The 121,646-nt window shown below is 39.9% G+C and overlaps 11 protein-coding genes and 1 non-coding gene across 15 annotated transcripts; 6 read left to right on the top strand and 6 right to left on the bottom strand.

The window, feature by feature from the left end:
* Positions 1–3,482: 3,482 nt before the first annotated feature.
* Positions 3,483–10,764, bottom strand: sh3bp5la (SH3-binding domain protein 5-like, a). Its single transcript, XM_072691607.1, has 6 exons — positions 10,087–10,764; positions 8,887–8,949; positions 8,441–8,569; positions 8,112–8,270; positions 7,563–7,736; positions 3,483–6,673 (listed from the first exon to the last, which is right to left on the bottom strand). The coding sequence occupies exons 1-6, from the start codon at positions 10,375–10,377 to the stop codon at positions 6,071–6,073; spliced, it is 1,419 nt and encodes a 472-aa protein (XP_072547708.1). The 5' UTR covers positions 10,378–10,764; the 3' UTR covers positions 3,483–6,070.
* Positions 10,765–18,837: 8,073 nt separating this feature from the next.
* LOC140565975 (5S ribosomal RNA) lies at positions 18,838–18,956 on the bottom strand. The gene has a single exon (XR_011980619.1). It is a non-coding gene; the product is annotated as a 5S ribosomal RNA (ribosomal RNA).
* A 3,020-nt stretch (positions 18,957–21,976) lies between these two features.
* Positions 21,977–27,926, bottom strand: mgat1a (alpha-1,3-mannosyl-glycoprotein 2-beta-N-acetylglucosaminyltransferase a). Its single transcript, XM_072691606.1, has 3 exons — positions 27,737–27,926; positions 26,045–27,029; positions 21,977–24,994 (listed from the first exon to the last, which is right to left on the bottom strand). The coding sequence occupies exons 2-3, from the start codon at positions 26,705–26,707 to the stop codon at positions 24,296–24,298; spliced, it is 1,362 nt and encodes a 453-aa protein (XP_072547707.1). The 5' UTR covers positions 26,708–27,029; positions 27,737–27,926; the 3' UTR covers positions 21,977–24,295.
* A 4,304-nt stretch (positions 27,927–32,230) lies between these two features.
* LOC140565545 (uncharacterized) lies at positions 32,231–35,271 on the bottom strand. Its single transcript, XM_072691497.1, has 2 exons — positions 34,599–35,271; positions 32,231–32,692 (listed from the first exon to the last, which is right to left on the bottom strand). The coding sequence occupies exons 1-2, from the start codon at positions 35,247–35,249 to the stop codon at positions 32,606–32,608; spliced, it is 738 nt and encodes a 245-aa protein (XP_072547598.1). The 5' UTR covers positions 35,250–35,271; the 3' UTR covers positions 32,231–32,605.
* Positions 35,272–38,044: 2,773 nt separating this feature from the next.
* Positions 38,045–39,104, bottom strand: rnf183 (ring finger protein 183). Its single transcript, XM_072691524.1, has one exon. The coding sequence runs from the start codon at positions 39,102–39,104 to the stop codon at positions 38,166–38,168; it is 939 nt and encodes a 312-aa protein (XP_072547625.1). The 3' UTR covers positions 38,045–38,165.
* Positions 39,105–44,396: 5,292 nt separating this feature from the next.
* dhx16 (DEAH (Asp-Glu-Ala-His) box polypeptide 16) lies at positions 44,397–58,308 on the bottom strand. Of its 2 annotated transcripts, none has more exons than XM_072691605.1 (21): positions 58,000–58,308; positions 56,678–56,895; positions 56,355–56,593; positions 55,522–55,699; positions 55,357–55,413; positions 54,974–55,228; positions 54,177–54,416; positions 53,833–54,021; positions 53,027–53,137; positions 52,759–52,874; positions 52,344–52,554; positions 51,607–51,705; positions 51,235–51,387; positions 50,946–51,086; positions 50,602–50,764; positions 49,339–49,457; positions 48,704–48,771; positions 47,592–47,754; positions 46,789–46,950; positions 44,872–45,045; positions 44,397–44,725 (listed from the first exon to the last, which is right to left on the bottom strand). In XM_072691605.1, exons 2-21 carry the CDS (start codon positions 56,873–56,875, stop codon positions 44,597–44,599), a joined length of 3,165 nt encoding a protein of 1,054 aa, XP_072547706.1. In that variant the 5' UTR covers positions 56,876–56,895; positions 58,000–58,308; the 3' UTR covers positions 44,397–44,596. The 2 variants fall into 2 exon arrangements, with proteins under 2 accessions (XP_072547706.1, XP_072547705.1); XM_072691604.1 differs by lacking the exon at positions 58,000–58,308 and adding an exon at positions 57,215–57,298.
* Positions 58,309–59,292: 984 nt separating this feature from the next.
* ppt2a.2 (palmitoyl-protein thioesterase 2a, tandem duplicate 2) lies at positions 59,293–64,597 on the top strand. The gene is made up of 8 exons (XM_072690995.1): positions 59,293–59,585; positions 61,000–61,153; positions 61,288–61,383; positions 61,598–61,705; positions 62,303–62,386; positions 62,597–62,681; positions 63,587–63,641; positions 63,750–64,597. The coding sequence occupies exons 1-8, from the start codon at positions 59,448–59,450 to the stop codon at positions 63,891–63,893; spliced, it is 864 nt and encodes a 287-aa protein (XP_072547096.1). The 5' UTR covers positions 59,293–59,447; the 3' UTR covers positions 63,894–64,597.
* A 1,438-nt stretch (positions 64,598–66,035) lies between these two features.
* LOC140565202 (uncharacterized) lies at positions 66,036–75,639 on the top strand. 3 transcript variants are annotated; one of them, XM_072691026.1, is made up of 11 exons: positions 66,036–66,298; positions 68,455–68,655; positions 68,780–69,810; positions 69,974–70,126; positions 71,868–71,951; positions 72,033–72,140; positions 72,493–72,642; positions 72,847–73,014; positions 73,183–73,374; positions 73,726–73,917; positions 75,004–75,639. In XM_072691026.1, exons 2-11 carry the CDS (start codon positions 68,475–68,477, stop codon positions 75,106–75,108), a joined length of 2,364 nt encoding a protein of 787 aa, XP_072547127.1. In that variant the 5' UTR covers positions 66,036–66,298; positions 68,455–68,474; the 3' UTR covers positions 75,109–75,639. The 3 variants fall into 3 exon arrangements, with proteins under 3 accessions (XP_072547127.1, XP_072547128.1, XP_072547129.1); XM_072691027.1 differs by lacking the exon at positions 66,036–66,298 and adding an exon at positions 66,372–66,433; XM_072691028.1 differs by lacking the exon at positions 66,036–66,298 and having other exon boundaries at positions 68,565–68,655; positions 68,784–69,810.
* A 2,125-nt stretch (positions 75,640–77,764) lies between these two features.
* On the top strand, positions 77,765–83,337 carry tektl1 (tektin like 1). The gene is made up of 8 exons (XM_072691452.1): positions 77,765–77,992; positions 78,920–79,195; positions 79,300–79,404; positions 80,891–81,047; positions 81,250–81,416; positions 81,527–81,622; positions 82,232–82,345; positions 82,974–83,337. The coding sequence occupies exons 1-8, from the start codon at positions 77,765–77,767 to the stop codon at positions 83,157–83,159; spliced, it is 1,329 nt and encodes a 442-aa protein (XP_072547553.1). The 3' UTR covers positions 83,160–83,337.
* Positions 83,338–84,651: 1,314 nt separating this feature from the next.
* On the top strand, positions 84,652–87,182 carry lypc (ly6 domain containing, pigment cell). Its single transcript, XM_072691921.1, has 3 exons — positions 84,652–84,706; positions 85,192–85,311; positions 86,974–87,182. The coding sequence occupies exons 1-3, from the start codon at positions 84,652–84,654 to the stop codon at positions 87,180–87,182; spliced, it is 384 nt and encodes a 127-aa protein (XP_072548022.1).
* A 3,110-nt stretch (positions 87,183–90,292) lies between these two features.
* Positions 90,293–99,437, top strand: msh5 (mutS homolog 5). Its single transcript, XM_072691098.1, has 24 exons — positions 90,293–90,385; positions 90,536–90,659; positions 91,792–91,872; positions 91,964–92,017; positions 92,335–92,456; positions 92,707–92,816; positions 93,436–93,471; positions 93,568–93,650; positions 93,791–93,836; positions 93,913–94,051; positions 94,256–94,318; positions 94,417–94,545; positions 94,726–94,798; positions 94,942–95,051; positions 95,151–95,231; positions 95,974–96,061; positions 96,726–96,912; positions 97,033–97,159; positions 97,363–97,512; positions 97,709–97,783; positions 97,886–98,032; positions 98,340–98,477; positions 98,774–98,847; positions 99,329–99,437. The coding sequence occupies exons 1-24, from the start codon at positions 90,293–90,295 to the stop codon at positions 99,435–99,437; spliced, it is 2,439 nt and encodes an 812-aa protein (XP_072547199.1).
* Positions 99,438–104,634: 5,197 nt separating this feature from the next.
* On the top strand, positions 104,635–106,888 carry LOC140565593 (green-sensitive opsin-3). The gene is made up of 5 exons (XM_072691603.1): positions 104,635–105,004; positions 105,097–105,265; positions 105,838–106,003; positions 106,429–106,668; positions 106,747–106,888. The coding sequence occupies exons 1-5, from the start codon at positions 104,635–104,637 to the stop codon at positions 106,855–106,857; spliced, it is 1,056 nt and encodes a 351-aa protein (XP_072547704.1). The 3' UTR covers positions 106,858–106,888.
* The last annotated feature ends 14,758 nt before the right edge of the window (positions 106,889–121,646 follow it).

Below are 121,646 nucleotides of genomic sequence, written 5' to 3'. Positions count from 1 at the left end.
TGCAGAAATCCAGGGTTCACTCACTTTTCATCCTTTACTTTTTCTGAATACAGTCCTCTGCTGAAGATTTATAGTCACATTGACTGAAAAGTATATATATATATATTCAAAAATGTATTTATACAAAAATATTTGCAATATGTTCTGTGTATCTGTTAAATTTATATAGATATTTCAAAACTGTATTTAAAAATGAAATTGGCCAATGAATATATATATAGAGAGAGATACAAGAATATATACAAGTGCAAATACCCGCCTAAGCAACTACGCTACTACTATATATATTAAATCCAGCATAGTTACTTAGGCAGGTATATGCACTTGTATATTGCTGTGGCCCAAAACCAACAAATCAAACCCATCTGATAATGTATGTTACAAGCTCCTTCCTACTCTTCCATCTATTCTCTCATCATATATATATATATATATATATATATATATATATATATATATATATAATTAATTTCTTTTCTTGGTTTAAAAAACAAAATAAATGTCATATGTATTAAATGGCCCAACTGTGTCTTTGCTGTGTATCTGTACCACTGAAACATATCTTGGCCATGTTAATTGTATATTTGACTGTTTAATATTTCCCTGTATGTTTTACTACACTTGTATAGGCGATATATTCTGAAATGCATGTCAGTGTGTGAATTTTGGAATGAAATGCAATGTGTTTGAAATGTAAATATTTTTTTTTTCACATTGGTAATTTATAGAAGTACATTTTAGTTTAATTCCTATAAAAGCTCAAATATACGATTACATTCAAGCCACTGAATATGGTATATAGGTCTAAAGTTGATTATAAACCTCCTTCATTTTAGAACTATCATAAAACTGTCACAACACAACATCTCAGGCTCAGAAATGAATGATGGTGTATATTGAAATTTAGCTTCTATGAGTTGGGAAAAAGGGAAATTCTACACCTTGGATGTTTGGCCCCTGACAGCACCACTGTGAAAAGTTCTGACTGTAATTTCTCTAGAACCTAGAATTTAATGGTAAACCACTATAAATTACCTAAAATCATCAAACTAAATTAAATATTATTTGTCACATCTATAACTGTGTGATCACTGTGTAGGTGCATCAGTTTTCACAGGATGAAAAACATCTGTCTTCACCACAGCACATGTCCAAAAGTTTGTAGACACCTGGTCATCCAACAATTCTTTTACAATTAAGGGTTTTACACTACATTTGTACATTGTACATTTACGGCATTTAGCTGACGCTCTTATCCAGAGCGACTTACAAGGTTACTCGTATTACAGAGGAGGGCCAATGTAGTGGTAGGTGTCTTGCCCAGGGACTCTTATTGGTGTAGTGCAGCATACGGTCACCCAGACTGGGAATCGAACCCTAGTCTCCCACATGGTGTAATAGCTCACTGGCAGCTAGTGGTTTTATCTGTTGCGCCACACCAACCACACACTAGATGTTGAAACATTGCTGTGAGGCTTTACTGGCATTCAGTCACGAGAGCATTAAGGATGTCAGGCACATGTTGGATCATTAGTTCTGGATCACAAATGCCACCCCAGCTCCTACTAAAGGCTTTTAATGAAGCTCCAACACGCCAGAGAATGTAACTCCACTGTTCCAAAGCCCATTAATTGGAAAGCTTTCTATGCCTTTAGACGATCCAACTCAATTTCCATTGCTTTTCAGTGAACAATGAACATATCTGGACTGCAAACGAGGCTCCTTGTACCTCAGCGTGCTTTCTCATCCACAGTTTAATCTTTAATCTCATACATAGGAAGAGCTCTCTACTGGAGGGAGACACAGGCGGTGGTAAGTGAAAGAATGATGAGGCTTTGTCCTTGTACTCATCATTCAGGTACACAGCTAGTCCCAGGACTGAACGTCAGCGACGCGGCATGACTTCTGCAACAGTGTAGAACAAACGTCAGCCTCCTTTTCTCTCTGTGGGGCCGTGGAAAGATCCTGACTTAGTTTTCTGAGAAAAGGCCGGCCTGTTGAGAGATAGGGGTGATATAAATAACACCTTGAAACACAGCATCAGCCATAACATTAAAGCCACAAGCCAAATATTGCATAGATTCCTCTTGTGCCACTTAAACAGCTCTGACCTGTCGAGGCATGGAGAATCCGCACGACCTCTGAAGGTGTCATTAGCAGCAGATCCTGCAGAGTTCAGCGCAGATGCTCGACTGGATTGAGTTTTGCAGAACATTGTCCAGCACTAAGAAAATCAAGATATGAGATAATCAGTGCTATTAATTTCACCTGTATAAGGTGTCATGGTTATGGCTGACAGCTGGCATACAGTAATATTCAGGTTGTTTACTATGGCAGCACATGGATCTATCTATTTATCTATGCATACTTCATATATACTGTATAAGCAGATATACCAGCCATAACATTAAAACCACAAAGGTGGGGAAAGGGTGGGATTTAGATTATAGGCAGGAAGTGAAGAGTCAGTTCTTGAAGTTGATGTGTTATATATGTTGACCTTATACACTTTGAGCCTGTTTATACTTGGTCACTGCATCCCTCTTGAGTATCAGGGTTATATCTGGATAAAGCTAAGACACATAAAACCACAAGTGTAAATGCACCCAACTCTCCAAGATGCATTCAACAATCAAACCCCTCCCAGGACTAGAACCCCCTTCTAGTATAACCAAGACCTGTAATAATTGACAGTAATTTGACCAAACCAAGCGTAAATGCATGTGGCTAAAATCCTATCAGGATACAGTCAAGGTACTAGTCAGGTGTAAAAGTGGTCTTTAACAAGAGCCAAATTGCAGCGACTACATGACTGGATCAGAGCATCTCCAGAATGAGCCAGGTACCTACCAAAAGTGCTCCAAGGAAGGATAACCGGTAAACCAGGGACAGGATCATAGGCACCTAAGGCAATCCCACAGCAGAGCTACTGAAGAACACATTGCTGAAAAAAAAGTTCATGCTTGTGGAGTCTATGACTCAAGGGGTCAGAGCTGTTTTGGCAGCACGGAGGGGACCTACACGGTATTAGGATCAATGTATATAGTATGGATGGTACACTTTAAAACATACATGATCTTTTAAGAAGACAATGTTAATAGATCAGAGTCAGAGTAGTAGATACACCTCGAATGATGGCTGCTTGAGCGGACACATACTTTCAGATAGGCTTCACAAGAAGGGGAATATGCAAATATAGCCATGCATACAATTTGACAAACAAATAGGGAAGAATGCTACCATTAATGGAAAGGGTTGAGACTTGCTCTGTTAGAGATCCAGTTCTTAAAAATAAAAGAAAAGCCACTGATGGATCTCTAAGGAACTGTTCCTGTAAGAAATGAGTGATTTCTTGATGGAAAGGTTCTTCATACTCATACATCCCCATTACAGAAACTGTTCTATTTGGACATTGATCAAAACATACATTTATAAAGTTTAAATAATTATAATATTTAACACATAAAACACCTACAAACCAGTTTACACAGCCAAGTAGTTTATTCTTCCATCAGACAATGCATAAGCAACGTTCATGCACATCTTCATGAAGAACACTCTTCAACTCTGATACAGAAAGAGAATAGGCTTTTTAAATGAAATGCATAGAAAACATGTTTAAGGAAAACATTACATTACAAAACAAGGACGGACGTCTAGCGTATACAGACAGGAGAGTCAATTCCAAAATATACAACTATTACAAGCTTTTAAACAACAAAAGATTTTTTCCAGTCAGTTGATTCATGATTCATAATATCACTTAAAATGTAATAATATACAAATATAAATAGTTGAAAGCAAAATACATCAACATTGGTTTTGTCAGCTGTTCCGTTTGGAGAAAAACAAAAAACATTGACTAAATATTCAGATAAAATAATAAGATTCAAGTGAATGTAATGATATTGCAGTCAAAACAATGCTTACACCTAACGCAGAGCAGGCGCTATGGATGCACACAAGCTGTGGTGTTTTACTACATGCTGATTTCTAGTACTAATTCTGCTTGTAATCTAGGCAGGCCTATGACAATCCACTGACTTCCAACTAAACGCAAAAAGCTTCTCTAACAATTTACAGTTAGAATATAAATACAGCGAAATAAGAGAGCTATGGAGTAAGGCTGACGCTGTTTGTAAGGACAGTAACAGCAGTATGTGGAAAGTGTTCAAGCGGTAATCACCAATATGAATATGATCATAATGTGAGCATCAGTGTTTGTACTGAATCTGTATTTATGACTACATGATTACAAGTGTTTGTACACCAAAGCTGATTCATGCTTCTGCACTGCATGCCCTCATTCCTATCCTGAAAGAAGGGAGTGTGTATTGGGCTGTGGGTTTTGGATATATGGGTTCATTCAGAAAATCTACAGTAGTGCTTGTAAAGCCATTTACTATTGTCAGTAAAAGCAAGCCTGCTGGATTAGCCGCTTGCTTACGAGCTGGGTGTAAACAAAATAATGGAAAAGGAATATAAGGAGAATACAACAGATGCATTTGCCTTCAAACTATTCTTTATACACACACACACACACTCTCTCTGATTAGGTGTCCTGTTAAGGCGATTTCAAACAGCAAGCACGTCATAAATATCAGCTTCATGCAACTTATGACATAGAGCCTGTCGGGGTTAAGGAGGTGTAAATTGAATTCACTGGCAGCTAATTACTGGGTTTTAGCAGCTGTGACTAAAAGTGTTCACCTACACCAGTCAGTCAGTTTCCATTTGCAATCCTAAGCGTAGTATTTTGCAAGTTTTTCAATGCTGAAACATGCCAATTTGCACTGTTAGCACATTTCATTCTTATTGTAATATAAAATGACAGCGTATACTACATAGTGTGATGGCAATTTGGTCAGTTTTTAAACATCGATTATTATTTTTTTTAATCGTCTGTATGGTCCCTGTCAGTTTATATATGCAAGTTGTGAGTGTGTGTATATGTATGTGCTTGCACGCAGACACTTAAATATCTATCAAAATACGCAAGTAAAAAAGGCAACAAGGTAAGCACTGTTCATTGAACGATTCAAACGACTTCAGCTGGAAGAAACTGCTTCAAATAAAACGGTCAGGAGATTAAGGATAGGTTCGTTATCCTTTTTCAAGCAAATCACTTTTTAACCACATCTAATGGATGCTGTCGTTCACCCCAAACATTATCTTCTAATAATTAAGTCTGTATTCTTTATTGCTAAAATGACCAAAAATGTGTTACGGCCTTTCAAAATAAGAGATTCCACAGGACGTTTAGGCTATGTTCACATTATCAGTTTATGTTTTATAATAAATGACTGCAGTGAATCCTGTCAGCTTCTCAACACTATCCGTCAGACCATCGCCTGTGTATGCCAAATGCATCAGAGGGTTACAAAATATTGTTTTTGTTACAAAAAACAAAAGCACATATCAAATGAGAGTGTAATCACAGCCTCAGTAAAGTCCTTCACAGGTTCTTTTGTTACAATCAACAGCAAGAGTAAACTATGGCAACAAAAATCCCAGGGCTCTTCCGCCAATAACTTTCTGAGCAAGCTGCAAAAGAAATATGCTTTTAACAGCACTGTAATTACTTACTTAGGCTGCTTCATATTATTATAGTGTATTGTATTGTATTTCTTTAGACTTGGGATGGGTTTGAGTCCATCTCGATCACTTATTATCTTCATCACAATTATCTCCAAGAAGTCCATCTCCTCAACCTAATCACTTCCCTACAGCACAGTCTGAACTGTATCCAATTGTGAGATAAGCACAAACTATAGAGCAAGCTAATACTCCCACAGATGTGGGAAAGTGATAAAGAGATGGATAATACTGTTCAGGGTGGTTGGAATATACATGATAACGTCTTACTATTTCCGCCTCACGTTTGAGAAACTTGATGTAACTATTCGAAAGCATCATCTACTGTCGTCTCATGACTCCTGCTGTGGTATAATAAGCAACACAAACTCAAATATGAGATTTCATTTCTGGGGTGATTGACATCATGCTGCAAATGTGACAAAGCGATTTGCTTCAAACAAAACTGAAAAGATTCAGGACCGTCAATTCACACTCACAAACTCACACTTCTCTGGTGCTGCTTGAGGAACTGCTCTTGCTTCTCCTTTCCAGAAATGTCCAGCTTTCTGTCCATTCCATGCATCATTCTTCCCTTCTTTGCATCCCTCTCTTTCCCTTTCTCCTCCTCCTCTCCTGAGAGACTGACGGTGTCACTCAGCTGGCCCAGGTGCTCCACAGAGTCACACTTTTCCAAGTCAGAGGCGATGGTTTTAAAGCTAACAACTGAGGTGGAGTCTGAACCTGCCACCTCTCCACTTGTCGTTCTTTCTTTGTTTTTCTCCCACCAACAAGACTCACTATGCTTCTCCACCCATTCCATGGTCTTAGTCACACCTTCCTGGCCATCCACCCAATCATTTGACTTGGTATGGACGCCATAGAGTCCTTCTTCGGTCCTTGCGCTACTGACAGCTTCTGCTCCAACAGGAGGACTTCGTGCATCAAAGGCTTTTCTAGATCCTTCTTCTGAATGGTTCACTCCCCTCTGGGCATGGATCTCTTCACTGATTTTCTCCAGGCGGCGTAGAGTGATGGAGTAGCATTTCTTCACTTCAGTCACACGCTTTTCTAAGTCAGTTACCTTTAATTTGTGCTCCTGAAAAATGAAAGACACAGAAGTACAACATATTCACACAAATGTGAAAACAGATAGAACAGAGGATGTTACACAAGTGCAATTCCAAAGGACAACATCCTCGGATCAATTTTTGCGCAACTTCTGCAGGCGTCATAAACGTCTACAGTTTATGACCCCTACATCAGTTTTACCAGATTACTCATATCTCTGGGTGGTGGCATGGCAACAATCAAGATGACTGATTAGCAAAGTCCCAGCAACTAGAAATTCAAGACAATCGTCACAATTTGTGTTTTGTTTTTTATCACATGAGGAGCTGTAGCTCAAAAACCAACTCCAAGTGGTCTTGTGAAAGTGTCCTCCACAAAGTTATGCAACTCACCTTTTCCTCTTTTTGTAAGGGACAACAGATGTATGAAATACGTCTGCCTGCTTGCTCATTTCTTCATGGTGTGTGCAACACAGTGGTGTGTTGTGTTACTTATGGGACCACAGATTCAAACTGTCCGTGCAAAAATGCTACACTTATTACAATATGTTATATGTTAATATGAAAACCAGTAGTTTCATGTTGTTTATTTATGTTCTGGTTAGGGAGTCTCATTAGATTTTGACTTGGCCAGATTTGGTGGCAGCAAAGAAGGGAATGAATCCTCTTTATGTTTGACACATAAAACGATTTAAGTTGCCTGAACCATAAAAGAGATTTTGACAGTAAGAAGATTACTTAACTTTAAATCTTCAGACTACAAAGTTTTTTTTTAAGAAAGTGGAATCATATCATGCATACCCAGAAACGATAAAACTGCACAATAAAATTTTATGTGTTCTTATTATCTCACCATATCACACTGCACAATTGATGTCTGAACACATGCCACATAGGGTAGAGTGTAGTCAAACTGACCTCCAGTATATAGTTGAACTGAGCCTTGAGCTCAAAATAAGGCTTAGACTTGATAATGGCCCTCTTGAGAGACTTCTGCAGTGTCTGCACACGAGCTTCGGCTGCCTGACACAGCTGAGTGACACGCATGTGCTCTCGCTCACTCCGCAGCCGTTCCTCCTCTGCCTCATTCACCTGACAGTATCAAAAACAATCAAGGATCATCTTACTGTTTCAACATTCAACTTGTGTATCTGAAAACAATACAAACACAACCCACTTTCTAATGCAGTTCAGTTCACATTCAGGCCAGAAATTACCCACAAAAAGCAACATATGCATTCCTTTCCACAGTCTATCAAAGCATACTATTAAAAAGACTCTATTCAGAGATCACAATTTCCCAGCATTTATTTCCCCATCATATGTAATAATATTCATAATAGGGGAGCCAAGATGTCTGAGATCAAAGGCCCAAAAAAGAGCAAAAGCCAATTGCCAACAAAAAAAATTTCCTATTTAAAAGAGCCACTTTCAAGAGCTCCACAAAGCAGTTTATAGGGCAGGTACCTTTGCAGTGGCATGATTGAGCATCTCTTGCCAGGTCTGATCCAAAGTCTTGTCAGCTGCAAGGCCCTGCTCTGCCACGTACACCATCTCCCGGGCAGCCGTGTGCATGGAAACAGCCCTCTCATAGCTAAGAGCTGCCTTTTGGGTCTCCTGCTGGGCCTAAGAGGTGCATAGCAAAACCACCAAGCATTAGGGGACAGGACCAACCAGGAGTTGGTTACCTAATGACCCAAGACATTGTATTACAGACTATGTTATAGTTAAGCTGAATAAGTGTTATTTTAAAGCTCATCTTTGTTTCACAAGAACATACATAAGAGTTTAATTACCTCTTTCGCTAATCTTCGTGCCTCATAATAAGGTCTGGCTTTTTCGATGCAGGTGCCCAGTTGGGAGCTGTGTGCATTGAGCTTTCTAGCTGAATCTGTAAGAATCTTCCGGTAGCTTGATCGCGCTTCCTAAAGGAGTGAAATGACCGTAATGCCATGAGCAATCCATTGTGTAAAGGTTGAGTCACACCAGGTTTCAGAAGTGACACAAACAGAACATGAATAATCAATTACTTGCTATAACAACAAATCCTCTAAAACAGTAATAGAGCTGCAGGTGGATACAACAGATGCCAAAAGGGTTAATGGATGTCAGTATCAGAGTGCCACACTCATACATACACATACACAACCAAAGCCATCTGTTCAGCACTTTAATAAATCCGTTTGCTGTGTTCCTGGCACTTGATACTTCTCAAGCAGGAATACTATGATGTCAGACTTACATCGAGTTGCAACTCAAGCTGGTTTATCTCCTCGCTGGCTTCATTCAGGTTCTCTAGCTCCTCCTGAACGAAGCACAAGAGTGTCACATAAATTATTTATCTTCTTGATGGATCTTCATAATGTTCTGAAAGCTCAATAATGCTAGGTGGATACAACAGATGCCAACAGGGTTAATGGATGTCGGGTCAAGCTTAGTCATGGACCTATAGCCCTGTTCCAAAGTCTGTAGACGTTCAGTCAACTGATGTCTCCTTCAAAATCAATGGCATAAATTGTGACCACCTCTGCTCTTCTGGGAAGGCTTAACAATAAACACTGAAATATTTCTGGAAGGATTTGATTGTATTCAGTCGGATGTTTAGTTGTGGATCACAGATGGCCACCCAACCAGTCCCAAAGGCACTGGATGGAGATTCTTCACTCCAGGGAATGCAATGCTCTCTAGCTTGACTGTAGGTTTTTGACTGCTTTAGGTCAGTGGTTCCCAATATTGGTCGTATAAAAGCCCCTGCCCTGCCATGTACTGTGGTTGTCTGCTCTAAGACACTGCTTGTTAACAGCTGATTGGTTTGATCACCTGGGTATAAACTATGCAGTGCAGGTGGCCTTCCAGCACTAGGTTTGGGACCCACTGCTCTCTTAACAATGCTTGTCTGTGGAAGTCATACAAGTTTTGTGTGCACAGCCTGTTTGACCTGTGTCTGTGTAGTAGCTGAACTCATTCATTAAGAGTAGCCAGCAGGTTTAGTTTCATGGCTTTCTGCCATGTTAATTATTCAGTTAGACATCGATAGCAGCTAAAGTTACATTAAAATGGACAAAAGTATTGGGACACCTGCTCATTTATCCCGCCTTTGTTGGAGTAACTGTCTCTAGGCCTTCTACTAGAGTTGCTACCGGAACATTGCTGTGAGTATTTGATTGCATTCAGTGACTAGAGCGTTAGTCCAACTCCCCTGCATATCCCAAAAGTACTAGATGGAGCACCACCATCATTGCAGAGAACACAGTCCTTCCACAGCTCAATACTAGGGGGCTTTATACCCCTCTAGCCCACGTCTGGTGGTCTAGGTTCATGCTTATCTGCACCAGAGTCCTATTCTATTGGCAGTAAATCTCTACAGGGACTAGACAAGCTGCCATTTACACTTCTGTATCAGCAATGGGTGATTATAAGGGACGTCCACAAACAGGGGTACCTGTATTCGAGGATCCAGCTCTTCATCAGCTGTTTTCTTTTGGACCTCTTTCTCTCCTCCTCCTCCTCCTCCTCCTCCTCCTTCTTGGTCTAGTGCTAGTTCTTCATCACACGTTTCGTTATCCCCAGTTTTCTCAGATTCACCGTCGACGTCCCTGTCTTTGCATTGCAACACGCCATTTTCAGCAACTTCCCTGAGGGTGCCTTCCCGATCTCCCACCTTCTCCAGACCTACAGACCCGGCTGGACTCTCCCGCATACCCGTCCGCTCCGAGTCCCTACAGGCTGCCATGGAAAGATAGCCGGGGACAGCTAGCTAGCTAACGAGCTAAAATACAACGTTTATGTGAAAGATCTGCCCGCAGTTATCGTAAACATGTAAAAAGGCTCATGTATCCGGAGTAAATATTACTGTGGACCGGTCCTTCCCCTCATGTAGCCTTCAGTAACTAACTGTTAGTGCTAGCGTTAGCCTAAGTTAGCGACTCGCCACCTCGACTAGCCAAACTTATCTTTTCTCTCGACCATAACTTACCGACATAACGTGTTTAATTAGTAGCTCACTGTAATAATTAAGCACAATATTAACTCGAAAAACGCGTGGTTTACTTAAAATGTCTCGACAGCCAGCTCAGCTAGCGAGGGCAACTGTGATGGTAAATACAAGAGCAGCTCGGCTTCTGTAGCTGGTCAGTGCGTAGCTACGTCCTGCGTCACGAAAACGTCTGAAAGACACGCCCCCTTTAAACATATCCGCCAATCAGAGGACGGATTCACATATGTGACTTAATATATACATAAATCAATTAATAATTCATTTAAGTAATAAATTAATATATACATAAATGTATTAATAATTCATTTGATTAATAAATTAATATATACATAAATGTATTCTTAATTTTATGATTCAGTAAAAAGTTAATATGAACTAATATTATACTAATATTATATTATACTAATATTGTCTAAAAATCTTTTAAAGAATTTTCTGAATTTTCTTCATTCACTTTTTTCATTTTAGATAAAAAAAAAGTTTGCCCATTGAGTCATTTTACCATTTTAAATTATTCTAACCTTTAAAATGTTTTGAAATCTTTTTAATAGCAGCTAGAATTTGTGTTGCTCAGACCTGGAAACCTGACACCAATATTCCTTTCCAAATGTGGATTTCGGAAATTAAACCAGTGTCCACCCCTAGAAAAGATTACATACTTTCTATATACATACTTTTATAAGGTGTGCTTTTTATTAACTAAATAAAATATGCTAAAAAAAAAAAAAAAAAGTCAACCAAGATTTATTTTTTGTTAGGGTAGCATTCTCAAAAATGTTCTTAACCTTATGATAGCCTCACACCTGTCCTACAGTACGCCTCTAAAATCAGTTTAAATAGTTGAATTATGAGAATTAAAGTCTAATTTAACTGGATATAAAGTGGAGATTATTCTTAAATTCACCTCTAGCTCTTGTTTACTGAAAATGTTTGAACTTTTAGTTTTGTTTTTTCCTCTGTTAATGGACATTTTTATTACTTATTTTGCATTGTTTATGATGGGCTGTGAAATGCAACATAAAAGACTATGTAACAATTGGCCTAAATAAGAAAACATGTGCCTTAAGAACATCTTTATAATATAATTTAGACTTTTGATTTTTTGTAGAATGCATTTAAGAACCTTCTAATGAACTTTTGTGTTTATCTTTTTTCATAGGAAAGCTTTTAGCTTTAATCTAGTTTCTGAATATGAGAAATGTAATTAAAATTGAATTAAGGAAATGTCAATATTAATAAATAAATCATTAGCTAAGCACAAGTTAGCTAGGGGTGTCCACAAACATTTGGACATATAGTGTAAGTTGCTATAGATAGGATTATCAGCCAAATGCTGCAAATGATTAATCAGTTCAAATAATTTTATGTTTACATTAGTTTTACATGTAAATTGTGAGAAAATGACACTTTCTATTCAGTGTTTATATTTGTAACTGTTATCCCTTAATGATAGCATGATGATTTCTGTATCTTTAGTTCCTCATGATTTAAGCTAGACTGTTTCCTCCACCAGTTCTCGAAATCTGATCACTGGTGCTGTAGCTCAGACCGTCAACATCAACACTTGTAAGAGATGTTCGTGTCAGCAAAGTAGATTAAGAAAGAACATCCTGTCCTGATACGTTTTTGACATTTCGCTGATAGAAAGGTACTGCACACACTGTCTGACACACAGCAAGGCCAACACTGCAGAGCCGAGGAACTACAGCTCAAACTGTGTGATCCACTCTCCACTATCTGCTGCAGTCTAGAGGAGAACCTTGTTCCTCTGTTTCTTCCTAATGCCCTTAAAGAGCTCTTTGTGCCACCACTGTCCTCAGTGACACTCATTAGGGGTCTGGATCTACATTTCTGGAAAGCTGATTTATGACCATGATGAATTAAACTGAATTAAATTAATGATTTTGATCTGAACTGATGGATTATTTGCCAATTTTCTCTTCAAAAAAGATAAAAACAGAACAATATAAGGATACAGGAGTCCTGAAGACTCCTGTAGCAGGTCTACTAGGTAGCAACTACTATCATAGGGGTTAGATTCAGAGACGAGTGAGAGCACCTCACCTGCTTTACACTTAGATTCACTGCAGGTCCATTAGAATTCAAAACCTGAGGGTTTTTTTGACCTGATACTTTTTTTTACTACTTTTTCTGCCCAAGCTAACTTTTGGAAGCAACTATAACTGCTAATTGAGTCATTACTTAACTTTAGTAACAATACCTTTACTGGTTGATGGTTTAAGATGCACTCTAATCACCTCTATCTAGCTGTAGTTTACCAAAGGATAGCTTAACCAGCTTCTCTACTCATCTTAGATCAGTCTGGCTAACTCCTAAAATCCTCATAATTAACTGGAAACTATTGTTTCTTTACTGTTACATGTTTATAACACTATCTACCTTCTTAACATCAATTGTCCAATCTCCAGTCACAAACAGCAAGCAGTAGTGTGTGTTGCGCTGGTACGAGTTACGAATTTTTAAACCTTTCAGTGTCACTGCTGGACTGAGAGTAGTCCACCAACCAGAAATATCCAGCCAACAGCGTCCTTTGGGCAGCGTCCTGTCAGCACTGATGAAGGACTAGAGGATGACCAACAAAAACTCTGCAGCAGCAGATACAGAGATTCTGTCTCTGACTGTACATCTGTAAGGTGGATCAACTAGGTAGGAGTGTCTAATAGAGTGGACAGTGAGTGGACAGACACAGTGTTTAAACACTCCAGCAGCACTGCTGTGTCTGATTCACTCGTACCAACGCAACACACAATCACTAACACATCACCACCATGTCAGTGTCACTGCAGTGCTGTCTGCTCTTTGGTGGTCCTGTGGAGGGGTCCTGACCACTGAAGAACTGAAGGTGAAAGGAGGCTAATACAGTATGCAGAGTGTAATCCCTCTCTCTGCTGGACTCAGTGGGGAGCTCATGCATAGGATCATGTATGCATTCTAGTGTGAATGGGCTAAGCCCCGCCCTTCACCTGAGGCTCATCTCCAGCACACAGGTGCTGTTCATTGATTGGACTCTTAAGCGCCTCAGTTTCGGGTGCTCTTTGTGAAGTTATAATGTGTTCCTGGTGCTTTGCTGGTTATTTTGGTTTTGACCCTTTGTTTTGTGCTTTGACCCGGATTAATGACATGCCTGATATGAGTTGTACGTGCCTGCCTGTTTCCTGACCTCTGTCTGCCCTGATAAAGTCTCTCTGCACACACAGCCTGCTCCAACCCATATGTTACACAGAGAAACAGATGGACTACAGTCTGTAATAATACAACTACACACACAGCGCTCCTGAGTGTGAAAACAATGAGGTGGTGTTAATGAAGTAGCTGGGCGGTGTAGGTTCTTTTTTAAGATCTTTGTCTGTAACAAATGTCATGAGAAAAAAAAACATCAATACAGACTAGAGCACAAGAATCGGGGTGCCTCTCAATTATTAATCATGGACTGCAGCCAATTAAATTACAGATTTGTGTTGTCAAGTTTTTAAAAACCTAAAATGACATGCTGCACTTATATTTTTAAAGTTGGTCCACTTACATACAGCTTGTTTTAAGCTATGGTGGCAATGGATTTAGAGCATACTGTACAATACATTACAGAATAGATAGAACAGAAAAAGCTTTATTACAGGACAGGGTAAGTGCTACACAAAGTCCACCATGTAACTATTAAAACACACCAAGTGCATTCAAACTTTATGTTTACAGAGAGAATAACATAAGAAAAAGCACATAAAAGAACTGAAGTATGTAGGAAAAACGGTCAACAGGACTGCAAGGAGGGCTTGATAGTGTAGTTCTTTCTCTGTTGTTAACAAGACATGACAAATGACTTTCATTAATAGCGAAATATGAATTTTGCTACATGTTGAGCCAACAATGCTACTGACTGAACTGACATAAGACTGACCTCACCAAAATACACTATATGTCAAAATGTTTGTGGACACCCCTCCTTATGAATGTATTCAGCTACTTTAAGTTGCACCCTTTGCTGACACAGATGTGCCAATGCGCACACACAACTTGGCTAGTCCTTGTAGAGAAGTATTCCCAATAGAATAGGACTCTTTAGGGAACCTATTGGCACCATGCCTAATAACAGGTGTGTGTTCTCAGGAATGAAGGTTGGTGCTCCATCCAATACTTTCGGGATGAGTGAGGGATAAGGTGGGGTGGGGAGGTGTTTCCTTCGACATCCTGACCATACTCCTGACCATACATGTATACCTTTGGGAAGACTTCGTAGTGTTTGTGATCCAGAACTAATCATCCAACATCAGTCCCTGACTTCAGTTATGCTCTTATTGGCTGAATGCAATCAAATAGCCCACTGCAATGTTCCAACATTCAGTGTAATGCCTTCCCAGAAGAGTAAAGGCTGTTACTGCAACAAAAAAGGAGGGACAGCCCCCCTATTAAGACCCTTGATTTCAGAAGAAACCCTGAAGAAGCAGGTGTCTACAAACATTTGGCCACCACTCAAGATCAACCTTCTGCTTCCTTCTTGGTGCAAGGATGTGTCTTTAAGGAGTTAGAAAGCCGGAAGCTCTTCCCGCACTCCGAGCAGTAGTACGGCTTCTCTCCCGTGTGGACACGCTTGTGTTTATGCAAATTGCTGAACTGATTAAAGCTCTTCCCGCACTCCAAGCACGTGTACGGCTTCTCTCCAGTGTGAATGCGCTGGTGTACCTGGAGCTGACCGTGCCGACTGAAGCTCTTGCCACACTCCTGGCAGCAGTACGGCTTCTCTCCCGTGTGAACACGCTGGTGTATCCGGAGGGATCCTCCCTGTCTGAACCCCTGTCCGCAGTACGAGCAGCGATACGGCTTCTCTCCTGTGTGAATGTGCTTGTGTAGGGTCAGGTCACTCTGTCGGGTGAAGCCTTTGCCGCAGTCCGAGCAGCGGTACGGCCTTTCTCCTGTGTGGACGCTCTGGTGTTTGTTGAGGGTGCTTCCGTTGGTGAAACTCATCCCACACTCCAGGCAGACGTATGGCCTCTCTCCAGTGTGATTGCGCTGGTGTATGTAAAAGTGACTCTGTTGGCCGAAAGTCTTCCCACACTCCAAGCAGACGTAGGGCCTCTCTCCAGTGTGAGTGCGCTGGTGGTGATGGAGATTCCCTTGCTGATAGAAAGTCTTCCCGCACTCCAAGCACTTGTACGGCTTCTCTCCGGTGTGGATGCGCTGGTGGTGCTGGAGATTGCCCTGCTGATTAAAAGTCTTCCCGCACTCTGAGCACTGATACGGCTTCTCTCCGGTGTGAATGCGCTGGTGTGTTTTGAGGGTGCTCAAGTTCTTAAAGCTCTTGCTGCACTCCGAGCAGACGTACGGCCTCTCACCGGTGTGAGTGCGCTGGTGCAGCTGGAGGCAACGTGGCTGGCTAAAGCACTTCCCGCACTCCGAGCACTTGTGCGGCTTCTCTCCGGTATGAACGTGCTGGTGTGCCACAAGGTTACCTCGGTCTCGGAAACTCTTCCCGCAGTGCAGACAGCGATGCGGCTTCTCTCCTGTGTGAATTCCCTGGTGCAGCTGCAGACTGCTCTGCCGAATGAAACTCTTCCCGCACTTCAAGCAGGAATACGGCTTCTCTCCCGTGTGAATCCGCTGGTGTATCAGGAGGTTGCTTCTTTGAGCGAAGCTCTTCCCGCACTCAGAGCACAGGTGACCTCTCTCCTTGTTGATGCTTTTCTGCCTGTGTTTGCGAGGTGCCTTAGTCTGAAGAGCATCTGAGGACATCTGCGGAGTGACGGAGCTATCTTGGGACGTCATGTCCTTACATATGATGTCTCCTGATGTCTGCCATGCAATGTACTGCTCTTGCAGGGAGCTCCTGAGGAGGCGCCAGGACAGTAGCACATCAAGAGAAGGCATGTAACAGAACAACGCTCATTTCTGGAGGACAGAAACAGAAAGAAAAATATTGAAAAGAAGGTACAGTGCTGTGATAAAGTATTTGCCCCCTTTCTGGTTTTCTCCACCATTGCATGTTTGTCACAGTGAACACTTTTAGATCTTTAAATATAAAATATAAAGAAATATGACCAAAAAAAACATATACATATATATAACACATATAAATAATTATTGTAAGGACTTAACACATGTCTCCCTCCGATCTCCCTCCGACACTAGGAGGGGACGGTCTCCTCCAATACATGCGAAGCCAGCCAATGGCTCTTTTTGACTGTCACCAATGCGGCATTGCCGGGAAGCCGACATGCTCTGAGGAAGGCACGGGGTCCCCAGCTCTACCGCATCAGCCAACACACGTCTGTGATGAGTGATGTGGGCATGGCGGGGGGGGGGGGGGGGGGGGGGGCGCCATCTACCCACCCGGAGAGAGCTTGGCCAATTGCTTGGCCTCTCTGATGGCAAAGTGGCATGGCTCGTGATTCGGACTTGTGACCCCTGACCATAGCAGTAGTGCATTAGACCGTTGAGCCACTCGGGTGCACAGAAACAGAAAGGGTGCAGCGCAGGTCCTGCAGATGGTCTCTTCCAGCCAAATCCTAAGAGTAACTCCGCCTTCCTACAATGTAGCAGAATAAGCTTTTAAAAACTGCTTTTGGAGTGAATATAAAAAATGGGCCAATTTTAGACACTGGAGATAGAAAGACAGTTTAGAGGAGATAAATGAGGAGGAAAATAGGCTGCTCTGTCATTGAAACATTTAGGGATGGGCGGAGCTACACATTATACTGCAACAGGCCAGGAGATCTGCTAGACCTGTGGTGGCTTCAGGTTTGAGATTTGTTGCCTTGTCTATGTTTTCTACGGTCATTGGTAAGATACTTTTTTACTGCTTTTAATAATAGTAAAAACTCTTATATAATAGTGCATGATTATAGACCCTCTTTAGGCCTGCTTATGTCCCCTATGTGCTTAAAGTGTCACTCTACAAAGAGACTGCAGGAAAATGTCTTGAAATGTGAAAATGTGATTCTTGGATTTACAGCAAACTCTAAAAGTGGTCAGATATTACAGCCACAAATCAAATTGTAATGAGATTAATAAGATTGGGCAGTGGTGGCTCAGCGGTTAGAGCACTGGGTTATCAATATGGGATATCAATATGGGCAGCCCATTTTTAAAGGTTGTGGGTTTGATTCCCGGGCTTGGCAAGCTGCCACTGTTGGGCCCTTGAGCAAGGCCCTTTACCCTCTCTGCTCCCCGGGCGCTGGAGTTGGCTGCCCACCACTCTGGGTGTGTGTGCACTTACTGCAGATGGGTTAAATGCGGAGAACACATTTTGCTGTACAGTGACTAATACGTGCACCTTTACCTTTAGTGTTTATAACATAAACAGATATGAGCCAGTGTTGAACAGCTCTTACCTTCGGTACAGCAGCTCCTGTTTCTCCACTTAGGACCAGGACCAGCCACCTGGATCGAGGGGGCCTTCACTGTCTGGAATCTGGATCCAGCCATTGGTTTCCCTCTAGTGCTATAGAAATAGACAGACGATGCACATATACAAGCAATAAGCAGATTATACAAGGACAATAATATACAGTGTACATATTACATTACATATTACATTATATGGAGGACAATCTGTATACATAAGTGTTTGTATGGTGGCGCAAACAACAGTAGAAGTGACGCCGCATGGGCGATTCTAAGGGCCTGTGACTGATTTATTAGTTGAGTATTTCGGCAGAACTGTTGTGGAGCCCAGTGCAATATCTTTTTATGGGGCCCAAAATCCCTGGTTGTGCCCCTGACAGTAGTGTACATATTGTGTGGGAATATAATTGTGGTAAACAATGTGACTGATGTGAAGCAGGGTGTAATACTTATCTGGAGAAAATCAGGAGAAGCTATGGCCTAGCAGATGGTCGTACTGGTCAGCTTTTATTCCTCTGCAGAAACTTGACGGAAACTATGGGTCTTATTTTATTCTCCAGCTGTTCTTCTTAGATGGTGAAAGAGGCCCACTATAACTTACCTGGAAACACCTGGAATTGACATATAGCTCAGATCAAATCCCACTTATTCGCAGATGAAAATGTGCTGGGGAAATAAATCAATAACAGTAGGTGTCTAATGCTGGTAGCTAATTGATCACTGGATCCAGGATATTATAAAAACGTGTCAAAATAAAAACGTCTACTATAAAGACACCAGTGTATGTAACACTATGGAGTGTAAACATGTGTGAAAAGGAGAGAAAGGGGGTAAAAGAAAAGCTTACAGCACCTGGTATTCCCAGGCGGTCTCCCATCCAAGTACTAACCAGGCCCGACCCTGCTTAGCTTCCGAGATCAGACGAGATCGGGCGTTCTCAGGGTGGTGTGGCCGTAAGCAGGGGCCGCTCTCACACCTACCCCATTTATAAGCACAGCGGAAGGCAGCTCGGGTCTGTCCCACTGCTGAGACATCTGTAACCCCCCAATAATAGTAGTGACAGATAACGCTGGTTGGGCGGACTCGGTTTCCGTCAAAATAAAGGTCCTCACTTTCCAGACTTCATTATAAGCTGTTTAATTGTAGAAAATAGAAACAAAACATTAAAAAACAAAAACAACAACAAAAAAATACACACATAGGACCATTTAGATGTGTGTCAAAATAAAGGTCTTCACAGATTACACTCTTCAGACCACAGACAATGAAATATTTGGGCTAAAAATAAAAACTACATCGCCACAATTACTCGTTTCAATTATTACTAGTTAAAGCTGAAACGTTATATTTTAAGTTAATTTCTTAAAATATAGAATAATATAAAAATAAGTACAATCTTAACATTTCTTAAAATTAAATAAAAATGCCCTTTACTTATAAATGTAATGTTTGTTACTTTTAAAATGTCAGTAGTAAATAGTCGAATATATAATTACAATTTCAACATAATAAAGTTTTATTTATAGTGGCACAGTTTTTTGTACACGAATAGCAGGAGCGAAACGGTAGACTTGAGTTGTGCCAAAATAAAAGTCCTCACTCTTCAGAAGGTGAGTATTAAACAGAAAAACAAAACAAAAAATGCATGTAAAGGTTATGGGTCCCAGATGTTCTTTAAAGTGTAATGTTAAGTGCATTGCTTCCTGTATTGGTTAGGAATAAATTCTGTGATGCTTTTAAAATATATTCTTACATATAATTTAAAATGTTAAAATATATATTATATATATATATATATATATATATATATATATATATATATATATATATATATATATATATATATACATATATATATATATATATATTATATAAAAAATATTATACCTCATATTGCAAAGCCAGGTACTTTGCTTTAAATCTTTAAACATTTGAAAGACTTTGATCATTTGCAGGAATGTAATAGATGTTCCAGTGATAAGTCACTGGACATTAAGTACAGGTAACCTGATGTTCTACTGTGGGTACAGGGAGCAGGATGGGAGGACGTAATTGGGTATCGTCACACCTCTTCCTGACCAGAGCAAAAAAAAAAAAAAAAAAAAATGCAGAATAGATACCTTCATACAAGTCCCAGTTAAAAGTTTGTACACACCTCAACCCTTTGTATTATTTTGACATATTAATACTAGACAGCAAAACTATGAAAGAACACATGGAGTTATGTAGTATGTCAATAATGTGGGATTAAAAAATAAATAAAACCAATGGAACCATGAAAAAGGAGGGAGAAACAGTTTATTAACAAGACATTAAAACTTTACTTTACACCAGTTGGGAATAGAGAGAAAAGGAATGTTAATTTAAAAAATAAATAAAAAGATAATATAATAAATAATATATAATATATAAGATAATAATTCCAGTGTTGAGAAAAAAAATATATAGAAATGTTTTGAATGACTTTGGCTGTACATTTTCAGGATGTACCCAAATTTGAATAGATGGAGATTAACAAATGTGTTTTTCATGATAACGCTGATGTTCTCAGGGGCATCATACAATCTTACTGTTACTTATTTGCTTCCTGTTATTTTTGCGTGTATTTTGAGTGTCACAAAAGTATAAATTGTGATTCAAATGTAAAAATACAAAAAAAAAAATCTTCCCACCTCATATATCTTATATTTACACTGATATGGTGATTTACGTTATTCAAATATATTCCCTGTACTTCTGCTGGGAGCATTTCTGCTATACTGCTATAAGCTTATCGATAAATCCTACATTGTGGTTTGTTTAGGCAGGCACTTGACCTGTGCATGGGCTCCCCACTGAGACCAGCAGAGGGAGACATTACATCCTCTTTGTCTTTTTCACAGATGACATTGAGCAAGCTCACCTCATCCATCAGACAGTCCCCCTCCTCCTTCCCGTCTCCTTCTCCTCCATCCTTTTCTTTTCCTATATTTTATGTGAGTAAAAACAAGCCCATTCAGCTGACATTATTATTACTCTTACAATGTTTTGAACAGTGACACAAATGGAAACTCCATTCAAATGGAAACAGAATTCATGATTTAACAGTAATATATTCATTTGGTTCACAATTTCAGACAATATTAGAGTTGTACTCAAATGGTTCATGTTATCAATAAAGTTCTTTGAAACTGTCAAACTATATAACCTCTTGGTCCTGCTGCCGCTGCCACGTTACCTAAGACCAGAGGATCGCTAGGTCGAATCCTGGTCATGCTGCTAGCCATCGTCAGCCAGGGCCCCAGAAGAGCACAATTGGCTTTGCTCTCAGCAGGGTGGGTAGATGGCCCTTTCTCCCCACATCACTTTAGTGCAATGCTGGTCGATGCATCAGTGGGTACATGGTGCTTTCCTCCGAGGGCGTTGGATGCCTGGTGGCGTTGCATTGGCGACTGTTTGGGAAAATTTGCCGGAGGAGGCATTTGTCAGTTTTCACCCTCCCAGTGTCGGGGGTATGGCATGTGATAGGGGGAGAAAATGTATGGGTTGGGTAATCTGATCCAAATTGGGTAAAAATCTGAAATTAAACTTAACTATTTAGTAAAATATATATCTTTAATCCTGTTTAAACTGAAGTCTTTGAAGTAGTTAATACAGACAGATCTTTTATTTTATATTTATCAGTTTTATCAGCTGAAAAAGAAAGGACTGTTTAGTGTCATTTTTTTTATTGTTCATTTCTTGTATGGGGGAGCAAAGGGTGGTGATTTAGGATTGAAAGAGTCCACTGATCACTACATTGTTCTGTTTTTATTTTTATTTGATCTAAAACGGGCAAATAATCCATCAGTTCAGATCAAAATCATTCATTTAATTCAGTTTAATTCATCATGGTCATAAATCAGCTTTCCAGAAATGTAGATCCAGACCCCTAATGAGTGTCACTGACGACAGTGGTGGCACAAAGAGCTCTTTAAGGGCATTAGGAAGAAACACTCAGAGAGGAACAAGGTTCTCTTCTAGACTGCAGCAGATAGTGGAGAGTGGATCACACAGTTTGAGCTGTAGTTCCTCGGCTCTGCAGTGTTGGCCTTGCTGTGTGTCAGACAGTGTGTGCAGTACCTTTCTATCAGCGAAATGTCAAAAACGTATCAGGACAGGATGTTCTTTCTTAATCTACTTTGCTGACACAAACGTCTCCCAGATTGTGCAGATTTTGAGAATTGGTGGAGGAAACATTCTAAAGATACGGGATTTAACACGCTGTCATTAACCTTTTAATGCAGAAAGGCTTATTACACACTAAGGTGTATTATTCAGTAACTACAGGGACTTCTGTACAAGCTGGTGGGACTGTTCTTTGGTAATATAAGTTTCAGCCCACTGGCGGTCCATAGGCTGTTTAAGGGGTTAAGGGACACCAATCACAAATCAGCATATAGAAATATATACAATACAGAACAGAAAGTGTCATTTTCTAATTTTTTACAACCCTGTGATTCTTAATATAATATTTAATGTTAGAATTGATTTATTACAACTGGAAAAATGTACAAAATCAATTCATAATTCATTAACAAAAGCAGAGATTTTTCCATGTAAGCCACAAGTCATCTTGTTCAACAGATTGCTAATCAATGCTGGCCGGGCCAATCGTCACCCAGAGTTAATCATCTTATCATTTTTACTCCAGTTTTCACTTTCCACCCTACTCCTGCACCACCACCTGGATCACAGGGGCTTCACACTGGAACCACGGACCTCTACATAAACCTGATCACTGTTCCTTACCTGGAATTAATACAGAAACAATATGTCCAAATGTTTGTGGACATCCCTTCTAATGAATAATGCATGCGCACACACACACACACACACACACACACACACACACACACACACACACACACACACACACACACACACACACCCCAACCAAAAGTTACAAACCATTCTGAACACATTTATCTGCAACACTTTGAGGAAGAGATCCACCCAGTACCTCCCAAACCTATCTGGCCAAAGAACCATGTGACCATCTGACTATACCAAGCACGTATCTTGCACTTTAGCAGGTGGGGCCCCCATGGATCACATCAGTGAGCCATAGGTGCCCATGATCCTGTTGCTGGTTCACAGGATGTCCTTTCTTAGAACACTCTTGGTAGGTACTGACCACTGCATACTGGAAATACCCCTTAAGACCTGCCTAATACCCTCATACCATTTGGTCCTTGTCAAAGGGTCTCAGATTCTTTTGCTTGTCCTCAAGAACTGACTGTTCTCTTGTTGCCTAATTTATCCCACCCCTTGACAGATACGACTGCAGAGAAACAGATTTAGTGTTTTCCCCACTTCATCTGGCAGGTCGGTGAAGTCTTACAAAGTAGTTAGAGAGTTTCACTTCGGAGTTTCAGTTCAAAGTTTCGTTTCTGTTTTGTCGATGTGTTCCTACAACAACCGTGTTCAGATTGCTTTACAAGGCCTCGGAGTGAAACATCAAAGTGGCTTTGAGATAACACCGGCCTTAAAAGGTCAGTATATGTAACGCTGCCTGGACTACTGGATTTTATACGGATCTGTATGAGAAAACAGGGGTTTATTGCAGAGAACACAAGTTAAAGATTCACAAAATGCTTCTGTTTTATTTTTTTCCGCCACAAATTTAATCCATAATCATGTCGAGGTGTGTGATCATTTGATCTTTTTCAACCAATATATTTTTAAAAGCTACACAAGTTGCCTGAAACAACATATATCAACCACCACCACTTAACATTAAGTTCAGAACTTCACATACAATAATTTAAAAAAAGCTTAGAGAGGTTGAAGGCACTTAAAACAGTATTGAGATGTAAAAGTGACAGGTGAATACAGTTTTCAATATGTCGTATACACAACATTTGCATTAAGAGTCTGATAATATTTATCATGGGAATAAGCAAAATTGATCAGTATAAATTATTATGATGGCAGCTTAGTGTAATAATTCCGACTGATCTATATGTCCAACACTGAAGGTATCCATATATTTATCTCTTTTTACTTAAAAATGTTAACACTGACCTGAGGCTTAGAAGTCTAATAATCTACACTACTTTCTTTGGTCTCATGTCATTGTCAACCCTGGCTTAATCAACTGCATCTTGTTTTTTTTATTTTTGTTCTTGTAAATCTCACTACTAGGCCATCTTCTTTCTTCTGGTGCTCATCTGGCATGTTCTGTGTGATGTAAAGCACAGTATACGACAGCATAACTGATCTATTGCAGACTGCAAATAGAGCATTTTGCATGATAGAAGCTGAGACACAGTCTTCCTCAACTCCAGCTTGGATTATACTTTTCCCAACCAACAGGTGGTGCTATGTAGACCCTCCTTCCTCTGGAAAAGAAACTGACAACACCTCTGTACCCTGCTCGTGGCACTCCAGACTTTAAGTCATCCATGACTCCTAGGTTGCGTGCCAGGGTTTTAAAACTTTCAGGGCTGGAGTACTGCACCCGAAATGGACCTGGCCCAGATAACTTTCCACTCTGCAGATCTTCCACCGTCACAATGGGAGCCCTGTAAACCTCCTTCTCAAAGGCTTCATCGTACTTATTTTTCTCCAAATAAGACAGATCTGTTTTTGTAAAAGGCACCAATTCAGTATTGAGCTTAATAAAGCGGAGGTACTTGTCATAGAACTGCCCCAAACTCACGCCCTTACGGCCGAAGGTTAAAGTTCTAGATATTTCAGGACGAACGCAAGACCTGTCTCTGCGCTGATCAGGATGGCGCATCCAGTCATCCCAAAACGAAGCTGGCCACTTTGGCTCAAGCTCAAGCCACAGTTCCTTCAGCAGCATCCATCCAAGCCCTGGGAAGAAGTCTGTCCTGTACAAGAGGCCTGGTTTACCTGGGTCCACGTATCCTTCCCTGCCATTGTCGTTCCAAGCAGACACACACCACAGACTGGGGTCAGATTTCAGTATAGGGTAGAGAGCTGTAAAGTACTCAAAGAAATCAGGAGCCACCTGAAAGATGAAAAATCAAGAGAAATTAGAGACACACAATGCAACATAATTACCCAACCTACTCATTAGCAATTATTATTTTTCACTCTTTTCTTATCGTTTTACACAATATTCCTCCCCAATTTTGGACAGCCAACACCCAACCCAATTGTTAGTGCATGTAGTGCCGCTGACACTGGGAGGTTGAGGGCGCCTCCTTCAACACATGAGCAACCGGCCACCGCCAGCCAGCATCACACTGAAGTGATGTGGGCAGGGAGAGGCATCCAATTATTGAGAAAGCAAGGCCAATTATGCTCTCTCTGGTTCTCCAGGATTCAAACCAGCGATCCTTGAGTCATAGTGGAAGGACCACTTGAAGCCTAGCTATTTAACACATAACCTTTTTTTATATGTAATAACATGACATATGGTGTAGTTCTAAAACAGCAGAGTCCAGTCCAATAGTTATGTAATGCATGGTCAAGCTCGTGTCTGGGGTCATACACCATATTAACAAGTACTGGCCTATATCATAGCTACTATCCAGGGTAAGATTTCTACTAGATTTTGGAGCCTTGCTGTGAGGACTTGACTGCATTCTGCAACAGAAGCATTAGTAAGGTTAGGATGTTGGATTATCATCATCCCACTTCATCCCAAACTGCCCTACTCACCCCGGAAGTAGTGGAAACCAGTTCCACTGCACCACAGCCCAATGCTGGTGGGATTTATACCACTCTAGCTCACAACTGGCATAAGGCATAGTGCCAATAGCTCCATGTTTATGTGCTCCATAGAGTCATTGGCAATACTATTGGCAATACTTCTCTACAGGGACTAGACAAGCTGCATTTCACTTAGTGGTATAACAATGGAATTGCAGTTTTGCAGTGAAGATGTAATTTATGGGACAATCTGTCAAAGATAGGCAGCATATTTTTAAATGAGCAATAACAAGGTTAGCAAAAACGATCATGTCCATATATTGTCTGATAGGTCGATAATGTAATTATTGAGAGGCCTATGTACTTCATTAACACCTGATAAACAAGTTTTATCAAAAATTACCTCCAAATCATCTTCCACAACGACGACGGAAGAATGTGAGAAGGAGTTGAAGACCTGGTTCAGAGCCCAGCGGTAATGTCTTGAGATTTTGTAGTATCCCTGGAACTTCTTATGCGCTACAGGCACGGCAATATCTGACAGATCAGGTTGCTTAATATGGGTCAGCTGACTGCCATATGACGCAATCACATTAGCTGTCTCTGCATGTCCACAATCCTGGCTTACAATGATTGGGTAGAGTTCAGCTGATGGGCGATATTCCAGGAGTTTGTCCAAGCAGCGCTTCACTGTCACTCTGTTACATGCTATGACCAAGATGGGAATGACCACATGACCTGGCCCTTCAACATCTGTTTTGCTCTTCACAGCAGTGTCACCACCTTTGCGTTTGCCCCAGAGTGACTTATGCTGCTGGATCTGGAGAAGGATTTTGTTTTGTGACTCAAGCTCTGCTTCGAATGCATTAATCACCCCCATTAAATCCTTGATAATATTGCCACTTTCTTTGCCTCCTTGTTCCTTTTTGTATCCAGGCTCATCCAGCCCACCATTGCCCACCTGGCCGATGGTAGACCGTCCCAAGAGGACAAATATGAGAACGGCATTCCAAGCAACAAACAAGAAAGCAGCACAAACAATCAGGGAGCGTTTTCTGCAGAGCATGGCCAAAAAAGCCTGAGTAGCCACAAGACTGGGGCTTCAGGGGCGCATATGATACAATGAACAGGATGTGGGGGATAAAGAGGATTTGGGACACGACTTCACTAACCAAAGCCTGGGCATAAGTAGGGAGATGAAAATCATCACATGCTTGCCTGCTGGAATGGTTAAAAAGTATCAAGGGCTTCAGCTGAGGCAGTGCAGTGATGAAGGTGGTAGGCGAAGCAGGACATATCCCTCATTCCAGAATAAGGTCATAGATGCTTCTGCAAGTCATTAGATTTCAAGCCTGCGCCTACACTCATAGGAGGAATTTCAGCAGCAACTGGGAAAGGGAGAATATAGCAAAATATGTTAGCACATAACCAAGCATATTATCTTTAAAAACCATATACAACTCATGCATTTACTATCTGATTTGCTCTAAACCTAAGACAACGGTTGGGATGTGTGTCATTTGGGTTGTCGCCTCATTAAATGAATGCAAAGAGCTCAGGAAGAAAGTATACTTTACATTTTTAAGAAATAAGTGCTGTATTTAGAGATATGAAGCCATTACAATGGGCCAAGAGTTTAATAGAAGATATAAAGAGATTAAATTAATAAATTAGATGATCTTTAGGAATAAATTGGGCCTTCTAATAAAACTGGGTTAATTAGATCTGAGTTTGAACATGCACTTTTAACTTTTGAAGTCATTTTAACGTATTTCAGTCACATATATGCCATATATTCATAAAAAAAAAAATAAAAAGAACAATAACTGCATCAAGGATAATTGGTATGGGAATGGGTAGACTGTGTTTGGCCCCAGTGGAGTGTGAAGGTTAGAGGTATCAGAGTCTCACAGTAGCAGCAGGTCGTCTGTCTGTCAATCGATAATCTAACCTGTAGATCACCCAAACACTACAACAAAGTACAGCACTGTTTTCGTACCAGCTGTGATAATCTGATAAGTCCCAGACTGGACTAAAAACACCTGCCTGCCTTTACAAACAAAAGAAACCAGGTAAGTGAAGCACATTTACTCACACGAGGAGCGATCAGGTCGACCTACAGGATTCCCATTTCCGTCCATTTCCCTCTCGCTACAACTCGCCGAGTAAAATACGAGGATTCAAGTCAATTGCAAGACAACCATTTTTAGTTAAGCTCTTAATTTATGACTTTTTTCCTTTACATTTGCTCACATATCGTCCTCCTCCAGGCTTCAGTCAAGAATGCGAAAGTGTAGTTTACTTCCGGATGACGTTTCATTTAGGAAGTCCCGCCTCCCCCAGACAGCTGGAGCTGCGCTATGAGTCCCAGTCTGATTAACACAGCTACAGCTCTATAACCCACTAACACCCAGTCTGATTAACACAGCTACAGCTCTACAACCCACTAACACCCAGTCTGATTAACACAGCTACAGCTCTACAACCCACTAACACCCAGTCTGATTAACACAGCTACAGCTCTACAACCCACTAACACCCAGTCTGATTAACACAGCTACAGCTCTATAACCCACTAACACCCAGTCTGATTAACACAGCTACAGCTCTATAACCCACTAACACCCAGTCTGATTAACACAGCTACAGCTCTATAACCCACTAACACCCAGTCTGATTAACACAGCTACAGCTCTATAACCCACTAACACCCAGTCTGATTAACACAGCTACAGCTCTATAACCCACTAACACCCAGTCTGATTAACACAGCTACAGCTCTACAACCCACTAACACCCAGTCTGATTAACACAGCTACAGCTCTATAACCCACTAACACCCAGTCTGATTAACACAGCTACAGCTCTACAACCCACTAACACCCAGTCTGATTAACACAGCTACAGCTCTATAACCCACTAACACCCAGTCTGATTAACACAGCTACAGCTCTATAACCCACTAACACCCAGTCTGATTAACACAGCTACAGCTCTATAACCCACTAACACCCAGTCTGATTAACACAGCTACAGCTCTACAACCCACTAACACCCAGTCTGATTAACACAGCTACAGCTCTATAACCCACTAACACCCAGTCTGATTAACACAGCTACAGCTCTACAACCCACTAACACCCAGTCTGATTAACACAGCTACAGCTCTACAACCCACTAACACCCAGTCTGATTAACACAGCTACAGCTCTATAACCCACTAACACCCAGTCTGATTAACACAGCTACAGCTCTATAACCCACTAACACCCAGTCTGATTAACACAGCTACAGCTCTATAACCCACTAACACCCAGTCTGATTAACACAGCTACAGCTCTACAACCCACTAACACCCAGTCTGATTAACACAGCTACAGCTCTATAACCCACTAACACCCAGTCTGATTAACACAGCTACAGCTCTATAACCCACTAACACCCAGTCTGATTAACACAGCTACAGCTCTATAACCCACTAACACCCAGTCTGATTAACACAGCTACAGCTCTATAACCCACTAACACCCAGTCTGATTAACACAGCTACAGCTCTACAACCCACTAACACCCAGTCTGATTAACACAGCTACAGCTCTACAACCCACTAACACCCAGTCTGATTAACACAGCTACAGCTCTATAACCCACTAACACCCAGTCTGATTAACACAGCTACAGCTCTATAACCCACTAACACCCAGTCTGATTAACACAGCTACAGCTCTACAACCCACTAACACCCAGTCTGATTAACACAGCTACAGCTCTATAACCCACTAACACCCAGTCTGATTAACACAGCTACAGCTCTATAACCCACTAACACCCAGTCTGATTAACACAGCTACAGCTCTATAACCCACTAACACCCAGTCTGATTAACACAGCTGCAGCTCTATAACCCACTAACACCCAGTCTGATTAACACAGCTACAGCTCTACAACCCACTAACACCCAGTCTGATTAACACAGCTACAGCTCTATAACCCACTAACACCCAGTCTGATTAACACAGCTACAGCTCTATAACCCACTAACACCCAGTCTGATTAACACAGCTACAGCTCTATAACCCACTAACACCCAGTCTGATTAACACAGCTACAGCTCTACAACCCACTAACACCCAGTCTGATTAACACAGCTACAGCTCTATAACCCACTAACACCCAGTCTGATTAACACAGCTACAGCTCTATAACCCACTAACACCCAGTCTGATTAACACAGCTACAGCTCTACAACCCACTAACACCCAGTCTGATTAACACAGCTACAGCTCTATAACCCACTAACACCCAGTCTGATTAACACAGCTACAGCTCTACAACCCACTAACACCCAGTCTGATTAACACAGCTACAGCTCTACAACCCACTAACACCCAGTCTGATTAACACAGCTACAGCTCTATAACCCACTAACACCCAGTCTGATTAACACAGCTACAGCTCTATAACCCACTAACACCCAGTCTGATTAACACAGCTACAGCTCTACAACCCACTAACACCCAGTCTGATTAACACAGCTACAGCTCTACAACCCACTAACACCCAGTCTGATTAACACAGCTACAGCTCTACAACCCACTAACACCCAGTCTGATTAACACAGCTACAGCTCTACAACCCACTAACACCCAGTCTGATTAACACAGCTACAGCTCTATAACCCACTAACACCCAGTCTGATTAACACAGCTACAGCTCTACAACCCACTAACACCCAGTCTGATTAACACAGCTACAGCTCTACAACCCACTAACACCCAGTCTGATTAACACAGCTACAGCTCTATAACCCACTAACACCCAGTCTGATTAACACAGCTACAGCTCTATAACCCACTAACACCCAGTCTGATTAACACAGCTGCAGCTCTATAACCCACTAACACCCAGTCTGATTAACACAGCTACAGCTCTACAACCCACTAACACCCAGTCTGATTAACACAGCTACAGCTCTATAACCCACTAACACCCAGTCTGATTAACACAGCTACAGCTCTATAACCCACTAACACCCAGTCTGATTAACACAGCTACAGCTCTATAACCCACTAACACCCAGTCTGATTAACACAGCTACAGCTCTACAACCCACTAACACCCAGTCTGATTAACACAGCTACAGCTCTACAACCCACTAACACCCAGTCTGATTAACACAGCTACAGCTCTATAACCCACTAACACCCAGTCTGATTAACACAGCTACAGCTCTATAACCCACTAACACCCAGTCTGATTAACACAGCTGCAGCTCTACAACCCACTAACACCCAGTCTGATTAACACAGCTACAGCTCTACAACCCACTAACACCCAGTCTGATTAACACAGCTACAGCTCTACAACCCACTAACACCCAGTCTGATTAACACAGCTACAGCTCTATAACCCACTAACACCCAGTCTGATTAACACAGCTACAGCTCTATAACCCACTAACACCCAGTCTGATTAAACACTACTCATATCTAAACACTACTAGTAAATAGTGTACGGTAGAATGTGGTTTTGGACACAGCCATACTTGGACTAAACAGTCTGACAGATAGCTCTGTAACCCAATACCACTCAATCATACACAGACTGTTGAGCAGTCTGATTAAACACAACTTTGTACTCTAAGGCTTTACACAGTTCAACATGATCTGATTAAACACTAGTGCAACCTCATACAACAACAACACACAGTCTGACTAAACAAACAGCAGCTTCTGTAAACACGGTAGCATTTCAGCTGCATCCAAGACTCCAAGCTACCACACTAAATAGTTTGCCCAAATAGTACTTCACCTTTACAGTGCCTTCAGTGGGGCACTGTGGTATTAGTAAAGCAGTATGTGGTAAAGGACACAGCCATAGTCTGATTAAGCACAAAAATGGTTACACACTAGGATTTTATCTCATTAAATAACCCAATTACACCTACTTGCTAAAATACATAGTCTGGTGGTTCTCAAGGCTTTGACTTGAACTAAGTAGTGCAGTGACTGAAAAATTACATTTATGTCTGAATGAAAATGATTTTAGTAAATGTTAGTTATTTTCTGAAAGACAAAAGGTTATTAATTAAAAAATATCAATATATAATTTTGTCATTTTTGTCGATGTCTCTGCTTAGACAAGATTTGATAACCACTTATGAAATACATGGCCCTCTATAATATACTCCCTATTCGTATTTCTTTATTATAACTTAACAGTTTGATCTTTACAGTCAGAGTAATTACAATCAGTGTGTACAAGTGAGCAACATTAAGGTCATTTGGCATTGATTAAAAAAAAAAGATAACCTGCCCTTTGCTGTTCCCAGGCCAGTGTCTCACTTGTATAACACTGCACAGTCTTCCTGAAAGGCTGCCACTGACAGCAACTGGAATATTATTACAAGGCCACACAACCCAGTTCAGTTCAGTTTTTACACTTTATTTATCACTCCAGCTTCATCTTACAGTTCACTTCTGTTCTTAACATGGTTAGTAAAAAGTTTTCCAATATAGCAATAATAATTTAATAAATAAGCAGCATTTCAAGGTGGAGACATACTGCAGACTAATAGCACAACCTCTAAGGTAGGAGGTCAGTAATCATGCAAGTGCATCATCATTTGCATACGGAAAGACAGACCAATAGAAAAGGAAATGTTTTTATTTAATTAATTGAACATGAATAAGTTACATCCTGTTTTAATATCTTGAAAAACTGTCAGTAGTCTATCAAAATAAAACCACTACTTCATGTTTCTTTAAATGAATTATGTTATTCACACGCACGACAGCAAGTTTAGCTGTAGTAATGTGAGCGGTTTACATGTTAAGTAATATTTCTCAGTAATATACATGTTTCACATATCTGATATATTTATACCCAGGACAACACTGGGCTTTTCTTGTTGTTTTCTTTGTTGTCCAGCTCTAAAAGCACCAAGTCCAGCACAGTGACAATTTCAGGTTCCAGGTTCCAGGCCTTTCTTGAGTTTATCCTTCTTCACATGTTTAGAGGAACACCTATCACATCCTGTCAGCTGATTATTCTGCAAAACATCAATCACACACGTCCAAATACAGGAGTACTATGTACATTCTGTAGAGTTATCTCTTAATGCTAGTGTATATCATCTGCAAGCCAATACCAGTTGAAACTTAAAGCTTTATCATCTGTGTTGTAAATAACACTTGTAAATGACTTCATGGAGAATTCCCATCAATATGCAGTCATGTGAAAAGTTAGGACATCACATGAAATGTCTATTTGTCTATTTTAATATATTTAAACATATGAACATATGATCTTCACTTGAACAATATTGGTAGATGGAGGTAATATAAATAATGCACATACAGCTGAAGAAATGTCATTCGTAAAATGTAATTAATAAAAATACTAATTTTCTGTGAGGAACAAGTTAAGACACCTCCACATTTATTACTAATTAAAATGCCTAAACTTAGAATCAGGTACAGAACATCAGCTGCAGATGATTAGAACAGGGTTAGAGAGGATTTTGAAGGAGACTGTCTTTTTTAAACCTTAGACATTTCGTTTGGTTTGCTCTTGATTGGGAAGGTAAGTGTTAATACCATTGTGAGATTCAAAGAGCTCTCTGAGGCCTTCAGAAAGAAGGTTGAAGGGATTTAAAAAGATCTCAGCCATTCCACTGCCCGCAAAATAACTTACAAGTGAAACAACTGACCGACATGGCCAGATCAGGCCAGTTCCTAGCAAGTCCAAAAGGACCACAAAATGCATCTCATCATGGGATCTATAGGTAGCTCTTGCCACAGCTTGATATAGCATCTACCATCAGAAAGAGACCACACATGCTTGATTTTTTTCTACGGGAGATGTGCAAGGAGGAAACTATTGCTGTCAAAAAATATATATTTATTCTTATGTTTCTTAATTATTTGGACAAATGAATACAAAGTTAAGTTATTTGGATGCAGTAACAGAGGACATGTTTGGCATAAACCAGACACAGCATTTGAGCACAAGAACCCATATCAACAGTAAAGCATGGAGGTGGAAATGTCATGGTTTGGGGCTGCTTTTCTGCAGTAGGGCCTGGAGAGCTCTCCAACATACAATCCACTAGATTTACTGTTACAGAGGTCACTTGAGGAAAATGTGAGACCATCTGTCTGACCAAACGTCTCACAGCTGAAAGAATTCTGCATGGAGGAGTGGAAAAAACTTTCTCCCAGTGGATGTCAAAGACTGGTAGATCATTATAGGATACGTCTCACTGAAGTTCATAGGGTGTCTTGTTCCTCACAAGAAAATAACATTGCTATTAAATACATTTTACAAATGATTTTAAAAAGACATTTATTCAGTTTTGTGTGTTTAGTTATTTTATTTAAGATCAAATGTCAATATATTAAAAAAGGGGGTGTCCTAATTGTATTTCATGGGGGTCCTAACTTTTTTTACATGACTGTCCAAATGAATGTGAATGAATGAATATATGATATATATATATATATTATTAAATTCATATATTTTTTAAAAAGGTAATATTTTTGTTAAGTCACATAAAACAACGTTTACCAAATCGTTGGTGCCACACAACAAAAATCCATCATGATTGTTTACTCAATGTCAAGAACTGTCTGTATCACATATGAATACATTTATTCAGCAGCAAGCGATCAGTTTAGCCAAGGTTATTCAAGCTGAAGCTATAAGGAGTGATTCTGCTTGTTAGGAGGCCAGTTAACCAATCAGAACCGGGGGTATTTACATATATTTACATCAGTCTTAAATGCACATTCTTCAAAAAAAGCGAGAAAGGCTGATGGGAAGTAGTATTTTGGTATAGAAAACCAAACAGATGCTATGGACCTCAGGACTACAATCTAAGGAGAAACTACAGGATAGTGACCCTTTAAAAGACCCCGGTGCAGCCTAAACAGAGAGTTCACCTGTGGAGGACTTACACTCTCAGGGTCCTTCTTCCAGACAGCTCCGAGCTTGCTTCGCACAACATCAGACAGAAAGGTGGTGAACTGCAGCAGCCTGCTCCTCAACTTGGAGAAGCTATGGTAGGAGATGGTTCTGCACATTACGCTCACACTAGGGTCCCTCTTACAGCCCGCATACACACTGAAGACCACCCCGTGTTCAGAGAACGAGGCTGTATTCACTGAGAGAGGGTCACCAAGAGGACGACTGCTGACCTTTTTACGCAAACGCCCGTCTGCCTTTAAAGGGTCCTCATCCACTCCAGGCATCCTTCGGCTTGGCTGGGTTTGCGCTTGAGCCATTTCCCCGCGTGTTTTGGGGGTAAAACAGCTTCCTGAGTACTTCACTGTGGGGTAGTTAGATACATACTGTATCCTACTCCTCTGCCCCCCTCCTTTAGCAGACTCCAACCGGACAGGGACAGACTTGGCTGCGGGAGTATCCAGCTGCGCGTCCGGCGAAATAAAGCCCCACAGAGGGCTCCTTCTCTCGGGCTTGTCCGGCTTTTCGGCTCTGGAGATGGGCTGAGCCGCTCCATAGGTTAGTCCGAGGCGGTAGGCAGACCCTGGAGGTCTCTTACACCGGAGAACCGCTGACAGTGCTGAGGCAGAGGGGGTTGAAGCCATCGCTGGCCGCCTTCAGGCTGCTCTCTTTTCCCAGACCGTGGAGGTATTTCAGTGAAACCCAATCTTCTCAGACTGCATTGAGGAATGTAATGGTTCAGGCTTGTTTCATTTGGTTACGAAATAAACCCCCCAACTTACATGTGACTGGGAAGACTTTCAGCGTAGAGGCCCAGACTTGCGTCAGAACAGAGGGTCTTGGTAAGCAGACTAATTTAAGCTGGACCCAGGCCGAGAGGGTGGTCTTTACTGGGGTTTGGAGGAGGATTATATAGCCTAGGTCAGTCCAGAGGTGGAGAGAGTAACCTAAGACCACACTCACACATTAGTGAAGTGAATTGATGAGTAGACATAGCTGCTCAAGGGTAAAGAAAAGTTCTCAAGAACTGAGGAGACAACATATTTATTATATAAACATATAATTATTTTAACATATTATTCTTCATTCTGCATACAGCTCTGTTAGGCTCTGCTCCTCCTTTTTTGGATTCCTAAATGCTAAAGGTATAATCAGCGGGGAAAAGATCAGCAAAGTAATCTAGTAATTTGTAAATCTAGGACTTAAAAAGTTATTAAATGTGGAGAACTTAAATAGAAGATTTATTTCCCATTTTTCAATAAATTGATGTATTGTATGAATCATAACAGTGAAGATCCCCTCTGTACTTTATAGATGACACTGGTGTCATTAAAATACATAAATACTGACATTAAGAAAAATATTGACATTGCTATTTTAGTTTAACATCCATACGTAGTATCTTTTATTAGTTATATGCTCAGGGACACACAGGCTGTACTCATTTGTAGGGAAAGCCTTGACCTCTTGACTCCTGATCATTGAGGAGCCACCAGCTGTAATCAGTCTACGTACTTGCTTTCAGGACAAAGGGTATTTACATGTATTTACATCAGTCTCAAAGGCACGTTCTTCAAAAACAGACAAATATTGGTGGAAAATGGTTGTGAACGCTACTATTTTGGTATATGAAACCACACAGATGTTATGGACTTATGGAGAAAAAATATATATATATGTAATATATGATATTATCCATTTTAAAGGATGCAGTCTAGGCCTAAACAGTGAACGGTTGACTTTTCAGCTCTGAGCTTGACTAGCACATCAGAACCAAATTGCAAAGTGCAGCAGCCTACAAACTGGGAGTTAATTACTCCCAGGACAAATTGAATTATTTTTTTAATCATGTTGAGGTAATCAGGAAGTCTGTCATTGATTTATTAAATTATTGATTGATTTATTGTTTAAGAGATATGCTGTATTGGTTAATCACCAAAACTAAGAACTAAGAAAGTAAATACAGTAAGTAAAGTTTATTTAGCATTTAGTATTACATTCTGTATTTGTCAATGTGTGAACTAGTGTAGAGTTGGTCACAACTACCTCTTCTGAAGTCCACTAGAGGGCAACTGAGGACATCTAATAGACAGCCAGAGGCCAAATGTTTAAATGCAGTCTCTTGTCATTTAAAGATTTGAGCACTGCGACTCCCTTCTGGATGGTCTCCCTTTGCGCACCATCAGCCCCTGCAGCTGATCCAGAATGCAGAGGCACGGGTTGTCTAAGTTGTAAGTTCTAAGTTCAGCCACCCAACTCCTCTGCTTCCTGTTGCTGCTGCCTGCATCAGCTTCAAAACCCTGGCACCTAAGTGGTAGAATTAACTTCCCCTGGGTGTCCGAACGGCAGAGTCGGTAGTTGTCCTCTAACGCAGACTAAAGACCCACCTCTTTTAAGAGTACTTGGGCAAAGTAGTGCCGCGTATTGTGGTCTCCATACTGACTTTTGTGTTTAGTGGAATCTAAGCTAAGGCATCTTTGGATCCCAGTCTATACAAGCCAGCTAAGTAACTGAGTAAACAGTGAAGCACTGGATAAGCTCTGGATAAGAACGTCTGCTAAATGCCTTAAATGTAAATGTAAATCTTCTCCGATACATGTTAAGGTGGGCACTGCCACCAATGCTGCATTGCCAGGCAGCCAACACGCTTAAAGGAAAACGCTGGGTCCCCAGCACCAGTCAACACTGTGCCTGTGCAGGCCAGCATCGCTTATAAGTGATGGGGTAGAGAGCGCCATCTACCCACCTATTTAGGTCTGTTTTAGCCGTTATGCTAATCCTTGATGAATTTGACATCAAACTTTGTAAAGTGTTATATCGCCCCCTGCTAGACTGGCATGCTCAGAAACACCAAGAAGGATAGAAAAGAATCCGGATACGTATGGACAGGGGCTAAGTGTCCCACTTTATTCTTTGTCCAGTTTGATCAATATTTACCATATAAAAGGTCTCAGTGTAACTGCTTTACAAATGAACACAAAACAAGATGTTTATTGAATATGTTTTACATTTGAGCAGTAAAGGTTAATTAACAATGGCATTTTTATGAAAAGTACTTAGAAAGCTAAAAATACAGCATGTATTTATACAGCATGTAAGGTGCATTGTTTCTTCTCTGGTGAAACTGTTACAGTGTGTATTAATTGTGTGAAATATGAATTTGTTTGGAAACTCTTGTTTCTTATGTTCCTTTAGGTTCATTAGTGGGCTTTTCTAAATGCCCACGGTTCTGAAAACACTCTTTCACATTCTTACGGAAGGTCTTGCATAACAAGAGGTCCACAGTCTGCAGTGCATCTTGCCAAAGCTTTTCAGTAGTCTTATCACAGAAGGATAAGGTTCCTCCATCACTGTATGGTTCGGCTTGGTTCACCCCTGAACTTGCCTCGGCTCAGTTAAAAATTCATCTGCTTCCAAATAGTTAAACAAAACGCCCTTTCCTGTGTGCTTTCCTTGATTTGATCTAATCTGTGGAATTCGCATGGCTACAAGATTAGGCAAATTCATGGAAAGCATTAAACCTTTATTCTACTGTTCAAACTCAGCCTTTGTGTGTCCCACTATCCGTCAGTGTGGTTAGGGTGGAAATCGCTTCCTGGTTGTGGTGGACGTTCAGCGATTGTCATGTTAGGCATCACGACAAAGCTCAAAATGCCCACTATCATCAGTGCCACAGTTACTACTATGATGGAGCCCACTAGAGCATAGTAGCAGTGGTTGGACTGGAAGACCCGTCCCATGCGTCCTCTCACCCTGTTTGGAGGTCTCCCCACATTGATTATGGTGACCGCAGCAAGGCCTTCCTCCATTACCCCAGAGGGCAAATCTTGACTTGGCTGCACTTCCCTCTGCTGCTTTTTAAAACCTTGCAAATGTAGGCTCTTCTTGCTGGGTCTACTTCCTGGAGGAGGCTTCTTGAGGACAAGTTTGCCCTTGCTGCGCTCAAAGCGCACTGATTGCGCCTTCTGCATCTGAGGGGGCAGCTTGCGGAAAATGTCCTCGTTGTTACCGAGCTGTGGGAGATCTCGTCCATGCCGTATTTCAGTCAGCTCCCGGCACACGGGGCAGGAGAGCGTCTTGATTTCTGCTGAGGTGACGTTGATGCGTGCCAGGCATTCCAAGCAAAAGGTGTGGCCGCAGGCCAGCAACTTAGGGGCCTTAAAGACATTGTCATAAGAGCAGAAGCACACAGGACACTCTGTGTCGTCCAAGTTGTCTTCTGGATATTTCTCTTGACCTTTGCCATCCCTGTTACGGTCCCGGCCACGGCGCCGTCCCTCTTCACTTCGACCCCGCTCCCTCCTTTCTCCTCGCTCCCTTCGTCTGCCGCGGCGCTCCGAATCACTGCTTCGGCTTCTCCGAGGGGGCTTGTCACTTTTTCTGGGCTTCTCCTGTGCCTCTTGTTGGTTTTTGGCCTTCTGGTCATACTGTGGTTTGACGTTGGGTTTCAGGTTCCCTGGTCCTCCTTCTCCACTTCTTCTCTCTCTGTTGTCAGTCATGGCAGATAGCTTAAGAGTTCAGGAGGACAGAAGAATGAGTGAAGTGTTCAGGAAAGCTGGAGCAGCCAGCAGCCTGTTAAAGAAGATCAAGTGATAGGCTGTCAGTGGCACAGTTTGGACACAGTTTGTCATTTTCGTAACACATTATTTAAAGAATCTGAGATTTATCTTAGGCTCTTCATGATGGTATCATCTGTTATCCTCACTTTTTTGTTTTTGTTTACAATCAGTAGTTTTTTAAACTTCCTGTTTTACACAGTAATCCAAAGCTGATTACTAGAGGTCACTCTAAATGTAAGAAGTGTGGCTATTAGGCCGCCTTTGAAGCCTGATTGAAAGTACTACTACACAACAGCCATTTAAATGCTAAAGGCTTATAGACTAGTCTTTCAGGAAGCGACGCTAGCCTCTTGGTAACAGCAGCTGTTATGGTTACATGATATTTTGGTAAGTTACATTACACGAAATCCATCATTATTTTAATTTTTCCTTATTTTTAAAAGACCTTTGCAAGTATTTTTGTGAGGAAATTAATACCTTTTGGTATTAATTTCCAGACCTGCACTGCTTTTCTGGATTTGATATATTACAGACAATTTTCTAATAAATGTGCCTCATTCACCAATTTCTGTAGCAGAACATTGGAAATAAGGAAATATTGAGAAATGTCAGAATTTTCAAGAAAACTGGGTGGGTTTTAAGAGGAACGGTTGGTGAATAGGACCCAATGGTTTCACTGTGAACAGTGTATGCTTTTACACTGAATTTTTTTAAAGCCTAAAAGCAGATATTTTGAAGAAAACCTGATGTATGATCCTTGCATAATTATTAATAATTGTAAGCTCCACCCTTACACAAAGCATATGACAGTCCTAACAGAGCCACAATTGCCTCTTAAGTGGAAAGCATGTCAAAATAATGCATTGTTTTTTGCACAGCTTGCCTAATTCCTCTAGAGAAGTTCTGCCATTAAAATAGGACTCTCTGGAGCAGATAAACATGCACCTATTGGTACCATGTCAGGTGTGGTCTAGAGGGATGAGCAGCCCCCCACACTGAGCTGTGGAGCAGTGGACCTGTGTTCTCTGGGATGATGGTGCTCCATCCAATACTTTTTGTGGTGATCATCCAACATCCTGACCTCACTAACTTTCTTGTCACTGAATGCAATCAGATCTCACAGCAATGCTTCAATGCTTTATCCCTTCTTCCCTGGACAGTAGAAACAGGTACTCCAACAAAAGCAGGAAAAACAACCCTTGACTAAAGAAGAAAACAATGAATAAGCAGGTGTCCCAATACTTTTGCCCAAATAGTGTAGTTGTTGGCAGTTTAATGCCAGTCTGCTGTGAACGTAATGTGAAAATATGTGATGACAAAGTTAGTTTTCTCTTGAAAGTATGAGTAAAAGTGCAAAAATTATATATATATATATATATATATATATATATATATATACTCCCAAATCCAGCCTAATCAACTGGCAAACAAGCAAACTAGTGGTTTGAAGGCGAGTCAGGCCAGAAAACACTTCTAATGAGCTAATCAGTGCTCAACAGCATCAGGAGCTCTGCCTAAAACTGGTATGTATGGGACAGTGACACAAGCCATGACTCATGAAGAAAAAAGCAAGATGAAGGGCCATAAACGTACAGGACCCAACTAGGTGTGGGTCCAGGTATGGGTTTTGTTTTCTGATGGAATCAAGAATCCTGATCAAAATTCAGATATGGTGGCCTAACTCTGCTCACACCTCAAGAAATACTATTCCTGTGTGAAGTGTGGTGGTGGCAGAATCATACGGGCCAGGCTTTTTACTATCAAGAATAACGAATTGTGTTCCTTTGGAGGAGAAATAGATAGAGCAAATGCTCAAGAGAACCTGTGTTCATCTGCTAAGACACTGACTTAAAAGTTCAACTTTCTGAAGTGATCTAAAAAATAAAAACCAGAGTAACACCCGAGTGACTGCAGGTGTATATATCCTGCAGTGGGCCAGTCAAATTCAGGACCGGAATCTTACCACGACAAGGTCATCTAACCAACCTGAGCAACCAGCTGCAAATTTGCCAAACTTGTTAGCATTCAAGGTCACAGTATAAATAGTGATAGGCACAAAACGTGTATCAGATGATGTTGATAGCTTTTAAGGGTGTTGAATATTTTTTCAAGGCACTGTTGATACTGGATGTAGGCGGGCTATATAATTCTATATGGGACTTAATACCTGAGGGTTTTAGGCCAGGTACCCTTTTTTGTTGTTTTTGGAAGTTACTTTTATTTCTGCTTTAGCCATTAAGGTATGAGTATTTCAAAGAATATTTTAACTGTGTGTGTGGTGAGTGTGGCTTAATGCTGTTTTGGTATAGTATAAGCATTTTTAAGCCTTGGTGCAGTCAGTAATCCTTTCTAACAGTAATAGCCTGCTGGTATTTGCCTCATTGACAGATTAGAACTGGTTTAAGACCGGTTAAGACTGAGTCTGTTTTGAGGAAGGGAACAATACTAGGTCTCTGCATTGTTAAAAGTATGAGATCATTGAGGAACGTCTGGAGATTCTTCAGTCTAAAACTGTATAGGAACCGTTTAAGGAACCATTTTCTTCTACAAATCTTTACTTGAAAGTTCCTCAAAGCACCCAAAGATGTTCCTCCACATGTTCAAACTGACGAATCTCCAAAAGTTCCTCAAGGACCTCATATGTTAAAGATCTCATAAGGTTATACTGTACGTTAGCCATCAGCAATGTCATCAGTTCACAGATGTCACCATGGACTCAGTTTGATTCTTGTATTTTTGTGATGGATACTTGCTTTGACAAGATAAGCACCTAATTATTCTAAATATTGTAGCCATCATAGTAAATATCACCATTTTATTTAAGTCCTGAGCCACAACATAAATGATAGAACGGTCAGTAATGGCAAAAGGCTGTCCAAAGGTGTCTGCATGATGTTAAGAAGCAGTCTGTGATTCAGTTTGCATGTGCAGGTCTTTCTCTGTGTATTCAGTGAAGAGTCTATGTTTGTATGACCCTTTATATTAAACATCCCTATTCAGGGCAAAGTTAACACACATTCACAACCATGCCACTCTTAGTAGGCGAAGGTTCTGCACACCTCTAACTATCACATTTCAGTTCATTGTCCAGTTTCCTGAAACCGTGTCCAGTTTAAGAAACCAGCCTTTTCAGAGAAAAGAGGTAAGCTTAGAGGATGTTAGCACTGTTCTTACCTGTGGAGGTTTAAATCCTCATGTACAGTCCAAGCTCGCTTAGCTCTGCCAGTGCACAACACGAACTCCGGTCTAGCTGTACATCTCCTCGTCACTGGCCAAGCCAGTAAAGTGGCAGAACCAGACCCTTGTGTATTTCAGCTCTCCTCACCTCATTCTAAACTCATTCTCTGCGTATCAGACCTTGATGTTATGTCCTCCTCCCTCCCTCTCTCCTGTGCTAATCATCACCTTTCTTACCTCCCCCCACCTACATGTTAGACCTGTTGGACTGGTCCAGGTAGTCTCTGAACCTTCACGCATACATTATAGTAGGCTACATACCTACTTATCTGTAATCGCACAGAGTTTGCATGAACCGGATAAAACCTGTGGGTCCACGCACCATAGGTTCTGTTTCTTAATTTGTATGTGGTGTGGTATCCTTCTCGTTTTCCGTTGTAGACTCTTCCGTTCACACTGACCACAGACTCCAGAGCCAAGAGTGTGATATGATGGCACAAGAAGCATGTTTGTTTGATAGTCAAACACTGTAAAATAATGACTCAGGGGTTTGTGAAACATGGTTCAGCAATGTTCTGAAATTCTGCACATCAACTGCTTTGAATGAACCCAGCCTCTGAAACAGTATACCAATATACCCCATTAATGCTTTTCAGAAGAAGCCACCTTTGTGTGAAATGTTGAACAATAAACAATGAAGCTTCTCAAGGAAGACAGTATGGTCATCTCTGACCCCTAAACTAAGTAACAGTTGGCCTTAGCAGTCTAAATGTAGCAGGTTCCTCCATCTGGTCACGTAGGATCACTCTGGTTTGTTTGGTTTTGTATTACAGAAACAGGCATTTCAGATGTTTTAATAGGCTTCTGTAACCGCATCCTTTTAAGCACCAAGGGCAACCATGGCCTAAAGATCTGAGAAACAGGATTGGGCCCGGAAGGTTGCTGGTTCAAGCCCCTAAACCAACAGCAAGTGGGGGCAAAGTGTGTTTGTGTGTGGGAGGGGGGCAAAATACACTATATGGACAAAAGTACTGGGACACTTGTTCATTCATTGTTTCTTTCAAACAGTTTATCTTGCTTTTGTTGGAGTAACTGTCTGTACATCAAAGGCTTTCTACTAGATTTTGGAGCTTTAATGTGAGGATTTGATAGCATCCAGCAACAAAAGCTAGAAGCTGATGGCTTAATAATACTTACTTACTAATCCAACATTCAGTCTGAGGTAAAAGTTACTATTTCCTCTTCAAATTAGTGTCTGTTGGGTTCCATTTCTTATTTTGTACGCAGTGCTGTACCTGCTGTATTTTATTGTAATAGACTTTTCTATCCACACTGTCTTCAGACTCAGGAGCCAAGAGTGTGATATGGTGGCACAGCAGTCCTGTTTGTTTGACAGTCAAACACTGCAAAAATAATACATCCTCTTATTATTATTATCAGGAGCAACTGTGGCCTTAAGGTTTGTGAAACAGGACTGGGTCTGGAAGGTGGATGGTTTAAGCCCCTGAACTGGGTCTGGAAGGTGGATGGTTTAAGCCCTTGAACTGGCAGGATCCGGAGGCAAAAGGAGTGCAGGGACAGTCCTTTCTCTTCCCTCAAAGTCAAATTCAGTTGCTCCCCAGGCACTGAGGTAACTGCCCACCACTCTGGGTGTGTGTGCGCTCACTGGCCCTATTCCCTAATACAAGTGTGTAACCCACCAATGGGTTAAATGCAGAGGCTAAATCCTGTGCAATGGGTATAACATTAGGCCTTAGGTAAGATTTACTATTTCCTCTCCCAGTGTAGTGTCTGCTGGGTTCTATTGTACTGTATTTTGTCCGTTAGACTCAATTGGTGAAAGGTGAAACTACAAGGGTAATAATCAACAAAGTAGTGAATGATTAAACACCTTTCCTATTTTTTTTATATTTAACTTGGCATACTGTTTAACGTGAAATTTCCCTGCTACTGAAACTTCTATTTTAAATTCTGGTGCACTTTAAATAATTTTAAAGAGGTACAAAATTATTTAAAAACAAAATAAAAATAAAACACACACACACAAGACATAGGAACATGTATTCAAAAATATATTCTTTTCCTCCAAACACATGGGCATACAAATTCAAGTAACATAAACCGAATTTAAGGAAAGGTTCTTCACTCAACGTTATTTAGTAAGTAATTACAAGGTTGAGCCAGATTTATGAGCATCGCCGTATTGTACAGGAATACATAACAGCTCACTTCTTACACACACAATACTTTTCAGTTCAGCCTAGTTCTTCCCGAGCTTTGCCCTGTTTGCGAGGCATTTTCTTAGTGGTGCTGTCGTCCAGCTCTTTGCTCTTGTAGTAGTGGGGGGCCACCTCCAAAAGCCAGGCACTGTCTATCTCAATCACCTGAAAAAGATCATCAAGGCATGAAACAAAAACATCTAATGTCTTTCGTATTTCACAGCAAAACATCAGGAAATGAAGAAAAATCAATACAAACAGATCAGATCAGACAGATGTGAGTAAAAGGAAAAGTATTAAAAGATCTCAACTTGTCTCATGAACTCCTTGGTGGTGAAGACCAGCTCATGGTAGATAAGCCAGCGAGGCTGCTCCTCAAACAGAGAGCTGTTGGGGTGCACGTATACCGTCTGCTGGTGTTTCACTGTCTTGTAGCCTCCCTTACTCAGACGGGCTGTGTGGTAGAAATAACCTGCAGTGACGGACTAGGAGAAAGGAAACGGGACCTTAACTTTTGTTACATAAAGCAAAGAGAGCAGAAAAAACGCCTGAGCACTGTCAGGCTTTTCAACGATAACCAGCTGTTATGTAATGGAAAACAAAACACAGTTGTTTATTTATAGTAGGGTCTGAAAATAGTAGCATCTGAATTTGCTTATAGCAGCACCGGTCTGGTTAGCTTTTTATTTGGAAACCTATCACTGTCTGTTACCTATCCAGCAGTCCAGTATGATAATGGGTTATCTTTAAGAACCAAGGTCATCAGAAAGGCCAACTTGCTCAGGAAGCAAAATATTGCTCAATTCTGTATTTCCAGAAACAGCAGACATTCCAACTAAGTGTATGCACAGCCACTCATGTGGGGTGTGTGTGTGTGTGTGTGTGTGTGTGTGTGTGTGTGTGTGTGTGTGTGTGTGTGTATAAATAAAGACTCATGGGAAATTAGGACACCCTACAAAAAACCTTAATTAACATTAATAGAAAAGCAGAACACAGCAGAGGAAAAAGCTAGGACACCTCCATATTTATTACTACTTACAATGCCTATAATTAGAGCTGGGCAATGCGGCGATATTGTATTGTGATAAATTCTATTATCGTAATACACAATATGCTTTTCTACATGTAGCCTGTAATTACATGAGATAAATATTGTATATTGTGAAAATATTGTGATATGGCAAAATACTATATCACCCAGCCCTACATAAAATTCTTTCAATCTCGCAATATTGTTCATATGAAGATCAAATGTCCATGTGTTTACATTTATTAATTAATGAATGAATGAATTCATATTAAATTAATATATTTTAAAAAGTTTTCCACAGGACATTAATTTTTTTCTTTTTTCACAGGACTGTTTGTGTGTGTGTGTGTGTGTGTGTGTGTGTGTGTGTGTGTGTGTGTGTGTGTGTACGTTTTTAGAAACATTAGAAATTAGAAATGTATTTTTGGAATATGTGAAAGTGAGACAATAATTCAAATAGCACAAGAGTCCTAGGCTAGGAGGTAAAGTGGCCAAAATCAAATCTTATTTGTCTTGTTTGTTTTTTTTTAGACTGTTCACACAGCTTTTTAAATGTGACCTATATCCAACCCTACCCTAAACAGTTCACGCTCCTAAACAGACGTGCAAAAGAGCAGCGCTTCACGAGGTTTCACCTTTGCCTGCATCACAGAAGCCATTAATGGTAAGAAAATTGCAAAAAAGCTTTTCCGCTTTGGTTTGCATCCTTGGTTTCTTTAAAAATAGTTTTTTACGTTTTTATAGTTTTTTTTTTTAAGCTTTTTACGTTCCTTTGACACTGCAGCAGCACCCTCCGGTGGCTACATTTCTTTAAAAAGCTTACATACAACGAAAAGTTTCACAAAGCGGTGGCAATGAGTGCCTTCTAATGGTGTTTAAACAGAGACATCAACCCAAATATTTACGAAGGCTCTTTCCTCCCTCACTGCAGTCTGTTGTTCATTTTCCCTTTCCTCAGTTAATGGACTGACGTAAAGGTTGCATGAATTCTGAGATGGTCGTTCAGACAGAGTTGTGTTGCTGATTCCAATACCACATATGAAAGCGGCCCAAATCGGAACGGAAAATGCAGTTTACACTTCCACACAGCTCACACATCTGTGTCACATATGACGATAAAGATTGTATTTGGGCAACTTTTACCTGTTGTATGAACATAATTCATACAGAAATTAATAAAGGCCCAGGGAGCAGCTACCTTGCGGATGGGTATGCTGTCATCATTGGCGCTGCAGACCTCCACCTCAATTCTTTCCATCAGACCCTCCAGTTGCTCCCTCACGTCTCGTGCACGCTTCATGGAGCGGAACTGAATGAAGTTCTCAAAACACCACTGAGTGGAATAACCACTCTCCACCCACTGTCACAAAGAAAAAGAGAGTGAAATGAAAATACATGTTTTATTAACTCAAACTGGCTTAACTCAATGCTGGCCTTTTTATGGGTTTTATTATATCATCAGGAAGCATTATTATAGTATAATATATTATAATATATTATAGTACAAGACATGTCATCCAATAAAGACAACTTCCGTTTTTTCACAGCTTGAGTGAATCATTTAAACGGTCTGATGAAATGTTAAAAATGTTAAAAATTGTAAAATGTTTTTTTTTTTTAATGTTAAGACATGTGGAAGCTCACACAGACCTAAAATGGTAAAACCAGTTTATCTGTCATAATATTCTGGCAGCATTTTCTAGCTGCAGAACAACTGCTCCAAGGTCTCATCTCTAATTAAAATGTCTCCATGTTTGTATTGGACACATGACACACATGATTTACCAGCTCAAACTCCTCACTGTTCTTCAGTGATTTTACTGAATGAACCACTGCACACCATTTCGATGATACAGTGTGACACTGCAGTCTCAGCACAACAGGTAGAACCAGTTACAACAGTCAGCAGCACGCATCCAGTGACACGTATGCCATAAGGAAGAGGTTTGCCTCAAAGCAAAGACAAACTTTACAGGCATGCAGAGAACGTTTTAATTTTACCTGTGTGTATACATTGAGGAGCACCAGATGGTCTCCTCCTGGCACAATGAAGTTCATCCGGGCATTGTCTGCATGCACCACTTTGTCTTTTGGCCGGTAAAAGATGGAGTTGTTGACTGACAGCATGGCAGCGATGGTCAGAACCTCCTCTGAGCACTTATATCTGAGGAGCAACAGAGAAATAAATAACTAAATAACATACATAATCTGCATATAATGTGATACATTGTGGTTCTTTCAACTTTAGCATTTGTTTACATTCTCACATCTTACTTAACCAGTCATCCACTGAAAGGTACACGAGGGCAGTAGTGCCCAAGTCAGTTCTGAGGAACCCCAGCTTACTCTAGCACAGCTAGATATGGAGCCCATATGGAACTTGAATCAGGTAAGAAACATGAGGAAAAGCACAGAAATTGGCATATTTAAGGGTCCCTGGGATTGGAACTGAAATTATTCTCTACTTTTGCCATAGTGTGCACTGAAACCAAACCAGTAAAATAAGATGCTTAACATGGGTGAGTAAGAGACTTCCGGTTTTGGCCTTGTCTGAGTAAGACAAGAGTAAGAAGGGCTCCCAACCGGTTCTTGTTATATTTAGCAAAATGTCTAACTTACAATATGTAAGACCTTTGCAACAGCAGGGTACAAGTTTACAACTGCTGAGCTTGTATAATAAGCAAACAAAACTAAACTAAACAATTTAAAACAAGATTTCTCTTCTAATCCAGGAATCTCTTGGTCCATTACAGAAAACTGCCAATGCCTTAAGAGAAACAGTCGACAGCTACCCGGCTACACCAGAATCTCTGGCTGAAAACTTGCAGTGGAGGCAGCCACTGAGTCACTGCAAAAGCACAAGGACAACCCTCATGGACTGTGTTGAAAAGTAGGGCGAACCTGAAAATTGTGAATGGCCAAGACACCATTGCATTTGTCTCAGAAATGAAAGGAGGTTACTGGGAGGGAGTTGTTTAATAAAAGCTGTGTACAGACATAATTGGGCTCAAACAGGCTAAAATCAGCGTATGCATGGATTTAGGGAGCCAAAAAAGGGGCTTTTTATGACACCTTTATTTTTAACAGAGTGTAGTGCTGAAATAGAGACTCACTGTTCAGAGGCCAAGATCATTTTACTAAGCATGGGGTCCACAGGCAACTCTGCCATCCTCCTTCCCAACTGTCACACAAGAGGGGGGGGGGGACAAACAAATTCAAACACAACATACCTTACATCACCCATGTACTTACAATACTTAATACAGTTGCTTAATACTTAATAAGTCCTTTTTCCAAGACAATGTCAGACCAGGGCCAGATATAGAAAGTCATTACTTTTATACTGACTGACTAGTTGGTTCAAAACTAAAGGACATTTGACATTATTCCTAATTCCTAGTACCAAATGCCTTTGCCAGAGTATTCCTATCAGCATTAGTAAGCTACTAAGCACTCTTGAATAAGAATCAGAACAGGTGATCTGCTATTTAACTTTCCGTGTAGGAAATCTGTCTGTTTTAACTGCTTAATGCTAGGGCTTCACATACACTATATGCCCAAATGTGTGTGAACACCTCTTTTAATAAATGCCTTCAGCTAATTTAAGTTGCTCCCATTGCTGACAGATGTGACAAAGAGAAAGAGAGAGAGAGAGAAAGAGAGAGAGAGAGATTGATTGTGTTAGATCGCCCAATGCTCTGACTTCACAAGTGAAAAGGGGTGAGGAGAAGCATGGACTTGGAAATACCTTTGTAAGTTCTCCAAGGTGGTTAAGAGCACCCAGGGCATACAGCTGTTCCAGGGCCAACACCAGTGTTTCGTGTGGAGGCGGGTCCATGAAATCAAAATGGATCAGATCATTTATGCCTGGAAATCAATGAGAAATAAATACATCAATCTACATTTAAATGTGTGACAAAGACAAAGCAAGTTTTTTTTTATTATTTCCTTGTTTTCCGAAAAAACAATGAGCAGGTGTCTGGTAACTTTTGTCCAACACTGTCTTATTTTGGACGAATTTTAGGCACATCCTTCCATTTGCTTCGTCACAAACCATGCTGTGTCACAAATTACCTATGGGACCAACATCATTTCGCAACAGAGTAAAGTAAATCTGTGTCGGCCTGCTCGCATGACTGGACATACAGTGTGGAATGTGACACCGCCATCACAAAGGGAGTGGTTAGCCCATTTTCAGTTTTGTAAGCAGGCATCAGGGTTTAACTCAAATGCAGGCAGCTCCGGGAAGCCAGTTGGGGGGAACGCAGAAGTGGAGCGATGTCGGTAAACTTGGGATGTTATGATGTTTCTGCAGACTGGTTCTATGCTCTACTATGCTGTTGACATATTGTTAATAATTTTCTTGGGTTAGTCGTTTACACACAAATGACCTTTTTAGCCAGCCTCTTTAAATGAGAACACATACGCCCTGTACAGCCTTAGCAATAAAAGAAGCACTAAGACCTAACTGAGCCTTAGGCCAGTTTGGCTATGTCCATTTGCCTTCCAACAAATTCTTTGAAATGTTTGGAAGAACATCATTCTCAGAAGGGAGTCTGCATAATCCACAGCGAGTCTTCTCATCCGACAAAGATGAAACACATGATGTTGTGTTTCCAGATAAGGACTTATTTAAAGGACTTGCTCTACCTGCTACATTACTTGTACATCAAAACAATGAGTAAGTTCAGAGTGGAATGCTGTGAGAGCTGCAATGTCATGGTAAAAAAAAAAAATTAAATAAAAGACTCAGTGTTTGAACAACCATTGTGGAAAAACTGGAACTGGGACACACTAACGTCTGCTAAATGATAAAGTAGAGGCTTACCAGAAGCAAAATGACCTAAATGGACAGCTGTAAAAGTGATGTATGACTTACTTGTGATGTATGCATTCAAATATAGTTATGATATTTTAAGAATTGTGTAGCTCATTGTAAAAATATAATATATATAAATAAAATTATTTATTATTAATTAATTAATCACAACAAGTGCATTTCTTTACTTACCCAGACTTTTCAGGAGCAGGACCACATTTCCCAGATTGGTTCTTTGGATCTCAGGCACTGTAGTTTCCTCCATCTCATGTTTGAAGGCCCAGGCCGTGTAGAGCCTAAAACACTTCCCCGCTGCCACTCTGCCGGCTCTGCCCGCCCGCTGGTTGGCAGAGGCCTGGAAGAGTTGAAAAATGTTGTTTTTTGTTAGAACGTATGGGTTGTCTATTCTTGTACTTACTTTATTTATGCAAGTAGAGTGTTTTTTTATTAACTACTGATTATGAATAAATATCATTATTACAGATAACAGAATTACATATGGGTGCTTTTTTAATAGTTATTTATTTATTGTTTACCCGTGAGCATGGTGTGACAATCAGAGATTCCATTCCTGTTCGGGCATTATAGCTTTTCTGTTTGCAGAAGCCTGGGTCAATCACATAGATGATGCCATCAATAGTGAGGGAGGTTTCTGCTATGTTTGTGGCCACCACAACCTGAAACACACAAAGCATTCCTGTATTTCGGTTTGCATTCATGATAAAATGCTTTTCTATTATTTGAATGATGGCCTCAGGGCTGAATGGCCCCCTTGTGGCAAACATTTCAAACTACAGGGGGAAAAAAAGTGTTAAGTAAAGGTACCTTGCGCGCTCCAGGTGGGGTGGGGTTAAATATCTTGGCTTGCATGTCTGAGGGCAAGTTGGCGTAGATGGGGAGGACGATAAGCTCTGAGATCTTAGAGCCAAGTCTTCTACATCTTTCCTGTAACTGCTCACAGCAAGACTCGATCTCTTCCTACAACACAACATAAAAAGGTGTAAAAGCAGAAAAACAAATAAATACTCCTCAACATTTAATAGAAGTTAATGTAAAAAATGTCATTCCAAGTTATTTTGGAACATTTCTATTGCTCCGTTCATCATGAAAATCAACAATAAAAACGGAGATACATTCTTTGAGCGTGACAGCGATGATAAGGTAGTGTGCACATCAATTTTTGTCAGACGAACTGACCTGTCCAGTGAGGAACACAAGAACATCTCCCGGAGGCTGCGTGACATGGATCTGTAGTACTGATACCACACATGCATCAAGATAATCAGCCTCTGGAGCCTGTAGGACAACAACAAATACAAACGCATTGGTAAACATGCAGGTCCCCTTTTTTGGAAAGCAAATGCCGTGTATTCTATTGTGAAGAACTGAAAGTCATATGTAATAGGATTATTTTCATACCTAAAAAGTCCATGCAAGTTTCTGTGAGCTACAATACTGTAAAAACATTTAAGCACTTGTAAACTTAGTAAAACACTAATATTAGAATAAATACAGATAAACTGAATACAGAAAGTAGTACTTTTACATCTCTGTGATCATTAAAACATCTCCAAAGCTCTCCTCACGAGAGTCTAGTATAATATATAGTGGCCATCATTAAGCTCTGATCCAACCAGGTGTTGGGTGATCAGGTGAGCTGGTGATGGAATTAAACACATCCATGCTGTGCTGGCTGATGGGGGCGTTCAGGAGAAACCTGGAACAAGCTCTGTTCTCCGAACTAGTTCACAAGATCTCTACTACTCAAAATGAGAAATTCTTGTTTCTTTTTACTGCATTAATGTTTAGCTGCGTCTGTTCTAATGTGGCCTGGAGTTATTACAAGGTCTTATTTCTGAGACCTTAAATAATGTGCTTATATGTCTAAAACGTCTGCAGAGTACTGTATAGTATGGTCATTGTGGAAAACTTGCCTTAGTGTAGTAGATATCAACAGGAAACCTGCGACCTGGTATCCTGAAAACAGGTGCATCATCAAAGAAGCAGGAGAAACGTTCAGTGTCCAGAGTGGCACTGGCCACCAGCACCTTCAGGTCCGGTCGGAACCTTGCAATGTCTTTGATTAGCCCGAACAGGATGTCTGTATGTAGAGTCCTTTCATGAGCCTCATCAATAATGATCACACTAAGAAGGAAAAGAGGGCAAAATGCAACTCAATCTTGATCAAACTTGATCCTGTTTGTTACAGGTCAAAGCCTAATATGATCCAATAAATAAACATCAATCACTGACTATTGATTATAGAAATATTTATTGTGTTTTTTTGTAAAGCACTTAATTCATTCTATGATTGTACTAGATTTCATGTCTTTGGTAGGCTAATAATACCTGTAGCTAGCCAAGTCAGGTTCTGTGAGGAACTCTCTTAGCAGCATGCCATCAGTCATGTACTTCAGCACAGTGCGTTCAGACGTGCAGTCCTCAAATCGGATACTGTAGCCCACCTAAGAAGGACAAAACAAGTTTAGCCCAAAAAACCAAACAAACAAACAAACTCCACCATCAACAGTACAACTTTGCTGCTGCTATGTTCATCATATAAATCTTCACTAAAGCAATACAGTTAGGTATCTATAGCATAATAAAAGATTCGTACCTCATTTCCCAGCTTAACTCCCATTTCTTGCGCCACTCTGGCTGCTACGGACATTGCTGCTACTCTTCGAGGCTGGGTGCAGCCAATCTTCATCCCCCCTTTGGTATAACCCTGAGAAAAAGGAAGGCCAAGTATCTGTACTCATTCCAAAACAGATGCTGAACACAAAGACTGGCATTTTAAATTTTGGCATCAATGTTTTCAACACTAACAACAAGTCTGCAACAGAAACACTGCCATTGTGCACCAAATTTTAAATCATTTGTAGGATGCTGAATAAATGAAAGACATAAATAATAACAATGTATCCTATAATAATATGCTTTACATTGAAAGAAATGGTAAAATATCCAGAATGTTTTGTATTTCAAAGTGATTATGTAAGGCTTATAATTACACAAAACTAATGTAAATCACACATAATAGTATATTTTCTTACCACTTAACTTCTTGCTGTAATTGTCTTTGATGCAAAATTGAATAGATTGAACTATTATACCTCTAAATAATACTATTACAGATAATACCACTCATTAATTCTGAACAGTACTGTTAGACACAAGAGATTAACCTTTTCTTAAAAACATACATCCTCTGTTCAACAGTGGAGCGATGCTATTGACTTTGTCAGAGATTTGTGTAATCCAACATGAAGCTGTGTGTAGTTCAAAATTGTCTCTCATTTAATGTATTTTTATTTATTTACTTTTTATTTATTTTCTCTTCCCAACATTACTGTGGTGTGTCAGGTCTTATTTTTTGGAAAACAATAAAAATATATTTCACAAAAACAAAACACAACTTACATCCTCCAGAAGGTACTGAGGGATCTGGGTGGTCTTCCCAGAGCCAGTCTCACCCTCAATTACAAGTATCTGGTGGTCTCGGATGGCAGAGAGGAGGTCTTCTCTGTAGGGAAACACGGGCAGACTGCGTCTGACTTCCTGTATGGACTGTTGCTGTTTCTCTGCTTGGGAAAGCTGAGGTTCACTGTCCTGTCAACAATCAGCAGGAGAGAAGGTCTGTGTTACACTAATAATGCCTCATCTTTTAGGCAATAAATAATTACTGAAGAAGGATAAAGGTGAACAGTACCAACACTAATAAAACAGATTCTAAACAACTGAACGTATGAATTTACTATACCAACCTTCTCGGACTGTGTTCCCTTCATGGTGATGGCGGTGCTTACGAAATTAATCATCTCCTCCTCCTCAAGAACTAGTTGGTATTTCTCTTTTTCCTCTTTTATCCGCCGTTCCCTCTCCGCTTTTGCTCCGAACTGTAGGGTGGCAGTAGCGACCCGCGCCTCCTCCCATCGGCCCTGCTCTCCACCCCCTTCTCTGGGAGTCTCTTCGAACTCCAGGTCCAGGTCTCTCTGAGGAATGGACTAAAGAATAGTGCAGAGTGGGTGAACGTGGAGTGGCAAATCTCACCTCAATCTGCAATCCACTGGACAAATGCTCTCCCTTAATCTCTTATTTTTATGTATATCTTAATTATTATTATTATTATTTTTTTACCCCTAGCTTTCTAATTGGCTTAGCATGAGTGACGTATTCAATTACATCTTTAACCATCTCAACCTAGGGAAGAGTTGCAAAACCAAACATGCTGGAAAATACTAAAGAGCATCTAATCACTCTGGAGCTCAATAGAAGAGTCCAAGGATTGACCTCCCGTGCTGTTTCTAACTTCCAATGGAGCTCCCAATCAGGAAAGTCACTTAAGAGTGTTATAATTTATGAAAAGGGAAATACCAGGGCTATCGAACTATAAATCATGTAATGCAGGTCCAACATTAGTTATTTTATGGGGCTGACAATGAAAGGTACAAGTGCAAGTGTCATGTACAGTTTCAAGGGGGACAAAACATTAGCACACCTACTAACTTACGATGGATAAAATGTAGACATAGGTTTATCTATCTAAAATGCTCCGTCTTACCTTATTTCTGGTCTCCTCTGGCATGTAGTAGCGGTTCTTCCTCTCATCTTTCTCCTTTGCTCCGGCTGACTTGTAGTCTCGTGCCAAGTCTCTGATCTTTTTCTTGTACTCCAGGTCTTTCTTCTCCCCGTCAGTGAGGGTATCACTGGAGAAGAGGTACTCTTCATCCACAATCTCTGCTTCCAGGTCTTCCAGCTTCTCCTGCTCACGTTTGGCAAGGTACTCCCATCTTGACTGTTTACGAAGCTCAGGAAGCTGTGGAGAAGAAGTGAGAAATTGGAAGGATGTTGCACTACTAATACACTAATAACTTTCCGTCGCTCTAGTCGACATTAACAGGCCAACACTGTTTAGAAAATGCAACAAGTGTGTTAGAATCTTACCATTTTCTTCTGATCTTCTTCAGCCAGCTTCAGTCTCTTCTGAGCTTCCTCATACGCCTTAGAGAGAGGCAGTTTCAGAAAAGTTCAGTTCAGAGTTTTGTATATTCTGTCTATTTTTTCAACCTGACTTTGCAGATATAATCCAATTTGGCTGTGTTTTAGTACCTTTTTGTCATTTCTTTCAAGTATATGTCTCGTTTTCTCTTTGTCCCTCAGCTTGACTCTTTCTGCAAAGGCATCTCTCTCTTCCAGATCCTGTATCCGCTCTCTCTCCTCTTTTTCCCACTCTTCTTCTTCATCCTCTTTCACTGATTTCTTTGAATCTTGTGATGTTACCTTTGTACTAAACATGGCAAAGAAACATTAGTTAAGTTAAACATAACATCTAGTTTCAACTCCATTTTCAGTTCAGGAATACAGTAAACATGTTTTCAGACCACTGGGTCTCACCAAATTCTGTACTACTAAGTTCACATGGTTGGAATAGATACACAAAAACTACTAAACTTAAGAGTAGCATTACGTAGCATTTTTTACCTTAAAATGGGCAAAATAAATGGGCTGGGCGATATGGTTAAAGTACTGCATCACGATATTCAAAGACATATTTATGATACCCAATATTTATCATGATACATGTAACCACAGGCTAAACACATCAGTAGCAACAGATTCTCAAAAACTACTATTCAGATACTCTCAGGTACTGAATGCAGAGATTTATTCAAAATCTGCTGCTCTTCATCTGATTAAACCAGTCTAATTACACTGTTTATAATGACATGTGCAGTTGATCAGTGTTTATTAAGCACCGACAATACCCTCGATCTTAGTGGGCAATTAGGGTGGGTATATTAGGGTTAGTTAATACTGCTTATCTGCAGCATATTAACTTCATGCCTTCAAGTCAAATCTGTAACATTCCATAAACAAAGCGTCAGAAAAACCCAGCATGAGTCCATTTCTTCGTCACTAAACGTAAACATGCAACAACTCACCTCTTTTTTCTGTCCTCCTCACTTGACGATGAACTGTCATCTTGCTTCTGTCTGAGATGCTTCCTCTTCTTCCCTCTATCCTTATCCTTGCTTTTCTTCTCCTTCCCTTTTTCCTTGACAGTCTCTCTGTCACTGTCACTGTCCTCCAGCAGGGTGTATGTCCGGTTTTTCCTCTCCATCTCTATGGCCTGTCGCTCCATTGCTCTAGCTGGTTTCTCAACAACCTGTTTTTTCGGGACCTGTACAATATAAACCAAATAAAGGTGACCAATCATCACAAATAAAGCATTAAATGTTTAAAAATTAAATGTTAAAACTGGTACCTTGTTGTATAGCTCTTGGGCAAACGAAGTGACTCTCTGGTCAATGTCAATGGTGCCTGTGTGCTGCAGACGAGCTAAAAAATCCTGTGGACTCGAGGACTTCTGCACAAGGCCGATCATAAACTGGGCCACATACCGATCACTCAGGCCCAAGATGTCGTGGAGCCGGTCGCTCACCCACTGCTCCAGATTTGCCATGCTGAAGGCAGGGCGCACAGCTGCAACACATTGGCTTGAATGTTAACCTTGCCAACCATATAAAGTGTCCTTTCATTAATATTTATACATTTCAGACACAGGAAAAAATTTTAAAATCAAATTTGCACATTTTTCCCAAATTTGCACATTTTTTAACCGTTTTGTGCATCACTGATTTGTTGGCTATATTAGTCTCGTACCACCAGCATTTCAGGCAACTAATATGTCAGACACCAAACCAAAAACTACCCCAATATTCACTTATATTCACTTCCTAATATGCACTCCGTTGCTATTTATCTCCTCATTCATCCCCTATGCACACGGTTCACTTCAGACTTATCTGTTTAATTCTAAAGGTGCGCGTATTTGTCACTGCACAGCAGTGATGTGTCCTCCGCATTTAACCCATCTCTGGTAGTGAACACACACTCTCACACACACACACACACACACACACACACACACACACACACACACACACACACGTGTTAGAGGCAGTGAGTACACACACACACCCAGAGCGGTGGGCAGCCAACTCCAGCGCCCGGGGAGCAGAGAGGGTAAAGGGCCTTGCTCAAGGGCCCAACAGTGGCAGCTTGCCAAGCCCAGGAATCGAACCCACAACCCTGTTATCAATATCCCGGCGCTCTAACCGCTGAGCCACCACTGCCCACTGTTTACATATACTGCACTTATTTTCTCTATTTAATTACCTAACACTTAAACTTAACCTCATTATACTAAAATCAACTGCACCTTACTTTTGCACTTTTTTAATTTGCACACTACTTTGCATTTCTGGTTAGAAGCTGGTTTGTAACTACTTATCCTTTCTCTAATTAAATGTAACCCAAGATAACAATCTAATGTCCTGGGTAAACCATACTAAATTATTCCTTTTAAACGTTTTAATGACTAAAAGGAAAGTTAAATTTAATCCTAGAAGTACAACAGTGTAAATGAATCATGCAGAGCTCCTAATAAACATAGCTAGTGCTGGCTAACTAGCTGACTCTACCACCATGGCTGGCTGACTACAACCAGCCCCAACAAACAGCACAGCTACCACTGTGACTGTAGTCTAGTCTAACAAGTAGCTAGTTAAACAGGACTAACTTTACCTGGTTAAAGCCTGGGTTTACCTGGTTTTCCCCCAGTGTGAGAAAACAGGGAGCATCAACAGCTCAGGTTGGATAACGCTAGCAGTTAGCCAGGCTAGCTAGCTGCTGTCCAGCTGAGGTTGGGCACTGCAAATGTCTCTGCCTCTGCTACCCTCACATTAACAGCCAGCTCTATCTCGTGGTCGCGGTCATATTTGAGCTGTTAATAAAAATAAAAAGCGTTGCATGAGCTGTGATTTAAAGCAAAAGCCTTAACAGGTACATTAACTCTTCAGCACTGGCCGCTCACGCTTTCTCCACTGTGCCTTATTGACTTCCGAGTTCGTCCTGCCGCCACCCGACAAAATAAAAGCACAGAAATATCGCTTTCACATAATAAGTGTCCCGTAAATACAAATAATAATAAATGAATTAATAAATTAATAAATATAGTAATAATTTTAAAAAATCACAAGTTTAATTCTACTAAAGTCTACTGTAAAATTAATTATAAACCAATAAATCAATCTTCCACACTTTCTCGTGGGCCAACCATCGTCTCATCTAGGGGCCCTTTGCTACAGAATGTGCAGAGGTCCTGAAAACAATCACGGTAGAAAAATAATAAATATTCCCTCAATTTAATTAATCATTCACACAGCTAAATAAATCGTTAATTCTATCTTGCAAACAGTTCCCTCATCTAATAAATTGTTCCCTCAATTAAATAAATAATAAATAAAAATAATAAATCTCTCACTCAATTTATGAAATTATTCCAACAATTGAGAAACAAAAAACGTTTCTATTTATCAATAAGTCCCTTCAATCTTAACAAATAATTCACTCAATTAAAAAATACATAAATAATTTACTATAATTTATGATTTAAATATCAATTTAAATATTTAATATTTTTAATAATATTTTAAAGAAAGCACCTGCACCCAGAAATGCTTATACGAGTCTGCAGCCAAGTGCATATAAGACATAGCCCACATATCACATCATATATTTACTGTTCCTTTAAAATATCAACTTTACAGGATAAGGGAAAAAAAAACTTTATTATGTTTAATGGAAGAAAAAAAACTTTTGGTAACAACGATTTTATGCAAATATATGCAAATACGCGCAGGTCAATCTCGCTTAGTTAGCACACAACCCTCACAGACCTACAATTAGTGACGTAGACGCGAGAAGGAGGCCTGAGCTGTGATGGGACACATAAAGCGCGGTACCACGTCTTATTAGCTGTTAAAGGAAGTGGCCTCTGACTTCAGATCTGAAACGAGTTAAAAGAAGAAGAAGAGGAACCGTCTACCAGCTCAAACTGAGAATTAGCCTTTTACTCCTCCAGGTTTTATTTTCAGAGCATCAAGAGTGCTAGAGTTAAATCCGCTACAGACAGAGGAGAAGCTACTCAGATTTGAGTCTCCTGAGAGTGGGTATATGTTTTAATATCAGGAATGAGCAGGGTTTTCCTACACTGTGTGCTTTGCCTCTTTGTGCTGGCTGCTGCCACTGGCTATCGTCCAGTCATCATTGTCCATGGACTGTTTGATGGACCCAAGCAGTTTATGAAGCTGGGGCGTTTTATCAGTCAGGTGAGAAACACTAATTTGCTAGTCCTGCAATTTTTGGTTAATGAAGACTAAGTAATTGGGGGTGGTTTGGTGTGAAATGCTCTGTTCTAGATAAAGATAGATAATTGTTCAAAGGTGATGGGAACAAGACCTCTGCAGCATTTAACATCTCTATAAGCAATGATTTCACATGGAATGATTACTAAATAACCTTTACAAGTCAAATTGAGATCCTCAACAAGACCTGCTGTTTTAGGTTTACCACTATTTTCCCTAGTTAAATATTAAAATATATAAAATAAAACATCCCCTCATTTTTTTAATTATTAATGAAACATAAATACTTTTGCAAAGTTAGTTTTGCTTTAGTAACTTTTAAGACATTTATGGCATAGCATAACTAAAGAAAACTACAAAATTATAACCACCTGTACTTATAAATGCATACATAAGTCTGCAGCCCAGTGCTTATAAAACATCTTTTGCTGTTTCAACAAAATTGCAGCTTTACAGGAGAGGGGAAAAACCTACATTTATCTTTAATAGAAGTGAATGTGTGTTAAAAAAAGACATTAAAATAAATAATATATCTCTATCTATCTCTCTATGTATCTCTCTCTTATTTCTTACCTATATATATATATATATATATATATTTATTAGTATTATTATTATTATTATTATTATTAGTGGCTCAGCAGTTAGAGCGCTGGGCTATCGATAACAGGGTTGTGGGTTCGATTCCCGGGCAAGTTGGCAAGGCTCTCTGCTCCCCGGGCGCTGGAGTTGGCTGCCCACCGCTGTGTGTGTGTGTGTGTGTGTGTGTGTGTGTGTGTGTGTGTGTGTGTGTGTGTGTGTGTGTGTGTGTGTGTGTGTGTACTACCACAGATGGGTTAAATGCGGAGGACACATTTCGCTGTGCAGTGACAAATATGTGCACCTTTACCTTTTTATTATATATATATATATAAACAAACAAACCCTTTTTCCTGCATTTGCAACAAAACATGCTATTTTTATTATTAGAATATACAAGTGTTTTTTTGTTGTTGTTCACATCAGTCTACTCTGACAATTCGCTTGGTCTTGGCATCTCTTCATATCAGTGATTAAACTCTACAGAAATCTGCTAAATTCTTAGTTAATCTAACCCACTGTCTACCACAGCTTGTTGTTTGCAATTCATTTAATTACTGTTTGAATCTGGTAGTTGTTCTTTATGTTGTGTCAATTTGTACCATTAAATGGGCCAATAGAAATGCTTGAAAATGACTTAGAATAAAATCTTTTTACAGTGGCTTCAATTGATAATTAGGACCCCCCTTCCTCCACCTTTAAAGTTGCCATTTTTTTCCAACCTGCAGCCAGTTCTGTTTTACTGGCTTTCAGTTCAGAATGAAACTTCCTGACTTCTCTTTTTCACTTTGCTTTTCAGACTCACCCAGGCACCAATGTAACCACAATAGACCTGTATGATAACATGGCCAGCCTCAAACCCCTGTGGCAGCAGGTTGATGGCTTTAAAAAGGCCATAGTGCCGATCATGGAAAGGGCCACGAATGGAATCCACCTCATTTGCTTCTCACAAGGTCGGCCATCCTTCACATCGACCTCAGTCCAAGTTCCTACGATGTCCATTATTAATCAGTATTAAAATATTAGGTTTTCTGCTGATTGTCCTCTAACCTTCTTGCATGTCTTTTTATATGGGTTACTTGTGCAGGTGGTTTGATATGCCGAGGACTTCTTGCTACTTTTCCCAAACACAATGTCCATTCACTGATCTTTCTGTCGTCACCACTAGCTGGCCAGTATGGAGGTCAGTATAATGTGTATATTAACAGTTCGGTAGACTGTTGTAGTTTTAATACTGTTTAAAAACTGCAAATAACATAATAATTGTATATATTATCAACCATTAAATTTAAGAGTTCCCCTACCTTAAGAGTTAATAGGCAACATTTAAATTTTATGATGTTGGGTCATGTTCTGCTTGCGGAAATTCACTACCCTAAAATGACCTCACTTTACAGAAACCTCATACTTGAAGCAGGTCTTCCCGAAAGATATTAAATCAGGCATTTATCGCCTGTGCTATAACCAGTGGGGTCAAAGGATCTCTATCTGCAACTTCTGGAATGGTAAGAGGCTGGACTGTTTCACACCATGCAGCCACTATTTATTTATTTATTTATTTATTAATTATAGATCTATCGATCTATCTAATAAACATCAGCCTATTGGCACCATGCCTAATGTCAGTCCTAAGGGGCTAGAGGGGTATAAAGCCCCCAGCACAGAGCTGTGTACCAGTGGAACTGTGTTCTCTGGAATGATGGTTGATGCTCTATCCAATACTTTTAGGATGAGTTGGGGATGAGGTGTTACATGAGAAGCAGATTATTATTCATAATAAACATTTGATTTATTTTTAAAATACTTCTGTCAATACAGTAGTGTTTTTTTTTTTTTATTTTTTTTATTTTTTTTTTTTTTATTAGAAATATAAAAAGTATATAGTAGTTAGTTGTAGTATACAAATATAGTAAAAAAATAATTTGTATCTTTTAGCACAGAAGCATCACCTGAACATTCTGCTCTTCTGAGGTTCAACAAATGCATCATTAAATATTGGAGATAAATTTGAGGTATAGGCAAGATGTAGAGAATACAATTTTAAGCCATTATCTGCTAAAACTAATTCTGACTTTATTGAGCTTCCCATTTTGTGTCTTTAGATCCTCACCAGAGAGTGAAATACTTGGAGAGCAGCAGTTACCTTGCCCTTTTGAATGGCGAGAGCAAAACTCCTAATTTGACAGGTGATCTCACTCACAAGACTCACAAAAAGCTGTTACTCAAATTCTAACACTACTACTGACTCAAAACCAGTTTATTAGGCTGCTTGGATTGTGAGGAAAAATTTGTTTTGTAGCTTGGTATAAATAAAACATTTGACATAGGGTAGCAATATCGATATTAATGTCTTTGGTGGCTGAAACTGCATTCTGTATTCTGTTCCTCTTTTTCAGAATGGAGAACGCGCTTCTTGAGCATTAAGAAGTTGGTGCTGATTGGGGGGCCAGACGATGGTGTTATTACGCCCTGGCAGTCGAGGTATCAGGATTTATGTATATATTTAACTATGTAGTTTAACACTTATTTAATAAATAAATCATTTTACGATATACATAATATATACACACACATGGTCTTTAATAAGTCACTATGAACTGCTCTCATGATGATGATAATTCCTGTAGCTTTGCTCTTAATCTTAATGAGGACAAAATGCAGCTGACCTTCTTCTGGTTAAATTTTGTGTAGTTATGCATGGATGAACTAACCCTAGTTTTTCCTCAATCTGAGTTGGATTTTCTGTTGATTTTGCTAAATAATATAATTTATATGGTAAAAATGTGTAAATTTGCAATATGATTCTTATTAAGCCCTGATGGCTCTAAGAATACGTTAGCTAATAGGCATGTAAAAGTATATGTATACGTATAAATGTATGTATATGTATAACCAGCAATGGCATTGCTTCTATATCAGGGCACACAGTCAGTAGCTTCATATAGACTATATACTCTGTTGTGTGTGTGTGTGTGTGTGTGTGTGTGTGTGTGTGTGTGTGTGTGTGTGTGTGTGTGTGTGTGTGTGTGTGTGTGTGTGTGTGTGTGTGTGTGTGTGAGATCTCAATCAGTCATAACATTAGTACCACAAGGTGAAAAACATTACCATATAAATTGTGTTTGCAATATGATTTTATTAAGCCCTGATGGCTCTAAGAATACGTTAGCTAATAGGCATGTAAAAGTTCTGATGTGGACATTAGTGAGGTAAGAGTTAAGTTGGGGGCCCAGTAGACTGGAATGAATGTGAGAAATACTGAAAGTGACATGGCTTTGGCGGGATTAAGCAAGGCATTATAAACTGATAAGTTAGATTCAGAACATGCTCTACTCTGTGAGAAATGAGAAACCCACTGCAGTTATGTTGTGTGTTCATTTCACCAACAGTTTATTTGGATTCTATGACGGCAATGAAACGGTGGTCGAAATGAAGGAACAGAATGTGAGCTGGACCACTAACTTAATAATGCACTCGCATCGTATTATCACCGCAGTGATTATCTGATGCAGCTGTGTAGCTGGGCTGAAATACTCTCTGCTCTTTCCTCAGTGGTACCAAAGTGATGTGTTTGGCCTAAAAACGCTGGACTCCAGAGGAGACTTGGTCCAGTGTGTATTTCCTGGAGTTCGTCACGTCTTCTGGCATTCAAATATCACGGTGTACCAACAATGCATAGAGAAGTGGCTAACCTAGGAGAAATCTAGTCCACATGCACACACTAACACGCGTCACGTCACGTTTCTTCATTCGTTTTCTTTGGTTCTTTTTGTTCTGTCAGTATTTGCATAGATTATTTGATTGAACTGGTATTGTAGCTTTAGTAAGTGATACATTTTTAAGATTTTTAAGCTTTGAAATTGAATCCACCTCTTGTTCCAGTCACATATAGAAGTAGTCATAACCTAAAACCCCATAGAGGTGAAGTGAAGAGCATTGGTTATCTGGTTACAGTGGCATCTGTCAAGTGACAGCAGGTGAACAGTCAGTTCTTGAAATGGGGCCTGTGTACAAATCTGAGCCACTTTGACAAGAACCAGATTTGTAAGGGCTAGGCGAATGGGTCAGAGCATCTCCAAAACATCAAGTATGTCTTATGGGGTGTTCCCAGTATGCAGTTGTCAGTACCTATCCAAAGTGCTTAGAGAAAGCACCTGTTCTTTTGATCGAGGCCCTACCACACAACCTGCCAACCTGCGGGATTTAAAAGGAAAAAAAATAAAATAATGTAAACTGTGCTCTGTAACCTGTAGAAAATGTAATTTATTTATTAATTTTCACTTTGAAAAAGTCACTTGATAATAAATGAATAAATACTAAACCTGATCTCCACTCTTGCAGTTCTTCACAAGATCATTTGTGGTCCAAAACAACTTGGAATAAAGCTTTTTTTACACTGACTTCCTGTGTGTTTGTATGTATGCATGCCCTGCTGTTACCCCTCACAGGCCACACCATAAACACTAAACAGGCTTGTGTAATTAGTTTACATATATACACCAAATCAGCCATAACATTAGCACCCCCTTGGTCCCCCTTGTCCCACCACGACAAATCTGAACATTCAAGGCAATGAATGTCCTCCTGAAGACCTCCTGTGGTATCTTGCACCGAGATGTTAGCAGCAGGTCCTTTAAGTCATGGAAGTTATGGAAGGTGGGACCTCCATGAATCACATGAATGAGCCTAAGGTGACCATGACCCTTTTGCCAGTTTATCGGTGGTCCTTGTTTGGAGCACTTTTGGTAGGTACTGACCCCCCCCCCCCCCCCCCCACACACACACACACACACACACACAAGGCCTACCTGATGTTTTGTTCGGAGATGTTCTGACCCAGTCATCTATTCATCACAGTCTGGTTCTTGTGAAAGTGGCTCAGATCTGTATGCTGTATGCTCCCCCCCCCCCCCCCCCCCCCACATCACCTTCAAGAACTGACTGTTTTTGATGCCTAATCCTGTAGATGATAGTCAATGTTTTTCACTTATGGCATGACTGATGGGTGTGTATATATACACCAATGTATGTATATGTAAAACAAGCAATGGCATTGCTTCTATATCAGGGCACATATAGTTATATAGCTTCTATATAGTTGAAACCAGAAGTTTACATGCACTGTACAAACACTGTACTCCCATACTGACTATATACTCAGTATATATACATACATGTGTGTGTGTGTGTGTATATATATATATATATATATATATATATATATATATACACATACACATACACACACATATATTGATCAGTCATAACATACCACACGTACCACAAAGTGAAAAACACTGATTATCGTCTACAGTACTAGGCAGTAAGTAAACAGTCAGTTCTTAAAGGTGATGTGTGTGTATATATACATCCAGTCATTGCTTCTATATGAGGACACACAGTCACAACTGACTGTTTTTGATGCCTAATCCTGTAGATGATAGTCAATGTTTTTCACTTATGGCATGACTGATGGGTGTGTATATATATACACCAATGTATGTATATGTAAAACAAGCAATGGCATTGCTTCTATATCAGGGCACACCGTCAGTAGCTCAATATAGACTATATACTCTGTATATTGTTGGTGTGTGTGTGTGTATATATATATAGTTGAAACCAGAAGTTTACATGCACTGTACAAACACTGTACTCCCATACTGACTATATACTCAGTATATATACATACATGTATGTGTGTGTGTGTATATATATATATATATATATATATATATATATATATATATATATATATACATACACACACATATATTGATCATGAACATACCACACGTACCACAAGGTGAAAAACACTGATTATCGTCTACAGTACTAGGCAGTAAGTACACAGTCAGTTCTTGAAGGTGATGTGTGTGTATATATACATCCAGTCATTGCTTCTATATGAGGACACCCAGTCAGTCGGTGAATACTAAACAGGGCTGTATAATTATAGTTTTAGCTGTGTGGGGTTGCAGCTGCAGCGTCTGTCAAACAGGTATGAATCGTGACGTCAGCAAGCCAGGTAGCGCGTGAAGAGCCACACTGCAGATCAGTTCCTGGACGAGATTTTGGGAGCTCTTCGCCTCTGGTGGAAGGTAATGGGAAAAGGTTGCTTTTTAAAATAGTTTCTGATTGTTGGCTGTGTTCTCCAGTCGTGCCTCGGACTCTTGCCGTCGAAGGTCTGCTGGTTTCTCGTGCTGTGGTGTTTGGCGAGTAAAGTAACCTGTAAAGTAAGTTAGCTAAGGTTTCCCACCAGTTTGTAGTTAGTTGGTCAGTCAGTCGTGCTGTCCTGAGGGGTCCTGCTCGGTCCTGCTCGGTCCTGCTCGGTTCGACGACGCTGAGAGAGTCGTTTTACTGCTTAAACCATGGCACGAGGACCCGGTGGCTGTTGCAGACCGACCGTGCTCGTGCTCGTGCTCGTGTTCGTGTTAGTGTTAGTGTTAGGGCTTTTAGATAAGCCTTAAAACTGCAGCCTTTTATTCACCTAAGTCTTCAAACCTCACTATTTTATTTGCTGTAGCCCTGTAAAAAGCTCCTGCCATTTGAAACCACTGTTGTCTTTGTTATTGTACTATAATTTAACCATTTCATCTTAAAAAAAATGAGATTTTATATATTATAAAACATTATTCATTAACAAAATGGTTTACTAAAACCTTATATGTCGTGAACCTTGACTCAGATTTGTTTTGCCCAGTGAAGTAATCAAGTTGAGCAGCCCTGTCCTTATCTACGTTAAACTGTGTGAGAGACTCAGCAGCCACGTTAGCAGCCTGGTGCTCACATGCAGTCTGAAAGCTGTCAGGTTTGGGTGGGTGAAGCGGTGGAGCCTCCTGGCTCGGTTTGTGTGGGCTATTGAGAGAAGCTGTGACTCAAAGGGCGACGTGTACAGTGTGCAGCCTGACCCAGCTCTATAAACAGCCGGTTGTTTGGAGAGAGTGAGCAAAGAGGGCAGCTTTCAACACACTCCCATTGGAGGTGCTTCTAGTTGTAGGTCCCTCTCCCTCCACAAGATACACTGTTTAAAAATAGCTCTTCTAATTGGAGAATTCAGCTTTATTTTAAGGTGCACTCATTGCTGGCACCAGTTTCAGCTTTATCTAATCAGCTTGTATAATCGCCGTAGAAAACTGTCGCTGATATAATAGGAAGCCCTGGTCACTATGCTTAATGGCAAGTGTCTGCTGGAGGGGTATGAAGCCATCAACATTGGGCTGAGAAGCAGTGGGGCTGTGTTTTAGGCAGAGATGGAGCTCAATCCAGTATATTTGGGATGAGTTGGAGTGGCCCTGGTCACCATGTCTAATGTGAAACCTCAGCTAGAGGGGTATAAAGGAATCAACATTGGTATGTGAAGCAGTGGGTCAGGGTTTTTTGCACTGATTGAGCTCAATCCAGCATCTTTGGGGTAAGTTGGAATGGTCCTGGTCACCATGCATATTGTCAAACAGCTAGAGGGGTGTAAAGCCCCCCAGCACTGAGCTGTGGACCAGTGGAACTGTGTTCTCTGGGATGATGGTGCTACATTCAATACGTCAGGCATCGGGCTAAGAAGCAGTGGGACTGTGTCCTCTGCAGTAATGGAGCTCAATACAGTGTCTTTGGGATGAGTCGGAGTGGCCCTGGTCACCATGTCTAATGTGAAACCTCAGCTAGAGGGGTATAAACCCACCAGCGTTGGGCTAAGAAGCAGTGGGACTGTGTCCTCTGCAGTAATGGAGCTCAATCCAGTATCTTTGGGATGAGTTGGAGTGGCCCTGGTCACCATGTCTAATGTGAAACCTCAGCTAGAGGGGTATAAAGCCACCAGTGTTGGGCTGAGAAGCAGTGGGACTGTGTCCTCTGCAGTAATGGAGCATAATCCAGAATCTTTGGGATGAGTCGGAGTGGTGTTTGTGGTCCAGTACCTGATACTCTCTGGCTGAATGCAGTCAAATACTATATAGTAAAAATTCAATAAGAGGCTATTGCTGAAAAAAAAATACAAAACATACTGAGACTGTTACAATAGTCTTGGTTTCTGAAGAAATGTTGGATGAGCAGGTGTCTAGCAGGTTTGACAAGTAGGGCTGGTTTCCCGGAGCCAGATAAAGGTTAATCCTAGACTTAAAACCATATTTTTACTTTTGATTCTCCATTCACACCAACTGGCCCATAGCGTGTCTGAGTATCATGATCTTCATGATCTCCCTAGCTTTTCCAGAACCTAGTGACTTTATATAGCTCTTTAAAGCCTTCTTGTTTTCTCCAGGCCTCACACCTTTGAGCAGCATGGCCACTAGGAACAAAACTGAAGGATGCCGCATCTGTGGGTGCGATCTGCAGGGTAACCAGCGAAGATGGCTCTTTGGAGGTCAGAACAGGAAAGGCAGCCAGACTCCAACACGCTCTCTTTCCAAAGAGTCTGCCAGCACACTGCCTTCGTCCAGGTCTGCCCAGAGTAGCCCATGGGGTAGGCAAGAATACAACACACACACACACCTGTTGATTTGCTGAAATTCACCTTTTTTTTACTATTTAAGTTCTGGTGCTGCATCATGTGGTTGTGATCAGTATATCTTTCTTATTTCTTTCAGGCAGCACTTTGTCTCTTGGCTCTTCTCATTTGCCCTACAAATCTCACACCCTGCCCTCCCCTAATAAAGGAATGGACCCGCTCTCTGTGCTGACCCACATATTAGGGCAGTCTGTGCCACGGGGCCAGGGCTGGGGGGAGTTTGTATGTAGCAAATGTGTGTTTGTGCTGGAGAGAGTGTTTAAGTTTGACACAGTCATCGCCAGAGTCAAAGTCCTGTCTAGGGAGAGGCTTCAGAAACTGACTCAGGAACGGGATAACTTGAGGCGATGGGTACGAAGTATTTATAGACATCGGCACCCTTCAGAGTTCCGAAGTAGGGGAAGCTCCAGTGAGGATGATGTGGACCTGAAAGAAGGCAGCTCTGGGAATGTTTACAGAGAGATGCTTAGGGACAACATGTCTCTCGCTGCATTTGAGTGCTGGTCTGAAAAATCACATTCCTGTCCATATTTTAAGAGGACTGGTAAACGATGCAACAGAGGGAAAAACTGTGAGGGCTGTGATTCGTTAAGAGTGTCCGACTCGGATTATGAATCTGTGTGCGGGATTCCTCGTCACCTGCCTGAGCAAGCCCTCTCCCCATCTGTTCTGTCACGGGACAAGTCCCGGAGTATGCCTTTACACTGGTCTAGAGTTCCATCAATCAGCTCAAGCCCTGCTTCTTTAGCTGGCTCCTGCCTCTCATTGCGAGCACGGTCTCGCACAGGCTCAGTGCAATCGATGGACTCTTTGGATGGTCCTGATCCATTTGATTGGCCAGATGAGCAGCCAGTGAACCTGGATTCCATTCTCCAAGAGCTGAAGGCTATAGAAGGAAAGCCACTCCACTCTCCAGGAGGCAGTCGCATCCCAATTTTGAATAGAGTACAGAGCCGGAATGATGGAGTCACAGCTGGATCGCCCAAGGTCGGATTAGTGCGGGTGCTGAATTTTGGAGAGGGAGGTAACAAGGAGGAAGATGTAGTGGATGGAGAGAGCGAGGATGTGCTGGCTGAACTGAGGGATGAGTTCTTGCCACTGCGTGGAGAGGTAAGGAGATTTGGTGATCTTTCTTTCCCGAGCTCTTAACAAAAAGAGTAGTTTTAGCTCAGTTAGGTGTAGATGTGGCAGAATTGGCAGTCACAGTGCACAGATTCATCCTAATTATGCCAAATGTTTCAAGTATTCTGTAATTTGTCTTAATATGATACAGGTCGCTACAGGCAGAGCGCACCTTGCAGTCAGGCAGTTAAGGGAGCAGTTGGATCAAGCACAGGCTCGCATCAGGACCCTGGAGGCAAGACTTCGGAATGGCACCCAGTCGGACTACAGTAATCCCAGTCAGTCAGAGCTTTCGCTACCAGCGGTAAGGCATATGACATCCACAGTTTTACATTTTCTTAATGGTCCATATTGGATTACAGACCTATTGGATTACAGATTTACCTGCATTAAGACTTCTAGAGTTCTGCTAAATTTAATGTATTTTAAAGAGTAGGGCTGTGTATCATTTTGATAAGACCGAAGTACACTGCTGCAAACCAGTTACTTATACACTCTTCAAAAGAAGGATACTATAGAAGATTCTTTGAGCGATGCCATATAAAAATTATTTGCAAAAATGATTCATTGGTAAACATTTGTCCCAGGATCCTCATTTGGACACTTTTAAAACATGTCCATATAACTATATACATACATCTAATTCTGTTTACCCCATCGGGCAACTCTACCGAGCGGTCACACATGCTTTTTGGGGTAACACAAGGATACATAGGGGGCAGTGGTGGCTCAGCGGTTAGAGCGCCGGGATATTGATAACAGGGTTGTGGGTTCGATTCCCGGGCTCGGCAAGCTGCCACTGTTGGGCCCTTGAGCAAGGCCCTTTATCCTCTCTGCTCCCCGGGCGCTGGAGTTGGCTGCCCACCGCTCTGGGTGTGTGTGTACTCACTGCCCCTAGTTCACTAGTGTGTGTGTGTGTGTGTACTCACTGCCCCTAACACATGTGTGTGTGTGAGTGTGTGTTCACTACCAGATGGTTTAAATGCGGAGGACACATTTACAAATACGTGCACCTTTACCTTTACCTTTACATTTTATTGTCATGTTGCTGCCAGGCAGCACAAATATGATTGTTACAGGGTGTAGAACATTTTTTTCTTAGGTCAACTGTCTGTGTATCTTGAAGTAAATGTCTTACACTATCTTACACACTCTATTCAATAAGGGGAAAAAGGTCAAACAGCTGATAATGGGCTTTGCAGAGTTTTTATTCCAGCAATTTGATCACAGGAAAGGTCTGTGTGGTTACAGAGCTGTAAAACCGATGTGGTTCTTTATGGAAACAAAAGTGGTTCTTCTATGGCATTGCTTAAAGAATCATTTGTAGCATATTTCTGAAGTATACACCTGACCCATTACAGTTCTAGTTATTAGTAGTAGACTAATGAGTCAAATAGTATGTTAAGCAAAGGACTGTAGTGTGTATATGCAAGTTGTATGCTTGTCTGTTTTAACCATTATAATTCAGAGTGCCAGTTCATCTTTCAAGCAAGTTGCTGTCCCGATATCCAGTTACATAGGGCCAATATTGTACATATCTCACAACCCTAATTCAAAACACTCTACTACTCCTGTAGTAACACTGTTTGTTTTGCATACATGTGTTTTACAAAGCCAAGGGTGTGTATAAATACACAGGGTGTGTGTGTTATCCTGTGAAGGTTGCACAAATGCAGGTCCACACATACACACCTCTTCCTGGAATCTTCCCCAGCAGGAGGAGTTTGCCCTGGGCTTTGGCTGTTTTCTTTAAGCGGATCATTAACTAGCTGTTCAGCTGCCATATCACATGAACCTCTTGTCTCTTTCTGACTTCAGACTGTCCTACTCTAAAAAGCACAGCTATAAGCTCTTGTTTTTGTTCTGTTTTCATTTTGTGGTATTTTATTTCAGGGGGTTCTGACCTGTTTTTCTGGAATGCATTCACGGGAATGCGTGGTATCTTTAAATGCCCTTCAGGCAGAAGAATGACTTCCATTCCCTTTTCATTCGTTGCGTCATGTCAAGTTATTGATGTGTCTTGTGTCTCTACTGGTCTATTGCAGCATCTGCACAACAGCTCGGAGGACAAGCGTGGACTGATTCACCATCTCAGCCATTCATTGCAGAGCAGAGAGAAAGTCATTGAGGTCAAGTCTCACAACAGAGTTCAGTTACAGATTCAGAGACCAGTAGCTCGCCCCAGCTGACCAACCAATTTTCTCTTTTAGGAATGTGTTACTTTGATCAGAAAGCTGTGTGCTGAGCTGGGTGCAGGGCTAGAAGATGCTGATAAGTTCATCAGCAAGGTGACTGTGACTTCAGGCTCAGAACGTGAGGTGAGCTGGCTGATTGTGTTTGTATTGGGCCCATAACTACTACAGGGAATGGGTTCCCACCACCAACTTAAACTTATTTATTTTACACTACATAACAAAACATTGAATGTTGTTGACTGTTGAGTCTTTTACAACACAATTTTATTTTGTCCTGCACTCTTAAAATTGAACAGCTCTACAAAATAAAATTATTTTAGATGTACTTTAACCTTTTAAAATGTTTTTCACATTTAAATCACATGGACTTCATTGAAAAGCTCTTTAGGGATCCAAAACTTAAGCATTTTTATTTTCTTCTGTAGAGCTGGTAGCTATAATGTAGCTTATGTGTAATGTGAGTGTCTTTTATCAGGGTGTTTTGGAGGCAGAGCTGTCTGAGCTGAAGGAGAGAGAATGCGTGCTGCAAAAGGAGCTGGAGGCCCTCCGGCAGGCTGGCAGAGAGCGGGACCGAGACCTGATCACTCTTAACACTGTGCTTCAGTGTAACCAGGATGTCATCAATGTAATGCAAACAGAGGATGTGGTTTAAAGCCAACCACACACCCACAGTCTCACTGTTTGTTTGCCAGTAAAGCTGATTGTTGACTCCTGCCTGAAATGTTCTTTAGACCTAGTTCTTTCTCTGCACAGTAAAAACTTACTTGCATAATTTTAAACATTTTAGCATAACCTTGTTCAGACAATTGTTCTCTGCTTTTGGTCTCAGCATTTGCGGGTGGAATTGGCTGAGAACACACGATCGCTGCAGGATGTGCAGAAAGAGAGGCAGATATGGAAAGAGCGGGACTCTGCCCTTGGAGCAGTGTTACAGGAAAAGGACACTCTAATCGCTCGTCTGCAGGAGGCACTAGAAAGCTCCCACAAAGATGTTCAGGTTGAGACCTTATTGATTTATTTTCTATAAATTTCCTTTCTGTTCTTCCTTTAGATGACAAACATTTGTTTTAGCTCCTCTTTAAACATTGTTCAATCAGATGTGTCCACCAGGACCAGAGCTGAATGTCCTTGGTGGAGGTCATGCTTACATATTGCTTGTTCACAGGCCCTCTCAGATTCGCTGATTGGCAGAGGATTGCCAGGAGGTGGAGCTGAAACTGCTTTGGCTAGTCAGGTTCGAGAGAAGGAAGCCCTGCTTGCAGCTTGCCTCAAAGACCAGGAACAACAAATTACCACCATGAGACAGGAGGTCTCCAAACTTTCTACAGCTTTAAAAGATGCAGAGGCTGTAATACAGGTACAGTGACCAAACCTGTGTGCAGCAATGCTGTAAAGCAAATCTTTCAGATATGAGCAGATGTTTTGCTCCTACAAGTTGACAAGCTGTGCCTATATTTGATTCAGCTTCAGCTGCACAAGCCATTAATGTAGCACTTTGAACAGATGCTTTCTTAAAAGTTTCTCCTGTTTAGGTTCTCCATCTAGTGGCAGCTAAAGGGATTTTACAGGGAATTCTGAAACGCTCTGCAATTACTGTTCTTGTTTTCTAGCAAGGAATAGATATCTAGCCCCAGCACTCACATCACTTTATGTCCTGATTTCATTACTTAATCTATATATCTCTCTTTGGGCAATTTGTCTTCCCCAGGACCAAAAACAATGTCACAAACAAGCCATTGCTGAGCTAACAGAGCAGCTAAGAGATGTGCGCAAAGAGCTGAGAGAGACAAGCAAAGAGAACAAGCAAGCGGAACAAGCCTGGAAAGCTGAGAAGGCACAGAGATCATTAGAAGAGGAAAAACTGAGGGAGAGTTTGCAGAAAAGGGACAAGATCATTGAGGTATGTGATCTTTCAGGTATCTTCTCATTACACAGTGGTTTAAAAATGAGGAGTTGATGGATAGCATTAGACTTTTTCCCTGCTTTATCTTAACTCTTTCACCAGTAAGTTCTGGCTATCTGCAATGGGGTGCCCAGAATGAGTTCTGTTAGTTTAGCAGCGTTCTGTAAAATTGGTGAATGGAGAATCCTATCTTTTTTTAGGGATGTGCTGTATATTGACTAATGCAAATGCACATAAACCACTTCTATAGTCCCTGTAGAGAAGTACTGCCAATAGAATAGGAGTCTCTGGAGCAGCTAACCATGAACCAATTGGCACCATGCCTAAAAGCAAGTGTGGGCTAGAGGCGTATAAAAAAAAAAATCCTCCCAGCATTGATCTGTGGATCAGTGGAACTGTTGTTTCCTGGAATGATGGTGCTCCATCCAGTACTTTTGAGATGAGATAGAGATGAGATGGGGGTAGTGATCATCCAATATCCTAACTTTATTAACTCTCTTGTCATTGAATGAAGTCAAATCCTCACAGCAGTTACTACTCCTGATGTTGGGAGAAACAGTGAACGATCAGGTGTCCCAATATTTTTGTTCATATAGTGTATTGGGGTAAAATGCTAGTCTACCATCACTCCTCAGACATGGAAGTTTGCTCTGAACAAATGCCATCTGTGGTGTACAGGTGTAGCATGATTAGACTGTAAGTTTCTCTGAAAAAAATATATTAGAGGTTTGCTGTGTGTAAGCATGCCTCAAGGGGATCTAAAGGGGATGTCGTGTTGTGAATGTTGACTAATGCACCTTTTAATATACATTTTATTTCAAAACAAAAGACTACAAAGCATCATGTCAGTGCAGAGTAAAGTAATACTAGTGCAACTGTGCTATAAACAGATAAAAACTGGACAGGAATGAAGCCAAATGCCTAGTCCTGACCATTGCTTGTTGGTAAATAAGACTCTGAGAGAAAAGCAGTAGGTGTTATTAGTGATTTTCTGACTGATGAGGCTTAAAAACATGGCTGTGGATAAATAAAACAATCAGAAACCTTCATGACTTCAAATCTGTTTTCTGCTTTTTTATCTAGCAAGTTCTCTTGGATGCAGAGAAGAGGGATGGTATGCTAATAGAACTGCACCAAAACATCTACAGTAAGCTTGAACCCAGGGACGCCCTCAAACACACTTTATAAGTGTGTGTGAGAGAAAATTAGATGATGTTCAGATGCACTGGACAGTGACTGTTGAATGCTGGTGTGCACTATGTACATAATAATTGTGCCATAATTTAACAGACACTGTAAATTTAGCCTGAATTACCATTAGTCCTATCATCTTAGCAGCCTTATAGATGATAACGTCAATGTTGCTGTAGTATTTTATTAGCTTTGATTATTCAGTCCTGCGATGGGCTGGAGCCCTGTCAAGGGGGTATTCCTGCCTTGTACCCAGTGATTCTGGGTAGGCTCTAGACCAGGGTAAGCAACAGGGGCACAGTTTGCTGACTATCCCTGCTCCAACAGACCTACTGAACCTGGCAATTAACAGGTGAGTTGAATCAGGTGTGCTTCAGCAGGATCAGCACAAAACTGTGCAGGAATCTGGCCTTCCAGGACGGGGATTGCCCACCCCTGCTCTAGACCAATTGTGACCCTGACTAGGAAGATGTGGATGGATGGATGGATGGATGGATGGATGGATGGATGGATGGATGGATGGATGGATGGATGGATGGATGGATGGATGGATGGATGGATGGATGGATGGATGGATGGATGGATGGATGGATGGATGGATGGATGGATGGATGGATGGATGGATGGATGGATGGATGGATGGATGGATGGATATTCTGTATACGCTCAGCTCATTAGAATGACTGACACTGACAGGGAGCATGAATGCAGGCCAACATGCATGAAATATTTACATGACTTTCTACCAAACACAGTAATATGGTGGACGTAATATGCAGGACTATTTTTTTTTTTCTTTACACTGCCAGATTAAATGGGACTATAGGCTTTATGAAACCTATTTTTATATAATCTCAATTTACTACTGTAATGGTGTAGCATTCCTAATTTCCACAGTCTGTATATGGACTTATATAGAGATATTCATGTTTCAGTCTTATTTATCATGATTGCCTTTTTTTTTTTTATTCGTCACGATCACGAGGCCATGGGTTATTTTAATTAGTTTTATTGTCTGTATGTAAAGGTTTATCTGTTGTTTGTTTATTTATCAGGAGGCACAGCCAACCTACACTTAACTCTTGTGTTTCTGTTGTCTTAACCTGTAATTAAGCCTGTAATTTGACCGGTAACTTGGTTGAGGTTACTTTTATTTTGGTGTTGGTTCGTTCTGGAGAACGCACAGATTCCTAGTTACAATAAACTGTCTGTTTATAAAAGGAGCACCGCGAATGTGTCATTCTTAATATTTCAGTTAACAGGTAGTAAAAGGGTCAGACTTTGTTCTTGCTCTCTCTCTCTCACTCACTCACTCAAAAGTGTGTTTGGCTACAGGCAAGGTAACATGATCGCTACTGATTGAGTTGCAGAGTAGCTCTTATTATTATTATTATTATTATTATTATAATAGATAGATAGATTTATTTATTTATTTTTCTTCTTCTCCCCCACCTGCATTCTGGCAAACCCCACTACCTGTAAGAGGGATTAAAGGATGTGGTTTACCAAATAAATATATAAATAAATACCTAATATAAGAAACGCAATAAAAAGGTTGATTTTCTGAAAAAACTGATTTGGCAAGACATGTCGATGTCTGAATGTGCTTTTAGTTTTGCTGTTAAGCTATGAGGCTAATATAAGAAATGGTCACCTAATTTGACTTCCATTATTTATTTGCTACCTTTGATCTTGTGGTTCCAATGTAAAATGAAAGAAAATTGAGTAACATATTGTTGCTGTCGGGCTACAACTTTTGTTCGGTTTTTACTTTTTGATAAGTTAGAATTTGCCAGTTCTCTCTGTACTGCATTAAAATGTCATGATAGACAGTCTAATAGAAGTCCTCCACAATTATTTAAATAACTTTAATAAAATACATAATTATTGCACATTTGACTTCCATTAAAGAATCTGAACTTTCTTATCTGGGAATTAAGGGGGGAAATTGGGCACATGAAGATTTTTCTGTGAACCAATCCTTGTTTGAATTATTGATGTTTTTACTGTTCCTGTGTTGTGTTTGTAGTATTTCTTGATTTATTATTTTTAATAATTCATATTATTTTTTATTTACGTCACTAGCATCCCAAAGTTCAGAAAATTCAGAAGCTGGTGATATTTGTTTTTATTAGTTAACTGTTTTGGAAAGCCATGAGAAATGACATGTGACATGTTAAACTGTAATGGCATGGCCTGTCCGCTAGGTGGAAGAATTCCTGAGTAAATAGGACCCGTGTTTGTAGGCTGAATCCTGCCCCTCGCGGGGTATTTCCTTTCTGTACACCTATAGCTACATACAGCTGCAGTAGACCTAACCCACCATAATCTTGCAAGCATCCAGGCTCTTTTACCCCTGTAAATAAGGGATGAGAGCCTTTCCTGTACCATTATTACTTGGTCCCCCACAGGACAGCAAGAGCTATGAAAGCTGGACACCCCTGTCCCATTTCCTGCACTGTAGGTGGGATGTCTCTGCTTACTCCACTGCCTGGGGTCTCCAGTTACATCCAATCACAACCCAGAGGGCTATCCGATCACTGTCGCTCTGGAAACGACTCAACACTTTTCAGCTCAGCACTGCAGTGTGTCAGAGGAGCCCTGAGTCTGGCTGTGCACAGCGTGGTGTGATTTAACCCGAGTTTCAGAGGCCATGAGGAGTGTGCTTCATTCGGCTCCAGCAGCTCCAGTGGCTGTAGGAGCGCAGAGATGGAGGGACGAGTCTCTGCGCTCCATCCAGCGCGCGCAGCGTTTGGTCCTTCAGTCCCACATGGACGCGCTCCAGTCGGCTGCGCGCTACCGCAGAGCGCCGCTGTCCTCCAGGGTCACGAATGAAGACCAGACTTTAGCTCCGATCCGACCCAAATCCACCAGAACAACGGTAAAGCAGCATGTTCAGCTAACCAGGCCAGTTCTGTGTGCAGGTTACTGGTGCTTTGTGCCTTGTTTCTTAGTGACCACTGACTCTAAATTACAGACAGACCCACCTAACGACCCCCTCTCTGACTGGCTAACTGGTTAACCTGCTCTCTGCGTTGGGGATCTATCTCATATCTTTAAGAGAAATACACTATATGTCCAAATATTTGTGGACACCCCTTCTAATGAATAAAAGCCCCCCCCCCCCAGCAGTGGATGGACTGTGTTCTCTAAAATAATGATGGTTGGTGCTCCATCCAAAACTTTTAGGATAAATTGGTGAGTTGGGGATGAGGTGGGGTGGTGATCATCCAACATCCTGACCTCATTGATGCTCCAAAAATCTAGCAGAAAGCCCTACCTGGACAGTAGGGACAGTTACTCCAACATACGCAGGATAATAGTACCCTTGATTTCAAAAGAAACAATGAATAGGCAGGTGTCCCAATACATTTGTCCATATAGTGTACAGTATATGGTGTGTTGCAGCATTAAGCTAGACTGGGACTTCTTTCTCATGGGCTCTCTGTACAGCTGGGAAGTGCTATTGCATTCATACTTTTAGCCACCCCTCAAAAAGGACATGCTCTACACATGCCTTTCTGGGCAAGCTGAGAGATACAGAAATGCTAAAAAAAAAAAAAGCATTCCAGCAGATGTATAGGCAGGGGATTTGAAAAGGGGTGAAAACAAGGACATTGAGGTGATGATAAATCATGTTTTATGTTGAATCACAGTTAGTTAACTTCATGAATTAATGGTCTGGTTTGGCAAATTATCAGAATAGCCTGCAGACTAGCAGGGACGTTAATCTTTAGCTGCGGTCCAGCTAGACTAGGTTTGCCATGGCTGTGTTGATTACCAGTATGACACCTTGCTTCCACCGCAGTTGTATTCTCTAGGTGTGAGTGGGCCGTTTCCATCACCTGCCCTGCGTGACCAAAGCGCAGAGGCTAGCATCAGCTTAGCCGGTGAGTACATGCGCAGCGTGAGAGAGGTGGAGGGCCGCTTGCGGAGGGAAGCAGGGAAGGTCACTCAAGAGGCTACTAAGCTGGAACACCAGAGAGAGCGTCTGGAGAAATTACTTCGGAGCCTCAGGAAAGCTCTACTTATCAACCAGCAGAGCACAGATGGGAGGACTTTCAGACCCGCCACCACTGAGACAGTGAGTAAAGAGGGACGGACTGACATAATAGTAATTAGATCAGATGGCAGGACTGTCTCTCACAGCAGCTTATAACTTTGTCTTTGATTGTGCCTTCATTACAGAGAAAAGATGGAGCAGATCTTCTGCTCTGCCACGAGAGGAAGGGCTTGAATGAGCTGAAGCAAAAACTGGAAACCATGCTGAGAGATATCTTAACTCAACAGAAGGTGACGAACTAGCAGTTCAGAAAGATTACATAACATACATAAGAGTCTCATCCTAATACAAATTTGAATGCAGCAGATTTAGGGGTGGTTAAAATGTCTCATGCTTATGTTATATTAACATAATTCACAAACTAATGTTTCCATTTAAAAAATTTTAAAGCATTTGGCATAATAGAAGTACAATATTTGGGGGGAGAACGCCATGCTATATTACATCCGCCACCAAGCTAACCCACATGCTAATCATGAAGATCTAATGCTATACTGTGTGCTGTGATGCAGTTCAGTTCAATACAATACGTTGTATTGTTACACCACTTTAAGATACAGTATTACGATCATTATACACTATAGTGACAAAAGTATTGGGACACCTCCTTATTCATTGTTTCTTCAGTAATCAAAGGTATTATAAAAGAGTTTATCCTGCTTTTGTTAGAGCAGCTGTCTCTACTGTGCAACGAAGGCTTTCTAGAAAATGTTGGAGCATTGCTGTGAGGTTTTGATTGCATTTGTGAGGTCAGGATGTTGGATGTTCACCACCCCACCTCATCCCCTCATCATACCAAAAGATGATAACACAGTTTCACTACTCCACAGCTCAATGCTGGGGGGCTTTTTATCCCTCTTGGCTTTGCAAATATTAGGCATAGTGCCAATTCATGTATATCTGCTCCATGTACACATCTGTGTCAGCTGTGGGTGCAGGTTAAATTAGAGTGTCCACAAACATTTTGACATTTTGTTGAATGCATTTAATTGTTGTTCAATGCAACAAAGTAGCATTTACCTAAAAATAACCTTAAAATAATAGCCTTAAAATCGTGTTGATTGCTGAACTGACTGTAACAGGGAGAATAGCTTCTCTATCGTTGCCCCTTCAGGCTTAGCATGCTGCTAACTGTGCTATGTAACTCGTGAGAACTGCACAACCTGAGAACTGTGTAACCTGAGTCGTATTTGTGTAAAATCTGGTAATATTACTCTGCCACTTCAGTCCACATGCTTCTTTCATTTTTATTGGCTGTTCTGTCGGACTATGCTAAAGAACAAGCTTTACATGTCCAGAAATGTATGTGTAAAGCTTGTCCTTTTGTGGGAGCCCTGACTGACTGTAGGGGGGAGGGGGCAAAACGGTTCTCACATAATGCTGGTTTAAATTATTATTGTCTGAATTAGTAACTGAATTACTAACTGAATTTGTAACTGATCTGCACTGATTGATTCTACGTAAACTCATGGTAATGACTGATTGGTTAGTATAATCGTTTACAACCAGCAAGCACACAATATGTTGTTGCTGTTGCAGTAACCTTAACCAACCTTAACCATAATGTACTGTATGTTTATATAATGAAAGATTGTAGAGTAATTTTAAACCACTTATATCACTCCATTGATCACAAATGCTGGTTTTACCATTTTTAGTTTTTTTTTTTTACATGAACCATGACAGTACTCTGACATACCTCTGTATTCCTGCAAGGCCCTAGCTCAGAGCAGCAGGAAGCTATTGGATTGTGCTTTTGAAAGGTCCAGGGTAATAGAGCTGCTTCCTCAGCATGGGTCACCATCAGCAACCGTGCGCCCCTCCTCCTCTCCTTTCTCCATGAAACCTGACCCTTCTGGACCATATACCCTAGGTAATGACAATGCCACTCTCAGGTGACAGCTCTAAATAAGATGTTACATTCCTTTACACAAGTGAACAAGAAAAATTATCGTAATGACATGATGGTGGTGAAAGTAGACACAGAAAAGACATTCTGTAATTTGTACATTTTCTATTATTATTTCATCCCATGCCCAAATACACCCCCCCCCCCCCCCAACCAACACACACAGAGTGTAAAGAGGTGCTGGAGTCCTCGGCAGCTGTGTTGCATAAGTCTCAGCAGCTTAGGGAAAGTATTAAACAGCTGATGTGTAATGCCATCGTTAAGCAGACTGATCTACATCACTCTGCCAATGAGGGGCTATTGAAGAAAATTGAAGAGACGGTTAATCTGCAGGTGAGTGGCAGTTCATGTCTTTGCAGGCCCAGAAAGCAAATCTTTGAGTTTTATAGCAATTTCCCTGGTAAATGTGTCCTTAATCCATACCTTTTCTCTTTCTTTATCAGCATCATCTAACACTGAGCTCAGCAGCTACGAGACAGGCAATCTGCCGTAAGCAGAGGCAGATGCAGTGTGCCAGCTACAGTCATGGCAGAGTTTTGGTATGCTTTGGTGACTATGACTAATGTACTCATTGGAGGAATGGGTGACATCTGCTAAGCTTGATTTCTATTTTAGTATAAATAAAGATCTTACACTGTTTATCAATTATATTCCCTCAGAATCAGTAAATGTCATTATGCATTTAGATACAATGGGAGTGACTGTGTCATGCATGAGAAGATGATGATGATTATGAACTAGTAGTGTCCTAAACCTTTGGATCGATCTGCATGGTTGGATAAATGTTACTTAACGGGAATATTCCAGTGTCTTTGCTCAAAAATTATATTTTCCAAATATATGTTTCTAAAAAAACAAGGCCCATATATTATCTATAATATTTATAGAAAAAGACAGACAGGTGTAGAATTTGTGCTGTTCATCTGATTTCTGTAAGATCTAGCTTAGTCCTCTGTTTCCTGATTATTTGAATGGTGTGAGAACAATCTGCTATTGATAATGATAATCTGCTAACTTGTGCCATGATTACATAAATAGACAGTAAGGTAGATAGTACTCCATGAACTAGAGCAGCTACAACATAGAAAATAACACTGGAATATTTTATTATTTACTTCATTGAACTGTACTGTCATGTACTCCTGTAGGGCCCAGTTTGTAGTGATGACTTGTTCTGCAGAGAGAGGCTGAACAGGCCTGTGATGCAGGTCTATGGGAGACACCAAAGTTGGCTCCTGCCAGAGTCCAATCTCCTAACACAGGTACACTCTTAAATAGGAATCAACATGCTGTCTCTGAGTACAATCTCATTAAAAGGGTTTTATATGCTGTCCCTTTTTATTTCCAATTTGGTACTGCCAATTAACTCACCCGTTCATAGCTCCCCTAGCACTAGCAATGCTCCTCACTCTGGAAGAGTAAGAACTTATTGTGGGGATTTAACGTCTCCTCTGATACATGCAAAGTCACACCAGCTAACAGACGCCTGTGCCGGACAACAATGCTTAAGAGTGATGTGGGGGAAGAGCACCATCTACCCATTTGGAAAGAGCATGGCCAGTTGTGCTCTCTCAGACTCTGGCTGCTGATGGCAAAGCAGCATGGCATGGGATTTGCATGTGTGACCCCCGGGCCATAGTGGTGGCGTTTTAAGCCGCTGAGCCACTTAGAGCCCCCAAAATGCTGTAATTTTTAAACAAAGCTTGGCAATTCTGATACCTACCAATCATATCTCATCAAGTCTATGATTAATTAATGGTTATTAGTCCACATAATTACAATATTAAGCTAGTGCCACCAAATAAAATTGCAAACATATTCAAGTGCAGTGGAAATGTGTTTTGCTCTGTGAGGCTTTTAAAATGAAGGTATATTATGTCTGTCTCTCAGGGTAACTTTATGCTGAAGCAACACCTGGAGTCTACAGAGAAAGCTGTAGAAGAACTGAAGGTTGCTCGTTTGCAGTTGGAGGATGACACGTGTGTAAAGCAGGCTGCAGCTGGTGTGGACTCTGCTGTTGTCCGGCTTCGAAGAAGACTTGTGCTTCCTACGTTTCTCCAGGTGGCAAATACCTAGAATTAGAAAGACGTCCAAATGATAAGACAGTGTGCATCTGTCAGTATGACTGTTAAACTCACATGTACTTTACCTGCCCAGTGCTTTACTAAACCGATATACAGGTTTGAATAAACTCTAATGGTTTGTGAGTAAACTCACTGAAGCTTACTGGGGTGTGAGATCTTACTTACAATGTCCTTCATGTAAATAGAATATATTTAAGCAGTGAAGTCTGTCACAAATTCAGAGCTCACCCATATCTTTGGAAGTAACAGTCTGTCTTTGTGAGCTTGTTTATTACCACTAGAAGGAGTTGTCCCCATTTGGTGAGATTCAGTATTTTACAATCAAATATATTGAAATATATATATTCCAAAGTTTTTGAACAGTGAACATTAAAATAATGATTTGCTTAACGTCCCAGGCTTAAAGAAGTATTTTTTTTTCCTAATAAGGTGTAAGATGATTACCATAAAAACTAAGTACCTTACTTAGTTAAATGTGTTGTTATACTACATTTCAGCTAAAGTTAATCTGGAGTATGTTTATTTATTGGGTAGTTTTATATACTCAGTCAGATAAACACCTGTATGTTCTGAAATGATAATACTATTAAGTATGTTAATGTGGGCCTACTTTTCCAGAGTTATATTTTACTTTGTAACATTTAGATCCTAATTGTTAGTTATTTTATTCTGACATATTGGTGACAGCATCTGTACTGCTTTTGTGATTGGTCACACCCCTGTATTTGTCATGTTTATCATTTTTGTTTTAAAGCATCAAAAAGACCCCATTGAAAAAAAAAGTGTCTACCAGACTTTAGTTTCTATACTATTCTATTCTTTAGTTTTTGCTTGCGTCTTGATTTCACTGAAGTAACAGCACTTCTACTGAAGTTTTACATGGTTTAGCTTACTCTGTTAACCCATATGGTTTGTTCCTAGTCACAAGACTTGGGTCATTTGACAGACCTCTGGTTCCACTGCATGCCTTTCATTAGGGAATCATACATAATTCAATCATGCAGCCTACCTTCTCTCTATGTCTCTTTAAAATGGTTTGGAGGGGGAGAGTTAGACACAACCCCCTCAAATCTAAACAGGAGGAAGCTTACCTTCAAGACAACAAGCGTAGATATTTTTCTATTTTTTGGAATAAGAATGCAGTTAATTATTTCAAACTAGATCGCACAATGAGGTGATTGTAGTGTGTCTGCGAATATGTCATGGACAGCTTTCTGAATTTTGAGAGCTGACAGTATTTGGGCTGGTGTGGTCTTTAAGTTTTTCGTATTCTCTGCCAAAGCCAAAATTGAATTACGCGACAGGGTGGGGACTAATTTTAGGTTCATCAGGACTGTAAAAAAAGGAGGTGATCTACAGCCTGCATGTGAGCAGCCTGATCAAGATGTGAAGTAGGAGAGAAGTGCAGGTGTGGCTGCTGGACTGTGAAGATCTGCACTGACCTTAAGAAGAACATTGCGAGCTGGAATACGACACCTGAAGAAATGATGCCTTGTCTGTTCAGTTTTGTTCTTCTGCTCTGCCTGCTGCCATCTGTGGGTGAGTAGCTGGGAGGAGGATGAAGAGGGGAATGTATGTGTAGAAACAGCAGCCTTGGTGCTGTGTAGATGACCCTTTGGACAAACAGATGCTTCATGTTAACTCCTTCATTTCTCCTTTGTATTTTACACACACATTTATATTGTTAGCCTTTGTTTGTTTGCCTTAAAGCATTATTAAAACCTTAGTACATTTTGCTAGCATGTACAGTACTTATCTGATTTTGTCCAATAGTCATATTGGTGTACCACATTCTCAATCACTGTTTCCCAGTCCAGTACCTGGGACCCACCAGGCAGTCCACAATATTGCTGTAAGCTAGCTCCTCCCACACCTATATCCAGGTATTCAGTATTCCTAATAGCTCAGTCCAGGTGTGCTTGAAGTTGGCTCATCCAATGGGCTCCACGAAGTGAGGAACACTGTTCTACATCTACCATTGATTTTCTGTCTGTGAGAGCACTTTCTGTCACCTTCCTATGCAGTCCCCCTGTTCTGCTACACCTGTGTGTTTCCTGCCATCTCTCCCCTGGACTGCATCAGATACCCCACCAGATGCCCCCCAGGCCAGCTCTGCCTGTCCAGCAAGGCCATAGGACAGAAAGGTAACCATATTATTGACAAGTGCTTGGCTTTTAAAGAGATGTTCTAACTCTCAGGAACCTCAGGCATCTCCAGATGCCTGCTGATTTAGCTGCCTTTTGCAATACTGTGTTACTAATGTCGCATTAAAACAGTCATTGGTGAAAGCTGAAAACTGCTGTTTGCTTGATCTTTTATTGGGAAAATCACAGAAGCTTGAAGGAGGAAGATGAGTGTTATTATAAGAGATTTTTCCATGGCTTGGCCAGGTCTCAAAGTCTTTCACAAATTGACAAACTGTCAAGTAACATGGCTATTTCAACTATTTATGGTGACACACCCATACCAAACAAATTCTCACATGGCTTTTCAGAATCAATGTCTAAATTAAATGGCCTTCTATCTTTAGCAGAAAGCATTTGTGGCTGTGCAGCCAAATCTCTATTGGTGTGAAATGTGCTGAGTCAGTTGTTCAGTGGTGGGGATAGTAAACAGTAAAATTCCTCTTAAAGGGAGTCACAGAAAGCTAACACATGAAACAATTAAGCTTATTGCAGTCTGATGCCTGAGACATGATAGCTTTGCAATGACTTTGGGAGGGGATTTAAAATAGTGATGTAAAATGGTGTAGACCTTGTGACCACCTTGATCCCATCACAAACCACTACAAATAAATATGTGTTGTGCAGTGGTTCACTGTACAGGAGCTGTACATCAACCCACTTTGATTGACTTTATATTTAAATAGATGTGTTGGGCAAAAATGTAGGAAACAAAACTGGAAAGATTACCTATTAATGTTGTAAAATAAAAGATAACTGTACACACAACAAGATTGTTGCAGTCTTACACTCTTTAAAAAATAAAGCCACTTTTGGCTCCATAAAGCCATAATAACTATGTTTGTCATAGAGATGTATGAGTGTGTAAGATCCTTTAAAAGACCCCAAAAACTTTCACTTGATGTAAAGGTTCTTTATCTTAACTTAATGGTCACTTTTCTATTACAAAAAAGGCTCTTTATGGAACCAACCGTGATTTTTATGGAATGCTCAAATATGCTCAAATACCTTTTTGAGCACCTTTATTTTTTAGAGTGTAGTGTGACCGTATGTCCTCTTCTCCAGGACGTATCCTTGATTTTGGACCCAAAATGTCTGGAAGTTGGCATTTATACCATGTTGGCATTTGCTTTTTTTTTTTTTTTTACATTCTGCACTCCTATTCAAAGATTTAAATAAGCTTTATCAGCATGTCTGTAATGACAACAATATTGCCAAAGCATTACAAAAATAACAATAATAACAAAATTACAGAACAATAAACATAACATAACAATACATTACATACAATAACTGTGACCACAGTAGTGAATAAAAATAGTAATAATTAAAATAAATTATTATTATTTTTTTTTTTTTACAAATTGATATATATAAAATATGTACATATACTTTATATACATATTAATATCTATACACACAATACTTAAACTGAATTATCCCTTGTGTCCATTAAAATGATTTAAATAAGGTCTACTACAGGGTGTCATTTCAAGGTGTTACCACAGGGTGATTTCTGGTATGCAGGGATCCATCTGAGGCCTCCTGTTTCTAGTAAGGCCATGATATCAATTAAGGACTGACGCCACTAGATTTGTTCAATTCTTTTTTTTTTTTCCACAGGGGAATTTCAGGTGGTCCTGTATGAAAAGAGCTGTGTGATCTCGTCGTTGTGTGGGATCACTGGAGAGAAGTTTGCGATGGGTTTGAACTTCACCTTCACCAACGAGTGCTGTGATACTCACCTGTGCAACGGAGCCTCAGCCATTCCGGGGGCCTTTTACACTGGAGCCCTCCTCTCCCTCGCTCTCTCACTTCTCTTTTCACAGTGATCTGAGAAACATCATTTAATGTTGTGCAATATTCACTGACACACATTTAACAAGATGTTTATATAGAGATATACTTGCAATTCTGTACGGGGTAACCACTAACTGTGGCAACATAACTACTAGTTTTAATGCTTTGAGGAATTGTCTTTAATAATGACTGAAATGCTGTCCTAAATTACATCATGATGACATCTGTGATTCCAGTCCACTTTACCTCTAATCTGAGACCTCTAATCTGTCTATTAGGTAGTGAACCTAAGTGTTGTAGTGGTTTTAAGGGTGTCCCTCCACTGGTGGCTTTAGATAGTGAATGGTTATTTGCTTTGCAGGCCTTTGTAGACCTGTGGACTCCTCTCAACCACTGCAAAAAAATCTGACTTATAAGGTTTCTCTACAATAACATCAACCCCCACTTTGGCTGACATTATTTATAAATGACTGAATTATGCAGGATCTTTATGCAAGAATTCCCCTTTAATGCTGAGAAATATAAAGTGGAATTGGTGAGTATATAGAGTATCAAGTTAGAAAAATAATATTTTGGGACATAAAGTGTAGACCATCGATTTAATATGTTGTTCCTATAATTTAATAACTGAACCTTCAACTTAACAAACGCTTCCTCAATTTAATAAATTGTTCCCCCAGTTTAGGCCTGCATTAGGTTAAACTGAGGGGAAACATTTATTACATTTAGTGATTCAATTATTTATCTAGAGTATGATTTATTAAATTGGAGGAACGTTTTAAGTCTCTAAATGTTTTTTTTTTATACTTTATAGGAGGTTAAATTGTACACAGAACTGGATCGTATCCCTTTTGGATAATGTATCAGCATTTTGACTGCTTGCTGAAAAATAAAATTTAATATTTTGCATAAAAGTCTTGTTCTGAGGCAACAAACCCATTTTTGTGTTGATGGGTTGGGTAGGGGGCACCTTTTATGACCTTTTATATCAACATGCTCCCAAAAAGTGGGGGAAATATTTATTTTCAGCATTTCAATAAGCATATTCCCAAATGTTGGTACTATATTATAGCAGTATCTACTTTGCAGACAGACACTTTTGCTTTCCACGTTTCAAACATGCTCAAATCCCTCATTTGAAACCGAGATCTGTAGAACATACACGCTGAGAAGAACGTGGTAGCATGAGTTGAAGATCAGCGAAGCTGCGCAGCGGTTCACGAGCCGGAGCTGTTCAAAATCAAGGCGCTCGCGCAAGTCTAGTTCTGAGGTAAACCGTTAAAAGCTAGCTAGCTAGCACAGGCTAGCTAGCTAGCTATATTTTCAAGCTAATTAAGCTAATTAGCTTAATTTATTTTAGATATTCCTTTAATAAGAATGATGGGGAAACTTCTTTCTTTATCCACAGGGGGTTTCAGGGGGTCCTGAATGATCAGAGTCCCCTCAGTAAGTGCAGCAAATTGGCCAGCAACTGACCAAAGATAGCGCTAGGTGCTAGCTAGCGCTAGCTAACTTGGCAAACAGTAGCTAATTGTGATTTTGAAGCATTGTTTTAAAGACGTGTACGTTTAAATAACGTTTTGGCAAAGTAATAATAATAATAATATCATCAATACTAATAGACTAACAGAAAGGACTGAGTTAGCTAGCTAGCTAGCTTCATATTGAGATATAGCACTAGCTAAAGCTAGCTAGCTAGCTAACCTAGCTTTGAGCTAGCTAGCTAGCTTCATATTGAGATATAGCACTAGCTAAAGCTAGCTAGCTAGCTAACCTAGCTTTGAGCTGGCTAGCTAGCTTCATATTGAGATATAGCACTAGCTAAAGCTAGCTAGCTAGCTAACCTAGCTTTGAGCTGGCTAGCTAGCTTCATATTGAGATATAGCACTAGCTAAAGCTAGCTAGCTAGCTAACCTAGCTTTGAGCTGGCTAGCTAGCTTCATATTGAGATATAGCACTAGGTAAAGCTAGCTAGCTAGCTAACCTAGCTTTGAGCTGGCTAGCTAGCTTCATATTGAGATATAGCACTAGCTAAAGCTAGCTAGCTAGCTAACCTAGCGTTGAGCTAGCTAGCTAGCTTCATATTGAGATATAGCACTAGCTAAAGCTAGCTAGCTAGCTAACCTAGCTTTGAGCTGGCTAGCTAACTTCATATTGAGATATAGCACTAGCTAAAGCTAGCTAGCTAGCTAACCTAGCTTTGAGCTGGCTAGCTAGCTTCATATTGAGATATAGCACTAGCTAAAGCTAGCTAGCTAGCTAACCTAGCTTTGAGCTGGCTAGCTAGCTTCATATTGAGATATAGCACTAGCTAAAGCTAGCTAGCTAGCTAACCTAGCTTTGAGCTGGCTAGCTAGCTTCATATTGAGATATAGCACTAGCTAAAGCTAGCTAGCTAGCTAACCTAGCTTTGAGCTAGCTAGCTAGCCTTCTAGATTGCTGGTGGTAGCAGTCTAGGTGAAATTTGGCTAAATTAACTGGTGTTGTGTTTGTGTACACTGCGTGTCCAAATATTTGTGGACACCCATCTAAGGAATACATTCAGCCACTTTGAGTTGAACCCATGCTGGTAGCTACAGCTTGTCTAGTCCCTGTAAAGAAGTATTGCCAGTAGAATAGGACTCTCTGGAGTAGATACACATGAACCTACTGGCACCTTGTCTAATGCCAGGATAATGTAGGATAGAGGGGTTTGAGCTGTGGAGCAGTGAAACTGTGTTCCCTGGAAATACTGGTGCTCTATCCAGTATTTTTGGGGTGAGTTGGGGATGAGGAGGGGTGGTGATCCTTCAGCATCCCTACCTCACTAACGCTCTTGTCGCTGAACGCAATCAAATCCTTACAGCAGTGCCTCAAAATCTAGCTAGTAGTCCTTTCCTGGACAGCAGAGACAGTTGCTCCAACAAATGCAGGATAAACTCTTTATAATGAGCTTGATGTCAGAAGAATGAACAATTAAGGAGCAGGTGTCCCATTACTTTTGTCCATTTAGTATATATACTGATAGTTGAAGTGAACTGTTGTTTGTGATGTCCACGTGCTTTACTGACAAATAACCACTCATTACCACTGATTAGACAGCAGATTTTAAACATTTCTAATATCGAAAAATGTAAATATTGTTTTGGTGTGACCCTAAAAGATGGCTAAGGAGAGTCATGGTATAAGAGAAGGAGATCCTGTGGCATCCTGCGCTGCTAGTCTGGATGGAGATGAAAATGAAGGACCTTCTGAGGTGAGTGACTACAGATTAGTTATGATTAGATATAATTCAGCTGTTTATCTACGTCACTGTAAAGCATTTGGCTTTGCTAAAGTGATAGTATTAATAGGCAAATCTATCAGGTAGAGTTTCACCCGATTTTCACCTTTCTTTAACTTCAAGGTACTTATGAGTGTGCTTGCTCAACATGGCCAGGTTGGACTTAGTTTCTATGACAGTAGAGATTGTTCCATGCACTTCATGCTTGATGCAGCAGATAACAAGGATCTTCAACTGTTGGGAAGAGGTAACTTAAATATATGTACTACATTGCTAAATGCATTAATGTATTAAAATTAACTTGATATCAAATCAAATCAAATCAAATTTTATTTGTCACATACATAGTCATACACAGTATAACTTGCAGTGAAATGCTTTTTATGACCACATCAAGCTATACAATAAAAATCTACATTTAAACTTAACTAAACCTTAACTTAATGAAGTAAAGTGCAAAAGTGCAAAAGAAAAATAAAATAAAAATGAAGAAAATAAAAATAGAATAAGTTACATTTAAGTTAAAGAATAAAATATAAAAATATGAAAATATAGAAATATAAGCAAAAAAAAATACAGAATACAAATATACAAATATATATACAGAGATGAAATAGTGCGTGTCTGTGTGTGTGTGTGTGTGTGTATATATATATATATATATATATATATATATGGTCATCTGTGAATATATAATAGGAATGGGTGTATGTGTGCCTTGCCTGTAGGGCTGCAATGCAATGAGAGTTCCAGAAAATCTCTCAATTTCACAGCATCCTAATTATTATTATTATTATTATTATTATTATTATTATTATTATTATCATTATCAGTTGACTCAATTGAAGCAATTAAAACTAAAGGATTTTTGGTTGAACAAACACGTTACTATAGTTAAAATGTGGTGTGTTAATGGATGGAATGTGCAAAAATAATTGGATCTATCTTTAGAAATAAATGAGCTGTGGAGCAGTGAAACTGTGTTCCCTGGAATGATGGTGGTCTATCCAGTACTTTTAGGGTGAGTTGGGGATGAGGAAGGGTGGTAATCATCCAGCATCCTTACCTCACTAATGCTCTTGTCGCTGAATGCAATCAGATCCTCACAGCAGTGCCCCAAAATCCAGTAGTCCTTTCCTGGACAGTAGAGACAATTACCCAATTAATAGTCGGATAAACGTTTTTAATGCCCTTGATTTCGGAACAATGAACAGTGAATGAGCAGGTGTTCCAATACTTTTGTCCATACAGTGTGTATACTAAAGGTAAATTAACTGTTGCAACCCTACCTGTCTGATACCTAAAAGGAGTTACAAGTCCAAATGTTAAGGTTTCTTAAGTTTTTTAACTGCACATTACCTATGAGTTATTGTTTTAAGTCATTCAGGAGATCAGCCCTAATGTTGTCATCGCAAGTGCGAAGCAGGAGCGGAACATGGTCCAGTTTATCAGAGAACTTGGTAAAATATATTTGGCTTCTGAAGGTCCATACAGTACATGAGCGAAGCTACAGATATCTGTAAATGTGCTTTGTTCTTATTTTAATTTTAGGATCAAATCCCAACTACAGGCCAGAGGTTGTTGTGTATCCTAGTGCTGACTTTGGTAAGTACAAAAGTTTCATAGAAAAGCTGAGGGGTTATGGCTTTGTCTGTGTGATTTATGTTCCATAGAGATTTTATAATTGCAAGCTCAGGCCTACAGATTGTACGCCTTCTTGTTCACCCTTTAAGCTTCCCCCTCCAGTTTTATTCTTATAAAAGTAAGTGAGAGTGCATTACCATACATTTCATTTACTGTTGTGCAAATTAACTTATTAACAACAGCCTTATATCTGTGTAGTGCATGTTGTAAACAGTTTGCTCAGTCTACATGCAGCCTGTGTTAGTCCATGACATCTGTTCTGCATTTCTGTACTGCAGGAGTAGAGGTCAGTAAACAGAGGCTTCTGTCAGCACATCTCCCTTTTCTTCCTTCATCCATCACTGAGAAAGAAAAAATCACATATCTGTCCTCCTGCATCTTATTTGATTCTGTGCTAATGGTAAGGCCAACATATCTCTAGTTATGTTTAATTAAGAGTCAGATGATCAGTTCACAAATCATTTTCTCACAGACATGTCACCGTTATTTTGTAAGAATAAAATATTATGTTCTAAATCAAACATTATTTTGAACCTAAAAATATGTGTATTATTATGCCCCATGACTTTGCTTTTACACATGCTTGAATGTTTCATATGTTATCACTTAGTAAATGAAATATGAACAGAAGGTATTGAACTTTTTTACAGATGAGGAGCATAGGAGGACTCCTGAAATGTCTAGACCGGAGAAGAGTTGGGGTTGAACTGGAAGACAGCAGCGTTGGGGTTCCCATATTTCAGTTACTTACCTACACACTGTACGGCATTTACAACACTTGCAACAATATTTGCATTGTTTACTTTTTTGTTTGTTATTTTCATGTTCTTAATTGGTGATTTATTGAAAATATATATTTGAAGCATTTTAAAACTGTTAACTCAGAATAGTTAATCGCTGGTTCAAATCCCAGGTTTGGGATTTGCCTTTCTCTTATTCTAGTTGGGTAGATTGCTCTCTCCCGCTCCCCACATCACTTCAGTGTGATGCTGGCTGAAACGGGTTTTCAAAAATCTGGTTTCACCCTGCCCTGCCCACCCGAGCCACCTAATCAGCTCATTAACAAGCCTTTTCAGAGTTGCAGGTGGTGTTATAAAGCAGAGAGTCCACTAAAAGGGAGCCTTCAGGACCAGAATTGAGAAACACTTTGTTAGCCGATGCCTCGAAAGTTCCGCCGAATGCGTTGGTTGCCCGTTGATGTTGCATCGTGGCTGGTTATGCATGTGTTGGAGGCATGTGTCGGTCCTCATCCTACCATTGTCTGAAGCATTACATTTGATATGGGAAGAGGGTTGTGTAATTCTCTATTTGAAATTGTTAAGTATGTACTTCAAGTATGGAGAGCACTGCATTCAATCTGTTGTCCTGTCTTTTAACAGAAATGACATAGTATACATTGACCGAGACACATACAGGTGCGTGTTAACTGTTTCACTGTAAAAAAATATTTAATGTATGTACTGTTAATAAACAGTATATGTTTAATTTGTTTTTTTATTACATATCCTCAGTGCTCTCCAGATTTTCAAATCTGAGCTGCACCCTTCTGTGTACAAGCTCCAGTCAGGGGTGAAGGAGGGCCTGAGTCTCTACGGTAAATAACACCTTCCATGTTACTATGTAGTGACTGTCTGTCTCTGGGAGTGTCTGGATTTAAATCATTAGGAATGGCAGATGTTAGCAACGTAGTCATTTATATTAGTTCGTATTAAAAACTAAGCATGCATGTTTCAGGTATTCTGAATCGCTGCCGATGCAAGTATGGCTCCAAGCTTTTACGGTACGATTTCTCTTTTTTCCTTTATTCTCTTACTTCAATCTACAGCCAGTGCTAAGCTTTTGTTCCTGTTTTCCAGGCAGTGGTTCCACCGGCCCACTAGAGACCTGAGTGTTTTAAGGAGAAGACAGGAGGTGGTTCGTTACTTTACCTCTCCTCACAACTCTGATGTGATGAACACGCTACAGAATTTCCTGCGCAACATCGGAAACATTCCAGTACAAACTTAATGCTTAATGGTGTCTCTGTCTATGGTGACATACATTTGACAGATATCAAATTCTTTGGATTAACTGAAATTGACAAGTTGAGCTTGAAAAGTCCAATTCAAATGGCATTAATGTAGTTTAGCATAATCTGCTATTTGTCTGTTATCTTTATGTATTTCTTCAGATTCACCTTATTTTCATGTTGTTTTACAGACTTTACTCTACAAAATGTCTCTAACTCATACCAAAGTCTGTGACTGGCAGAGTTTATACAAGGTAATTTACACCTTATTCTAACCTAAAACCTCATAAAATGTATGAATTGGTTAAGTTTTCCTTTGTTTAACCCTTGTGTTTATTTTTCTGGTCCTCAGACTGTGTACAGTGCTGTGGGGATCAGAGACACAGTGCGTTCGCTCCCCCAGACCATCCACCTTTTTCGAGAGATCAGTGAAGGCTTTACAGACAACCTCCACTACATTGCCACACTAATCAGCAAAGTGGTGAGACTTAACGTGGATAAGATGTATGAATCATTTTCTTCTTGTGTAAAGAAATTATGGTGCCGTTACCACACATTGTTTTTACATTTAAATTAAATGGAATGTTTGTTGTTTGTGGTCTTTTAGGTCTTTTTGAGGTTTAGAGGTTTAATGACAAACATATGTTTTTGTCTTTTGCAGGTTGATTTTGAAGGTAGTTTAGCTGAGAATCGTTTCACTGTTAAGCCAAATGTTGACCCTGCCATTGATGAAAGTGAGCCTGTTACGATTTTTTACTTACAGTTTTTTTGTGTGTTTGGCAAGTTGATAAGCTTTGTGCTGATAAACTCTAAGAAAAGTATAAGTGATCTGTGTCAATAAACAGTCTTCATTACAGTTCCTTATCCTTCCCTTCAGAGAAAAGAACAATGATGGGCCTGTCAGATTTTCTAACAGATGTGGCCCGTGCTGAGCTGGAGAATCTGGATTCCCGTTTTTCTGCCTGCAGTGTCATCTACATCCCTCTGGTGTGGGATGTCGTGTTTTTTGTAGTTTTTCCCCATCTGTGGCCAGTTTACCATTAACTGATATTATATTAATGGATCATTTTTGTTTTCATTTCATAGATTGGGTTCCTCCTCTCAGTACCACGACTGCCTGGCATGTTGGAGAAGGAAAACTTTGAGATTGAAGGTCTTGATTTTATTGTGAGTATTTAAGTAAACTATAAAATATCAGGATAAGAAAAGGCCTTGTCAAATATAGAGAAATGGAACACAGCATACTGTATTTCAGAGATGCTGTATTTAAACTTTGGGCAAAAAATACTATTTTCAGTCCTGCCAGTGTAGGTGTTGTATAAGAGTGTTTACAGTGTAACAATACAGATCCAGGCAGCTTTAAAGAACCCATAAGCAGGTTTAATAACCAAGGCAACGTAACACAAAAACACAGTGAAAGTAACCATGGTCAGTGGCAGTGCCAAGAAGGGGTTAGAGGCCAAAAAGAGCAACAAAAAATCCAAAGCAAAATAGTCTAGAAACACAGTCCAACAATCCGAAGTCACAAGGCAGGCAGGGATTTAGCAAGAAAACAAACCAACACGATTGAGAACGCTCAGTATTGCAGCAAGCAAACTGGCGATGCTTTGCACGGCGCAGCAGAGTGAGAGGTGATACTTGTAGAGGGACTGATTAGGGTATTGCTGTCAGGTGTGAGTTATTGAGCCCATTGCTGGGACAAGGACCTCTGGTGGCCGGACGGAGTATTACTTACAGTAGTCTACTCACCGAAGTAAATTACCAAAAAAAAACTGAATAAAATTACAAATAATTCCTATTCTCTCTTTTTAAGGCACCAGTTAAAATAACTGATTGTGTGATGTGTGTTCATCTCTGTGAAGTATATTGTGTGCATCTTTGTATGTTTGTGTCTTTGTGATTGGTTCAGTTTGTGTCAGAAGAAAGGCTCCATTACCGCAGTGCCCGGACTAAGGAGCTGGACAACATGCTGGGAGACCTGCACTCTGACATCAAAGGTGAACTACAAAGTCTGGACACTGGCCATCTTTACTGTATCAGAGATGTTTGTTCAACTGGAACTAATGACTACATTCCTAAAAAACATGCTTCAAATGGCTCTTTAAGTGATTCCATAGAAGAAGCATTTCATAAAAGAGATCTGTGGGTGTGAAGAACCGTAAAATTGATAATGAGCATTTCCATCAGGTGAGGTTTCTTTAACCCTTAAAGTACAGATCTCTTTAATAGAATGGTTCTTTGTGAAACTAAAAGTGGTGTTTCTATGGCATTGCTCAATGAATGCTGATGTTACCAGCCTATAAATAAAATAAAAAAAATGAATAAATAGGCTGATGTTACTAAGTATTGGCAATGCTTTTCTTTTAAGTTATTTTGAATTTACTTCAGACCCTTTCCTTTTTGATTATATTACAAAGGTAATATTTCCTATAATCTAAAAGAGTTGTTTAAATGTATGCCTTTTGACAATCTGTTTCTGAAAAAAGGGTCAACTTGTCACTGTATGTATTTGTTTCATAGTAGCAGCTGAATATTTTTCACATACTTTATAGCACTAACTGAATTATAAGCTTGCAGTTAAAAGTGTACTCGTTGCATTGCTGAATATCAGTTTAACATAGGCTTTCAGTGATTATGAAAGCTTGTGAATGTGTATTTCAGACATGGAAAGGGCAGTGATGACACAACTCCAAGCCACTGTGCTGCAACGCAGCAGCTGCCTCTATAAGGTTCTGTCCCTATGTGCTGAGCTGGACTGCCTTATGGCATTGGCACAGGCCTCCCAGAACTACGGCTACTGCTCCCCTACACTGACGGCAAACTGCAGATTGATACTGCATCAGTCAAGGTATAGTATTATTTACGATTAGGGAAGGTGGGTATAATTGAGTGCCTGATTTAGAATCCAGTTTAGTGCGATAACTCATTCTAGCTGTATACTTTATCTCCTTTTACCTTTCTCCCTTAGACATCCTCTATTGGAGCTGTGTTTGCCAGTATGCGTGGCGAATCCATGCATCTCTTCTGAGACTGAGGGAAAGGTCAAGGTACTAACAGGACCAAACTCTTCTGGCAAGAGCATTTACCTAAAACAGGCAAGTGCAGCACATAGCCAGATGCATACAAATATACACCTACAATCTATATACTTTACATGTTGAAATATGGTACCATACGTAAAGAAAGTACCCCATTAACACACAGACATATGCTATTATGTTTTTATGATGACACATGCCTGCCATGTCTGTAGACCCATTCTGTCACATTCATTGTTAACAGTATGTGGTTGGTATAGGTTGGCCTGATTGTGTTCATGGCCCTGATTGGCTCTGATGTGCCGGCCAAAGAGGCTGAGATTGGTCTGGTGGATGCCATCTTCACCCGCATGCACAGTCGTGAATCTGTGTCTGTGGGCCTGAGCACCTTCATGATAGACGTGAACCAGGTACAAATGTTTGCTACACTCACAGACCACCTGTCCTAAAAGTATATATACTTTATATATCAGACAAATCAAACAGACTCAGAGACCTAGTGATGTTGATATAATAGATTTTACTCATGTGGAAATCTTTGTAAAGATTTAAATTAATCTTTTACATCTTTTTTAAGCATATACTTTGAAATCCCATCCCATCTAGATGTCTTATGCTTTGAACTACAGCACTGGAAAGTCACTTGTGTTGGTGGATGAGTTTGGCAAAGGAACCAATACAGTGAGTTCAAAACCATTGTAGAATATTGATAATTATTATTTGATAATTAATGAGAGAAACTAGTAAAGTATTAATACTAATACTGTGTGGGTGTGTTTGCAGGTTGATGGTTTATCACTCTTAGCTGCGTGTCTGAATCACTGGTTACGCAGAGCTCCATCTGAGTGTCCAGTTGTTGTTTTGGCTACAAACTTTCACAGTGTTCTGCAGCTGGGCCTTCTGCCTCAGTCTCCTCTTCTCTCCTTGCTGGTGTGAATCTACTGATTTTAAAACAGTGATAAAATTCAGACTTCACTGTTGTACTAAAACTTTGCTTACTTTTGGCCATAATTGTGTTAATGTATTAGATGATGTAATAGATAGTACAGTTTTCCATATGCATGTGCATCATAGACTATATATTTAGTGCATTACTTTCCCTTCTGTTTCCCATGCATTCATGTCCCACATTACTACCATAGGCCATTTTCTGATGTTTCTGTCAAACAATTCTGTATAATTCTGTAAAATCATATGGTTACTTTTTATGATGCATAATTTATGTCTATATGGATAGACTCTAGAGACTGCTGTAGATGGAGAGGAGTTGGTCTTTCTCTACCAGCTGAAGGAAGGCATTTGCCAGTCCAGCTATGCTGCTAACATTGCCACACTGGCTGGCCTGCAACCTACCCTGGTGCAGAGAGGAGTGGAGGTATTTGTTCCTCAACACACTCCCCATACAGCATAGATGGTGGCATAGCAACATTGTGGCATGAATTATTATTCGGGCGAAGCAGATAAAATTCTACATTGTTTTAAAGTGGAGGTATTTGTTCCTCAGATTTCTGTGCAGCACTAATGTTTGTCATGAGCCAGAAAACTACAGTTATGTAAAATAACTTCATCAAGAATTTAAAACTTTGAGAACAATTTGCTATAGCTTTTTAAAAGCTTACATTTTTATTAACATCTTCTTCTTATTATTATTATTATTATTACTGTATGTAGGTATCAGAATTATACAGAACAGGACAGACCATCAAAAGGATTGACCAGCCCTCCGGTGATGAACAGATTAACAGGTTTGTGTTCAATAGAAGAAGCAAATATTGTGTTTTAAATATAAGGTATTTCACAAAAAAATGTATCACTAGTATGAGGGGATGACAGCTAGCACATCATCTTACAAAGACTAGCACTGCATCTGCATCAGATTTACTGACCTAAAGACATTTTTGAAGGTTTGAACAATGAATGGTTGTATGCATGTCCTGCTCTTTACATGCTTAATTCTGACGTCCTAGGAGTAATTCACTGTAGAGAATGCAAGCAATGCTATTGTTATGGATGGAGCTGTCTCATTTGGCCATGATATTGTTTTAAAAATACCAGGTCAAATTCTGTCTCTAAGCAAATCTGCCTATTTACGTTATGCTGTCAGAGCTGTACTGTAATTCTCTCTGGCTGCCAAAAAAGAAACTTCAGTGTAATTTTTAACATTCTTATCATGTATGCTGGGATGCAGTTAACTACTGTTGCACCTGTTTTTGTCTCTGTTGTCAGATGTAAAGGAGTGGTAGAGAAGTTCTTGGCTCTTGATTTGGATGACTTATCAGTGGATCTGGTGAGGTTTATGAAAAAGGAGCTGCTGCCAATTGGAGAAGGGCTGTGAAGTTTTTAAATTATTTTTTTTACACTTTTATTAAAGGTTAAGACAGTGTAACAAATGAAAGATCTTCCACATGCTCTGTTAATTAGTGAGTTTTATAGCGATTGTTTGTTGCAAATGTAGCTTTTTATGTCAAGACATTTTGTAATTTATTTTATCTGTTAATCAGTGTTTCTGTTTAAACATTAGTTTAGTTTAAATGATTTTGTAAAAACATGTATTTTGCATAAATTAGTTACTGAGGTCAGGTGAGGGCTGAGTTTTTTTCGTGGAAGGGTTCATGAATATCTGCAGTCACTAATCCCATGTCACTACATTGGACAGAAGCAGCTGTGTTATCACATTTTATTGAATTAATTAGGCTCTTGAGCCATCTGTCTTTACAAAAGCAAGGGTTCTGTCCTGCTAATCTGAGCCAGTCAAGAAGGACACATGTAAGAAAACTGGATAGTTAGGAAAATGGATAGATAGATTGTACTGTACTTTGCCATACAAACTAGAATTTACTAGAATACCCAAGGTATCCTGGGTTCTGGGTTATAGAGTTGTCTATTGTCCTTTTTTCATTGCTCATGGTAAAATAGCATTATTATGCCGATATGTTAACACGTCATTGGGCGTGTAAGTGGTTGTGATTGAATGGTTCATGTTTTTTGGATTTGAATTGGGTAACAAATCTCCAAGGTATCTGAAGCAACACTTTGGCCACAACCTTACTTAAACAGAAGGTGAGGTTGCCTTGAGAGTGCCAAAGTCTGTCAGACCTAATTGAGTTGTTTAGTTACAATCGAGTTGCCCAGTTAGCTGAGCAGCTGTATGCCACACTGTTAAATTACACAGAGCCAAGGTAAGAATAGACTGACAGATTCTAAATCTGCCTGCTTTGGAACGAACAGACACGCTTGGATATTTTACTCTCATAGTTACAAGCAAGAGGACGGCTAACTGTAGATACAGTATATGATCTGTAGACATAAAGAAATGGAGGCCTACTGATCCTTAGTTATGCAGGATGTTTTTATGGCCACATGCAACTTTATGCTTATGTGTAAGTATAACTTTTTGACCTTTTTCTTCTTGTGTGCATTAAATCAATCTGAATGTATAAGACAAATAACATCATAAAGTTTGTTGTTTGGAGGGTGAAATTTAAAATTAGGTAATGGTGTTTGCTTGTTCATAAACACAAATATACATGAGTATAAAACACACCCTATACAACATATCATCACTGTCCAATGAAAAACATGCATCTCCAAAACAGCAACTTTATAGGAGAAGGAAAAAAACTTTGAAAACCTTGAATAATTTATTTCAATTTAAGTCATTTTGAAATGTTGAGAAACACCTTTGAATATCATAGTCCTTGTAGAATGACAGTCCTGTAATGTGCCCTGATAGTTGTGGTCTGGTGATTAAGACTATAACGACATTAATCCAAGTTAGTCATTCAGTTCATCTTGTTTAGGCTGTGTGATTTATTGTCTACATGATAGCTTTGGAATATTCACTTTTACCACATTCACATTATCTGTATCATACCTTAAATTAACTACAAATGGGTTTGCAGAGTTGGTACAAAGCCATTTGGAAGCTTGTTTTGGATGATTAACCTCAAGGGCGTTTTAGCGGATAAGACCTGTCAGAGTGAGCCAAGAATGTCACATCTAATGGGCAAAATGGCTGTAATTGAGTTGGTTAGAACAATTCCAATTTACTTGAGGAGCTCTAATCCACAATGACTATAACAAATGCCAGGATAAGGACAGACTAAACTCTAATTCTAGCTGCTTTAAGACTTTAAAAAGGTGTTTAGGTGCCTGAAGCCTCCAGTGTTCCTGAAACGGTGAGACAAGCAAGGCGACAGCACTATTTTGACACTATTTGAGCAAATTGGTGAAGACCTGCTACCATGCTCACCCCCCCTTGGGATGTGGATTTAGGATGCAGATGTTGAATGTACAGTTTTATCATTTCGTAAGTATTATATATTAATGTTCTTGATTTATTTTTAGGCTTTTATACACTGCTATAACTTCTACACATTACTTTTTACACTGTTGTTAAAGATTTACTGTTAGAGCATTATTTTGTTGAAACAAAGTTGTTGAATTTAGTTCATTTATCAGAATTTCACCGGATACGAGGCATCTCAACTATCACTCATCAGCCCCACATGCCTGGAGGTTGAAAACCAGAGCACACCACCTTCAACAGAATTGAAGCCCATCATGATGTCTTTTTGAACGTCTTGTTGTGCATCTTGTGCGTCCCAGAAGTAGTGGACATCACATTTTAAAGGTATGTATGACCATTTACAGATGAAAATGAGATCACCGTTGTGTATATCGACCACTTCAACTGTATATCAACGGTAGTGAGTTGTTTACTTATTGCTTATGTGAAATATATTTTCATGATTTTAATATGTGCAGTATGACATGGTAAATACTATAAACTAAAATTTATTTAAAAAGTTGCAGTCTACTGATTTTAACCATTGTACAGTCTACAATATATTAATATTAACATAAGTAAAGTAGTAAAGTTTATGATTAAAAGTTAATATTCATAAATATTACAGAGTAATATTTATTATGAATGTCCTTAAATTTATTTTTTTATTTATTGTTTTTAACTTGAAATATTCTATTAATATTTATATTAATTTATATTGTTTTTACATTTAAATATGTAATTAATATTTTTTTTATACAATATTAGTATATTAGGATAAGGATTTGTTTACAAAAAGTTTAACTTGAGTATGACCCACAAGCTAAAATGAAATTGTTGATCAGCATATACCAACCATTTGTCTTTCCCAAGTTGGTCGCTCTGTCAGGCACAAGGAAACTACATAATGCCTTGTTTGTTTTACTGTTTTATCCCCATTAGCTGCTATCTCATTAGCTGATAGTCTTCCTGGGGTTTGTGTGCAAAGCAAGCTTCTCATTGTGGGCTCATCAACCTCACATTCCTCATTACTGTTGCTGTTTGTCTCTTTGATGTCTTCACAATCAGTGTCAGTTTATGAGAATTAGATTATTGCTGATTTTCCACACAGATCAGTCAGTCTAATTTCAGGTCAATGAAAGAATAAAATGTATACACGTACATGACCTCTTCTGTAAGCTGTATAGGTTTGTTCTTAAGGTGTTAACCCCTTTACCATAACACCTGCCACAAGCCTAATCCTTCCTAGTCTGAGACATTAGACTGTCTGTATTGAAATAGAAAAAACAACGTCAGTCACTGTCTTTTCTGTCTTGGAAAGGGTCATATTTGCAGCTCTGAAAGCTGAAAATTAAAATATCTGATGCCCACAAAGCATGTGAAGGCTATACGGGAAGATTAAAGAGTTTTCAGGTGGCTGTTTCTTCAGGTCAAGTTGAGGTCTGGCAGAGCAGACCTGCTCCTAGGCAAATTCAAATCCCTGTTCAAGAAGATTTAGCATACCTGGAGAGGTGGTGCACTGTTCTACTGTGCAGCGGCACCTGCACAAATGTGACCTTCATAGAAGAGTCATCAGAAGAAAACATTTCCTGCGTCCTTACCATAGAATTCAGCATCAAGGGAATATATAAACAATATGTAAACAAGTGAAACAGTCTCTAACTGTTAAGCATGGGGGAGATTTGATTTAGCTTTGGGCCTGATTTCCAGACAGTAGGACGAGGAACATTTTACTGGAGAGGGAACAATGGATTCAAATCAATACCAGGAAATTTGGAAGCAAACATCACACTGTCAACAAAAGGCTGAAGACGAACAGACCTCAAAATCCACAAAGAACTGCAAGGTTTGCCATGGCTCTTATAGCCCCATGTCCCAGCAAATATCTCACCTCTTGCAAAAAAAACAAAAAAACAAAACAATGGGTAAAAATCCAAATCCAAAAATGTTTTCTTTGAGCCCTTTTCCTTTTGTGTTACTTTGAACTTGTAAAATATGTAAATGTAAAATATATCTTGCTTAAAGAAATGTGTCATTTTTTAAATTGTTTGGATATCAGATGGTCTTTTATTCACTCAGCTTTTCACAGTAACAGAAATTTTGACCAGGGCACCCAAACAATTGCATGCCACTGTATATAAAATATATTTCTGCCTGAATAAAACCATAAAACTTTTCTTAGTGTTTTTATTTACATTGGAAATGAGTAAGACATAAGTAAGTACATTAAAATATTTTTACACAATTTAGAGTATTCATTGTTTATATGATAACATGCCTTATCACATAATTGTAAATGGGAGTTTTTTATCTGTGGGTTTAAGCAGCCCTAACACCTGGTAATGGCAAAAGCCATGTCTATGTGTTTTTTACATGATGACACTGCTGCTTGTTTCACTATCACCATAAGTGAAATTGGCAGGTGAGGTCAGGTGTTAAAGCATAGGTAGTGTCAGATTAGTTTCTGATGAGGCAGTAGGATTGACCTGGAAAGTCTTGGCAAAAGTGTCGCTTCGTAACAGAGAAGAGGATGGACTAAATGAAAACATTGGGGGTAAAGATATGGATATTTCAATCACAAAGTTTGGCAGAATATCACCGCGGTGCTGTCAGTTTGTTAAACTAACAAGAAAAGGGAAATTTAAGAGAACAAAAATCTCATTCCTCTTATTCCAACCCTGCTGTCAGGTATTACTTCTCAGGCCGCTGCTGCACAGTTAGTGGAGAGAACTACATACTCAGATTAAAAAGTCTTGTCTTTACATTATATCACATCATATCACATTAACTCCAATTCTGAATCACAGAAATGCACTTAACTTTTGTATACACAGATTTAGCTTTTGCCACATTCCTAAATAAAACAAAGGATGGCTTTAAATTTTTACAATAACAGACTATTACATTGGCTTACAAATGGGCAAATTGTTTTTGCATCATATTACTTAATTATTTTGCTTTTTCTTGAGAACAGAGTTAAGGTTATTGTTTCATGTTGAGAAAATCCTTCAAATCTCAGCTTGGAAGCTAAACATTTGTTTATCTTGTTTCACACCTTCTAATGAATCTCTGTAAGCTTAGACCTCAATCTGCCACCTCTCAGCGTCCTTCTTGATCACTATTCCACTAATCCCCTAAAATCCCTTTAATCAAGGTATAAATGCTGCCATTTGGACAACACTGAGGCGGCAGAGGGCAAGGAGCAAGCAGAGAATCCTTTGCTGATACATTAACAACCTCAGACATGTCAGGTCTACACGGTTTTGAGGGTGACAACTTCTACATCCCTATGAGCAACCGCACAGGGCTCGTACGAGATCCTTTTTTGTACGAGCAGTACTATTTAGCAGACCCATGGCAGTTTAAGATGCTGGCTTGCTACATGTTTTTTCTGATATGTTTGGGTTTCCCCATCAACGGCTTCACCCTTTTTGTCACGGCCCAGCACAAGAAACTCAGACAGCCGCTTAACTTTATCCTGGTTAACCTGGCCGTGGCTGGGATGATCATGGTCTGCTTTGGGTTCACCATCACCATCACTTCAGCTGTCAACGGCTACTTTTACTTTGGGCCTATGGGCTGCGCCATTGAAGGGTTTATGGCAACACTTGGAGGTGAGCAATACTAAACATTCACTCAGGCTGTGAACAGATTTTGATACACTTCAATGTTAACTATGTTAATTATTGTGACATATTTTCTCCAGGTGAAGTGGCTCTCTGGTCATTAGTGGTGCTGGCCATTGAGAGATACATTGTGGTCTGCAAGCCCATGGGAAGCTTCAAATTCTCATCTGCTTATGCATTAGGAGGCATTGCTTTTACCTGGGTCATGGCAATGACCTGTGCTGCTCCCCCTCTTATTGGATGGTCCAGGTAAGGCTCACTGTCTTATCTTTAACTGTTTTGCATCAGCATCTATCAGCTAAAACATTAGCACCAAAAACAGGTGAAGTGAAAAACATTAATTCTTCATTCTGTCATTCTTCATTAACAGTGGTGATGATCATTAATTAAGGTGATGTGTTAAAAGCAGGTAAAATGGGCTTTTGATCTCAGACAGTTTAACAAGGGCCAAATTGTCATGTCTAGGTGACTGGGTCAGGATATCTCCACTTTTTGGTAAGCAGTGGTTAGTACCTACCAAAAGTGCTCCAAGAAATAACAACTGGTGATCCAGCGACAGGGCAATGGGTACCGAAGACTAATTGATGCAATCCATGGAGGCCCCACCTCACAGTTTACAGGACGTAAAGGATCTGCCGCTACCGTTGTGTTGCCACATATCAGAGGACCTGCTTAATATTAACACACTGTAACACTGTATAAATGATGTTTGATTGGGGAAAAAATGCAATTCTTTCTAAAAACAATTATTTTTGTCCGAGTGAAAATTACAAAACTATTCAGTTATTCAAATATAAAATTCTAGTTTGGTCAATAAACAGGTACATTCCTGAGGGACTGCAGTGCTCCTGTGGACCAGACTACTATACACTCAACCCTAAATACAACAACGAGTCCTATGTTCTCTACATGTTCATCGTTCACTTCATTATCCCTGTCACGGTCATCTTCTTCACTTATGGACGGCTTGTCTGCACAGTCAAAGCGGTAAGTAACTCTTTCTCAAACACACCTGTCATATGTATTTTTTCATTTTGACACTTAAAATTACCTTTACCACCTACTTCTATAATATGCATACTACTGATGCTTTTAGTTATGATAATCAATATATACATAAATTAATGTAAATACCACAGTATAAATATGGTTTAGTATTTATTCAGTAGGGAGTAGAGCTTATATTCCTTTATTCCTTTAAGTTTATTATTAATATATAGTATAGATTATTATTATAGATTATTGTTGTCTTCAGATCTTAATTCAGATTTGTTTTTTTTTGTTTTTTTTTACAATAAAATACTTATATTATTAAATGTAAATACAATTTATTTTATTCCACAATAAAAAACCTGATATAAAAGCACCAGTTTCATTGTTTTATTGTTGTCATCTGTGTTTGTTAACCCCAGGCTGCAGCAGCTCAGCAGGACTCTGCCTCTACTCAGAAAGCCGAGAAAGAAGTCACTCGAATGGTCATCCTGATGGTTGTGGGATTCCTGGTGGCCTGGACTCCATATGCCAGCGTTGCTGCTTGGATATTTTTCAACAAAGGTGCTGCCTTCACTGCCCAGTTCATGGCTATTCCTGCCTTTTTCTCCAAAAGCTCAGCTCTCTTCAACCCTGTCATATATGTGCTGCTGAACAAACAGGTCAGTCCTACTTTGCTCTAGGAAAGAGATGCACCTTGCTGTTCCTTGCTTGTTAACATGACTTGTTTTTCTTTATAGTTCCGTAACTGCATGCTGACGACCCTGTTTTGTGGCAAGAACCCCATGGGAGACGATGAGTCCTCAACAGTGTCCACTAAGACAGAAGTGTCCAGTGTGTCCCCAGCGTAAAGGCCTCTGTATCATCACTGAAACAAACTTAGAACTCTTGGAACTCTGGAACTCTTGGACTCTTGACTTGCACTGTGGTGTTGCTTACATGGACCTCTCAACATGCTACAGTAGGGGCTGACAGAGAGTTTCGGTAATGTTTGTATTGTTTGTCTCTATCAAAAGCTTAAAACGAAACTATGCTGACTTACCACTCAGGATGTCAGTGCTTGCTCAGTGTCACCCTGTTCTGTTCTCTCTCAATCCGTTATGTTTTATGTTCTGTATAATATATTTTTGTATCTACAAAGCATTTAAAAAAGACCAAAAAAAGATTATACAATTAATAAACAGTGCATTTTAAAACATATGCACCCTAATTTGATTCCTCATTAATCTAGTTCTTTAAGGATAGGATTTAAATTTAAGAATGGTTAAATGTTGTACATGAACATTCAAAATGTGCTGTAAGAGCAACACTGAATGTATAAAGCTTCAGAAGAATCAGGTTTCCCTGTGTTATGAAAGGCTTTCTTAAACATTAATAAGACCTCCTAAATGTCTGAAGATCTAATATTACATTCATTGTTTTATGGTTAAAGACATTTCTCTGTCCTTTTTGCTTAAAGGTGCCCTATAGTGTCAACCTGTATTTATCTTGGTGTAGTTAATTAATGAGAGTTCGGTAGTTGGAACTGACAAACCGTGAATCTCTTCCTTCAGAAGAAAATCCATAACCAAAACAGAGCTGTAAAATGGGCCAATTCCAAAACCCCCAAACTGCAATTTGTGATGGCCATTGCAGGAGAATATGGTGGTGTTGAAACACCGGAGAGCCGCACATAACCATTTGACTCTGCTAATTATTAGAATAGGGGTTGCGACACGAACAAGGCCTCGTGACCATGGCTTTTCCATGTGTCAGTGTCCCTAGAAGGGGAGCTCAAACCAGAATGTGAAGATGCAAAGCTGAGTGTCTGGCTTGTTATTATTTTCCACTAAGACCCAAAGCCAAAATGAGTGGGTGCAAGGCCAAAAACTAACCTGGCTACAATGTTTGCAGCTAGCTAAAAGTTAACTAGGCCAGGAAGACAGCAATATTATTCATAAAAAAATATTTACAGGGTTTTTGTCACAGTGTTAAAAATTGCTATGCTATGTGATTTCCGTTGAGTCATGGTGGTGGTGTAAACCAGCCAATAAAACGGCTTAAAATTATTATACATGATCCCTCTGTTTCATTCAAAATAACAGGGCTGTAAACAGGCTTGTAAAACTACATCTGATTGTTTTTCACCCCAATTAAAGTTATATAATTAGTATTTATACATCAAATAACAGATTAAAATATTCAGTAAATGCATTAAAGGTGACAAAATTATTTGATATTAAACAGAAGTAGAACCGTAATGTTAGGCTGCATATAATCAAAGGTGTTTACTGATAGATGAACTGAGCACTGTATTTCTTACAGTATACAGTCATATGCTGTTTAATATTACAGATGATTTAATTTGGGGTTGTGTTGATTGTACAGTGGTTCCTCAGATAGAAGAACCACTCTCTTGTCAAGAATGCTAACTGTAGCTAATCTACACAGGCCCAGCATTGAAAGACTATCAGTTTTTTTGCCCTTTGACTCGAAAAAGGGCTTTGACATGTTGGGACACAAGTTAAAGTCGGTTTTAGTTCTTGTAGGTGCAGATAATCCATGGATTAGACTTACAAGGAATTACTTAAGTAGCTTCCTGTTCTCACTTAATACTTTTCACCTACTAGTTTGTAGGATAAATCTTGCTTAAAATAAATACCTGTGCTACCCATGTATTCAATAGCTTTTATACTGAATCTGTTATATCTAAATCTTTCACTTGCTGTTGCTTAATAGAGATAATCACAATGTCTCACAACCATGGGAAGTGGCCAACCCATTCCTGAACACCTAACAAAATCCTTTTGTCACAGTATGCTCATGACACATCTAATTCTATTGTGTAAAGGTGGCAAATGTTAAAGGTCTTTTAATCTTGTTATCTCATGGTAGATTAGCTTTTGATGCTTAAGAGCAATTAGGGATCTTAACGCTTTGTGGGATTTGAGCTGTGGTAAAGCACCTATCAAATGTTACAGGGCCTGCTCTTTTTGGTTAAACGTAGACTGATCATTTTGAATTCCTGTGCAGTCGTTTTGAAGAGCAAGAGATTTAAAAAGGGAATTATCATTTTATGATTACACCAGCACATCACCATGAAGCATATTCAGCATGGCAAATGCCTTGGGCTTCAATATCACTGCTATGCATAAATGAGTATTAACTATCTTACTGCATAGATTGCCCGGTTGTCACTGATCATAAAGCCAAGCAATGTCACTGATTTCATGAGGGCCATACCCTTCTAACACATAGAGATGTCTGAGAGGAACATGTAGAGCAATGCCACGCCCTCTTCTCCTGCCCCTCTCAAAGGGGAGCACAAAAATTAAGCATTAGGATGGGGCCTACAGAGTGGAAACTTTGATGAGGAGTTGTAAAAGAATATCATTGCTGTCAGGCCAATACCTTGTATCTCCCATATTTTAACTTTACGGGAGAAGAAAAACACGTTTCAATTGAAGTCAATGAAAGGTCAAATAAAAGTATTTATTCCAAGTCATTTCTATTGGTCAGTTTATCATAAAAAGTCTGACCAAAGGTAATGGATAACAGCCTGATTCAGACTACTATATGTCCAAATGTTTGTGGACACCCCTTCTAATGAATGCCTTCAACTACTTTGAGTTGTATTCATTAATGTCTTGTTCCTATAGAGAATAGTGCAGATAGGCAGAGGGGTATAAAGCCTCCCAGCATTGAGGCGTGGAGCAGTGGAGCTGTGTCCTTTGGAATGATGAACAGTGCACCATTTAATACTTTAATATACTTTTTGGGAAGTTGGGGATGAGGTTGGGTGGTATTCCTCCAACATCCTGACCTCACTAATGCCCTTGTTGCTGACTTCTTTCAAATCCTCACAGTAGAATGTAGTAAAAAGTCTTTCCTGGATAGTTGAGACAGTTATTCCAACATAAACAGGATCAACTTTTTTTTTAACTAAAAACCTTCACTTCAGTGTGCTGACAGGCAAGTCAGATGCTTAGCATCTGAAAATGAGGATAGTATAGCTTACTGATTTGGCCCCTTTGCTTAATATGAGTTTCATATAACAGCTGGTTAATAGCCACACAGTAAGTAGAATACATGTAAACAAATAGTAAGACAGGTTAACATAGTTTAGAGCCACCCTCAGGGTATTCTCATATAAAGGTTTAAATACAGACACTTTTACATCCATTAGCTCCCTCTGTACACAATTCTATTGTCTATTTTGAGGTTATATGGCTCCATTAACTGCAGCATTAACTGCACAGGCCCTGCTCTTTTTCTTTAATCAATGGCCCTGTAGGCAGGAAGACTTTAAATAGATGTTTGCCTCCCTCTAGTGGACTGGAGCTTGCATGCTTGTGAAATTAGTGAATGGAATAATCTTCGTCAATACCTGAACCTGAGGGAAGAAGAGCCTTTTCCTCTAACAAAGAGCTCCACTGCTTTATGTAAAGTACTGTCTCATATGTTCATAATTACCTTATATTAGTTATGTTAATAACTGTTTTCTTTTTATAGGTCTTTGTTTCTTGATGAGTCTTGGAGTCTACTAGTGTAAGCATACCTTTATACACAAGTAATGCTTAGATGGCCTGGATGGCTGTGGGGTTTTAGGCATGTGATTGATGGTTCCTATAGTTTTTCTTTATAGTTTTTGGTTGTTATTGGACTTGACAGAAGCCTATGATAATCTTTACCATGTTGTTAGGCCCTCCAGAACCATTAACTCGAATTGCAGGACTGAGTATTAGAAGGCAGAGGAGTAAGTGCTTGCCAAATGTGTGCCTGTGTGGGTTAAATCCCTCTGACATCCCTCCGACAGCACTGCACTCTGACACAATCCACAAGCACACAAGACACAGAAGACCCCATATGCTCTGATTCCCTGGGTCGGTGCATAATTGCCTAATTAAAGTGGGAACGGTGAGGAGCGCCTCAGTAGCTCCTCTCCTTATTAAAGCAGCAGTCCATCAGCCTCTGTCATTAAAGACTCCACCAATTTTGGCAGAAAAGGTCAGAGAAAAATTGTCAGCCAGGCTTAACCTTACTTCTCAAAGTAAATTTACTCAGACTTCTGACAACACTGATATATTCCTAATGCTACGTGACTTGGAGATAATGTATGCAGGTCTCAGGCTGCTGTCTCTCGCTCTCTTTCGCTTTCTCTCTCAGAGGTTCCCCCCTTTTTGACATTACACTCGCCTGCTTTCAGTTTTAAGAAGATCAGTGCCAGAGCTTTTTCTCTTTTTTGATTTGTTAGAAGTAAGTTGTACCACTCATACCTGCGGTCCTTTCAGACTCCAGGCTCTAGTACAACAGGTCATGTGCAGTAGCTGTCTGTAACACTTACCCCTGCAGTTCCTGTGATTATGCATGCACTGTAATGGTGGCAAAAGGGTTTTTTGAACAACGTCACAGAAGAAAGAAATATTATTGATTACTAACTGTGAAAGCATGAAGAATCTTATTAAGTTTAAAGAACACACGTATTGTGGATGGATCAATGGGTATTCAGGTGGGTAGGTGGATGGATCCATGGAAAGATGAATGGGCAGATTGGTGGGAGGGTTTGTGAATGAATAGATGTAATAAATTAATAGGTGGTTGCATGAAAAGGGAGGGGGAATGGATAGAATGGGTGTGTCGGGTGAGTGGCTGGGTATGTGGTTGTTTAGATGGGTGGGTGGATCAACAGGTGGATGGACAAATAGGTATATGTGTGGGTGGTGGATGGCTGGGAGGGTGGTTGGATAGATAGGTGGATAGATAGGTGGGTGGATGGTTGGTGGATAGATTAATTGGTGGATGGACAAATGGATATATACACGGGTGGGTGAATGGAGGGGAACGCAAAAGAGTAGGAACAGACATTATAAATACATTTAAATTTGAAAGTGTTGGTGGGTGGGTGTCTAGACTGATGGATGGATGGATGCATGGTGGGTTTATGGATTTTCTTGATTCTGAAGGGTAAATTTGGAGAAACAATGAATGTTTTCCAGGCCATGAAGCATTGGGGAACCATTAAGAGTGTATTTATCTCTAAGCAACACAAACCACAAGAGGGAGCCCTAAAGCCATGGCCTACTATACACTGCCTAACAAAAGGACGACTCTTCCAGAGGAGCTTGAAGCTTTCATTTATTTGTGTAGAAATAATTCTATTAACAGACTCTAATTTGCATTCAGTCATCCCATGTTTAATCCTTCAAATTTCTAAACACAGATCAAAATAATACACAAATTTGACTTCATTTAAATACCATTTCAATATGCATAAAATATATTACTCAAAACTGTTCTGGGTTCCAGTTTACTTATCATTGGCCATAATTACACTAATGCCATATATTTCATTTGTGTGGAAGGGATGTTTTAGCTTTGTTTTCAGTGTCTGTAAATTCAGTGTATTGCTCTATTCATTGTAGATATTTGATGGAAGAGAGCAGCAGAAGATCCCCATATCTGTTTGTTCTGATTTCATTCCTAATATTCTCTAATTACACCTCTAATAATAGCTTTGTATGTAATTAAGTGCACACAGCAAAAAGAAAAGACTGAAACATAAGTCGGCTGCTGATGCAGAGCGTTGGTATTCCACTAAATCCGTGGGATTAGAATGAGCCTGAGAGGCTGGCATTTTAGATTCTTCTCTTAAAGTCTCCTCGTCTGGCTGAGCCACTTGGTTCACGTAAACTACAGAAAGCATGATGTGAATATAATGTGTGGAATAAAACAGTGTGTATTATAAGTACAAAACCCTCTCAGTGAGATCAATGCATAATAACGCCTCCTTTCTTTAAAGAGTGTGAGCGTTATGTGGGTAGAGGGATGAAGACAGTATTGTTGCTGTGTCTAGTCTAAGAAAGTGTTTTGTAGCTTTTGTAAATAATAAATAATAGACATTTTTGTGCGCTTTAATTTTACATTGATCTGAATATGTCTGCTTTTATTGAATTGATGTGCACAAGCCTGTATAATCTACAGGTGTGGTGTTCTGTTCTGTCTAAGAAAGAGAAAATAGCTTCAGTTTTTCTTCCGTTTTCTTTCTCTCCAATTGATCTCGGATAAGAACTGTGGAAAACTGCTGCTGCACCACAAACAGCAAAACTGATTCTGAACCTGATGCTATAGAAAACAGATGACCAATATAAAACACCAGCAGCAAGCTTTCTTTCTTTACTTGGGATTTGTTTATAGATTCCTTCTGTAATTGTCCGAATATCTTTACTAAAATAACAGCTTCATTTTTTCCTTCCCTCCCCCGTCTCTTTCCATTACTTCTTCTTTCTACCTCTTTCATTTCCTTTCTTTTTCTCCTGTCTTCCTCCCTTTACCTCCCCTTCCTTCATTCTTCATGTTCTTTTCTTTCCCTCCTTTCTTCTTCCATCATTTCATTTTCTCTCATTTTATCCTTCCTTATTTCTGTCTGTTGTCTTCCTGCCTTCCTTTTCTCTTTCTGTTCTCCCCTTTCCTTATCTTCTTTTCCCCTTTCCTTCCTTCCTTCCTTCTCTTTCTTTCTTTCTTTCTTTCTTTCTCCTGTCCGTCTTTCCACCCCTGTCCTTCCATCAGTCAATCACTGGTGTTCCTTCCTTCCTGCCTTCCTTCATTCTTTTTCTCTTTCTATTCTCCCCTTTCCTTATCTTCCTTTTTTCCTTTCCTTCCTTTTCTTTCTTTCTTTCTTTCTTTCTTTCTTTCTTTCTTTCTTTTATTTTCCTTTCTCCTGTCCATCTTTCCACCTATCTGTCCTTCCATCAGTCAGTCACTGGTGAAGCTAAAGCTAAATAAAACTCTATGAGACTGAATTGGATCTCTAGGTTTCACAGTTTTGCTTTGGTGCACCTTCTTCAGTTCACCTAAAGGGCTTATGGGCCATGTAAAACAGCAGTGAACTGAAAGGAGATAGAGTGGATATAGCGCACGCTGGGTGTGGTTAATAGGATGTGGGAGGTGTGTTTGGGAAGGGGCTCCGCCATGGCCTTTAGCGTTTGGCTCAGAAGGCCTCATGTTTATTCATGCTTGCTTCTCCTGTTGTCCAGAGGGACCTGAGCTACTCGCCATAATGAAACGGAGCTACAGGAGCACACGGCATACTCTACTATGGCTTTAATTGCATTTGGGCTTTACTAATATTTTGACTCCAATCATATTTTATACAGACTCCCTCATTCATTTATTCATTTGTTTGTTTGTTGTTTATTAATTGTTCGTCATTTTTCTTCTTTCAGTGATTTCATTTTACAACAGGGATCACATCAGAATTGTCTTTACACTAAAAATCTGCATTTTGCATGATAAAAAATAGTCTTCACTAAACATGTATGAGAATTCAATGTTTGCAAGAGATGAGAGTACGCTACAGAAAATAATATAAACATAAATTCACGAGGACATTTGAAATTCAAATGTTTGCTGCAGACAGACATTCTGATCTGAGCGATAGGCCACAGCCTACACGTCTGCGCTGTTTGCAGAAAATAAAACAGTCCTCAGTAATAGTGCCAGATAATAGAATTCATCCCGATGATGAGGTTTGTTTAAGCGAGACATGGTGGGGGTTGCTCCTCTTTTGCCAGATCTGCCATGTTTGGCATTATCTCAGCACCAGTCCAGCACTAGAGGACAGCAGCACAGCTGTTCACTATGGCTGGAAAAAGCATGGCTTTCTTTGTTTTCTTTTGTCTATTCTTGTCTGAGTGGAACATCGCTAAAGACAGGAAGCACAGAAGTCAGAGGCAATGGCATAAAAAGATTGAATAATGTAAACAATGAAATACAGAGGCTTCATGTGAACGCATGGTTTCTTTTTTTTGGTAATTATATTAGTATTTAGTGTAAAGTCTGTTATTTATAGACTAATGACCTGAACACTACAGTATATACCTACTGTAGAATGATCTTTGCTTGAAGACCAAGATTTAAAGCAGCATTATGCGAGAGTTGTTACTTTCCCTTCTGGGTTCCCTTCTGGGTTCCCCTCAGGGACGCTGTATGGGGGGTGAAGGGTGATTTGTAAAAGGCCTGGGACTGACAGGGGCCATAAGAAATGTATAAGAACTTTTTTTTATTTCAATAGTGAATCATAACCTACATTATTCACAGAAAGGTTTATTTAAAATGTTAAACATTTCTTTATTTTTTCTTGTTTGGGAAAAAGTAAACAACCAGAGCCTTTGCATTGCCTGATTTGCCCCCTTTTTATTTACAGGAAATGGTTAGACAGCTTAAACCGCCTCGCAACATTATGTTGCTTGCATTGCCCACTGAGCAAAAACAACATGTAAAAAGGGAAAACCTTTTTAGTCTGACAAAGAACCATTATCTAGTAGAACTGTACACAAGAAATATATAATAATGTATTATAATAAAGCTATGTGGAAATGTGTCCTCTAGAGTGAAGAAACTCCATCCTATTCCTTTGGGATTAGTTGAAGTGGTGTTTGTGATACTGAACTAATTATCCAACATCTGTACCTGATCTCGCTAATGCTCCTGTGGTTGAATGCAATCAATTGCTTAACAGCAATGTTCCAACATATATAGTGTACATTCTTCCCAGATGAGTGTAGGCTGTTACTGCAGCAAAGAGGGGAACAGGTTCACCATTAATTCCCTTGTTTTCAGAGGAAACAATGGATGAGCAAATGTCTACAAACTTGTTGACATATCGTGTAGACTGCAATCCTTCAGATAGGAAGTGAACAGTACTGCTTACACGGCGGCTGTGTGCATACACACACAGTTATTATTGAGAAATTCAGGAAAATTCCTTGACTGGAATTTCAACAGCCCATTGATTTCTTATGTGTTAGAGTCAATGTGTCAAGATGAGACCAGGCTAAAACAGGCTAAACGCTGATGTATTCCTTTAAAAGGGCTGGAAAATGTCAGAGTTGAATAATGAGAGTTGAGTAATCAGTACACGCAACTTCTATACCATTAGCCTCAAACACTGTTGTGTTCTTTTTCAAGAGAAAATCTGGCATAACCAAATGAAGGGACTGAAAAACGGACAAATTCCAAAACCTTAACTGTTACTTAACAACCTTGACTCATATATTTACAACCCTGAAATGTACATGAACCTGCTCACTAGCAAGAGACCTAAACTATATGATAAAATGCCATGGCCAGTTCAGGAAAATATTGTGGTATTTAGATTAGAGAGCAGCTTCTCAACTCCAGACTGCTAGTTATGGGAAAATGGGTTGCTGCTTGAACCAAGCCTTGTGACCACAGCTTGGTGACTTTGTGTGTTCGGAAAATGAGCTCAAACTCAGCATGTGACGAAGCAAAAGCTTTTACCATCTCTTCTCTCGATCGTCCGTTCCATCGAAAACAAACTGAAGCTAAACACACATCAGAAAAGAAAGCAAAAGAAAATCAGGCCAAAGCTAAAAGCTTACCAGCTACAATATCCTGCTAACAGCACATCGCACTGAGAGGACACAATAAGAGGACAGTAACACTATTCGATAGGACTTAAAAATGATTACAGTGTCTTTATTACAGTGTTAAAACTACACTATCATATAAGGGTTTCTTAAGCTTTTTCCGTGCAGTAAACTAGCCAGTAAAAGCTGAGGTTATTGGTTCATTTCCACAAGCCCTCAGTAAAAACGTTTACACCTGGCATTAACACACGTTTTGTATGAGGGTAGTATCTGGATGTATCTTGACTGGATTCTGTTTACACTGAGATCCGATTTTACTTTCCCTCATGAAAAGCACACCAACATGTACATCATTTCTGTTATACTTCCTCTAAACAATGGGTTCTCATCAAGGGAACAATTTAAACCACAAGGGAGAAACTCTAATCTGCTCTAATCTACGAGGAATGATGGAAATGATGGGTTTACACTTTCATTAAATGTGGACATGATCTGCTTTTGGCTTTGAGCAATCTGATGGTAATCCGATCACAATGAGTCTTGGGCGGTGTTTACATCTGGATATTCATGCGGACAAGTGAAATCCCAATGTGATCCGATCACCAAAAACGTGAAAAGCTTTAAAGCATGTTAAAAGACAGGCTCTATCAGTCAAAACAAATAGGCTTGTTAAACAGCATCTTCACATGTTTTACCCCAACCAAAGCCACATACTTATTATTTATACATCAAAGGTCAATTGTCCGTACTTAATTAATGCACTCTTTGTTACCTTTATAATAAATGTATAATGTATTTAAATGACGAATGAAAAAACATACAAAATTCGTACGTTTTGTTCACAGAAAGTTTGTCCACAGACCCCTCAGAAATGCTAGTGAATGCACTAGTTAATGTAAGCTGCACTTCAAAACTTAGTTAACGTAAATTCTGCTGACACAGCCAGTGTTTGAACTGACAGAAGCATTGGTTCAAACGCTAGCCAATATAAAAGCCATGTTGGCAAAAAGTCTTTATTCTTCTGAACTTCAGTCAGTGATGTGTTGAATTCTCTCAGATCCTGTGTTTGTCTAGTTGACTCCACAGGCTGATTACTTTCTGGAAATGACTCAGAGAAACTGAATCAATTTCAAATTTACTTCTCTGGGTATGCTCAGATCCTGGCAGCCATCACACTGGGCATATTTGCTTAAACCGCTTTGACTTTATCTGCAGAATTGCAGCTTGTCTCCCAGAGTAGATACACTCCGAGCCAGGGCTGGTGGAAAAACGATGACCTGTGCCTTTTTGCATCCTTCACTGACAATTATTGAGAAACTCCTAGTCCTTATTGCAGCTTGCCACAGAGAGGCCTGTATTCATTTATATCAATTATTGCAGCTCTGACACGGTTGTTTTCATGACGAGAATGGCTACAGTGCCCACTGACTAATGAAGTAACCATCTGGAGCTTATGTGGGTTTATTTCAGGAGGAGAATGAGCCATACAAGTGCATTTATCAGTTTTACAGACACCATTAAACAATATAGGAGTCAACATATGTTCAAACAAGAGTAACAGCCGTGTTTGACAAAAGAAACATGGAGGAATGATCAGACATTTCTAACAACACATAATAACAGATTATTGTTTGTTTTTTCTGCGTCTCCTGAGACGGGAATAAGCTGGCTTGGACACGGTTGCTACAGAAATGCAGATTAATGTGTGTTGTCACTGCAAAAACAAAAAAGTAAGACAGAAAATAAACAGATGAAAATACAATGTGCACATTGGACAGAAAAATACATGCTGGCCACATTATTACCAGTTCTGCATTTTCTTCTTTTCCTTCTTCATTATTTTGTGCCATTTCACACATCACATTGGGCTCTAGCATTTTTCTCACATTCCTATCTGGTCAGTCTTTTTAATGATGGTGAGGTTAATCCATGGGAGGCCACACTGAGCTCTCTTTCCTCAGTTAAAGGTCACTGGAATGCAGACTTTTTGGAAATGGTTCAAAGCAAAGAAATGACAGACCTTTCATATCCATTCAGAGGCTGACACCAGGCTTTGATGAGAAGTTTCAGTTTACACCATCAGAAAATTCACCTTAATGGACAGGTGATTTGAGTTGAAACATTGATAGAAGACCTCCCAAGAACAATAATGCAAGACAATAATGTCACTAAAGAAAGGCCTCTACATAAAGAACCTCTACATAGTGTAAAAGACCTATCCCAAAGGTTTTTCACCTTTTATATACCTTTAAATAAGAGGAAATGATAACATCTTCATTGTAATGAAGCTAATGTAAAAGCTTCAAATAGCTTAATTCTCTGAGTGGTCAAGCCACTCTGAGTAAGGCGCAACCACTATAATCCGAGGATCGCTGGTTCAAACCCCCAATCATGCTGCTTGCCATCAGCAGTCAGAATCGTAAGTGTTGTTGCTCTTTTGTCTTATTGCTAATATTAATATAGATCAATTTCACTTGATTTGATTTGATTTAAAATTGACTTATTAAACAAGTAAACTATTTCATTAACATACATAGCTGAAGTTCCCATTTCAGGGATACAAGGTTTTGTTATGACAGTGACTACAGGCCCTTATTCACCAACTATTCTTCAGAATAAATGTCTATTCAAATCCCACTTATGCATTTTTTTACTAATGTTTTCCTATGTGGGATTTGTATAATACATGAGGACAATCGAATACACCATTATAGTAGCAGAGCTGTGAACTATTCTGCTCTTAAGACACACATCATGCATCTGACATAACTTCATTAGGACTTTTCTCAAGGACACATTCTTAGGAAGATATTGGTAAATGAGACCCAATGTAATCTCCACCATTCACTCTTTAAAAAGATGGTAGAAGGGTCCTTTGGAGGGAAGAACCACTCTTGGATCCCAAAACAACCTTTCAAAGGATAGTTAGGATAATAACCATTTACAATTGTACTGAAACTGTGTATAATCTAAAGAAATTAAATCTACTACATTAAATCAAAGCCAGAAACCATTTAAACACCTCAAATGTTTGGAAGGTTAAAGAAAATTAAAGTAGTCTATTGGATTGATCACTCTCAGATGGATAGGTCTGCTCCTCAGGCAAGCAGACACATAGAAACACTGGCACTATAGCAAGCACCCCCTGGAGAGATTCTTCCCTAATCGCATTCACCATCACCACTTCCTAATGGGCCATAAGCAAGACACCAGGGACCGTCTCTGAGCTCAGGACACGGTGAATGGAGCAGCATCGGCAGCACCACCTGTGCCCACAAGTGAAGGTCAACGTTAGAGAGTCACCCTGTCAATCGCCTGCTCGAGTCGAATTTTACATAAACACGGCACGAGCGACACGTTCAATGTACATGAATTTCAAATATGCAATCTGACGCATCGCCATGTGTCCACATATGATGCACAGGTGAAGGAAACACATGGTGCGTCTGAGAGAGGCCTGCAGAAAGCTGATGTGCGCACTGACAGCTATATTTGCATGCTTTTTTTGGGTTAAAGGAAGCAAACATTTGGATAGAGTACAGGGACAGCATTGTTAAAATGCTAATACAGATCTTTGATATTTGACATACCATTAATAAAGCGTATGGTGACCTTTTTAAATTCCGCTCACCCTGTCTGCCTCATCTGTGCCAAGCCGGATCAATGGAGCATAAAAGAAGCCGGGGGGATCTAGATCTTTAAACAGCAATATGTGCTGTCATGAAATTGTTATTAGAAAAGCAGCCGAGCAAAAATCCTCCCAGTTCTGAAGCTTGGCTTGCGCTGTGTGCACTGGCTCGAATATCGTGTTTGCGCAATAGATTTGTACCCACGTCTAGTCACAGAGCTGGAATGAAAGCTGGATGGATTAGTCTCGGTAGCCTGTGTTGTTCTGAAGAGAGAGAATGTGACGTGGAGTTGAATATTCATGCTCTCTCTTAATGTTGTTTGCGTGGATAAATAGATAATGAACTTGTACTTCAAAATATTTTCCAAAAGAGAGTTGTGATCAATCATGAACGAGTCAAGTTGCTGGGAGATAGAAGTTAGGGAGAGTTATATAAAGTCTATTCTCCTGTTTAAACAAGATGTCAAGTAGATATTTACACATCAAAGGCTGCTCCCAATAGATGGCATGAACTTAAATGACTGACACTACTATGAGCAGCAGAAGAATGACGTCGCCTCCACGATTCGTACAGATTTAGCTAAATACATACGGATCCTGCAATACAAACTTGCAAAAGACAAAGCAACACACTGAGGTGCTGCCAACGACGTCATTTCCAGAAACTGGGTCCCTCTTCCATTAGCTCCGCATCACAACAATGATTAGGAAAATAGTCCCAGATTTAGACCAAATGAAAAGCCAATTAGGCCCCATAAAGCGGACCTTCCCTCCTAATTGGGGATTTATGAGTATTTGAAATCGAGTGACCTGGTAGAAATTTATGAAGCACTGAGTAATAGAGGGACGCAGTTTTTAACAAGGTTAATTTAGCTCCACTAAAACTGTAAAGCACCATTAAGTTTGAGGAAGAGGCTATCATCATTAAACCAAAGAGAGCCATTAAAATGAAGAGAGAAACCTCCCCAGCTCATCTTCTGCCTGGGTTCCTCCAAACACACAACGTAATCTGGCACAACAGAAACAGCGGCTATTCGCACCAAGAGCGGCCGCTGCCACGCATCCCTGAATCCCTGCCTTTCCCAATTAAGTTTAATGGTCAGTATTACCGTTTATGCCTCTCTCCTCCACGAGAGCACCTTACACTTCTTTCACCTCCTGGCTGGACCCCTTAATGTCTACCACATAAACGGATTGCTCGCCCAACCTGGTGGCCCTCCTCCACAATGAGAAGTGTAATTGGTTTACTATAGAAATGGAAAGGGATAATCCTTCTGTTTGATTAATGCCTCTCTAATCAATTGATGTCTGGCTGCCACACCTCTCCAGTCACATTCTCTGAAGGGGAACAGCTGGCTTTTCAAAAGGTCAAGCTAAAAAGGGGCAGCGGGTGTCACCAAGGATGATGGATCAAGCAAGCTAAACCAACCCACTTTTTAAGACTTCCGGCATGTCTCGGGCGTTTCAACGTGTTACTTCTTTGGGACACTGTTGTGCCTGAACATATCTGTGTCTTTATACAGCAAACCAAATTACAGCATCATCCTTGGATCAGTGATTTTCCTGAATATGGGAATCACAGCCACCATTCGTTTTGATTAGTCTGGGTGACAGAGCAGTATGTACAAATTCATCTGAAGCACAG

This window comes from Salminus brasiliensis, chromosome 11 (genome assembly GCF_030463535.1).
Source record: "Salminus brasiliensis chromosome 11, fSalBra1.hap2, whole genome shotgun sequence".
In the NCBI taxonomy this organism is placed as follows: Eukaryota; Metazoa; Chordata; class Actinopteri; order Characiformes; family Bryconidae; genus Salminus; species Salminus brasiliensis.
This window is presented reverse-complemented; position numbering and strand designations above follow the sequence as displayed.

Bases quoted from the DNA above. Each gene is read 5' to 3' on its own strand.
- sh3bp5la (XM_072691607.1), bottom strand. From the start codon at position 10,377: ATGGCAGCCTGTAGGGACTCGGAGCGGACGGGTATGCGGGAGAGTCCA. The intron at 8,570-8,886 runs GTAAGTCTGACA...TCACTCCTTTAG, and splicing joins AGCTTGAGTTGCAACTCGAT to GAAGCGCGATCAAGCTACCG. The intron at 7,737-8,111 runs GTACCTGCCCTA...TGATACTGTCAG, and splicing joins TCAATCATGCCACTGCAAAG to GTGAATGAGGCAGAGGAGGA.
- mgat1a (XM_072691606.1), bottom strand. From the start codon at position 26,707: ATGCTCTGCAGAAAACGCTCCCTGATTGTTTGTGCTGCTTTCTTGTTT. The intron at 24,995-26,044 runs GTAATTTTTGAT...TTCATCTTTCAG, and splicing joins TTGTGGAAGATGATTTGGAG to GTGGCTCCTGATTTCTTTGA.
- LOC140565545 (XM_072691497.1), bottom strand. From the start codon at position 35,249: ATGGCTTCAACCCCCTCTGCCTCAGCACTGTCAGCGGTTCTCCGGTGT. The intron at 32,693-34,598 runs GTAAGTCCTCCA...GATGTTTTGCAG, and splicing joins GGAAGAAGGACCCTGAGAGT to AATAATCAGCTGACAGGATG.
- rnf183 (XM_072691524.1), bottom strand. From the start codon at position 39,104: ATGACTGACAACAGAGAGAGAAGAAGTGGAGAAGGAGGACCAGGGAAC.
- dhx16 (XM_072691604.1), bottom strand. From the start codon at position 57,278: ATGCGGAGGACACATCACTGCTGTGCAGTGACAAATACGCGCACCTTT. The intron at 52,555-52,758 runs GTATTATTAGCC...TTTCCTTCTTAG, and splicing joins CCTGACTTGGCTAGCTACAG to TGTGATCATTATTGATGAGG. The intron at 51,388-51,606 runs GTCAGTTCGTCT...GTTGTGTTGTAG, and splicing joins TTGTGTTCCTCACTGGACAG to GAAGAGATCGAGTCTTGCTG.
- ppt2a.2 (XM_072690995.1), top strand. From the start codon at position 59,448: ATGAGCAGGGTTTTCCTACACTGTGTGCTTTGCCTCTTTGTGCTGGCT. The intron at 59,586-60,999 runs GTGAGAAACACT...TTTGCTTTTCAG, and splicing joins TGGGGCGTTTTATCAGTCAG to ACTCACCCAGGCACCAATGT. The intron at 61,384-61,597 runs GTCAGTATAATG...CTCACTTTACAG, and splicing joins ACTAGCTGGCCAGTATGGAG to AAACCTCATACTTGAAGCAG.
- LOC140565202 (XM_072691026.1), top strand. From the start codon at position 68,475: ATGGCCACTAGGAACAAAACTGAAGGATGCCGCATCTGTGGGTGCGAT. The intron at 69,811-69,973 runs GTAAGGAGATTT...AATATGATACAG, and splicing joins TCTTGCCACTGCGTGGAGAG to GTCGCTACAGGCAGAGCGCA. The intron at 70,127-71,867 runs GTAAGGCATATG...GGTCTATTGCAG, and splicing joins CAGAGCTTTCGCTACCAGCG to CATCTGCACAACAGCTCGGA.
- tektl1 (XM_072691452.1), top strand. From the start codon at position 77,765: ATGAGGAGTGTGCTTCATTCGGCTCCAGCAGCTCCAGTGGCTGTAGGA. The intron at 81,417-81,526 runs GTGAGTGGCAGT...TTTCTTTATCAG, and splicing joins AAGAGACGGTTAATCTGCAG to CATCATCTAACACTGAGCTC. The intron at 82,346-82,973 runs GTACACTCTTAA...TCTGTCTCTCAG, and splicing joins AGTCCAATCTCCTAACACAG to GGTAACTTTATGCTGAAGCA.
- lypc (XM_072691921.1), top strand. From the start codon at position 84,652: ATGATGCCTTGTCTGTTCAGTTTTGTTCTTCTGCTCTGCCTGCTGCCA. The intron at 84,707-85,191 runs GTGAGTAGCTGG...CTTCCTATGCAG, and splicing joins CTGCCTGCTGCCATCTGTGG to TCCCCCTGTTCTGCTACACC. The intron at 85,312-86,973 runs GTAACCATATTA...TTTTTTCCACAG, and splicing joins CAAGGCCATAGGACAGAAAG to GGGAATTTCAGGTGGTCCTG.
- msh5 (XM_072691098.1), top strand. From the start codon at position 90,293: ATGGCTAAGGAGAGTCATGGTATAAGAGAAGGAGATCCTGTGGCATCC. The intron at 95,052-95,150 runs GTGTGGGATGTC...TTCATTTCATAG, and splicing joins GTGTCATCTACATCCCTCTG to ATTGGGTTCCTCCTCTCAGT. The intron at 98,033-98,339 runs GTGTGAATCTAC...CTATATGGATAG, and splicing joins CTCCTCTTCTCTCCTTGCTG to ACTCTAGAGACTGCTGTAGA.
- LOC140565593 (XM_072691603.1), top strand. From the start codon at position 104,635: ATGTCAGGTCTACACGGTTTTGAGGGTGACAACTTCTACATCCCTATG. The intron at 105,266-105,837 runs GTAAGGCTCACT...GTCAATAAACAG, and splicing joins CCTCTTATTGGATGGTCCAG to GTACATTCCTGAGGGACTGC. The intron at 106,669-106,746 runs GTCAGTCCTACT...TTTTCTTTATAG, and splicing joins ATGTGCTGCTGAACAAACAG to TTCCGTAACTGCATGCTGAC.